This window comes from Uranotaenia lowii, chromosome 3 (assembly GCF_029784155.1).
Source record: "Uranotaenia lowii strain MFRU-FL chromosome 3, ASM2978415v1, whole genome shotgun sequence".
NCBI classification, from domain to species: domain Eukaryota; kingdom Metazoa; phylum Arthropoda; class Insecta; order Diptera; family Culicidae; genus Uranotaenia; species Uranotaenia lowii.
In genome coordinates this window covers 152,681,776-152,803,671 of record NC_073693.1, presented here as the reverse complement: position 1 = coordinate 152,803,671, position 121,896 = coordinate 152,681,776, and the positions used below count along the sequence as shown (strand labels likewise).

Genomic DNA, 121,896 nt, shown 5'->3' with positions numbered 1-121,896 from the left:
ATTTTGGGAATATGTCCATGTGGACATGACACAAACCCCTACCTCCCTCTCCATAGACAACCGTGGACAATTCCATAAACCCCCTCCCCCTAAGTTGTCCACGTGGTATGTGAACGGCCCCGATACTAATCGAGGGTAATATAGCTCTTCGATTTATAATATAAATATGAAAGTTTCTTTACAAATCCATGGAACTCATTACGATTTTAAGTCATTTGTCATTGAATAAAATGTAGGTTAAAAAAAACAACCAGCAATTACAAATTTGATGTGTAGGCTAGCATACATGCAAATAGGCAACACAGAAACATCAAAGTCATAAATCTTTTTTATTTTCGCTTTTTAATTTCATATTGGTACAGTTTTGAAAAATCGCTCTAGCCGGCACCACTGGACAGGCGGACAACTGAAAGGAAAAAAAAACAAAAACTTTTAGTTTTTCACCTTCCCCCAGTTCAACTCCCCAGCACTCAGCAGCCAGAAAAAAGTTCTCTCAGCTTAGAATCCGACAGGCGGACAAACTTTTTGGAACAATCCGGAAGAAGGACACCATGTTCGCAACAGGTAAGTTTCATAAACATTAGATATGTATCGATCCACTAAAAAGGTTTATTTTTATTGCAGCGCCGGGAGCTGGACGAGCAATATCGTCATGCTGGGAGGAAAAATGTCCCGTACAACTTTTGATCCAGCAGCTACGCCAACATCCCGCCAGTGTGATCAAAATTTAAACACCCCCTGATGAAGGAGCTAATCAAAAATATGGTTCAATAAGTGAATAAAATAAAAATTCATAAAATTAAAAAATTCGATTATTTTTTGAAGAAAATTTTCTTTTGTGTGTGTGCGTGCTACTTTCTCTTACTATTCATAATACGGTAGGCATATCGTTGGAAGAAAGCCATATCGAATCGTTCTACAACTACTACTGTTAATGTTCAGTTACAAGTAAATTTTAAGAATAACTGTAACCAAAACAGTTCGAATGCACAAGCACGTTATTCATGAGTGGTTTTCGAACGTTATCGCGACTGTTTGCAGAACAGTTCTCCCATATAAGAGTTTGAACAGTTTTTAACAGTTACATAACCTAACAACATATTAAAAATACAATCAATTCGGAATTCACGATTCATGTAATGTATTTCACAATTTCTTTAAAAGTTTGCCTAAAGTTCTATCTACGCCTTATCAAATCGTTTTGCGATTGTTTTAGAAAACGTTTGGTTACAATCCTGGTTTATGCGGGTGAGGCTAATATTGGCAATTTTGGATAAAAAATATATGCGATTGGGTGTGAGTGGGTGGCAGTCTTCGAGAAAGAATTGTGTGTCGCGTCGGGAAGGATTTTTTCGTCGATTTTAACACACAATTCTCGGTTTCGTTTCGTTTTAAGATTGATACACCGCGACGGGAAGGATTGAATCGTACGATTTGTATCATTCTTCGTCGCGTAGAAGTGTAAATCCGCGACGGGAAGGATTTAATCGTTCGATTGGTTTACACTTCCGACGTCGTGTTAAAAACCAGTACATCGGTTCGGGAAGGATTTCGTTTTCGTTTTTTGTGCTGTGTTTTCGTTATCGTACAGTGGTGGTAGCAAGTGTCAGTGAATCCCAACATGCCGAAAACCAAGTCAGACGAAAGAGTGGAGGATGCCATCATTCGCCGCAAGGCCATTCTGACAAATCTATCGGATGTTGAAAGATGTACGAGGGAATTCAACGTGGATCGAGATGTTGGGCGCCTTCAAGTTCGACAAGATCTAGTTGATCGGATCTACGACCAGTTCCAGAAAACGCAAACCGTCATCGAGAAGTGGGATGGACCAGATCGGCTTGAAATGCGTTTGGCTGAGAGATCGACCATCGAGAAAAGGTTTTGCGAGGTGAAAGCATTCCTTTTGAACAACATACCGGAAAGGTTGAGTAGTTCTACATCAGCAGAGCCGACCGCACCAACCAGCACAGCTATGTTTCACCTACGCCTGCCCAAAATAGATTTGCCGAGGTTCGATGGTGATTTTTCACGATGGTTGTCGTTCCGAGACACGTTCAAGTCCATGGTACACTCGAATCCAGATGTTCCATCGGTTGCAAAGCTGCAGTACTTGCTTCAGAGTTTGGAAGGCGAAGCCAAGAAACCTTTCGAGTCCGTAAACGTTGAGGCTGACAATTATCTTATCACTTGGGAAGCGTTAATGAAGCGGTATGATAACCAGCGGTACTTGAAACGACAGCTCTTCAGGGCAATGTACGACCTCCAACCTTTGAGGAAAGAATCTTCGAAGGATCTCCATGCATTGACGGATGACTTTGACCGCCATGTGAAGGCCATGGCTAAACTGGGTGAGCCGGTAGGTTACTGGGACACTCCGCTAGTGAATCTACTGTGCTACAAATTGGATCCAACGACTCTGCGAGCCTGGGAGGAGAAAACAAGCGACCTGAGAGACATCACTTACCAAGAGTTGATCGATTTCTTGTATTCTCGAGCGATGATGCTGAAGACGATCGTTTCAGAAGAGCAGCGCAACCTGCAAGCGATTCCAGCGAGGATGACGGGATCCCAACCGAAGAATGCGTTCCGATTAGTGGCCAATCCTGTTGCGTCTGATCCAAAACCCGATTTACCCGTGTGCGTAGTTTGTTCGGAACGACACCATCTATTTCGCTGTAGGAAATTCGCAAGTTTCTCTCCCTACAACCGACGGCATGTTGTCACATCCCATCGTTTGTGTTGGAATTGTTTCAATTCCGGCCATTTATCACGATCCTGTTCCTCCAGACACACTTGTCGTTTCTGCAATGGAAAGCATCATTCTCTCCTCCATGATGCGGTCAAGACCACCAACTTCAATTCGGTTCCGAAACCAACTTCGCTTTCATCGAGTCCGCCACTCCCAGCTCCGCAGCGCAATACCGCTCCTCCAGATGCAGATCCGCAACCATCAACTTCGAGCCAACAAGTCTGTATGACTGTTCAGGCATCAAACAGTACAGTTTTGCTAGAAACGGTGATGCTTTTGGTGGTTGACAGTACGGGGAAGGAAATTCCGGCGCGAGCGCTACTGGATTCCGCTAGCATGTGCAGCTTCATGACGAATAAGTTGGCCAACACTCTCGATCTTCGCCGTTCTACCGTTGACATTGCCGTTTCAGGGATTGGTGAATCATCCAAGCAGATCAAGCGCCAGTTAACAGCAAAGATTCGCTCAACCGTAACCAAGTACGCAACGGAGTTAAATTTTCTTATCCTTAAAAGGCCAACAGTCTGCCTACCGACTGTGAAAATTGATGTTTCTGCTTGGAAAATACCTGATGTCGACCTGGCTGATCCACTCTTCTTTATTCCTGCGGACATTGACCTCATCGTTGGCGGAGAAGTGTACCACGAACTTCACGGCGGCAGCAAGATTTCCCTCGGCAATGAGATGCCGACTCTAGTTGAGACTGTTTTTGGATGGGCTGTATCCGGAACGGCTCCGATAAATTCCTCCGTAACACCCCGGTTATGCCATCTTACGACCATCGATCGAGACCTTGAACAATCCATCGAAAGGTTCTGGGAACTCGAATCTCTGTTGCCGTCTCAAGCTCTGTCAGCTGAAGAAATTAAGTGTGAAGAAGTGTTCAGTGCTACCACCACTCGCGATTCGTCCGGTCGTTTCGTAGTTAGATTGCCACTCACTAGTGACCCCCTGGTACGTGTTGGTGAATCAAGATCCATCGCCGAGCGCCGCTTCCAAAGTCTAGAGAGGAGACTTAAGCGAGATCCTGCCACTCGAGAAGCCTACGTTTGTTTCATGGCCGACTACGAACGTTTGGGCCATATGATTAAGTTGACTGATCCAGTAGACGACTCTGTCCCCCACTGCTATCTACCACATCATCCAGTCTTCAAGGAGTCAAGCACAAGCACCAAAGTCCGTGTTGTTTTTGACGCTTCGTGCAAGACATCAACCGGTTACCCCATCAACGATATGCAGTTGGTGGGACCTACTATCCAGGACGATCTACTGTCGATCATTATGCGCTTCCGAACCCACCCAATCGCACTCGTAGCCGACATTGAAAAGATGTACCGCCAAATACAACTGCACCTAGACGACTGTACGTACCAACGCATTCTCTGGCGCCAAAGTCCTGAAGAGCCTCTCGCAACGTTTGAGCTGCAGACTGTGACGTACGGTTTCGCTTCAGCACCATTTTTGGCCACGCGCGCTTTACAACGTCTCGCTGAGGATGAAGTCAGTCGTTTTCCTGTTGCCACCTCAGTTTTTAAGAACGACTTCTACGTTGACGACTGTTTGACTGGTGCCGAAGATGTCGAATCCGCCGTTCAACTCCGCCGAGAAGCATCCGCTTTAGCTGTTTCTGCCGGTTTACCACTCAAGAAATGGGCATCCAATGTTCCTGAAGCGCTTCGAGGTATTATTCCAGAAGATTTAGCCGTATCCGCAATCCACAGCCTGCAGGACGATCAGGCCGTCTCTACGCTTGGACTTGTTTGGGAAACGAGGTCTGACGTTCTACGATTTAGAGTCCAATTGCCCCTGCCAGCTCCAGTACTCACAAAGCGCAAGATTATGTCGTACATCGCCCAGATCTTCGATCCACTTGGTTTGGTTGGACCGATTATTACCGTCGCCAAACTGTTCATGCAGCGTTTGTGGGGACTTCGAACAGAGAGTGGAGAATCTTTCGAGTGGGATCGCCGATTGGAAGGAGTTTCATAGCACGCTGGATACCATCGCCACGATCCAAGTTCCTCGATACGTGTCTTCCGCCAATGCCACATCCTTTCAGTTGCATTTCTTTTCGGATGCGTCGGAGAAGGCCTACGGGAGCTGCTGCTACATTCGGTCCGAATGTAATGGAGTCGTCCGTGTCGTATTGCTGACATCGAAGTCGAAGGTCGCACCGCTGAAGAGCCACCATAGCATTGCCCGTTTGGAACTTTGTGGAGCCGTTCTGTCTGTCAGCCTATCCGAGAAGGTCAATCGTGCTCTCAAGTTGCCTGCCGAAGTGTTCTTCTGGACTGATTCCTCTACGGTTCTTCAGTGGCTACAATCACCGCCCAATCGCTGGAAGACATTTGTGGCTAACCGAGTGTCTAAGATTGTACCAACGGGTAGGTTCTCTGTCAATATCGTTGACATTTTGTCCGTGGAAGTTTAAATGTGCCGAGAAAGTGCGTTGCGTAGCGAAAAATCACCCTACGTTCACCCAACCCAAAACCTCTACGCGTCAACCTCGAGGGCCGAGTACGACATCCCCACCACCAGATGGCATCGTTTAACGAGAGCGAGAAAGCGGGGCGAAAAGGCGCGGCGAAGAGAAGAGGCGAAGTTGTAAGGCGAGGTGAGGCGAAGTTGTAAGGCGAGGCCAGGCGAAGATGTGAGGCGAGGCGAAATGTGGCACAGGATGGGGAGGCGAAAGAACAGGGCAGCTACGGGGGGAAAGATCGGCCATTTCATTACTGGAAGTCTAAGGCGACAGCACGAAATAGCGCGCCGTGATACAAAACCAGTGCCCAGTGGTGAAGTGTGTGAAATCCGGAAGTGCCAAAGATTCCCAAGGATTTCCAGGTAAACTTGAACCCACTCCCCGTAGCAACATGGAACTTCTAGTATCGCCGTGAATTAAAACCCCCCTATCCTGAATTCCAGGGCCCCTTAAGTTTACCCATACTCACTCGCATTTGGACGGCCACTACGCTACAACGTACCATAGAACCTACACGAGGACACCCCGGTTCATCACTAGTCTCGGACTTACTAAACCAGTGTCCACATCCGGTAGTCAGCCAGAGTGTTTTGGTCAAAGCCCGAGTCCGCCATTGCGAGTGGGTCAACCAACTCTAAGAGCGAAGTTGCTCGGTTGAAACTGCAACGAACCGGTCCTCGCCATCCCCGAGTCATAACCGTCGTCGTCAGTGGTACGTCGGAACACCGTGTTGAAGGTCCGCCCAGCCTATCGCCAACCTACTGTTACCTTGGTGCTGCAACGAAGAACCGAGGTTCCTCTCCGTCATCATCCGGTGTGGGTCTCGTCGCCATTCAACAATCAACGTGCCCACGGCGGAGCATCATAACGACGTGAGGTCCCCCCCCCCCCAAGGAGCAGCTAAACAAGAGGTAGGAGGTAGCTAAGTGGTGGGTTCAAGTAGTGTACACAACCAGCAAATGAATAAACGTGGGAGGTTTTATACGTGAGCAAAGTGTTTTCTTGGCTAGCTTTATCGTTCGAGCTTAAGCCGACCCTGAGGCGTTGATCAGGGGAGTTCCTCAATATTTACAGTTTACCGCCGGATGGTAACACTTGGCGCCCAACTAAAATTGCTCACAACGATTTAAGTTGCTCGGTAGACACTTCTTACAAAAGCCCGTCTTGCGTGAGTCTCTGGGAAAACGCCCAGAAGCTTGAAGAAATTTGTTTAACACACTACGTTTTGGGATTATACAACTATTCTTTGGGATATTCGTCCAATTTCTAGGGGTTCTGGACGTCTAACGAAAATTGATGAAGCAACCAACAACTTGAGAAACCCAATAATTAATTGAAGTCGGAAAGTAAAAATTTTCACGATAATCCGGAAAATTTTCTTCTTCGGTGGAGGGTGGAAATAAAAATCAAAACCAAAACCAAAAACCTTTTAATTTTGCTAGTATCTTAGCTCTAAATTTTTCATTTTGGCCCATATTCAAAATTGTTTTTTAATCAAGCATACTGTTGTTTCTTCTTGATTTAGGTCCGATTTTAATTTGTTAGTAGTTTAGTTTTGTTAATATAGTAACGTAAATTTATTTATTTCAGTTTTCTAAATATTTGGACTCAATTTCAAAATCGGTAATTTATCATACTAAGATTTTGAGCCGACCTGGTAGTCCAGTGTAATAATTATATTCGGTCCAGTCCTTATGCTTATCGCAACATTATATTAATACGCATTTATTTGTAATTATTATTTTAATGTGTGTTAATGTAAATTCTAATTTAACTAATTTATTCTAATCTAATCATCTTGTTAATACTTTGGTTAGTCGTTCTTTTAAAATCTATTTAATTATTTCACCTGCAACGTTGTACCATCTTAAGCAAAATGGAAATGTCACACCTGCTTGCCCAATATCATTCGTTGAATCCGGCTCACCTGACCGAAGACGAGCTTGAATACGAGCTGCATATTAGAAAGATTCCTGTCGATGCGAGTCTGACGCGTAACCAGTGCGAACGATTGTTACGAATGGATCTAAAAAAAGAAAAAAATCAGTTAAGAGTTGATCACGCATTCATTAGTGAATCAGTGGAAGTTGAATTACAAGTGTGTGCGGAAAAATTAAACTCAATTTCCAGCTTCTTGGAGGGAGGGCGAGCAAAAAGAGCACCTGAGCAGAGCGTCAAGACCAGGATTCTTCACATCCTTTTCCGAATGGAGAGATTGAAAAATCTCACTACTGAAGAAAATGATTTGGAGTCCCTGGCCTTGATAGCTGGCGAATGCCTTAAACTTATCAATGTGTTCTTTTCGCTGGCTTCACCCCACCCAGAAGTGCGGAACGCAGAATTGGATTTAATCAATGGGAGCATTAATAGAGTTCGTGCTGAGCCTGAACCTGAGGAGCAGCATGTAGAAGATATGGTTATTTTGAATAACCCACTGGAACCGGAAGTGAATGATGATGGGAATGAACCAGAACATAGCACCGATCAGGATGATGAGGATAGCGACAGCGATGAACAGGTAGCAGCTGAATGTAAACAGATGATGACCCTTATGCAAGGACTACTACAAAGAGTTCAAGCTTTGGAATCTAAGCTGGCCACTAAAAAAGCAAAGAAAAGTGCCAACAAGGTCACTAACAGCACTCTCAAGGATGGAAAGGAACAGCGTAACGAAGACAAAAGAAATGAAAAGCCCAAGGATTTTTTGGCCTGGCTAAAGGAACGGAACAGTTCTATGGGAAGTCTGAAAGCGAAGGAGCTGGAGGAGAAGGTGGAATCCGTAACGCAGCATCCTAGAGAAAATATGCCAAAATCTAACCGTCTCCCAGTGCACAAATGGATGATCAAATACGATGGCATGGATAATGGCCGAAAACTTAATGAATTCGTAAAGGAGGTCGAGTTCATTGCTCGTTCGGAGGGCTTTTCACAAGCAGAACTTATTCAGTATGCTCACCATTTGTTCACAGAGAAGGCTAGGTCTTGGTATATGGAAGTTAGTGGATCCATCAATACATGGGCACAGTTAGTGGAAGAACTTAAACTAGAATTCTTACCTGTGGACATGGATTATGCCTACGAACGCCAAGCTGCGAATCGGCGCCAAGGGCCGAGAGAAAAATTTCAAGATTTTTATCTTGACATGGCCAAAATCTTCCGAAACTTATCCCGTCCTTGGGAAGAACAGCGCAAATTTGACCTGTTATTCCGGAACACGCGGGAAGATTGTCGCATAGCCATGCTTGCAGCCAATGTTACTTCAATTCCTAAAATGAAAGAATTTGGTAAACGGTTTGATGCTATAAATTGGCAGTTGTATAGTAGAAGGGAAAACAGAATTTTAGGTAGATCAGCGCCTGTGGAGGAAATCAACCAGTCGCGATTTTCTGAAGCACAACGGGAAAAAAAGTGGCAACCTACTAATCAAAACCGTGACCGATATCAACAGCCACGATCAGAAGGAAACAAAAACTTTCAGAAAACTTCTGGCAAGCCATTGGATAGAAGTGAAAGAAAGAAGGACGATTCAGGAAACGGAAAGAGCTGGAAAACAAGTCATATGTCGGCTCCAACAGAACCCATTCCTGGTCCCAGTGGAACCAGCGCTCTGCAACGGATAGTTAAAGCTTACATTCCGCCGCGACATGGGGTTTGCTTCAACTGTCGCGAAGTAGGGCACGGGTTTACCGAGTGTAGGAGGGACAGGAACTGTTTTTGTATGTCGTGTGGATTTCCAGGATTTCCGGCAACAGAGTGCCCGTACTGTTTCTCAAAAAACGTGAAAGGGACTGCCCAATGAGGCAGGGCAAGTCTAGAGAAAACTCCACCAGACCTCAAACACTACAGGCAGATTCTACGACAGAGATTCTTCATCAACTCGGCTATGCTCGCATGGACGGTGACGTCAATGAGGATATCGAGATTGCAACGATGCTCGTTACTCTCAACAATGACTCTCGTCCGTTTGCAAAAGTCGAGTTGATGGGAATTTCAGTCGTAGGACTGCTTGATAGTGGAGCAGCTAGGACAGTGATAGGAATAGGAGCAAGAAAGTTAATAAAGTGTTTAAAATTGAAACTGATACCTACCAACATCAATCTATCCACGGCCGGAGGTCAACATTTAGAAGTATTAGGGTCAGTCGAGTTGCCGATAACATTCAATGGAATCACCAGGTTGATGCCTGTGCTCGTAGCTCCTGATCTCAATAGGCGTTGCATTCTCGGTTACGACTTTTGGCGCAAGTTCGGAATCCGACCAACCATCCAAGAATCTGTAGAATCTGTCGACGAAGATGTAGGTATTGATCTAGAAGAAGAAGAGGAAATTAGTGACGAAAATAAAAGTCAGTTAGAGAAAGTTAAGCAAATGTTTTTAGTAGCAGGTCCAGGTAAATTTGGCAAAACTAGTCTGTTAGAACACCGGATTGAGCTGAAAGAAGAATTCGCACACGCTGAACCTGTCAGAAAAAATCCGTACCCGTGGAGTCCGGAAATTTAGCGGAAAATACATTTGGCGGTTGACAAGATGTTAGATGAGGGGATCATCGAACCTTCCGACTCAGATTGGTCTTTGCCAATAGTACCGGTTAAAAAAAGGGATAGTGATGAAGTTCGACTTTGCCTGGACGCCAGGAAACTTAATGAACGTACCAAACGCGATGCTTACCCTCTCCCCCACCAAAACCGCATTTTAAGCCATCTTGGCAAATTTAAGTACCTGTCGACGATTGATTTGTCACAGGCATTCCTACAAGTGCCTATGCATCCGGATTCACGAAAATATACGGCGTTTTCAGTACCTGGAAAAGGTTTATTCCAATTTCAGCGCCTTGCATTTGGTTTAGTCAACAGCCCGGCAACATTAAGTAAGGTAATGGACCGTGTTTTGGGTCACGGAGCCTTAGAACCCTTTATTTTCGTGTATCTGGATGACATAGTTGTAGTTAGCAATTCTTTCGAGGAACATCTAGAAAAACTGCGTGAGCTTGCCAGACGATTGCGGGACGCAAACCTTTACATCAATCTCCAAAAATCAAACTTCTGCTGCTATGAGCTTCCGTACTTGGGCTACATATTGTCTAGAGACGGACTTCGGCCTAACCCCGATCGTATACAAGCGATCCTGGGGTATCAGGCACCCAATTCGGTCAGATCCTTGCGTAGATTTCTCGGTATGGCAAACTTCTACCGCAGATTCATCTCGAACTTTAGCGAACTCACTGCACCTCTCACCGACTTGTTGAAAAACAAGCCGAAGAGAGTGCAGTGGAATAACGCAGCAGAAGGATCATTCCAGGCTATCAAGGAGAAGCTCATCACGGCTCCTGTGATGGCCAACCCTGATTTCAACAGAGCGTTCTGCGTCCAAACAGATGCGAGCGACACTGCAATCGCTGGTGTGCTCACGCAGGTACAAGAAGGGGTGGAGAGGGTAATAGCTTTCCATTCGGAAAAGTTGCGGGGAGCTGAGTTGAATTACCACGCCGCAGAAAAAGAAGGCCTTGCAGCCCTTCGCTGCATAGAAAAATTTCGGTGCTACATCGAAGGCACCCGTTTTACGCTCATAACCGATTCCTCAGCTCTCTCATTTATAATGCGATCTAAATGGAAATCCTCTTCCCGTCTCAGTCGCTGGAGTATTACACTCCAGCAATATGATATGGAAGTTAAGCATCGTAAGGGGAAGGACAACATAGTCCCGGATGCTCTTTCTCGGTCCATTGAGTCTCTGGAGCCACAATCAGATGATCGGTGGTACCTAAATCTATTTGTAGCAGTACAAAATGATCCGGAAAAATATCTCGACTTCAGAATTACAAATCAAAAACTATATAAATTAGTATCTTCTAAATCGGACGTACTCGATTACTCCTTCGAGTGGAAAGAGTGTGTTCCGAAATCTCAACGTCTTGGTGTGATGCAACAGGAGCATGCACAAAAACTTCATATTGGATATGAAAAGTGCATTGAATCGTTGAAGCGGCGATATTATTGGCCGCGAATGGCAAGCGACCTTAAAAAACAGATTGCACGCTGTGAGTCTTGCAAAGAAAATAAACACGTTACTCATTCAACCGTCCCAGAAATGGGAAAGCAGCGGATTTCAAACAGGCCTTTCCAAATTGTGTGCATAGACTACATACAATCTTTGCCCAGGAGCAAGCAGGGTAATGCTCACTTGCTTGTCGTCTTCGACGTATTTTCTAAGTACAGCTTGCTTGTTCCTGTGAAAAAGATCTCGTCTAGTACACACAACGAAAAAAATCTGTAAAATCACATCACATGTGATGTAAATAAAAAGAAGCATCATATATGACGGAATTTTCAGTGCTAGTTGGAAATTACACGCCAGTGAAATTTTGCAACGTGTAAAATAGAAAAGATGTAAAATTTTGCAACGTGTAAAATAAAAATGATGTAAATTATAATCTCACTGAATATTGGAAGAGAAACTTTCCAATTGGAATTTGTTTTGTTTTATTTTTGTTTATATGATTCAATAATAAAATTTTCTCATCTCTTCATAAAAATTAAACCTTTTTATAACTTATTTAATTTATTTTATTTAGCAACAAAAATTTGTTAAGCATTAGCACGCAATTTTTTTTTATTAGGATTCACTTCACCCTTTCATTTTCTTCCCCGGATCCTAAGTTCAGTAACGTGGAGCCGCTTACGGAACCGCATCCCTGCTTCACGAAGATCTCCGGGAACCTCACTCGCGGGAAAACTGCTTAAAACAAATACTTTGGTGCACAACTTGACTTGACACTTTGTTTACTTTTGTCTATAGTCCTGTTCATGACAGTTTATAATTTTACATGACATGGATATGTAATATTGATTAAACACAAATTCAATGTCGTTATCACATTCCATGACGTGTAATTTTAATAAACTTCTTATTCAGTGTTGTTAAGAATTGTGTGCGACCAAAAACATTTGTAAAATTACATCACATATGATGTAACGAAAAAGAAGTAACACATATTATGGAATTTTCAGAGCGAGTTGAATATCACACGACTATGAATTTCAAAAGACGTGTAAAATTTGAAAGACATGTAAATATTTAAGACGTGTAATATTTAATTCGCACTGAAAATTCCGTCATATGTGATGCTTCTTTTTATTTACATCATATGTGATGTAAATTTACATCAAATAATCGCGTTCCGTGTCAAGTAAAATTCATGTCATTCGAATTCAGTGCTATTATGGTTTCAACTTTTTTCAATCTATAAATTTACATCAATAAATTGCGTTCAACGTCATGTAATATTAAAGGTTTTTCAATTTCAGTGTTGTTAAGGATTCAAATTTTTTTTCTGTGTAGTCTATGCACCATTTTGGAAAACCAGTGGTTTCGGAAGCTGTCGGTCCCGCAAATTTTGATTTCGGACAACGCATCAACGTTCTTATCGAAGGAGTTTCAAGCCCTACTACACAAATATGAGGTGCAACATTGGGCCAATTCCCGTCATCGAAGCCAGGCGAATCCGGTCGAACGCGTCAATCGAACGATCAACGCCATGATCAGATCTTACGTTCGTCAGGACCAAAGGCTGTGGGACAGTCGAATCTCTGAGATAGAATATGTGCTCAACAACACTATACACGCTTCAACAAAGTTTACGCCTCATAAGATCCTGTTTGGCAGTGAAATTGTAACGCGAGGATTAGAGCACGAATTGGAACCAAATGAAGAAAGATCTGAAGAAGAACGCATGGAAAAGTTTAAATGCGTCAATACAAAAGTGTATGAGGTAGTAACAGAAAACCTTAGGAAGTGCCATGAATCCACTAAAAAGAAATACGACCTGAGACACAAGCCATACTCACCAACATTTTATGTCGGACAACGAATTTTTAAACGGGCATTCAAACAGTCTTCAGCTGGAAACAACTTTAACGCAAAGCTGGGTCCTGTTTATACACCATGCATAGTGATGTCAAAAAAAGGAACAAGTTCCTACGAAGTGTCGGATTTAAACGGCCGAGCCCTAGGGGTTTTTTCAGTAGCCGACCTTCGTGCATAATATGATGGTTCAAAATTTGTCGTGGCGTAAAAAAAAAAAAAAAAAAATATGGTTTTTTTTGTGCAATGGTATTTTAAACTAAAGAAAATCTAAGTTCCCAAGTAAAGAAAAACTTTCTTACTTTAAACAAATGCAAAAGTGATAAGTTGCACGATTGAAGAAAATGTTATTGAAATAGAGATATAATATGTGTGCTGACCGTGCAAACCGTATACAGAAGATATTAGTTTCGACGTGAAAAGGGTGCTGAAACTTTTGTGGCCTATAGTTGTGTTCAGTTTGGAACAAAAATGTCAATTTATCTGTGTTTAGTTCGGTCCATAAATAGGTCCGGATTTGGTGGAAAAGAATTGTGTAAAAACGCTAAAATTAAAAGTGAACTTACGTGAACTCCTGCAGTAATCGGGTATGACGAGATACAGTGCGGTAATTGCCTATAAAATCGTCTTCCTGTCATTGCTTGATGGTACTTTGTAGTCCTAGGGGTAGATTCAATTGCAATGAAAACCTGCAGGTGAAATATAATGAAAAAAAAAAAATTAGAATTAATATATATATTTAATGTTTTTTATTTTTTTTTTTGGAACCACCCTATTCCTATCGAAAAACAGTCAGTGAACTTGCATACAAGATGATAGAAATTGTGTTGCATCTTGTATAGCATTTCACCGACGGAGGAGTTTTATGAGGAGTAACGGTGAATCCGATTGATGGTCCGAAGACATACAACGCTATCATCACACAACACAAGATGTCCCATATTCAACAATAACTTACCTTTTTTAGGCTGTAAGACCCGGCCCAATTTGTTTTTAGATCCTCCTCTATGGTTCTTATTTGGAGGGCACAACACGAGAAAGATCAGGGCCCATCCAATATTCGACGATCGTCGCAAACACGATACCACAAATGTATGTAGATAATCCACCATGGGTGCACGGATTCACCGCAGTTTCGTCAACGTATGCGTTTATTTGCATCCTTTAGATTTTTAGTTCGGCCAATCTTCAATGCAAATCATCACATACCCGACACCATGGCTTCGTGTGAACTGACATGAAATGAAAATGTTTCGTGTAGGTGTATGTCTTACTTGTAGAACGAGCAAACTGTTTCGCAGCCGTATAAAATTCATAACATTTTTGGAGTTAAGAATCTACGACAGGTATTCCGCATACGTGTAGATACCTGCCCAGCTGGCAACTTTTTGCACGTTCTTATATAATATATTCAATCAATGACATATTTGTATGTTAAAATAATCTTACCTTTTTACCTGTCTTACCTCTAGACACTCTCAGCTTACCTGTAGCTTGGACCCACCTTGTTTGATTGCATAACCTGTTCCCTTTCCGTCCGATCCGGCACATCATAAACAGATTGACAATCGAACTCGCGCACGTGGGTCTCACTAGGGCGACGCCCGGGCCCCAAATTTTTCTTTCGCTAGTCGCGTTTGCCGAAATCGGTCGCCATTTTTCTGCTTATTTCCAATGCTGTTCACTCGGGTTTATTTCACTAATAGAGAAACATCTCGGCACATTGGCACTTTTCTTCTTCAATCACTACATCTGATTCACATTTTTTCGGACCAACACCAGAACTATTCATTTTCTACAAAACGATACACCGTGCAGATAAATCAACAAAACGCACCGGATGACAACACGCACGCGACTCGTCGCAAACACGATACCACAAATAGTCCTAAAATAAGAATAATAGGGGAAATAATCAAAAAAACAAATTGAGTAAGGACTTACCACGCTTTTCTGCAAAAACATCACTTCCTTGTAGTTGTTCTTTTGGTTTTGTCTTTTTATTCACGCTCTTCTTTTTAAACTCAAAATTAAGTTGTTTTGGTTCAAAACAGCACTTCGGTGGCTTCCCTCAACTTTGAGTTTGACTGGGCAACAGCAAAACTAAGTTCTGATAGGCATACTCAATACTAAGTTCGGCAGCCGAACTCGAATTTATCCTTTTTTTTCGAGGGTAGCTGATTTTCAGGGAATTAAAGGATGATTAAAATTTGTTGTACCCGGATGTTGCTGTTCCGGTACATTGCATTGCAATTACAGAGCGGTGGAAAGTTTTGACATTCCCGGTCAAAGAAAACTTCCGGATGTTACTTCCCACGGGAAGTAAACAACATCCGGAAGTTTCCGGACATTCCAAGCCGCTCACCATATGATGACAATGACGGACAGAATTTTACGCTGACACGGTGAACATGCATTTCATTATGAAGTTCCTTTATAGTCTTCCGATAATTGTTCCGGAACGACATAATTTTGCGACGTGTTCGTTGGTTGCTGTTCCGGTTCGGACTGAACTCGCTAAGTGTTTTCAGTCCAACAAAGAGAGTTCAATTTTTAGTTCATAAGGTCTAACTCAGCTTTGATCCCTCGCCGAAGGAAAAAAAGGGATCAATTTTGAGTTCGCAGTTCGAACTCCGTTTTGATCCATCGCAAGGAGGAAAAAAGGGTACTTAACTTTAAGTTCATAGAATCGAACTATGTTTTGAACCTCGGTCGAACTTAATTTTGAGTTAAAAAAAAAGAGCGTGTTCCTTTTTTTTTTGGTTGACAGTTCGATTTTTATTACACTCCCACCAAAGAAACTCAAATTAGGTTTGGTCTTGTAAACTTATCTAGATCAGTTCCGACTATAGAAAAGATGTACACTCAAAAAAAAAATATTTTGAAAATCGCAAATATAATCAATAATTATTGAATAAATCAACAAATCCGGATTATTTAATTTGTAATATTAGTGTAAGTTTTTCTATTTTTAATTTGTTTTTTTTTTTTTTTGTAAATTCTTTATTTGAAACGGCTCGTACCTTTAGGCTTTAAGGAGCCAAACTCGTTTTGTTTGATTACAATTGTGTGCTTATATCTAGTTCACTTTTAAAGAAAAAAGAAGATAGATAGGGAAATATGAAAATAAAAAGAATTATAGACGAAGATCAATAGCTTTTAGGAAAAGGTATATTTCAAACATGTAGTCCAAGTCTATAACAGCCAGCACATCTCTCACTGGAACATAGGGTGGTTTTCCTCGGGCCCGAAGGGATTCTATCAAATTCGTTCTAGCGACAAGATGAACCTCGCACGACCAAACAATATGCTCGATGTCGTGGTAACCTTGGCCGCAACTACACAAATTGCTGCCAGCAATATCAAAACGATAGAGTACCGCGTCTAAGGAACAATGATTGGACATGAGACGGGAAAATATACGAATAAAATCCCGACTCAGGTCCAATCTATTAAACCATGGTTTAAGGCTTACCCTTGGGATAATCGAGTGGAGCCACCGACCATCCTCATCCTCGTCCCATTTGCGTTGCCAGTTGACAAGAGAGTTTCTTCGAACTAAAAAGTAAAATTCGTTGAAGGCGATTTCACGCTGATACGTGTCACCTTCCATCGCCCCCACCTTTGCCAGAGAGTCTGCCTTCTCATTACCCTCTATCGAGCAATGGGAGGGAACCCAAACAAAGGTGATGGTAAAGCGACGTTTTGATAAAGCACTCAAACTATCCCGTATCTTCTCGAAGAAGTATGGTGAGTGCTTTCCCGGTTTTATTGAGTGAATTGCTTGAACAGAACTCAGACTATCCGTTACAATAAAGTAGTGCCCAACTGGCCTTGAAGCGATACTGTCCAAAGCCCAATGAATTGCTGCTAACTCTGCTATATACACAGAGCATGGTGACTCGAGGCTGTAAGAGGCGCTAGATATTTCGTTGAACACTCCAAATCCTGTTGATTCATCTATAAGTGATCCATCAGTAAAGTACATTTTATCAGCATCGACGTGTCTATATTTAGTTTCGAAAATTCTTGGAATCAGAAGTGGACGATGCGGATCCGGGATTCCACGAATTTCCTGCTGCATAGACAAATCAAACTGGACAGAAGAATCATCGTAGTCTGGGCTACAAACACGAGCGGGAGAATACGAAGAAGGGTTTACCTGCATTGACATGAGGACATGGTATATAGACATAAATCTGGTTTGAAAATTTTGCTCAAGAAGCCTTTCAAAATTTACAATAACCAATGGGTTCATGACCTCACACCTGATGAGGAACCGGAGTGATAGTAAATTGAATCGATCTTTTAGTGGGAGTATTCCTGCCAAAACTTCGAGACTCATGTTATGCGTTGAGGGCATACAGCCCAAAGCGATGCGGAGACACAATATTGGATACGCTCGAGTTTAATGAGGTGAGTTTTGGCAGCTGACTGGAAACAGAAGCTACCATATTCCATCACTGAGAGAATAGTTGTTCGATACAATTTTAAAAGATCTTCTGGATGGGCTCCCCACCAGGTGCCAGTGATTGATCGGAGAAAATTGATTCTTTGTTGGCATTTTCCTTTCAGATACTCAATATGGGCCCTCCAGGTACACTTGGAATCAAACCAAACCCCAAGATACTTAAAACACCTCGATTGAGTGATCGTTCTGCCCAGGAGTTGGAGCTTAGGTTGAGCAGGTCTATGTTTCTTAGAAAAAACAACCATCTCCGTTTTCTGAGGGGAAAACTCAATCCCAAGCCCCAAAGCCCAGGAAGACAATCTGTTCAAAGTATCTTGTAAAGGTCTGTGCAGATGAGACTCAGAAGATCCTGTGACAGACACCACGCCGTCATCTGCAAGTTGTCTTAGAGTGCAGCCTTCAGAGAGACAACTGTCGATGTCACTTACGTAAAAGTTGTACAAAAGTGGACTCAAACATGAACCCTGCGGGAGACCCATGTAAGAGGTTCTTCTAACTGCAATATCTCCGTGAGCAAAGTTCAGATGTTTCTCACAAAGCAAACTGTATAAGATGTTGTTCAATAGTGGAGGCAGACCCCTGGAGTGTAACTTGTCTGACAACACCTCTATTGAGACTGCATCAAAAGCTCCCTTTATGTCTAGAAACACTGAAGCCATTTGCTCACGTTTTGCGTACGCCATTTGTATCTCTGAAGACAGCAAAGCAAGACAATCGTTTGTCCCTTTGCCCCTTCGGAACCCAAATTGAGTATCTGAAAGGAGACCATTTGTTTCCACCCATTTATCCAATCGGAACAAAATCATTTTCTCCATCAATTTCCGAATGCAAGACAACATCGCTATTGGACGGTACGAATTCGCATCGGACGCTGGTTTCCCGGGCTTTTGGATAGCGATAACTCTCACTTCTCTCCACTCTTGGGGAACAATGTTGTTCTCCAAGAATTGATTAAATAAATTTAACAAGCGAAACTTGGCGGCGTCCGGAAGGTTTTTCAACAAGTTAAATTTGATTTTATCAATTCCCGGAGCTGAATTGTTGCAAGAGAGGAGGGCAAGTGAAAATTCGACCATCGAAAAGCTGGAATCCAGACCACACCTATCAGGAGACACGTTCCGGATAATTTTTTGTACAGGTGTAGAATCTGGGCAGACTTTCCGTGCGAAGTTTAATATCCATCTATGTGTATTTTCTTTACTTTCATTTGTAGATGATCGATTGCGCATGCTTCGTGCCACTTTCCATAAGGTACTCAAGGATGTTTCCCGTGATAAACCACCCACGAAATTTCTCCAATATGCCTTTTTCTTCCCTTTGATCAATTTTTTGAACTGATTTTCAAGGGAAACATATGATTCAAAAAGGACGAGGGTTCCATGTTTTCGAAAATCTTTGAATGCTTTTGATTTGTCCTTATAAAGCTTGGAACACTGCTGGTCCCACCATGGATTTGGGGGCCTTCGAAGAACAGATGAATCTGGGATAGGTTTTTTTTGAGCGCAAAGTGCACTTTCATGGATCAAACGTGAAAGAAAGTGATACTCCTCCAAAGGAGGTAAAACATTCATAGAATTAATGGCATCTGTTATTTCGTCCGAGTACTTTTTCCAATCGATGTGTCTTGTAAGGTCATATGCCATATTTGTTGAATTTGAAGTGCTGGCCCCATTGGTGATTGTAATTTTGATTGGCAAGTGATCACTACCATTGGGATCAGGGATTACCTTCCACTGGCAATCCAATGATAGTGAATTTGAGCAGAGTGAGAGGTCAATTGCACTTGGTCTTGCAGGGGGTTTAGGTACCCGTGTTTTTTCACCCGTGTTCAAAATTGTTAAATTGAAACTGTCACAAATGTCATAAATAATAGTAGAACGACAATCGTCAGTTTGTTCTCCCCAGACAGTTCCATGTGAATTGAAGTCACCCAGGATCAACCATGGCTCAGGAAGCACTGAGCACAGGTCCTCTAGGTGATTTCGATCCACTGCAACTCTATGAGGCCAGTACAAACTGACAACGCATAAGTCCTTACCTCTTATAGTTATATGACATGCAACAGCTTCAATTCCTCCTGATAAAGGGAGGTGGATTCTATAAAAGGAGTGGCGCTTATTGATCCCCAAAAGCACCCCTCCATAAGAATCGTTGCGATCCAAACGGATAATGTTAAAATCGTGGAATGAGATGTTTGATTGAGAAGAAAGCCATGTTTCTGAAAGGGCAAAAATATCGCAACTAGTTTCATGAAGAAGAAATTTGAACGGATCCAGTTTAGGAACTAAACTACGACAATTCCACTGTATAACAGTGATATCTCCGACCTCTCGGCGTAAATTAGCCATCGAGAGAGATAAACATTGAAATGAGGGGCCAAGTTTGCATCAATTGCTTCAAAAATGTCTTTACTACAGGAAGCATTGTTGTTACTATGCTTTTGATGGATTCAGAAACGTTGAAAAACGAAAAAATTCCATTCAGAATGTCAGTCAACTTAAACAATCCTGGCTGGGAAGTTGATTCTGAAAAAACTGCATTCGTCAAAGGGGCCTTTGAGGTCCCTGCTGGTGTTGAATCGTTCTGTGGTGAAAAAATCGTGCGGAATCCAGGAGGATTTTGTTTTTGTTGTTCTGCAGCATTCGGCTTTTTAGGGACACTGGTTGGAGGGCTCATTGCAGGGATTTTCTTGGGTATTTTGGGTGTCTTGGGAGTTGTTTTAGCACGTTTCCGGGAGTTTGCAACGAAAACAAAAGGGTTTTCCTCATCCGTTGTTTCTTCGTTGTCAACTGGCAACACAGAAAAGATGTTACTTGAATGAGGTTGGTCCAGTGGAGAAGCGCTCTTTAAGATAGAGGCATAAGAACGACGCGATCGTTCCTTTAAAGAGCGCTTCTGTTTATCCCAGCAACTCTTGAATGCCTCGCACGAAGAGATTTCATGGGGTGAGCCCCCGCAATAAACACATTTCTGCTCTATTGCTGAGCATGCTCCATCCCCATGATTCTCCCCGCATTGGGGACAGCGTGGCTTATTGCAACAGTGCGACGCTGTGTGCCCCAACTTGATGCAATTTTTACAATGCATGGGTCGAGGCACGAAGAGTCGCACAGGAAGCCTTAAAACTCCGTCAATCAAGACGTAGTGAGGGAGGGCGGTACCCGCGAAGGTCACACGAAATGAAGCTGAAGGCGAATACTTTGTAACTCCATTTACGACGTTGGCAGTGTTGAGTTGACGGCAATCCACGATTTCGACAGAAGTCGAATCGAGGCTCTTGAACTTGCCAACGCCGTTAGATTTAACGTATTTCGCATCCAGACTCATTTCTGTGATCACGCCCTCTATCTCTACGTCTCGAGACGGGATGTAAACGTGATACTCTAGGTTCAGAAAATTACTTGCTACAATCTCGTTTGCAGCTTTCGAGTTAGCCACAACAACGCGCAGCTTGTTTGAACGCTGTTTTGTAACACTGGTTACAGAGGGCCACCTCGCCAGATCTTTGGTGATCTGTACCACGTTAAGAGGCTTACCGTTTTTTTTGGGCCGGATGAAAACCACCCATGGCCCAGAGGAAGATGAGCCCTCTGCATATGCTCGGAGTCGGGTTGTTCTACTCTCAGCTGGGGATGATGAAGAGGCATCATCCATCTGAGAAAGACTAGCATTTGAGGGACCAGCAGCATCTGGGTCCTCCAGATGCTCCTCATTCTCGTAGGTTGGACTCTCATCATCCATAACTGAGGGGTTTAACCCCCCGCCTTCGTTCATATTTTTTCAACGGAGCCACTAATGCCTCCGTTTTAAAAATATGAGCAAAGCACTCAATGATCGAAATATAAAAAAAAGGGAAACAAGATAGGGGAGAAACAGTGAAAAAAATAAAAGATATTACAAACTTGATTGATTTTTTCGTAATCCACGACTATTCGGCCAATTGGAAAGTCGTATATTTGGTCCAGTGTCTAACGATGGCTCCAACCACGTGGTCTTCTTTCGTTGATTGAAGATGGCTGCCACGAACGTCAATGAGCGGGGAACTAGTCTGACGAAGATGATTAGGCCGTTTGTCAAACGATGACGACGACCTTCACCCGCACCTCCAAACACTTCCAGCGGGGGCCAAATCCTTTTCACGGGGAACAACGGAATAAAAAACTGCAGGCCACCAGCACTCGACAGGCCAAGTTTCGGGGAAGTCAACGTATCACTTTTCCTATTCTAGCGAGGGCACTTCTCCACTTTGGTAGCTAGCGAGAATTTAATTGTCTTTTGTGTCACCATACGGCAAAAAAAACACCGGATTGAATACGGCAACTCTCTCCTACCAACCGAACAAAGAACACTTTTTTCACACACGAGGCTCGCAAAACCACGACCGTGTTCACTGACTGATGGGAGACGAATGATTTTAATTTGTTTATTATTTGCTTTGTGTTGATTTTTAATTTATAGTTTTAATTTTGTAATTGTTATTACTTGGAATTTTCCTTTCAAAACGTTGGTCAGTAACTTAAAGTTTTGGGATCGCTGGAGACCGGAGTCGAAGACGTTGATGGTCAGTAGGAGGTTTACCTTGAAACTGCGCGGAGTTGCAATGACAACTATGATGCCTTATGACCCCGACTCAAAGTACACTTTAATGAATTGCTCATCATTTTCAACAGATATCTGGTTGCTCTTAGATCCCGGAGGAGTGGAACAAGGTTGGTTGTTTCACAAAGCGTTTAACAGTGTTAAACAATGCTCTTTGGGATTTTCTGGTTCAGCAGTCATGTGTCGGGTACCGTAAGAAATGTCTTTAAAAAAAATGTGTAGCTTGCTAGCATTTTTTTTAAACCCGAGCGTGGGGAGAGTGTACCAACGGGTAGGTTCTCTGTCAATATCGTTGACATTTTGTCCGTGGAAGTTTAAATGTGCCGAGAAAGTGCGTTGCGTAGCGAAAAATCACCCTACGTTCACCCAACCCAAAACCTCTACGCGTCAACCTCGAGGGCCGAGTACGACATCCCCACCACCAGATGGCATCGTTTAACGAGAGCGAGAAAGCGGGGCGAAAAGGCGCGGCGAAGAGAAGAGGCGAAGTTGTAAGGCGAGGTGAGGCGAAGTTGTAAGGCGAGGCCAGGCGAAGATGTGAGGCGAGGCGAAATGTGGCACAGGATGGGGAGGCGAAAGAACAGGGCAGCTACGGGGGGAAAGATCGGCCATTTCATTACTGGAAGTCTAAGGCGACAGCACGAAATAGCGCGCCGTGATACAAAACCAGTGCCCAGTGGTGAAGTGTGTGAAATCCGGAAGTGCCAAAGATTCCCAAGGATTTCCAGGTAAACTTGAACCCACTCCCCGTAGCAACATTGAACTTCTAGTATCGCCGTGAATTAAAACCCCCCTATCCTGAATTCCAGGGCCCCTTAAGTTTACCCATACTCACTCGCATTTGGACGGCCACTACGCTACAACGTACCATAGAACCTACACGAGGACACCCCGGTTCATCACTAGTCTCGGACTTACTAAACCAGTGTCCACATCCGGTAGTCAGCCAGAGTGTTTTGGTCAAAGCCCGAGTCCGCCATTGCGAGTGGGTCAACCAACTCTAAGAGCGAAGTTGCTCGGTTGAAACTGCAACGAACCGGTCCTCACCATCCCCGAGTCATAACCGTCGTCGTCAGTGGTACGTCGGAACACCGTGTTGAAGGTCCGCCCAGCCTATCGCCAACCTACTGTTACCTTGGTGCTGCAACGAAGAACCGAGGTTCCTCTCCGTCATCATCCGGTGTGGGTCTCGTCGCCATTCAACAATCAACGTGCCCACGGCGGAGCATCATAACGACGTGAGGTCCCCCCCCCCAAGGAGCAGCTAAACAAGAGGTAGGAGGTAGCTAAGTGGTGGGTTCAAGTAGTGTACACAACCAGCAAATGAATAAACGTGGGAGGTTTTATACGTGAGCAAAGTGTTTTCTTGGCTAGCTTTATCGTTCGAGCTTAAGCCGACCCTGAGGCGTTGATCAGGGGAGTTCCTCAATATTTACAGTTTACCGCCGGATGGTAACAAGATCCAGAATTCGACCGATGTAGATTTGTGGATGCATGTTCGCGGAGAATCGAATCCAGCCGATGTTCTGTCCCGTGGAATAAGTCCGCCTGAGCTCGTCAATCATCCGCTTTGGTGGACTGGATCTCCATGGCTCCAGTTACCGCCTTCGCAGTGGCCACGAACCGAGTTGTCAGCCTGCCAAACCAGTTCGACGAGTGAAATGAGAGTTCCAGTTGCCGCGCTTCCAGCTGTCGTGAAGGATGACGAGTTTGCAGATCGTATCTTCGGAATGTACTCCAGTTACCAAAAACTCAGGCGCTCCATCGCTCACTGCATGCGATGTTGAAAGCTGCTGCACGGAAGACGAAAATTGACCCATTCCAAGCGCTTACCACCGCCGATCTGCAAGAAGCAGATTTGACACTGTGTCGTCTTGCCCAGAAACAGTGTTTTCCTGAGGAGTTAGCCACCCTAGCATCGTCTGGTCGTCTTCCGTCTTCATCGCAGTTGAAGTACATCCGTACAAAACTAGATTCAGATGGAGTCATTCGGATTAGAGGAGTTCTGGCCAACGCAACCGTTCCGGAAGCTACGAAACATCAAGTTGTTCTGCTCGCGAAACACCCGCTTTCAAACCTGTTGGCGAAGTATTATCATGGGAATTTACTTCACGCCGGCCCACAACTAATGCTCGCCACGATCCGTCAAAAGTACTGGATCATTGGTGGACGCAATCTAGTGCGCCGCACATTCCATGAGTGCCACAAATGTTTCCGATACAGACCAAAGATGATCCAACAAAGCATCGCAGATTTGCCTACGTCTCGTGTTGCGCCTCGAAGACCGTTTGCCGTTTCTGGTGTAGACTATTGCGGACCAGTTTACATCAAGTCTCTCGTCCGAAACCGAGGCCCAACGAAAGCATACGTTTGCATCTTCGTTTGCTTTACCACACGTTCCGTTCACATCGAGTTGGTGTCTGATCTCTCCACGCCGGCCTTCATCGCTGCTCTTCGCCGATTTTCTGCCCGCCGAAACTTTCCCCACGAGATCCACAGCGACAATGGCACTGCGTTCCGAGGTGCAAACAACGAGTTGCATAGAATCTACCAGATGCTGAAAACCAAACACGGAGGACGCAAGAACATCCTGGATTGGTGTGCAGAATCTGGAGTTACGTGGCATTTCATACCACCTCGTTCGCCCCATTTCGGAGGTCTATGGGAAGCAGCAGTGAAATCAGCGAAGCACCATCTACTGAGGGAAATCGGCCACTCCAACATTTCGTACGAGGACATGACGACGTTACTAGCCGAGGTGGAGATGTGTTTGAACTCCAGACCCTTGATCCCGATGCCAACCGAATCCGACGAATTGGAAGCCCTGACACCTGGACATTTCCTTGTCGGTGAAAGCCTGCGATCTCCACCCGAAGAAGACGTGACAACTGTTCCGGACAATCAACTGTCGCATTGGAAGCTCACGCAGAAACGGTTCCAACGAATCTGGCGTAGATGGTACCCAGAATATCTGCAGCAGCTTCAAGCCCGAGCCACCAAGCACCGTACACCATCAACTGTAATCCAGCCCAACCAAATGGTGATCATCCAAGACGATCTACTTCCGCCAGCCCAATGGCCACTAGGGATCATCACAGCCGTTCATCCTGGGAAAGACGGCATCGTACGAGTGGTCACCTTACGCACTGCGAAGCGAGATGTCGTTTCCAGGTGTGTCAACAAACTTGCCCTGTTACCCGTACCAGAACAACCCAAAACCAATCCAGCTGATGAGCAGCCCGTTGGAGAACCGGTCACCGCAGTTCCTGAAACTAATCATGAGTAGAGCTGCACTCTAAGACAGCTCCTGTACATAATTTCATGGATCAGGTGATTGCGGTTCCAATATTTTTAAAAGTTGTTTGTTGGTCTACTTGGTTCCCTTTGCTTCCCAGAACCATTTGTCGTCGTCCTCGCCTGTACACTGCGGACCTCCTAGAACCAGTAGTCGCCGATTGCAGCCTGAATGAGTAGAGCTACACTCTAAGTTAGCTCCTGTACGACAATTTTGAAAATCAGGTGATTGCGATTCCAATACCCCCTTATTTTGTTTGTTGGGCTACTGGGTTCCTTCTTGCTCCGCAGAATCAACGCTCCGAGTGTGGTCGCACTTCATCGTTTCCGGCTTCGTGTGGTGGACAACCCCTCCCATCAAATACTCCTAGCACCGGCTGATTGAACGCAGTAGTCGGTGGTCGCAGCTTTAATGAGTAGAGCTACACTCTAAGTTAGCTCCTGTATGACAACCATAAGCACCAGGTGATTGCGGTTCCAATCCTTTATTTGTATGTTTGTTGGTCTACTGGGATCCTCTTTGTTCCACAGAAAACAAAGCTCCAGATGGTGTCCGTACCGCCCAGTTCCAATCGCTCCTCATGCTTCCCCTGGTGCCATGATGCGTCCTGTTGGTCCACGTAGTCGAAGACGAAGGAAACCGATGAAGGCTCCCTAATGACACCGAAGCGAGTGTTGAAATGTCCGTGCCATTTCAAGGTGGCCGGAATGTTTGTGACCAAACCTATTGTATATAATGTGTGTTAAATTTCCTTTAATTATTTTCAATTATTGTAAATCGTAAAATATTGAACCATCCTAGTATAAGAAAAAAACATACCAGTGAGTTACCGAATGAACTGTTTTGACACGGTAACTCACCAACCAGCTGACCAAAGCAACAACAAAGTCAGCATAAATCAGTCTAAATAAATTCTCGAAGTGGCAACATCAGCTCCGTGCTCGTTGATTGTTTTGTTCCGTCGGTCGAGTTAAAGCTAATAAAGTGGTGTTTTATTTCTGTTAATCGGTCGTCTGTTTAGTGTTTCCAAAACGCATCCGAAACCCTTGTCAGCCAAACAAACTGCGTGCTGTGCGTTTGATGCGAACTGCGTTGTGTGTGAAACATTTTGGTGCAACGAAATCGGACCTCCCGACCTAGCAGCAGCGAACAAAACGACCCACCAGCGGTGGATTAATTAACGCTTTTTGGTGCTACCTTTCCGTCCCGTTGGCGAAGCAACGGAAAGTAAAGCCTCCGATCTTTGAACCTGGTAAGCTACCCCCTGAATCCTCAACAATTTCTTTTTGGGACGGTTCGGCATTTTGTTGTCATCCAGTTGTTTATTTTCTGTTCCGGTAGGGGAATCGTCCTCCAGAAACGCTTGGTGTTGGAAGCCTTGCTGATGGCAGAGTTGTTGCTCTCCATACTGGTGTCACTTTCGGAGTTGTCCTGAGATTCGTTGGTTTGCTCTTTATTCTTCACCAGCTGAGAAAATGTAGCTATTTGTGCGGTGAGGAATGCCACCTGTCTGCGTAGTTCGGTAATTTCACGGTCTTTGTCATCGGTGGAGCAGCTGGGGTTGATCCGGATCTGATTCAGTCGTTGTTGAATGGAGCTGGTCTGGTTTTGGCGGGTTCTGTACTCCTTAACAGCGTCGCTGTGAGAGATGCCGCGGTCTGTTCTGATCTTGATGATTTCAAGTTCGTCTTTGAAAGCAGGGCAGGCCCGGCTGGTGGTGGGATGGGGATTTTGGCAGTTCAAACAATTTGGAGGACGCTGACAATCCGTGTGCAATTTATTTTCTCCACAGATAAGACAGGTCACATCGTTTTTGCAGTGCTTTTTCGTATGCCCGAAATTTCCACACTGCATACACATCATGGGGCGAGGGTAGTATTGGCGTGTTGGGGTTTGTAGGAAGCCAAATCGGATGCGAGCTGGGACTGTGGTGCCTTGAAATGTCAAGACTAGTGTGTCCGTGGGAACCTCCTTGCCGTCCACTTTTCTAAGAAACCTGTAAACATTTGTGACCCCTTGGCTGGCTAGATCACTAGCTAGTTGTTGGTTCGATGCACCAGCTACCTCTTTACATGTTTCGACACATTTACATGTGTTGAGGGTTGGATGCAAAGAGATGGAAACTGGAGTGGAATCAATCAGCTCGTTTATGGTGAGTAATTTTTCCACTTGTTTCGGAGATCTTACTTTTAACAGGTAAGATTGTTCTTTGTCGTAGGGATGGCCACCAGCGATTTGACCGGCAGCCAGTTCCACAGTCTTGGAAATGATGAAAGGATAAGCGGGCAATTTGGTAGTGGAGGAAGGTTTCAGCAGGAGGAATTGTATTTCTCCGTGTTCGCCTCTTGGGTCCATCCATTCAGGTAGTCTTCTCCGGTTTGAGCTGCTTGGCTGCGGGGCAGGGCCCCATGGAGGGGGATTTTCCCCCATAATAACGAAACACTGATCACTGAGCACTTTTAATTTCCACTACGAAAAATCCTTAAGATGAGATGTCCGTGATAGCGAAGGTTAGAAAAAACGCGGCGATGAAAATTTTCAGCAGCGAAAACTTAGCACTTGTTCAAAAGCGTCCTATCTCAATGGCGGTTCGAGATTGAATGAATACGTATATACGAAAATTCGCTGTACCAACAAGTCAATCTGTAGTAACTGCTCCGGTGTGGCTCCGATGGTACTTGCACATTCGAATTCAAATGATTCCACTGCAAAGGGAACCATACATCCTACTCCAGCATCTGCCCTAAACGCATTGAGGAACAATTAAAACATCATCCGTCTTCGAACCAACAAAAATCTATCCATGAGTGAAGCTAGAAGAATCATAGAAGATCAACGACAAAATAAAACATACTCTAGTGTTGCACATTGCACAAAACCTATAAATCAAGTAATTTTTGATCGAATAATTCTTATAGTTTATAGTTAGTATAGTCTTATAGTTTTTTTTTGTTTTTAATTTAGTCAAAGCTGGTCGCTGCGAAGAGGTCAGAACGAGATTTGTAGGGAGACGCTTGACTGGAATCCATATTGGCATCGAAGAAGATGCAGGCGCCAATGCTTGTGTGTGTCAAGTCAGGTGGTGAAATTCGAAAAGTTGACGAGAGCCTTGGCTGACAGCAAGTGAAGAGGCTGGTTCCTGCGTATGCGTTGGACAATCGGCTCCAGACCTTTTCAATTGAAAATTAACACATCAAAATCACAAATCATCCCCAGTTCGAAACAAAAACGACTTAAACGAAATTCAGCCGAATCTCGTGGTTTTTCGTTACATCTGAAAATTTTGTATAAAAACTCTGAAGGCAGCAATCGCCTGTGTCGCGTGAGACCTATTGCGGGTATGTCATGTTGATTTTCGGATATGTAAATAGATGCCTTGTATTGAAGAATACTTACAATTTTACAATTTTTATTGTTTTTTCATACAATTGACAAATACAAACTGTACTTTATGACACGTTTATCACATTGAAATCATGTTTTTTATTTTGTGAAACAAAATACTTGCTGTTCCGTTATTCGTAGCTGGCATTATTTCAATAAAATAAAAGAAACAAAATAAACAAAAACTGAAAGAAATAAGTCTATGGAGAGGGGAATGTCTGCAAAAGGGAATGAATTTTCACACGTTTTGGGTGAGGTTTTTGCTACGATGATTAGTATGTACAATTATTAATAGAATAATAATAAGGATAGATGAAACAAACATAGCTTGCCTGGCAAGGTAAATGGTGCTGTTTTTTTATATTTTGGAAGAATTTTCTACATTTGTTCTCTTTTCTTGTTTTGTCGATCAATAAATAATTTGTTTCGTTACATTTCGTTACTTATCATCTAATAACTAACAAAACACTTTTATACAAAATTTCGTCGGAGCCGTAGAAGGGTAAGCGTTTTACGCTTTGCTAACGGCTCGCTTGCCCAGGATCTTGGTAGCGTGGACCTGGTCCCGACTGTTGGTAACGGTAGCGTGGAAACCGGTAGCCCAATCGGCGTAGTAGTCAACGGTACGCACATTGCCATCAGGTTCGACAAGCGAGTATTGCCCTCGCACGACGTCACCATCGCGTTCTTCCTTCTGATGCTTGTTGTCTCCGGTCAATGGATCGTTCACACCGTATTCGAAGGCATATCGTGGATGATCATCCTGAAATTGGAAGAGAAATTTGAGGAGGCTTCAGATTAGTAAACATAAAAAATGGCTGGTTTATTCGTGTTACGTAGTATTCGAGATGTTTTTCAGCGACAGTCTTAACGATGGTGGCTGGGACAGCAGATTTCACGATGGTGGCAGCTGGGGCAGCAGCATAGCTGGTAGTGATGGCTGGGACGGCGGCAGCATACCGATATCCACCATAATGACCGGCAGAGATAGCAGGGGCTGAGTAGTAACCATGGGCAGCACCCGAAGAGGCATAGGTTGCAACGGCTGGGGCAGCAGCATACTTGGTAATGGCAGGACTGACAGCATATCCAGAGTATGCTGGGGCGTGGCTGTAGGCGGCAACGGCTGGCGTAGAAATAACCTTAGATACGGCGGGGGTCACTTGGTAGCCTGAGTAAGCAGGGCCAGAAACCAATTTAGAGAAGGCAGCTCCGGTGCTGTAAGCGGAGACGGCTGGGCCCGCGCTGTAGGAGGAATAAGCTGGACCGGCACTGTAGGAAGAGTAGGCTGGACCGGCGCTGTAAGATGAATAGGCTGGACCAGTAGCGTATTTGGCAATAGATGGTGCCGACACGTAGGCAGATGAAACAGCTGGTGCTGAGGCGTACTTCGTAATGGCTGGTGCGACGTAGGCGGATGAATAGGCAGGTACAGCAGCAACTTTAGCAACAGCTGGAGCAACGTATGCGGTAGAAACAGCAGGGGCAACGTATGAAGTCTTAGCAATAGCCGGAGTAACATAAGCAGAAGAAATGGCTGGGGAAACATATGAAGCCGAATGGGCTGGGGCAACATACGAAGCAGAAACGGCTGGGATAGCAGCTACCTTAGCAACAGCTGGAGCTGACACATAAGAAGCATAGGCTGGTGTTGATACAACCTTAGCCACAGCGGGGGCTGAGACATAGGAGGCATAAGCGGGAGAGCTTACTACTTTGGAAACAGCGGGAGTCGAGTAGTAAGACGAGACAGCAGGGGTAGCAGAGTAAGCAGAATATGCTGGAGACGACACGTATTTCGCGACAGCAGGTGCCGCGTAAGCTACCTTTGACACAACGGGTTGCGACACATAGGCCGAAGAAACAGCTGGAGCGTATGAATGGGACGAATACGGGGCATATTTCGTGATAGCTGGAGCAGCATAAGTTGCTACTTTGGAAACAGCTGGGGCAGAGTAGTAAGCAGCCGAGACAGCTGGTGTAGCGGCGTATTTGGCCACGGCAGGTGTGGAATAGTACGAGGAAACAGCGGGACCTGACACATATTTGGTTACAGCTGGGGCAGTGGCAGCATATGTCACAGCAGGGGCAGCATAGGTAGCAACTTTAGCAACTGGCGCGGCATACGCCAACTTAGATGTAGTGGCATAGGAAGACGCATACGAAGCAGGAGCTGAATAAGTAACCTTAGACACTGGGGCATAAGAAGCATAAGTGGCTGGAGCAGCATATGCAACTTTGGTAGCTGGAGCGTAAGCAGCGTAGCTCACTGGTGCAGCTACGGAAGCATATTTTGCGACTGGTGCAGCATAACCGACAGCAGGGGCAGCATAACTGGCAACTTTAGCAACTGGAGCGGCATAAGCCAGCTTTGATGTGGTGGCATAAGATGACGCGTACGAGGCAGGAGCAGCATAAGCAACCTTGGCGACTGGAGCGGCATACGATGCAACCTTGGCAATTGGAGCAGCTGCTGCATAACCGTAGGCTGGAGCGCTGACTACTTTGCTGAATCCTGGGGTCGAGACATAAGACGATACAGCTGGAGTGGCAGCGTACGAAGAATAAGCAGGGGAAGATACGTATGATGAGTATGCTGGAGCAGCCGAAATGACAGTCTTAGCTGCTGGAAGGTACTCTTTCGATACGTAAGCTGGTGCGGCTGCAACCTTCGTTACGGCAGCAGGGATGATCGTTCCGAGGGAGAGTGCTGGTGATTTGTCGGAATACACAACGCCGGGGGTGGCGGACACAGTTTTAACGGCTGGTACGTAGCTGGACACTTTTAGACCAGCATCAGTTCCATAAGCGCTGTAGGCTGGGGATGCCTCGTACGAACTGTACGAAGGTCCAACTGATGCGTACTTGACTGCACCATCTACGGAGTATGACGAAAATCCAGGCGTGACACTGACGGCATTGATAGCTTTGCCAACAGACAACTGCACTTCTGGAGCGGGATATGAATATCCATGTCCACCGGGAGGGCAATCTGGAGCGGGGTTACAGAGGCTTGGTGCTGCAAAAGCCACAATCAAGATTGCAGCAAAAAGCTGAAAACAAAAAGTGAAGCAAAAAACAACTTTAGTGTATTTATCCTTAAAAAAACGGCCGGAACATTCGGAATTTGGGCGTGCTCTGGAAGGAAGTACCGATCACGATGCAGCCGTATAAATGGATATCACGCTCTGAGCTGTTTTAACTCAAGGAGCAACCTTGCCATTATTACATCATATAGGTTGCATAGAATCAGTCACGCTGAAAAAAAACCTGAATTGCATTCAGCCTACAAATAAATTTTTCTACGGCCAAGTCTCGTGATGCTGGATCTCGCGTGATGTGATTTTTTTCTCTCTCTTTATACACCGCACAAGTAACTCTATAAACGACTGCAAGTCTAGCGCGGCTATCGGTGATCGCCAATCGCGTGGTGTGGTTAACGAACTAGTTTCGATTCATGTTGACCAAATTTGTCCTTTTCAGATGGCTGTCTGCTGGTCCATTAGACTTGCAAGTGCCATTAGGGGCATGTGCCTATCTCCGGTGCCAGCAAACGTTTGATAATTCAATTAAAACTGCCATCCGAGGAATGGCTACTATCAAACTGATTTAGAATGAAATAATTATACTATGGTTTCAATGGAATAGAGTCTAAGAGAAGGGTAAATAATATAGAAAATAAAATCCTTATGAACCCATGAAGCGTTTGGTTACCGAAAACCGAGCTAACTAAAGTTAGCTAAATCATTAATCTACTCAATTTGAAAAAAAAATGTCATAGCTAAAATCAAAAGTAGTTCAAGGTCATCTGGTAAAATTTGTGTTGATAGGATTTCTTGAATTATTTTTGCAACTAAATTTTCACATTTTACAACATTTAGAAAAAAAAAAACCCAACTACGGTGCATGATTTCGACCTCACTAAAGAATTTGGGCTATATTTGGATTGAGAAATAAAGCAAGTGACAATCATTAGTATTCGCAGCCAATATTTAAATGAGCGCGAGTTTTGTATTCGGTGAAACTGTTATTAATGATTTCTAAAAATAGCTGCTTTTTGATAATTAATTATCTTCTCAATGATCTGTCAAGGTTCCGAAATCAAAGGAAAATCAGATCATAGGTACTTGAAAATTTTCACATATTTTCTGAATTTGTGATTTTTCTATGTTATAATTTTTGGTAATGACATTGAGCTTGTATTTTTAATTTTATTTGCTTAAAATTTGATGACATTAATAAGGCCGGAACAAATATAAAACTCACTCAACAACATTTCTGAAATCAGAAAAACTCTAAAGTTTAAAGTTTTTTTTTATGAAGATAAACAAAATTGATGAATTGGTCAAATATTCAAACAATTTCAAGATGAAAAAACAAACTGTAATACGTGGGATTTTTTTTTACCTTGCCAATTCGGGATTTTTTTCTATTAAATTCTTCGATCTGAAACAAACCGATTTTCCGATTTTGCTCAATGTGGATTGCATGCAATTTTGTTGCATATGAGGTTTTGTCAAATTCATTCCAATTTATTGGTTTTTTGAATTATTTTTGTTACCTCACGTGATGTTTTAAATTTTAAGTGAAAAAAGAAAGATTTCAAATTCATACAGGACTAATTTTAGCTAATTTAGTTCCAGCAAAATGAACAAATTGCTCATTTTGTACGAGTCTCACGTGACTTAACTATAAATTTATGGAATTTTCGGCATTTTTCCGGCAACCTTGGTCAGGATATAAACAATAATAAAATTTAATCAAAAGACATTAAAATATGGTAAAACTTTACTTCCAAATCAATAAATCTGAAACAGCCATCATATGAAGTAAGAAATATACCAAATCAATTCAAATTCCTAATTCTGAATTTTGATTCTAATTTCAATTTCAATTCCGATCTCTGAATTCTTATTCAAAAGTCTAATTCTGTCTGGTTCTCATTCTGAACTTTGAATTTTGATTCGGGATTCTAAGTTCAAAATTCTGAATTTTGATTCTGAGCTCCGATTCTGTATTGAAAATTCGGCATCAAGTTTGGCCATTAAATTAAAAATACAAATTGGATTTTGCAAAATGGTTATTTCATTGTACGCACTAAAAAGTCAAATGGAGTATTTTACCAGGTTCGGTTCAAAATTTGACTTCAGAAATAAACGAAAAAAAATCAGAGTTAATCAGAATCTTAATTACAAATTCGAAACGAAAAATTAAATAAAATCTAAATAAAAACTTGTAAAATTTTCCATTTCTAAATATGAATTTCAGAACATAAATAAAACTCCGATGAAGAAGTGAAAGTTTCAACTCAGATCAAGAATAAGGAATTAAACTAGAAAAAAAAATAATTTATTCACTGAATCTAAACTTGATCAAGTAAGAGTCCAGTATTTGCATTCAAAATCAAAAATTATAATTAGAATTTTGCAGTCACTTATCATCAACATTTGATTTCAGAATTAAAAATTCACAATTTTTTCGAGATTCTGAATTCTGATTCTGAATTCTGATTCTGAATTCTGAATTCTGAATTCTGATTCTGAATTCTGATTCTGAATTCTGATTCTGAATTCTGATTCTGAATTCTGAATCTGCATTCTGATTCTGAATTCTGATTCTGAATTCTGATTCTGAATTCTGATTCTGAATTCTGATTCTGAATTCTGATTCTGAATTCTGATTCTGAATTCTGATTCTGAATTCTGATTCTGAATTCTGATTCTGAATTCTGATTCTGAATTCTGATTCTGAATTCTGATTCTGAATACTGAATTCTGATTCTGAATTCTAATTCTGAATTCTGATTCTGAATTCTGATTCTGAGTTCTGATTCTGAATTCTGATTCTGAATTCTGATTCTGAATTCTGATTCTGAATTCTGATTCTGAATTCTGATTCTGAATTCTGATTCTGAATTCTGATTCTGAATTCTGATTCTGAATTCTGATTCTGAATTCTGATTCTGAATTCTGATTCTGAATTCTGATTCTGAATTCTGATTCTGAATTCTGATTCTGAATTCTGATTCTGAATTCTGATTCTGAATTCTGATTCTGAATTCTGATTCTGAATTCTGATTCTGAATTCTGATTCTGAATTCTGATTCTGAATTCTGATTCTGAATACTGAATTCTGATTCTGAATTCTAATTCTGAATTCTGATTCTGAATTCTGATTCTGAGTTCTGATTCTGAATTCTGATTCTGAATTCTGATTCTGAATTCTGATTCTGAATTCTGATTCTGAATTCTGATTCTGAATTCTGATTCTGAATTCTGATTCTGAATTCTGATTCTGAATTCTGATTCTGAATTCTGATTCTGAATTCTGATTCTGAATTCTGATTCTGAATTCTGATTCTGAATTCTGATTCTGAATTCTGATTCTGAATTCTGATTCTGAATTCTGATTCTGAATTCTGATTCTGAATTCTGATTCTGAATTCTGATTCTGAATTCTGATTCTGAATACTGAATTCTGATTCTGAATTCTAATTCTGAATTCTGATTCTGAATTCTGATTCTGGATTCTGATTCTGAATTCTGATTCTTAATTCTGATTCTGAATTCTGATTCTGAATTCTGATTCTGAATTCTGATTCTGAATTCTGATTCTGAATTCTGATTCTGAATTCTGATTCTGAATTCTGATTCTGAATTCTGATTCCGAATTCTGATTCTGAATTCTGATTCTGAATTCTGATTCTGAATTCTGATTCTGAATTCTGATTATGAATTCTGATTCTGAATTCTGATTCTGAATTCTGATTCTGAATTCTGGTTCTGAATTCTGATTCTGAATTCTGGTTCTGAATTCTGATTCTGAATTCTGACTCTGAATTCTGATTCTGAATTCTGATTCTGAATTCTGATTCTGAATTCTGATTCTGAATTCTGATTCTGAATTCTGATTCTGAATTCTGATTCTGAATTCTGATTCTGAATTCTGATTCTGAATTCTGATTCTGAATACTGATTCTGAATTCTGATTCTGAATTCTGATTCTGAATTCTGATTCTGAATTCTGATTCTGAATTCTGATTCTGAATTCTGATTCTGAATTCTGATTCTGAATTCTGATTCTGAATTCTGATTCTGAATTCTGATTCTGAATTCTGATTCTGAATTCTGATTCTGAATTCTGATTCTGAATTCTGATTCTGAATTCTGATTCTGAATTCTGATTCTGAATTCTGATTCTGAATTCTGATTCTGAATTCTGATTCTGAATTCTGATTCTGAATTCTGATTCTGAATTCTGATTCTGAATTCTGATTCTGAATTCTGATTCTGAATTCTGAATCTGAATTCTGAATTCTGATTCTGAATTCTGATTCTGAATTCTGATTCTGAATTCTGATTCTGAATTCTGATTCTGAATTCTGATTCTGAATTCTGATTCTGAATTCTGATTCTGAATTCTGATTCTTAATTCTGATTCTGAATTCTGATTCTGAATTCTGATTCTGAATTCTGATTCTGAATTCTGATTCTGAATTCTGATTCTGAATTCTGATTCTGAATTCTGATTCTGAATTCTGATTCTGAATTCTGATTCTGAATTCTGATTCTGAATTCTGATTCTGAATTCTGATTCTGAATTCTGATTCAGAATTCTGATTCTGAATTCAGAGCACTGAATCTTAAATTCTGGAATCTATAAATGCTGATGCGTAGTTAGAATTTTGAATTCTGAAATCTGCATCTCTGAACTCTGATTTTTTTTTCTGAACGCTTCATTTGAATTCCAATTTGGAGTTCTTTTTAATATTCTGATTTTGAATAATTTTTAAATATTCTGATTCTTAATTTTTTTTAATTGATAGGGGAGAGTGGGGTAACGTGGGCCATGGGGAAACGTGGGCCACTTTTAATATCTCAGATGTGTGTTGAGATAAAAATCTCAAACCAACTGTCATCGTCGTCGCTTTGCGTGAGCATGTGTTTCTATATGTTGTTGACTGAAATACGCATCATATGCTTCTTTTATTTATCAAGCTAAAAAAAGCTTGGAAAATTTACTTACATAATTAAAAAAAACTTCGCTAATTTCATCGATGGGGAACCTAAAGTTCATAACAAAAATATGCTCATACGCTTATGATCTTAGTTTATTCATGATCTTTCACGTGGAAAAGGAATTTTTGATGAAACATCAATAAGTCACACAAACGCAACCAATTTGCAAATCATAGCTTGTGGGGAATCGTGGGCCACACATCTTGAACCACCTATATTTTTATGTTTTTCTACACATTCAGAACTTAAAATACGTTTTTCCTATCTGTAAAGTTTTCTTATGCCAAATGAAGAGTTATGAAAAATATTTTGTCCATCCTATATAAGAAATTTTGCCAAAACGTTCGCGAGCCAGGTTTTGGAATCTATGCGATCATACAGAGCTCTCTTTTTTATTTAATCATCTGAAATTGCTTTGAAATAACGAAATGAATTAGGAAATCACAGTTTTGGGCCAACTCATAAACTTCGCATGTTATTTGGTCAATTTGGATTTGGTGACCCATGATTCCCCACCATTTTTCAAAATCCAAAAAATATTGCTTTTTTCCAAACAGTGAGAATTTGGGGTAAATAACTAATTAAAAATTATAAGAAAAATACCTTATGATACCTTGAAAATGTAGAAAACCATACCATTTTTTATTTTCATTTTATCTTTTATAATAAAGAAGTTATGGAACAACGAAAAAAAGTGGCCCATGATTCCCCACTCTCCCATACTAAATATTTAAATTGGTGTTTGAAACCTTGTCTTCTATTTTTATGCTGATGTTTTGATTTTGATTTCTGATCCAGATTTCTGATTGTGGACCTGATTCTTATAAATTCTTATCGAGAATCTAAAATAAATTTCTGATAATTTATTCTTCATTCTAACTACCGACTTGGAATTTTTACAACTCAGAATTCTGTTTTTGTATTATGATTCTTAATTCTGATTTTGAAGTTCTAGTTTGTATCTCGAAGTTGATTCCTAAATCTGAATCATGGATATGTATGATAAATCAGAATCTCGAATCCTAATTTTGAATGTCATATCAGAACTCTAGTTTAGAAGATTTTTCTCCTTGATAAAAGTTTTGTCCTCAAGACTTACCGGAATGGCGTAAAGGTTCAAAATCAGTGTGATAGGTAAACATATTTAGATCAAATTTAAGCCCATCAGTTCCGAGACCTGCAAGTAGCATGATTCACATTTCCTTTGTACACCTTCTTCTAATAGCGCGCTCTTCAAGGTTTGTTCTAGCAACAGTTCTCACGGTATTACTACTTTGCAAGTCAGTCAGTTACACCCCAGCAACAATTATTCAAAACAGTTGTAATTTATTCATTAATCTGTTTGTCACCACGCACTGTTCAATCACACCCGAAACCGTTTTTCTGTGTTGACTCAAACGAATGAATGAATGGTTCCTCACGTCTCGAGTCAATAGGAGTTTGAAAAAAAATGGTAAGGCGCCAATAAATCACTCCTTTATGCCCGACGAGCCTACGCTTGGAACTTTGCACATGTATACCGCAACCGAGCTGAGCCGGATTTTGCTGAAGTTAGACGACGCCCGACCAAGTTGCGGCAACAAAATTGTACCGGTGCAGTGATTTGCATTTCCTGCTCGCACAACTTGTCGACTTTCCAGCGAATTGCCGCCGATGGGCGTGATCTTGCTCCATCGATCGCGCAGCTCGGCTAATCCGTTGTCCTAAAACCTCAAACCTGATGAGATCCGCGTGTAATTATCTCATACCTTATGGTGTGGCCCGTTCTAAGTTATGAGGTTAGGCTGGGCTTAGAACTTAGAACGAAGCAGGTTTCGAGGCGTACACGCATGGATGCAGGCACGCACCATCAACGGCAATCACTGGTAGACGCGGCGCAGTTGGTCACCGGGTCGTTGTCGCCGCCAGTTTAGCGAAAAATAATGCAATCGATTTGACCGATCCCCGTTGATCGCGCTGGGCCTGTTATTGGCAAGGTTGAACGATCAGGTTTTTCCGAGCGAGATTTCTAAATGGATGCTGTCAGCGCGCGTCGCAAAGCTTGATGTCCATTTTTTTCTAATTTGTTTTAAAGAGGTAGACCTACAATCACTCCGTAATTGATTACAGCAGCCTAACTATGATCAACACTTCACATTGCGCTCGATGTTCATGGCCTTAGAAGTTCACTCACGCCCGTTTAAAGATACTGGTCCAATCAATTAAGCTTCTGTGCCACTTGTGTCCACAGCGTATACAATCACAATTTTTCATCTAATCAGTTCCATATTAATCAGGTGTCGAAGATCTAAGCCGATGGCCCATTAATCATTGCTTCTTATTCATGCACAACTATTTCCCCATGACTTCTTCATATTGATTTTATTCGTTGATAAATATCTTGTTCCACCAAGCTCATTAGTACATCCGGTATCCTTCCGAGCTACGCCGTATTCCATCCAGAGTCTCTGACACTCACCTTCATTTCGAAGTTTTTAACCGTACGGATTCACAAAATTTACTGCCGAAATTTGGCGTCACGCACTGTACACGCGCACACGAACCAGGACGAAAATTCGAAAAAAGAAATAAGGATTAAACTCCCCGGCAAAGGACCCACTCTTGGTCGTGACTCGAAACGAACGACAAAAAAGCTCTACATTAGCGTAGAGCGAGACCTAAAATTACTACTGATGGCTCGGCCTAACCCACAAGTTCTTTATATACTGTAAACTGATGTCGGCCTAGAGTCCAAATGTGCCGCCAAACGTATGATCCGGTGCTGTTCTACCAGAAGCCCCCAAGAACATTTATCCCCATGCACTCGACGGCCTGTGACGGTGTGAAATTCTCTCGCGCACCAACACAAACGCATGCCGTGTCACCCTTCTCACGCACCGGGACTCGACCGAGGACCTCCTGCACGACATCACAAGATCGCGTCACTCCCCGAGAGTTCGCACAAACTGTATCAACGAAATGAAAAACGCACTCACAAACTCACCCGCCCGGCCCACCTCCCGATGTCAGTTCCTCATAGATCAACAACACTTACTTAGTACCTACCTACTAGGCACGCATTTTGCTCTAGTTGATCGGATTTTCACGCGCGCTCAACAGCAAACTTGCCGCAGCATGATCCGATCGTGGAGCCGCGTTCTTAGAGGGGTAGGGTAGCTCGCAAGTTACCGCGCACTTGTTTGCCCCGATAGGTCAACGCCGATCGGGTGAACCGATCGATAACCGTCACCCGGGGGGCTTAGATGAGAGAACAGTCTCTGAAAAATGCTCAAAAACTGTGGTATAATCTTTGAAGCCTTCTTAATTCCACTTGTTTACTTTTAAAACATTTTAGGTAATTTCCAAAATGCCTTTAGGTAGGGTTTTATGCCCTTTCCTGCTTTTGCAAAATTTTCATTACGAAAAAAAATCAATTGACGTATAGGGGAGATGAGGGCATAACGAGCACCCGAGGCATAATGAGAACCAGTGTCTCCATTTTTCAGTTTCAATTTTCGAAAAGCTGTCAAATGAAAGAAAAAAGCTTTTGACTTTAAATTCATCTCAATGAAGTTCATTCGAAACTGGGTGATGTTTCCGATGAATATAACAAGGTTGGCTTTCATGGAACGATTGTTCATTTTCATTTGAAATTTCGTTTTTCATTTTCACACGAAACTGAGATTTTTTTATTTTTATGTATGTTTCATGTTGAAAAAGCATCTAAATTTTTTTTCCTAAAGAATAATCTTATTATCAATAAAAGGAACTAAAAGAAATAAAAACAGTGAAACTCAATTTTTTTGGGTTTCCTTCTTGAAATTTTATCATAAGTTTTGACTCATATCTATTTTCACAAAAAATTTCATGTGGTTTAACTCATACGAATTTTCATCGCATAACCTTTTGCATTTGGCACGAAGGATAATTGTTGAAATAAATATTTTAGTTTCTAAATAAACCACTTCTTAACAGTTCATAAAAATTGGTAATGTATAGTACGCTTTTAAGAAAAATGCTAATTAATACACACGCTTACATAAACATCAAAACGAACAAACCGCGGAACTTTAATACTCAGACAAGGTTTTTAAAACTCAGTAAGCATTGGAAAATTGGATTTCATAAAAGTCAAACTTCAGCAAGTTAAAGAACAAGCCACTGATAATTTTCAATTCACTTTGAAAATCCCTCAAAACGGTTTCATCTGAAAAAAGTTTGCTTTCATTTGACAGTACACAAGGTAGCATCGACAATCCAGAGTGCTGTCGGTCTTCTTGAAATGAATGAACACTGAAAGACTTTCATTGTAGTATGAAAATCCAAAGTTTTCTCTTGACAGTCAGTAAAGCTTTTTGAGACTGAGCTTCTTACAGCTTCAAGTTTCATTTGATTGAATGAAAAATGGTGACCCTGATGAGAACTACGCTTTTCTACGAAAGTGCGAATTTTCTTAAATAAATTTTCATGAGGATTTGTTTCGTACTTCCTATAGTATTAATTTTTCACAAAAAAAGGAATCTCCTTATCATCTTTACAGAGATATTTAAAAAAAACTAGCTTGGTTCTCAAGTTACGAAAATATTATAATTTTTGAGCACCACGAAATAAGCTCTTATGATCTTCAAATAACCTTGATCTATAATGTACGCACTGCAACATGATGAACATGGTTAGCTAATGGTAGACAATGTGCAACTCGAGACCCCATACACCCAACCTTCGGGTAGTGGTCATATCACCTCTTGTCTTACAACTCCGATTCTCAACCTCCCCGTGGTGCTAGCTGGGGTGCGAGCAACTTTAGCGGAGATCGGGTACCCAACCCCGGTGGATGCTATGGTCGCATGCAAACCGAGACGGGGGCAAACCCCTAATTCCAAGGTGTTACGCGAGCAACCGTGCCGAAGGATGAATGGGCAGGGGGGTTTAATCCTGCCCTCTAACGGAGCCTGTGGGGAACCAGGGTGCACCCCACAGTATATATCCCTTACTGTGTTAAAGCAGGGCACTGACACAGCGGACCATTTCTTCCCTAGCTACTCGTGGGATTCAAATAATGAACACACCAAATCAAAATAAAAATATAGCGAGTGCCGACTGCTTGTCTCAGCCGGAACCTATGGAAGCCACAGAAGGTGAGCTCGAGAGACAGCTCTCTATCGAGTCGTTCACGGGAGTGCCATCCATTTCCTCTTCCGCCTTGGACTCCCCCGCGGAAGACGAGAGCATCGATGATGGGGTTAATGTCACCATCAAAAAGATCGACACGCCAATCAAAGAGAAAAACTTAGATACTCGGCAACTAAGTGGTGCGGGACGGAAGCGACTGAAGAAGTATCTCGCTCAAAATGTACCGTACGAAGAGGCCATGCGCCTAATTTCCACTGCAAAATGTACACCCCCTGCTAAAAATGCAAAACGGGCTCGCAGTGGAGATAACAGTGGTTCGAGCAGCGCGGAAAAGTCAAATGCCAAGAAGGCAAAGGGACCTTCAGCCCTTACGACAAAACCGGATCCCAAAGAACCAACAAAGTCTCGACCACAACAAAAAACAACGAGTGGGAGGTCAAATGGTGCCAATCGCCCAGGAAGACCGTTCGAGAAAACAAAAGGCCGAAAAAATGGCAACCAAAAGCCCTCTTACAAAGAGGTTGCTAGCTCTGTTAGGGTAGGCATACTCGCCAAAAACTACCCAAGCACACAGCTGACGACAGAGCAACTTAAACTGATTCAACAAGCGATAAAACGGGCAGTTCTCGGCCAACGGTTGGAGAAACTAAAACCGAAATTTGCGCAGTGTTGTTATAAATCTGGGTTCATGGTAGTGACATGTCTTGATCAGGCCACAGCGGACTGGCTACAACAAGTCACACCAGTGCTCAAACCATGGGTAGATGCAGAGCTCATCGCCGTTGGGGAAAACCAAATTCCCAGATCGGAGATTTTAAAGGCTCACCTACCTGGAGCTGCTGAAGACGACATCGAAACTGTTCAGGCTACTATAGAAAGCCAGAATGAAGAGCTGAGCACCGAAAGCTGGAGGTTCTATAATATCCAAAAAAGGAACGAGGCTCTCGAAGTAGTCTTTACCGTGGACGAAAATTCTTTGAGGGAGTTAGAGAAAAGGAAATTCGTTATCTACTACGGATTTGGTTCCAGTAAGATCTGGAAGATAAACCGAAAGAATCCAACAGACAGCGTTGACCGAGGGGAAAACACCGTCAAAGCTGCTCAAGGACCTGGGCTGCCTAAACCGGGCCTTGTAAAGGACCAGTCGGCGATAGACCAAGTCCGATCCGCAGAAGGAGAGACGATTGGCAAAGGTACCACTGAGGCCTCATCAGATCTCAATGAACTGGAGTCTATGAACCAGGGCCAACCTATGGACCAGGGACAAGACCCCGGGACTAACAAGAACAACGAGGAGAGCCACAGTGGATCCAATGCCGATTGCTCACCAGAAGGAACTGGTAAGTTGTATAAGGGCCGTATTTTGGAACTTAATCTACAGAAACCAGGACCGAGCGGGATGAGCAGCGTTGGGGGCATTTTAACCTCCAATAAACCTGTTAACACAAAACCGAAGACCGATAAAACGGCTCCGAAAAAACCGAGCACATGGAGCAAACCGAAAAAGGATAAGCAAACATGTGCAAATGGCAAAAAGCCGGTGCATTGCCCCACATCCACGGGCAAAGCACTACCAAAATAAACACCTTAAAATGTGTCCAGGTGAATCTTCACCATGCCGTAGGAGCCTCGTGCACACTACTCAGAAGATTCGCCGCCGAAGACCTGGACCTTGCCTTTATCCAGGAACCTTGGATTAACAAGGGTAAAGTTAAAGGGCTATACACGCCGAATGGTAAGATTCTATACGATGAAAGCAGTTCTCACCCAAGGGCTGCTTTACTAGTAAACAATAGAATTAAATTTACTCCCTTTACAGAATTCATCAGCGGAGACATTGCAGCTATAAGGGTCGAAATACCAACACCGAAAGGTAAGCACACGGTAAGTGTAGCGTCAGCGTATTTCCCCGGAGATAGCACCGATATACCCCCACCGATGGTTGTAGAATATATGAGAAAGTGCCGGGCTCAGAACCAGCAATTCCTCGTATGCTGCGACGCCAACGCACATCACACGCTGTGGGGAAGTACCGACATCAACGCTAGAGGTGAGTCCTTACTAGAGTTTCTTTCACAAAATAATATCGAAATTTGCAATGAGGGAAACAAACCAACGTTTATAACGAGAAATAGACAAGAAGTCCTCGACTTAACTCTATGCACACCACTACTTCTAGATAAAATTAAAAACTGGGAGGTATCGGATGAAGAATCACTGTCTGATCACAGACATATCTCATTCGACATAGTGGGAGGGGTCATAATCAAGGACGTTTATAGAGATCCCAGGAAAACCAACTGGAGTCTTTATAAACACACACTTGAAGCTTGCAATCCTTTGTTGGAAACGAAAATACGAACAACAAAACAATTAGAGGAAGCTTCAAACAGGTTCACAAATAAAATTATATACGCTTTCGAAGCCAGCTGCCCACTCAAGGAACGTGTTTCAAACAGGAAAGTTCCTTGGTGGAACAGACAACTAGAAAAGTTGAGGAAAAAAACAAGAAAACTTTTCAACAAAGCAAAAGCTGACTCAAGCTGGGATAATTATCGTAAATCCCTAACAGAGTACAATAAAAACATTCGAAAAGCTAAGAGGAGTAGTTGGAAGCACATGTGTGAAACCGTGCAAACTACACCCGAAGCTGCCAGACTCCAGAAAGTTCTATCAAAAGAACATTCAAATGGACTGGGTCAATTGAAGAAAAAGAACGGGGAGTTCACTACAAACCCAAATGAAACGCTTCAATTACTACTAAGTACGCATTTCCCAGAATCCATTGAAGGAATAGAGATTAATGACACTCCGATTGAAAGACTCACTCGAAATGTCAGACGTGATGAAGCACTTCGCAAATCACGCACAATCTTTACACCTTCAATGGTTGACTGGGCAATAAGTACATTCAAACCATTCAAAGCAGCTGGTGAAGATGGAATTTTACCAATTCAAATACAGCAAGCTAAACAAATGGTAACACCTGCCTTGGTAGAGATGTTCGTCGCCAGTATGACCCTCTGTCATATTCCAACTCAGTGGAAGAAGGTGCGCGTGATCTTTATCCCGAAACCAGGGAAAAAAGATAAAACACAACCTAAGGCATTCAGACCTATTAGTCTAACGTCCATTATTTTGAAAATAATGGAGAAGATACTTGACGAGTACATTAAATCGCAGTATCTTAGCTTAAGTAAGCTAAACAACTTCCAGTTCGCTTACAAAAAAGGTATGTCCACGGTTACGGCCTTACATACCCTTACACAAAAACTAGAAAAGACTGTAGAGGCAAAAGAAATAGCACTCGCTTCTTTTTTAGACATTGAAGGGGCATTCGACAACGCATCTCACACTTCAATCGAAACAGCTATGAAAAGACGAGGGTGCCACTCGGCAATTGTTAACTGGACTAGTGCGATGCTAATAAACAGAACCATTTATGCAAGCTTGGGAGGACTTACAATCAAAGCCACACCAACGAAGGGATGTCCCCAAGGCGGGGTTCTATCACCGTTGTTGTGGTCCTTGATAGTGGACGACCTCCTAAACAAACTTGTATCCATGGGATTCGAAGTTATTGGCTTTGCAGACGACGTAGTTATTATAGTTCGGGGAAAACATGAGAATGTGCTGTCTAATAGAATGCAAACTGCACTCAACTACGCACTATTTTGGTGCAGGGAAGAGGGACTAAATATAAACCCTTCCAAAACTACTGTGATAGCCTTCACTAGGAGACGAAAAATTACACTAAAACCTCTAACATTAGATGGGGAAGTGTTAAACCTCGAATCACAAGTGAAATATTTAGGCATAGTACTAGACTCAAAGCTATCATGGAACCCACAGATAGAGCATGTAATCGCTAAGGCTACAACAGCTCTATGGGTCTGCCTCAAAGGAGTAGGGAAAAAATGGGGACTACAGCCGAAAATTATCTACTGGATATTTTCAGCTATTATAAGACCCAAAATCTCTTATGCCTCCTTAGTATGGTGGACCAAAACTATGCAAATTACGGCCCAGAAAAAACTAGCGAAGCTCCAAAGACTTGCAACGCTAGCTATAACTGGCGCAAAGCGAAGCACACCGAATGAGGCTCTAAATGCACTACTAAATATTCTGCCTCTACATCAATTCATTGAGTTAGAGGCGGAACGTAGTGCCTTGAGACTCTCCAAATACAAAACTCTCTATGAAGGAGATCTTACAGGACACCTCAAAATCCTAAAGAAATTTAAATTAAACTCACTTATTGTGAAAAATGATGACTGGATGGAGCCCATTTTCAACCTAGACATACCATACAATGTAACTATCAATGATAGGGACGTGTGGGAGTCAGGTGGACCTGCGGTTCCTCCCAGATCGATCCTATTCTTCACTGATGGGTCAAAAATGGATAAAAGAACTGGGGCAGGGGTTTTCGGACCTAGACTCAGGATCTCAATTCCTATGGGAAACTGGCCAACAGTATTCCAAGCTGAAATTCAAGCCATTCTAGAATGCACTTTAGCCTGTTTGAAAAGGGGATACAGGTACACAAGTATCTGCATGTTCTCTGACAGCCAGGCTGCTCTCCGAGCACTAAGTACGTTCACATGTTACTCCAAACTAGTTTGGGAGTGTATAGTTGCACTAAGAAACCTGGCCATAAGGAACAGAGTATCTTTATTCTGGGTACCAGGCCACTGCGGTATCCTAGGGAACGAAGAAGCAGACCAACTAGCTAGGGAAGGATCTCAGGGACTGTTGATTGGACCTGAACCTTTCTGCGGAGTATCGAGAAGTGCCTTGACTATGGAGCTCAAGAACTGGGAAAGCACCACTATTGTTTCCAACTGGAAAACAGCGGAGGGAGCAACCCAGGCAAAAAGATTCATTGAACCAAGCGCACGACTCTCAAAAAACATGTTGAACTTAAGTAAGCACGAATTAAGTACTTACACAGGTCTCTTGACCGGACATTGTCCAACAAAACAGCATCTCAAAAGGATAAACATAATTCTGAACGATGACTGTCGGTTCTGCGGGTTCGAAAAAGAAACTGCAGAGCATCTTCTATGCAACTGCTGCGCCCTCCTAAATAGGAGAGAGCGAGTACTTGGGGCAAAGTTAATAAGCGCACAAGACATATGGTTGCATATCAGCCCTAAGAAGGTTATATCATACATCTTTGATATCATACCCGATTGGGATAAAATGCTTAGTCAGCAATCAACTGTCACTCCAATCAATAGTGCAGGTGAACCTGACAGCATATAGTAACGCGGGGTAAACACCACAATAGATCAACTACTGGTCGCAGTGGGCTCTCCCCTACAGGAAAAAAAAAAAACATGATGTACACATTGTTTCTCAATTTTTACCATCATAAAATTTTTGATTTTTCACTTTTATCAATTTTAAAACACGTTTTTACTTAAATTTGTTGACTAGGGGCATATAGAGCACCATATTATCGAGGCATAATGAGCATTTTCTGCCGTAGAATCTAGCAGCGAATTATAATTGATTTAAAGCGCCACACCTTGACTAGTTTTCATCCGACAATTTAGCCTATTGGTAAGGTGTCGGAGAGGTAATCAAAAGACTAGCATTAGATTTCTGTTCGAGGTGATTTTTTTTCCATTCACAATTCATGATCGATTTTTTTATTGTTACATTATACGGCTAGTAGCATCATCCTCCGAACAAAGCACTTAATGTATGAGCGTACGTGAATTGTTTGTATTCTACAAACAGACCTAGATTATTTTGTTATTGCTTTGTTTGATGAATCTACGACTCACCTGACTTCATCGAATTGAATTCGCTGCTAGATTCCCCGGCAAAAACGCACATCTTGCTCTGATTAATGGTGCTCATACTGCCTCAAGGGGGGTTCTCATTATGCCTCCACAGTGGCTGGTTTTCAGCTTTTGGCAAAAATTTTTAAAATGCATTTTTTAACGTTTTCATTTAGTTTTTCACGTTTCAGCCCGTTAGGGAATAGGCTTTTCAAGTGTCTGAACACGAAACAATAATGTAACCTCCATATTATAGCTATTTTCTATGGTTAAATAACCGTTTTCCTTAAGGTGGCCATTATGCCCCCATCTCCCCTAAACTTTTTTGAAGGTCGCAATAAAAAAAATTAAATTAGGATCTTTAGTTCGTTTATATTGGCGTCGACGAAAGTATTTCAGTCGTATCCAAAAGTAAAGATCATCATCGATCAAAGGTTGATTAAATTTATGTTCAACTTTGGGTATAGAAGTGGCTTTAGCATTGACTATTGAAAATTTTCCAATTTTCTACAGCCAAATTAATATCTTCTATTAAATTAAATGGAACTTTTACATTCAAATTAAAGGGTGATACGGTCAAAATTTGGTCTAAGGAAATCGCGTGTAAATCGGTGAAATCGTTTATTTAAAAAATCAAATAAAATTTTCTTTTTTTTTTAAGTTTAATTAGTATAAAATTCAGGAAAAATATTCAGTTAGGCTTCCGCTTTTCCAAATCCGAATTGTCAGAGATGAATGAACCACAGAATGTGAATGTGAATGAACTTTTAAGTTTAAAGTCTCTCTAATCAAACAATCAATCAATCAAATCCGAATTGCCGGGCCTTACGCTCAACCCCTGCCATCAGACTTTGTACAGCCACTTTGTCCACCTTCTTCGCCGCAGAAAGCCAGTTTGCCTTGAACTGCTGCTCGTCCTTAGCAGTTTATTTTGGTCTTCTTTAGGTCTTGACAATAGCCCAGTATTTCTCAATTGGGCGGAGCTCTGGCGTGTTGGGAGGGTTCTTGTCCTTGGGAACCACCTGCACGTTGTTGGCGGCGTACCACTCCATGGCCTGTTTACCGTGATGGCCAAATGTCAAATCCGGCCAAACACTCTTTCACGTAAATTTCTTGGTTGACAGTCCCGGAAGCTATGAAAATGCTGCTTTTTAAGTCACAGGTACAGATGGCTTGCCAAACCAGATATTCCTTCGCGAACTTTGACAGTTTCATGTGCTTGAAAATATCTGCTACCTTTTACCTTCCTTTTGCCGTATAAAACTCCTGTCCCGGAAGCTGCTTGTAGCCGGCTTTGACGTAGGTTTCGTCGTCCATTACCACGCAGCAAAACTTCGTCAGCATCGTCGTGTACAGCTTCCGGGATCGCGCTTTCGCCATCGTATTTTGTTTATCATCGCGATTTGGAGTCACTACCTTCTTGTAAGTCGATAGCCCGGCTCGTTTTTTGGCTCGATGCACGGTTCTAGACGATACACCCAGCTTATTTGCGGCATCTCGAAGAGAGAGGTTAGAGTTTCGCTTGAAACTACCGGCACCTCTCTTTGTCGTCTCAGCGGCTTCCGGTTTTCGATTTCCCCCCGATCCAGACTTCCTGGCTGTCGACAAACGTTCCCCAAAGACTTTAATTACACTTGTAACGGTTGATTTGGCAACTTTCAGCGATTTTGCCAGCTTTGCGTGCGAGTAGCTCGGATTTTCGCGATGCGCGAGCAAAATTTTGAAACGCTGCTCTTCTTCCTTGGACGGCATTTTGACAACTGAAGAGTGAATTCCAAAATCAAAATAGGAGCAACATTCTACACACACACACCTTCAAAATTAGGGGTGTTCAGGTTTGTTTTAATGCAAAATTGAAAGAAATACGTCAAGTTGATATTGCCCAAATTTTGAACGTATCACCCTATAGACAAATACAAAAAAAAAGTTTCAAAGATTTATGAACTAAAATGAAAGGATGCTCAACAAAATGCTGCTCAAACGTGACAAACTTTTAAAATTTGGTCCTAGGGTTGTTAGGTTGCGCCCAACAAAATTGCATTTTTTCATCTGGTGTGAGTGAATTAGCCTTTAGTAATAATTTTCATATCCAACAAAAAAAAAAACTTACAACTAACATTTTATCACTCTAGATTAAGTTCAATGAGTTAATGAAATAAATTGTCAATTTTTGAATGATGAATACGTTAAAACCATTAAAACTGATTTCCAAATTGCATATTCAGCAATAAGCTAACATAGAAAACAATAATAGAAGTTTTTGGTGGTTAAAGTTCAAATACAGATAAATACAGATTTTTTCATGAAGCCGATACAGATTTTTTTTTAAAACCACCTGACAACCCTGTTTAACACTGAAGATACGTGAAAAAGTGAATTTTGGAGGCCTTTTTTCTGCCAGATTGCTGATTAAAAATTGAGCCACGATATTTTTTCAGCATTTTTTAATCAATAAATTGTCTGTTGGGTTTCTGCATTATTCTGTACTATTTTCATTCGTTCCACTATCAAAGGATGCCCTGATGTGATATGAAACCAAATCATTCACTGTTTTGTACCTGCAAGTTGCATTAATTTTTGTATCTATGAAATTTGTAGTTTTTCTACAAGCTATCTGCTTTTTGGTGAAATTTAGAAAGAAAAATGCGTGTTTAAAATTCAGAAATTCCTACTTCCAATGCAACGGACAATACATCTATACGAGATAATCGGGATCATGAATATGTTATATTTGTAAACGTTTTGGGGGATCCATTACTCCGAACTTCGTCCTCTCTCCATAAATGAACTCAGATATTTATCTTTTAATTCAATAATAAGATAGACTTACAAGACAACACAATTCAAAGCTTGTTTACAATTTTGCCTTCAGTTTCGATCCTCGCGCCGGGTTTGATCTCATCACTCAGAGATAGATATCCTTCTCTCTTTTCTCTGTCGTGATTAGTAGTTTTAATAAAACTAACAAGCAAGTAGGTAGGTGTACTCCCATCTAGTCTGAGCGCAGCTTGGGGTCCCAAACGGCTTACGGCTTCTAGTATATAGTAGAAATAGAATACACTCCTCGCGATCTACTAAACACTCTCGGGTATCCATTCGCTGTTACAATTCATCGATACATTGATACACGTTGTGGACTGGAATTAGTGTACACAGTCACAAGAATGTCGTCCCCCTCCTAGAGCAGTTAAGTAGTAAGTATTTCTGTACGACCGCCGTCGACTGGGTGCAAGCGTGCCCCAAAGCTCTCTTATAGGTTTGGAATCGTTTTTTTTCCTGCCGCCAAAGTAGTGCCGATCCAGTTCTAACTGACCAGCCAAGGAAAAATGTCTTCAAAAAAATTGAAGAATTTCATAATTATATTTAAATTGATCTTGGCTCGATCAGAACTCCAGGAGCTTCCGAATCGAGTTTGGAAATTTTATCGATCATTAAAGCATTAATGCGAAGATTTAGGTAACAGAAAAGGTATTCAACATTCTATTTTAAACTACATAAAAATAAATTTTAGGCAGAATTTCATACTAAGTACACGATAGTGTAATATTTAATACATCAAATCGCCTTGAAATTTTTCGAGCAACTAAAATATGATGCTTGTTTATGTATATAAAATCACTAGAAAAAGTATTTATTACTTAGTTTGGCAAATTTCAATGTTAGATAACTTTTTTTAAAGTTTGAAGCACCTCCGAGGTTCATCATTTTCATATTGAATCAATTTTATTTGTAAACTTTATTCAAAGAGCGTTAAACCTGATGTTTCATCCTATATTAAATTAAAGATTTCAATTTAAACACTGCATTTGGGTCTTAAGTTCAAGTATTCTTTGCACAAACTAGAAGTTTTGTAATCATTTTCTTATAATTTCTTTATTGCCCAATATGTCTAACGAAATGTCTTCATAAATTTCAACATTTTTTAACACATCTAAAATCAGGAAATGCTTACTCGTTTTTGAAAAATAACTAATTCAATAACAAAAATTCAGAATAGTTTTTTATGCAGCAAGTTGCAAAAAGGAGATTTTCATCATAATTTTTACCTTTAGGCAACGAGGCTTGCCGAGTGGGAAATCAATGTTAATGAATGGTGCAAAAATAATTTACTTTCATTGAATGTCAAAAAAATGCAACTGTTTATCATTTAGAGCAAGTTCACTGGTGTTGGGAAAAAGTGGTAGAAGTTATGTCACTTTTAGCACGTTTTGAAAATTTTGACATACAAAAACATTTTCAAGATCTGTGGCCTTTAAATTTTTTTACAACAGGTGTTGTAGTTTCGCATGCTGTGATGCAAAAATAGCAATATTTCTATCAGAAACGGCTGAAATAGAAACAGTGCTGTAAAAAAATACAACGCTCAGAGATCTTGAAAACATTTTTGCATGGTCAAATTTTCAAAATGTCAAAATTTCTACCACTTTTTTCCAACACCAGTGAACTTGCTTTTAGCAGAAAACAAAGTTACCATATCATTGTAACAAAATTAGGCAGTCACCCAGTTCATATAGATCATATAGCATCATATAGAATCCTTGTTTAAATATTCACGAGCAACGTCTCGAATCTGTTCAAAAACAATTTTTGTTATACGCGCTATGTAAAATCAATTGGACCACTTTTTCTCTCCCATCTCATCGTATGAATCTCGTTTTAAGCTTATTGACATAGAACCTCTCAGTAAACGCAGGGAATTTTGTCAAAATGCATTTGAAGGTAAATGATGTTGTTACACAAAGAATAGACAGTCCTGAATTACTTTAAAAACTCAATTTTTACGCACTCTCCCGTCCATTAAGAAACAAACATTTATTCTACATTAAACTTTATGAAAAAGACTATGCAAAACATCAACCTATTAATCAAAAGACTACAGAGTGATGTTATACACGTAACAATAAACAAATCACAATTAAAAAAGGCATTTAAAACCACTTCATACAACAACAAAATAAAAGCTAACATTAGTTTAAAGTGGTTTTATGTATTGTAGTCTACAAAGTTTGACTTAATAAATTAATGTTAAATGTAAATAAATAAAAAAAACACATCAAAACAGAGTTCTCCCTATTCGTTCGAAGCTTTTCACCTTTTCCGCTTTTTAAGTATGTTATTTTAAAGAGTCTGAATTACTTCTGAACTTTCACACAGCTCTCCCGGACACTCTTCACAAAAACTGCTTCCCCTAAAAACCCCGGAATTCTACTATAGAATAAAAATCAAGCTCCAAACACTCCGTTTCTGCAGCTATCGATTTGTAATTCTTCATATGAACACTTATTTTCCTCTAAATTTTCCGAACTTCCGGTGGAAACCGCTGCACTTCTGTCCAGCTTTCACCTCAAGCCATCACAATAGGGAAAAAAGTGTATAAGCCGCGAAGAAATTCAATATCTTCCCTCCTACACAAAACATATCTATGAAAAAGTACTTTCCTATAGTGAAAATGTCCAGAAAATCGATTGGACGTAGTTTCAGAGGCCTCACGAGCTTATGAACGGTTTCATAGTACCTTTTTAACCCCTAATTCCCCTATATTTTGTAAACAATAAAAAAAATAGTATTGAGACTTGAAAATTTTGAACAAAAATAAACCTATCTTATGCATTTTTTCCTGAAAAACCGAATGGAAGCTGTTTGAGACATCGCACGCTTCGAAAAATGGAGTTATGACTGTTTTTACCTCCGATTCCCCAATTTTCTGAATAAATTGAAACATGTTGGGAAATTACACAAGATACGTTCCATTTGGTTAAAAAATTTCCAGTCCGAACATGCTTTTTTTCTGAAATAATTGGAAAATGTAAGGTAATACATGGTAAAATAGCTATAACTCCATTTTCCGAAGCGTGCGATGGCTTAAACAGCCTTCATTGGATTTCTCGGAAAAAAATGCATAAGATAAGACATATTTGGTTCAAAATTTGGAAGTCCGAACATGCTTTTTTTTTATTACTGAAAAATATAGGGGAATTGAGAGTAAAACAGCCATTACTCCTGTTTACAAAGCGTGCGGTGAATCAATAAGGCTTCATTGGATTCCACGAAAAAAAAAAAAAAACAATGAAGATAAGTTCCATTTAGTTAAGAAATTTCAAGTCCGAACATGCTTTTTCTGAACTTTTTGAAAAATGTTGGGAACTTGAGGATAAAACAGCCATAACTCCACACTCAGCCGAAAAGGGAACGTTGAATTCACCTGGATTTTCACGTAGGCGCTCATTACGTGAATTTGGGCTTGACTTACGTGAATCACGTAGAAGCTAATAAAAAATCACATGAGCCTTACGTGAAAATTCATGTAAACAACAATGCCGAATTCAGTTCACACACTTTTCATGTGACGTTCACATAACTTCAACTTACTGACGTTCACGTAAAACAACAATACAAAAGAGTTCAATATGGCCACGATTGAAATGCTAACAAGAGTTCTTCTATCTGATTTAGGATTTACAGAGGAAGGTGAAGGTATTCTACTTCGTAAGTATTTATTATTATTTTTGTTTTGTTCCAAGTTCACATTTTTATTGTTTCCAGAATGCGGTATTGGTATACGCGAGCTAATCACAGCATCGGAGGAATATCTTCGGAACTGCTTATTACGAGCAGACGTCAACTGGAACTTCCCGGCCATTTTCCAAGTAATTGAAGATTGGCGCTCACGAAACGTAAGTAAATATTATTAATAATTTTATAAATTTACATTTACGAAAATTCATTGAATTTTTAGCACCATCTAATTGGAAAACTGGTATCGGAACTTCCTACAGAGCAAGCAAGTCACGAAACTAAAGCACTTGAACCCGCTGCCCCCAGCTGTAGCGCTATAGTTCTGGAGAACGCAACAGCAGATGACATTCCTAGCTGCTCATACGCTACGGAAACACGCAGTACAGCAGCAGAAACTGTTTTACAGACTGAATTGGCAACTCCAGTGTTTTCGCCCATCAAATTACACGAAATTTTGATTTCCACGGAGGAAGGAAAAGAAATTATTGAGAAATCAAAGTTGGGTGAGCTATCCGAGCCCAAACAGTTGATGCTGGCTAAAATAATAGCCAAGCACCACATAAGGACAAAAAAATCGCTTTGCAAAGCTGATTTGCAGGAGTATTCTTTCGCCGTCATCTCTCTGTTCAAGTTTGAAAATCAGGTAAATAACAACATTTTAATTAACTTCTTTTAAAATCTAAACTATAATTACTCTCAGAATTTGCCCACAGTTGTTCCTCAACATTATAATTTATTACACATCACCTATTTTGGAATACTTTTTTTTATTTATTGATTATTTAAATGTTGTATAATAATGACAAACAAAATCAAGCATTCAATTTTTTGCATCCTTGCTCCTTGGAGCCCTTATCAATTCTGTTCTTCTAATCCGGTTTGCAAACTGAAACAACATATACAATTTATGAAGAATGCTTGAAAAGCTAACATTTCATTAAATTAACCAAAATCTAAGGGTCATTAATTCTATTCAGTTCTTCCGACTCATGGCAGAAAACTGAAAACAATAATAAAACTAGTTTCTTGCAAATTATAGTTTTTAAACTGCAATCAAAGCTACCAAACTCTTAGGTGTGCTGCCGGATGCTGATCAGCTAATCGAAATTTATTTCCGTTGGCCATAATGATTTCCTCCATCGGATCCATTAAATTATTTGAGCCTACAGTACTTTACTTAAAGCACTTCTGAAAAAAAAAAGAAAATAAAAATTTCAGAAATCGATTAAACTCGAATTTAGAAATAAACACTTACCTTTTTATACATGGTTTTTCAAATGTAGATTGAATTTCGTGTCCCAAATTCCATATTGATTATTTGTAGATCGGAGCTCACATTCATTGATTGAACCTAGAAAATTTCTTATATGAATTTTATCATAAAATTAATTAATTTAGTAATTCTTACCGAACAAAACTAAATCGAACTTCCGGAAGGATGCAGTAAGGGAGTTTTCTATCGTCAGCTTTGTCACGGAAACCACCCAAATCTCGCCTCGCCTTAAATTTTAGTTCGATTGTTTGGTCGCGATCGATGTAGCACAAGTCACAACATTCAAAAATTCTCGGAGATCGTAGTGCCAGCATTCTCTTTGCCTTTCCCACATCATCGGTTTTAAGATGCTGTGCAACTATCACGAGTTTTCTTGGCTAAAGTATAAAATAGTTTTGTTTTAAATTGGATATACTTTGAATAATTTCAAAAAACTTACCGAGGGAACAGGTTCCAATCCAACTTCTCTGCAGGGAAAAAAAACAAAACAAAATCTGACGGGCCCACCGAGGTTCGTGTCCATGCTGTACAGTACCTGCTGAAATTAGTAGCAAATGGGCTGTTTATACTCAAATTGAGAAAGTGTAAGACAAAATGAGAAATTGTTAATTGAATAGTAAAATATTATAATAGTTTTTGTTCTTTTCAAAACGAATATTTCCAGAAAAATTACTTTGTTCCTCGAGGCGGTGATCGGAAAAACCACGGAGGGAAAATCGCCAACCAAATAGGAAATCTCAAACAAAGTAAGAGGAAAGCTGATCTTAAGGAAGAGTTATACAGTAAAAAACGAACCAATACTGTATATTCGATTGATGAAAACCCAAGTACCAATGAGGCTGTTGAGTGGCTTCAATTGAACCAAGAACCTTGGAGTGTGGTTTTGGAAAAATGGAGCACAAGCTTTGATAGACGTAAATCTTTTCTGAAAGCCCCACAGCTTGTTGAAAAACTATTGGATAGTTTTCCGCACTAGTTGTTTTATAAGACAACTAGACAAGGTGGTCCAAAATAAATCCCCTGATCCAAAATAAGTCCCCTGGTCCAAAATAAATCAATGTTTTTCTCTATTTAGATTGATATCGACTATCAAAAACTCCAACTTGGATCCGGAAGAGTTCAGAAGCACTTGAAAATTTAAGAAATTCAAGACCACTAATCGCAGCTTACGCGGCCAAAAAGGCGTCAGATCCATCATCTAAGGATTTGTTAAAAGTTTTCTCGGATAGCGAAGCAAGTGAAGGTTTGTTTTTTTATGTCTAGTAATATTTCTATTATACTTAATATTCCCCTTTTATAGATACGCAATTTTGTGCTCTACTTCTGCTTTTGAACACCGTGCTACCTCCAATTCCAGCAGGGGCTCGGTTTAAACCGACAATAAGGTTCGCCCAGGAGGATACAATAATTTTTGTTGACGAGGTTTCCAAAGTAGCTTCGGAAGTTCAGCGCACAATTAAAAGCTACTCAGAGCGCAATTGGCCACCCGTCCCGAAATTGGTGGTAGTAGGATCAGGGTACAACTGCATTGATGGTCCGTTTTTTGTAGTGTTTAGGGAACTACTTTACGAGCTGCAGACTGCTGATAGGGCTGCAGAAGTACTTTTGAAGCTCACAGCAGTCTTCGGTTTACCATTCTCAAAAGTGTCCAAACTTGTTTGGCACTTTTTAAGTGGGTAGGGTAAATGATCTTGAGCGGAACTAGTCAAAATCTGATCTTGAGCGGAACCATTTACTTTTTCTAAGTTCTAGGCAATGAGTGTTTATGAATCTTACCAAATTGTTAAAAAAACACTTTTTCAAGATCTTTTCATACAAGCATTGACATTTTTGCTAAAATTTATTAACTGAAATAATGTCATTAGAAGATTTAAAAACGTACCCATTTCTGCTGCAATTTTCATCAATCTACGCTGACTTTGAACGTCAATTTATGTCACCCTTGATCGTTGTAAACTGATTCTCAATGATTAAAATGGTAGAAAAACTCATAAAAAAGCATTATTCGGGTTTTTTGTATCAAGTTTTCCATCAAAATATCAATAAATAACGTAGTTTTTAAAAGTAAAATATGATCTTGAGTGGAACCATCTTTGATCTTGTCACGGAAACCACCCAAATCTCGCCTCGCCTTAAATTTTAGTTCGATTGTTTGGTCGCGATCGATGTAGCACAAGTCACAACATTCAAAAATTCTCGGAGATCGTAGTGCCAGCATTCTCTTTGCCTTTCCCACATCATCGGTTTTAAGATGCTGTGCAACTATCACGAGTTTTCTTGGCTAAAGTATAAAATAGTTTTGTTTTAAATTGGATATACTTTGAATAATTTCAAAAAACTTACCGAGGGAACAGGTTCCAATCCAACTTCTCTGCAGGGAAAAAAAACAAAACAAAATCTGACGGGCCCACCGAGGTTCGTGTCCATGCTGTACAGTACCTGCTGAAATTAGTAGCAAATGGGCTGTTTATACTCAAATTGAGAAAGTGTAAGACAAAATGAGAAATTGTTAATTGAATAGTAAAATATTATAATAGTTTTTGTTCTTTTCAAAACGAATATTTCCAGAAAAATTACTTTGTTCCTCGAGGCGGTGATCGGAAAAACCACGGAGGGAAAATCGCCAACCAAATAGGAAATCTCAAACAAAGTAAGAGGAAAGCTGATCTTAAGGAAGAGTTATACAGTAAAAAACGAACCAATACTGTATATTCGATTGATGAAAACCCAAGTACCAATGAGGCTGTTGAGTGGCTTCAATTGAACCAAGAACCTTGGAGTGTGGTTTTGGAAAAATGGAGCACAAGCTTTGATAGACGTAAATCTTTTCTGAAAGCCCCACAGCTTGTTGAAAAACTATTGGATAGTTTTCCGCACTAGTTGTTTTATAAGACAACTAGACAAGGTGGTCCAAAATAAATCCCCTGATCCAAAATAAGTCCCCTGGTCCAAAATAAATCAATGTTTTTCTCTATTTAGATTGATATCGACTATCAAAAACTCCAACTTGGATCCGGAAGAGTTCAGAAGCACTTGAAAATTTAAGAAATTCAAGACCACTAATCGCAGCTTACGCGGCCAAAAAGGCGTCAGATCCATCATCTAAGGATTTGTTAAAAGTTTTCTCGGATAGCGAAGCAAGTGAAGGTTTGTTTTTTTATGTCTAGTAATATTTCTATTATACTTAATATTCCCCTTTTATAGATACGCAATTTTGTGCTCTACTTCTGCTTTTGAACACCGTGCTACCTCCAATTCCAGCAGGGGCTCGGTTTAAACCGACAATAAGGTTCGCCCAGGAGGATACAATAATTTTTGTTGACGAGGTTTCCAAAGTAGCTTCGGAAGTTCAGCGCACAATTAAAAGCTACTCAGAGCGCAATTGGCCACCCGTCCCGAAATTGGTGGTAGTAGGATCAGGGTACAACTGCATTGATGGTCCGTTTTTTGTAGTGTTTAGGGAACTACTTTACGAGCTGCAGACTGCTGATAGGGCTGCAGAAGTACTTTTGAAGCTCACAGCAGTCTTCGGTTTACCATTCTCAAAAGTGTCCAAACTTGTTTGGCACTTTTTAAGTGGGTAGGGTAAATGATCTTGAGCGGAACTAGTCAAAATCTGATCTTGAGCGGAACCATTTACTTTTTCTAAGTTCTAGGCAATGAGTGTTTATGAATCTTACCAAATTGTTAAAAAAAAACACTTTTTCAAGATCTTTTCATACAAGCATTGACATTTTTGCTAAAATTTATTAACTGAAATAATGTCATTAGAAGATTTAAAAACGTACCCATTTCTGCTGCAATTTTCATCAATCTACGCTGACTTTGAACGTCAATTTATGTCACCCTTGATCGTTGTAAACTGATTCTCAATGATTAAAATGGTAGAAAAACTCATAAAAAAGCATTATTCGGGTTTTTTGTATCAAGTTTTCCATCAAAATATCAATAAATAACGTAGTTTTTAAAAGTAAAATATGATCTTGAGTGGAACCATCTTTGATCTTGAGCGGAACTACTAGCTTCCGAAATAAATCGCTAGGTGCGCTGCCTTATGCCTAATGTCTCACACGCAGTTTTTACCCCTGAATGTATGCAGCACATTTGTATATTTCTTTTTCTATCAACTTTAGGGAAAGAAAAAATGTAAAATAAGGTTCGAATTGAACAAAAATTAATTAATTGGTGACACAGCGTACCAAACAAGGCACACAATCTTTCTTTCAGAGGGACGACGAGAATGAGAAGAAAGGCTTTTATACATATTTTTGGCATAATTCAAGAACTTATGAAGCCAATAAAGTTAAGTCATTATTTCATAATAAGAATTAATCTTCATTGCCATTACTATTCGTACTTTATGAAGTAGCTTTCTTCTAAAGAGATTGTTTTAGATGTTCGCATTCAAATTTAAAACAATATACTACTTAATAAACAAAAATTCAAATTGTTTTTTACACCCATTCTTTCAGTTTTACAAAGTGTAGCAAAGCACACCGGGTTAGCTATTTTATAATACTTCACGATTCAATTGGTGGACTGGTATTGAAAACCTATCCGATTCCCTTGTCCTTTGACTTTATACTTGAGCTCGAACTAGAAATCGGTTTGAGAAATAGTTGTTTTAACAATTGAGATAAATAATTAATGTTTCCATAAATTTTTAATATGAATAAATGTTAACGTGATTCATAAGAAACTGGAATTTGTAATGAACTTTATTCTATGAATGAGTTGCTTACAGCAAGGTTGTCGAAATCACAGTAAAATCTGTTATTTCACAAAATTTTGAGGAAACTTTTATCACAGCATCTGTGTCACAGAACACGATATTTTGAAATATTTACAGATTTCACAGAATTTTTTAATTCCGAATGGATTTCCTAAATTATAATTTTTTTGGTCAATATAAAATTAAGGTTTCTTACTTTGAATTAGAAAACAATGAAAAGATTTTCAACGTAAACTGATTTTTCCCAACTAAAATATGAAAGAAAAAGTATGAAAAGACTTTCAACGTAAACTGATTTTTCCCAACTAAAATATGAAAATGACCCAATTTATCATGAATTTCCAATAAAATTAAAGGAATAGGGATTAAAAAAAATAAGATTTTTTTTTCAAAAACATTGATTCAGAGCAATGTACAGTTTTTTTTTACCAAATCTGTAATTTAAGGCATCTTCTTTTGTTTTACTAACTTTGTCGTTACCTTCAAAAGTTGTTCGGGGCAGTATGATCCTAAACACGCACATTCAAAAAATCAATCAAATATACTAACGTATTTAATTTTTGAGATTGAAAAAAACTAAAATTTGAGTTTAGAGAATCGATTCTTTCAAAATAGAATACAGTGCATCAAAGGGAAAATTGGACTTTTTTTAAGCAAGAAATAAATTTTAACGGATATTTTGAGAACAGCTTTGGAACGCAGAGTTTCTTTTTTTCACGTAAAAACATTAATTTTTGAACTTTAAAACCTTCAAAGATGAAATTCATTTGAAGTTTTCACAGTTACACAAGTATTAGGAATAAAAGCTATTAAAGATGTTGACAGAAGAAAATGGTTCCGCTCAAGATCATATTTTAGTTCCGCTCAAGATCAGCGTGGTTCCGCTCAAGATCAGAATTCTTACTTCAGTAAAACAGCTCTAGAGATATTAGGATTTACTCTAAAATATTTTAAAAATCATCATTAGAAAGCAGAAACCAAGATCTATCCGCTGAACAGAAAATTTTTTTGTTCGGATAAAATCCAAAGCCATATCGCTTGGTCAACTGTTCCGAGTTGCGTCGAATTGAGCCAATTGGTTCCGCTCAAGATCATTTACCCTACGCGTACAAAATAACGCTAAGAGAAAGCTACAATAGTATTGATAAGCTACAAAAATTTTTAGATAACCAAAATGTTTAGCTGTCAAATAGAGGACTGCGATGGACAGTATTCAAATCCCGAAGATTACCTCGTGCATTTGAGAAACACCCATGAAGTTCCTGTTGATTATTGCTTTATTTGTACTGTTGAAGGCTGCGGCTTGAAATTTTCGAAATTTTACTGGTTTAAACGCCACATCTTGCGTCATCGAAGTTCAATCACTCAACCTTCTTCTACTCCCAGCTTTCCTATGCCTGCGTTGTGTGAACCAGTGAGAGCTGAACTGTGTTCATCGATCAACGACAACACGTCGAGCCCATCTACATCTGCGACCAGGTTCGAACAAGTTTCGAAACATGCCCGAAATGGGAATGAAGAAGCTAAAATTGAAGAACTTAATAGATTAGCTTGTACGTTATCGTTGTACATGCACTCTAGAAGTAATTTTGCTAGGAAAAATGTTTATGACGTACAAAATGAGTTCACTATGATACTTGACGCAATTAGTCAAGATTTATTGAACTTCGATATCAATTTTGAAGATGCACAAACAGTATTCAATTTTCAATGCTACGCCAACAACATTAACAAGATATTTAAGCACATTAACTCGGACTACAAATTTTTTAAATACCTGAAGGATACTCTTGCATTCGAATTGCCAACGATTATAAATATTGAAAGGAATGGAACTGTTGTTCGGAACATGGCAACTGATTTAGAAGCAGATTTGGAGCCCAGAAATAGCTATTTTATTCTCATGCCTCTTATCTTTCAAATAAAAGCTTTTTTTTCATGCCAGGATCTTTTGGAACAAACCTTAACCAACACCCTGCGTATGGAGCAATCAGAATTGATTATGAATTTTGTCAATGGTATGAAATGGAAAGATATAAAAGTAAAATACTCCAAAGATACTGTTATTCCTATATGGTTGTATGCGGACGAATTCGAGATCAATGATCCACTAGGAGCTCACAGTAATAGACATTCAATATGTGGAGTTTATTACACATTCCCCACTATTCCTAATGAACTGCGATCCAAATTGTGCAATATATTCGTTGCTGGCCTTATGCTCAAAAGAGATATGAAGGAAACCGATATTAACAAACTATTGCTGCCGTTAATAGATCAATTCATAGATCTTGAGAACACTGGAATAAGTTTTTCTTTCCAAGGCAAACCAATAACGATCAAATTCGTTTTGTGTATGCTACAAGGTGATAACCTCGGTGTACATTCAATGTTACAATTCTCTGCTGGATTTAATGCAACATTTTACTGTCGATTTTGTCGCCGCCCAAAAGATTTATTGCAATATGATACAAAAGAACATGCAGATTGTGCTCGCCGAACCAATGACTACATCGAAGATGTACAACTGAAAACTCCTGGGGAAACCGGAATCAAAGAATATTCTGTATTCAATAATCTTCCGTCGTACCATGTAACCAATAATGGAAGTGTGGATGCGATGCATGATTTTTTCAGTGGTGGAATATGCAAATATGGTTTTGTTGAAATTTTGAACCACTGCATATTCAAAAAACAATATTTTACAGTTAGTCAATTCAATATACGTAAAAAAGAATTACTATGTAATTCAAATGAGCTTCAGCGAATGCCAGATGTAACTGAAATTCACAATGGCAAGGAAAAATGTAGAACTGTTGTTCTTAAATTAAGCTGTAACGAAATGCGCGTGTTTTCACATTTTTTCACACTTCTTGTGGGACAATACGTTCCTCAAGATGATATTGTGTGGAAATATTGTATTTCTCTTGTTAGGCTCATTGATTTTAGTTTGAAGTCATCATTCACGAAGGACGAAATAGATCTTCTAAAACATGCGATTGAAATCCATCATTCGATGTATAAAGAAATTTTTGAAAAGCATCTTAAGCCGAAACATCATTTCATCGTGCACTATCCAACAGTTATTAAAACATCTGGCCCGATTGAAAAAATGATGTGTTTCAGGTATGAAGCTAAACACAAAATTTTCAAACAATACGCTCACATAATGGCTTCACGCAAAAACGTTTGCTATACGTTAGGCGTTAAAGCATCCCTACAGTTTGCTTATGATGTTATAAAAAAAAATTTTCTCCAGTTAACTAATACAGAAACCTTTAAACTTAGCGACATTCGTTTGCGAAATTATTTTTCAAACCTAATTCAGCCTTTAAATCTTGATGCATCGTTAGCGTTGTTGCTCTCGAGTCATGTCGAATATAAAGGAACATTGTATAAGTCAGGTTATTTTATGACTATGTTTACTGAAAAAAAAGTTCTTATACGAAATAATAGAAATAGCATTTCACACTGAAAAAGTTTTCTTAATAGCCCAAGAATGGCAAGTTGGTAATTTTATCGAACATTTTATGGCATATGAGGCGCTTAAATGTACACCGGTAGTTGATATGTTACAAATTGATTTATTTGATAGTGATCCTGTTTCATTACATATTATAAAAGACTGTATTTATTTTCGAGCTTACAATAACAAGAATGTATTATAGATTTAAGTGTATAGTTAAAATAAAATTATCATCATTTACATGGTACTCTATTCTTTCAGATGACGATGAAATACTCCCCACAAAACAATCACATTAAGCTCAGTCCACACAAGGCAACGGGTAAGCATTGTTGGTTGCTGTATCTTTTACAGGTTTCTGATACCGACGGAAAATTGAAGAAATGTCTCCAGTGATCCGTATATACCTGAAAAACTTGTTACCCGTAGCAGCAACAAACAACGCGCACCCGTCGCCTAGTGTGGAATGGGACGGTACAGCTAGATTTTGACTAAAAATTACGTGAAACGCATGTAGCATTGCGGGTTCATTCTCACATTCGATATACTTTATACTCACGTACGCTTTAAGTGGAATTCACGTACCATTTATCTGGACGTTGCGTTAGAAACCACGTTCAATTTCACGTACAATTCACATGACCACTATGTGAATTCTATGCAACGACAAGCTCTGTTTGTTTACATGAGATTCACGTAGGTTTCACATGATTTTCAGGGTGGCAAAAATCTATGTACATTTTCACGTAGCGTTAATGTGAAGAGTTTTTTCGGTGCAGTTTCCAATGCGTGCGGTGGCTCAAATAGGCTTCGCTGGATTTTTCGGAAAAAATCACATACGATACGTTCCATTTTGTTTAAAACTTTCAAGTCCGAACATGCTTTTTTCTGAAATAACTGAAAAATGATGGGAAATTGAGGGTGAAAACAGCCATAACTTCATTTTCCGAAGTGTGCGGTGACTCAAACAGCCTTCATTGGATTTCTCGGAAAAAACACACAAGATACGTACCAAGTACGTATATGCGTTTTCTGAACTACAGTGAGGGGCAAAATAAAGTGTCCAAATTATTTTTTTTTCATTTCTCTTATTTTTCTGGGTAAAATTCAACGAAAACACATCGTAATCATTTTTAAGATATGATTTATTATGTTTTTCAAGTTTTGCTTATGTCGCAAGGTTAAAAAGAATTTTTTTTCCTGATAGAAAAAAAAAGTTATTATTCCGAAAAAAACAGGGGCAAAATAAAGTGTCCAAATCAGCATAGCTTCAAATAAATCAAACTGAAGGCAAACAAGAACGATTTAATGATGAGTATGGCCTCCTTTAGTGTTCAACACCTCCTGCAAGCGCTTCGGCATACGTTCAACAAGGTTGTGCAAGTGTTGTAGGTCAAGTTCTTGCCACGCACGCTCCGGGCAATCAAAATAAGTATTCTTATTAGTCACACCAGTCTTATCAATCCGAGGATCGAGGATGGCCCACAGGTTTTCTATGGGGTTCAGATCAGGGCTTTGTGGGGCCATTCAAGGGGTTTGATGCGGCAGGAACGGAAAAATGACTTCGTCAGCTTGGCCGTACGCTTCGGATCGTTATCCTGCTGGAAAACGAAGCGCTCTTCGAGGCCCTTCTTGATGAGGGATACCTCGAGGTTTCCCGCAGGATATTGCAATATGACTCAGCTGTCATGATTCCGTCAATTTTTACCAAACTGCCCATCCCACCCCAAGAAAAGCACCCCCAAACCATCACGTTACCTCCTCCGTGCTTGACTGTTCCTTGGATAAGGCGGTCTTGGAGCTCCTCACCCGACTTGTGCCACACACGATCCCGCTTCTTCCGGCTGATTAGCTAGAAATTGGATTCGTCAGTCCACAACACTGTTTTCCAGTATTCGAGCGGTTTATCGGCGTGTTCCTTGGCGAATTTGAGCCGCTTAGCCTTGTTCACCTGGCTGATGAAAGGCCTTCTCACTGCGATCTTGCCATGGTACTCCTTCGACAGACAGTACAACGCGATACCGAAAGTTTGAGCTCTTCCCGAATCTGCCGGATCGTAATTTTTGGGTTTTTCTTCACCTCAAGAATGATATTTTTGTCCGTTCTGGTATCTGTCTTGGGCTTCCGTCCTCTTCTTCCCGGGCGATCTACCGCCGATCCGAACGTTTTTATCTTCCTCGTGATTTTTGATACCGCTGTCTTGCTGATTTCGTAGTGCTTGGCCACTTCCCGGTGCGTTAGACCGGTATTGACATCACGAACAACCAGTTTCCGGGTGGACAACGGAATGGAACCAGACATTTTTGCGTTCTCCTTATTTTACAACTTATTCGAATGTAGACACCTATTTGAATACTCCAGAGCCAAGCCAGCTGTTTATGAAACGTCAAAATGCACAAAACAAATAAATTCGAGGGGCGTCGCGATGGAAACTTATCGAAATTATATCGACACTTCATTTTGCCCATTATTTTTTTGGAATATTAATTGTTTATTTTTCTATCTGAAAAACTTTCTTTTTTTACTGTAGCGCTGATGCGGTCTAGTGGATAAGTTGGCGCGAGAACGGCAAGAACACTTTTGGGTTCGATAATTGCCGACAGGTAAGATGTGTTTGGATGCCTTCTTTTGATGAACCATAGGACTATAGGCAGGACCTTGATACCGATGGAGGATACATACATACATACATGCATACATACATACAAAAAAAGGCAACATTATCAAAAATTGAAAAGAACATAATAAACAATATGTTCGTTTATGTATGTATAATAAAAAATAGAAAAGGTCTGATGTCAAACTCTTGAGGGATCTGAGGAACTAAACGCATCTTCTATGGAGACATTGTTTTCTACCGATTAGGTAACTACGAATGATTCCATTGCGTTCTAGTTTATCGAGGAGAACATTATGAGCAAGCATATTAAAGACTTTTCCAAGGTCCAGGAACAACCAATTTTTACAAACAATGTTTTCAACTATATTATCGACCAGTTCACTTGTAGCAATCAGAGTGTTTGGCCCAGATCAGAAACGATATTGTAAGCGATAAAGCACATTAATACATTCAAAAATTGAATCATTCCGGCTATAAACAATTTTTTGAAGACTTTGCAGAAAACAACTTAAAATAAAAACATAATCCTAAAATGGGAACTTGAACATTTGGATAACTTTCAGATATTTCATAAGGACAAAGGCCATGTTTTAGCTGTAAATATTGAAAACCGAGTATTTTTTTCATATTCTTGTTGACCCTAAGTGTTTAGTCATTGATAAATTGGCTCTTTTATTTAAAGAGTAGGTAATTTGTAGCTAATGCATCGTCTGCTGTCTTCCCAAACTTATAAGTCACGCCATTCAAATTATCGCTCATTCCGGATACCCAGTGGCATTCTGACTCTACTGACTGTTTTTTTTTCAATAACTTTTAAATACCGTAACAGGAACATGACAGACAATTGGGATTGGGCCTGCTAAAAAGAATAAAGCCTGCTCTTTACTCTTACACAGATTTCCATAAGAATGACAGCTAATCGGAGTGAAATTGGAGTGAAGGCTATTTCTCTCTCTGTTTAACAAACGAGAAATCGTATACCGGGACTACGAGCGCGCCTATCGCCCATAAAATCGAAGAAAGGCATGAGTAGGTAGTTAAGTAGATTGATACTCTTTCCATGTTTTAGCTGTGAATATTGAAAACCGAGTATTTTTTTCATATTATTGTTGACCCTAAGTGTTTAGCCATTGTTAAATTGGCTCTTTTATTTAAAGAGTAGGTACCTTATTTGTAGCTTACTTATGTATCGTATGTTGTCTTCCCAAACTCATAAGTCACGCTATTCAAATTATCGCTCATTCCGGATACCCAGTAGCATTCTGACTCCACCGACTGTTTCTTTTCAATAATTTCTAAGTACCGTAACAGGAACGTGACAGATAATAAAATCGAAGAAAGGCTTGAGTAGGTAGTTAAGTAGATTAATACTCCACTTAATAATTGCCACTTTTTCTCGGGGCCTTGTTGAGAAGGATAGATCCGACTCTTGAACATTCTTGCATGTCATTTTTGACATCCTGTATTCCTCAAGCACTAATTGCACACACAATCGGAATGGCGATCTCGGAATGATCGACTTGGAGTACAGCAATGTGTCTGGTTGATGAAGCATCGGTCGGCGTTCGTTGTTGAAATCTCTAGTTTAGGTACGCATCATGTGATCTTGTAAAACTAAACTAGTGCACTTGCCACGCACCTTCTCGGCCAGGTGGAGAACTGCAGGAGGTTGCATTTTACCCCTTTGAGCAACAGCGCCTGCAGTGCTCTGCAAATACGATCGATAGCAGCCATGTATGATTGTGCATTAGGATGCTGCCGCTGCCCAAGAACCGGTCCCATTCAAGGGCGAAGGCGAAAGACAATCCAAACCAAAACCTGCAAAGTGCACGATTTGTGGTGACGAATTTGAAACGAAATTGAAAGTGCGTTCGTCAAATTCTGACATCTCGAACGGAACGCTGTGGCTGTCACGCTGGGTAATGTAATACCCTTTCAGGAGGGTTGTGTTGTCGAACTTCGATCGCATGATGCATTTGTTTCAGTTTCATTCATGTGTACGGTAGCAACTTGAAATCGTTTATCTCTAAAATGCACTCAACTGTGTGTTAAGCAACAAAATGATATGTGCAGGATCTGTTAATGATCCTATTTAAAATCATCTATTTTTAATATTAACTAATAGCCTTTGAAATGTTCTGATTTTTTTCTGAATTAACATTCTTTAGTTTTTGTTAGATGATAAAATGAATGACCAAATGGAACTAATTATTTGAAGCAAAAAATTATCGATGCCAAGATTCAAGATTGTTTCACTTTTTTGTGGTTCAGATAAGTCTGAAGTACGATTTGAGGTTTAATGAAGAAAGCAGGAATTAGCAGAGGTAATTTCGAAGGTAGGTTCGTAGAAGAAAAAGAAAGATTCAGTTATTGAAAACTTTTAGGGATGAGTAAATCGATCTTCGTTATTGAAATTTCAGACACCATACAAGGTTATTGAACCTATTTTAGACCGTTTTAGTAAGTAGCAATATTATTTCTTTAAATACCACTTTTGATTAAAGTTTTAGCGATAAAAGGAGATATCGGCCTAAGATCGTGTTCATTTGAAAACAGAAGTCTGCTCTTAAGAATAAATAGTTTTCAACAAATTCAATCACGGTATATCAAGTTCCAATCAATTTAAACCCTCTATCAACTCTACAGTGTCATTATGACACGACAATATTGGAAGTTTGAATGCTTATATCATATTGGCGCTCAAATAAAAAAAATCTTTTGGAACCCCTATTAAATTCTCGAAATCAATAATTTTGCATCATCACGTTTTATGGACGCTACCCGAAACTCCAGACATAAAAAAACACCGTGATGAGATCTATTTAGTTAAAGTGTCAATTTGACACTTTTCGCTGAAGATCGTTGTATGTATAATGTTCCTAACCGATTTGTACAAAATTTGTAATTCAACTCAAATATGATTCTCAGACAGTATTCAGCTGCAATTATGTGTATTTAAGTTGTTCCAAGTCCAAGAAAAAACATGCATCGGAGAATGCAGAAGTGCGCAAAAAATTTAATTTGGTGCATAAATAAGCGGAAGTTAAAAGCTCTATGTCGCACATATGGATACACCAAAAGGGTGATACGGTCAAAATTTGGTCAATATCAACTTGACGTATTTCTTTCAATTTTGCATTTAAAAAACCTGAACACCCCTCATTATGAAGGTGTGTGTGTAGAATGTTGCTCCTCCCAGCCAATATGAAGTCGTAAAAAAAAAATCGTCGTCAAACTCTTATATGAGTGTAACTCAAATCGGATTCGTAAATGTGTACACTTAACATTCGACAATATCGTATATTCATCGTAGAAGACGTTAAAACCAAATGAAATACGATTTAGTTAAGATATGTTGAATGAAGTCGTATTTAATACGACCGATGTCAGTTGAAATCTTACAACAATCGTGTAAGATTTCTAAGTTACATTTTATTCGTTCATAAATTCTATTGGTATCGAAATCGCACTTGATTACAGATATAATCGTAAAGAATCTCACATAAGCTTCGATTATCATCACTTTTGTGTATTGCAAACGATCATCACATAAAGGGACAAATCAATGTCGTTTAGTGTCACATAATGCGTAGAAGCGTTTGACCGTGCAATCATCATCGCAAAAATGATGAAATCTGATTTGTTTACTTTCGCCATTTTCGGGAAGTTGGTTTTGACCAGTTTTTCGCGGTGAATCGATTTACACCGGTTTCTAAATCATTTCCGATGAGTTCTTTTTGTTCGGTAGGTCCTAGCAGGTGCTAGCAGTAAAAGCTGGAGCGAGGTCCAGCAAGTCAGCCCTGAGGATGTCGACTTTGGTTATCCCCGGAGATTCATCGCCCGGAAGAAAATTATTTTCGCTGTCATCGATGTCGAGATTCAGTTTAAATTCCCCTGGAGTAAATTGGATCAGGTGAGTGGTAATCATATTTGAGAATCTAACATCATATTAAAGTTAAATCTGTCCTGACAGGTACAACTGGAGTCGCGCATGTTGTTCCGAGCTTGTGGAAGAGAAACTGGACTACAAGGAACTTCAGAGTCGCGCTGATGGGTAGGCCGGTACTCCGAAAATTGTTGGACTGGCTGGAATTTGTGGTGATGGCCATAAGGATTTTAAAAAATGTATTGTAAGATTGCTGCCAACATCGTCGAGGTGTGCACGAGCAAACAAACGAATTCCCCTCTGGGGAGAAACTACCTGGAAACGGCTGAAAGTGATCGCAAAAATACTCTCATCGATACAAATAACATCAGCAAGTTCGTTGTCACCGGCTCATCTCTAACCGGTCCGGTTCAAGGTTAGTACTGAATAGGTTGGTAGTTCTTGTTTGTTATACATTCAATTAATTCGATTCAATTAGGTAAAAATCTTTTGATTAGAATTGTGGACTAGAAATAAAAGTCAAACTCGAAATTAAAAAACGATCTTCGGAATCAATTTTGAACAATAGTTTAAGTCATATAATTTGGTAAAGTATTTGATTTTTAATTTATTTTTTCAATTTTATTCACAGGACTCTCAAGGATCGTTTGAAGCGTGTACGATTCGGCCCCAGTTTCGTACTTGTATCATTTCGCAGCGATAATTTTTTTTAAAGAATAACTTCCGGTAATTCGGGTGTCTTTTTCTACTTTCTGAAGGGAGTTGTTCAAACTGGCAAGCTTTGGTTGAGAAATCGATTAACGAAGGTAGTATAATCAAAACTATAAAATTGTTTAGTTTTTAAATTATGTCTATTTGTTCCGTTTTAGGGAAAAGTACTAGACTCTAAGCTCTAGTCATACTTCTAGAATCCCCATAGTTTTATTGATGACGGTGAAAAACACTCAAAGCTAGAGAAGCTTAATCTTCAAGAGTGTTCCTGGGATTCTACTTCATTGTCGCAACGAAAAACAGAACAAGTACCTTAAATTCATCCGAAGCATCAGAAGGTCAGTTATACTTATTATCACGCCCGGATGAGCGAGATTTTTACTAAAAAGTGGTTTTCCAGAAGCTGATTTTTTTATAGTTTTTATGAGGAACAAAAATATCGGTGAGCTGAATTCAATAATAAACACGTTTATAATAATGAAATTCAATAGTATTTTATTTACATGCGTATTAATATTGCAGAATCGTATTTGAATCACAATACTACACATAACATGCTACATACAGCGGTTCGCAAAATCGTTTTACGCTTCATTCCGTACAAGCCTACATTACACCTCGCATAAAGTGTCGCTTAAACAACCATTCGAATATCAAATTACTTCACATCGTACAAGAGTACAACACACTTCCTATAAAGTGCGACTTAAGACGTCAATCGATGTTCAAATATCTGAACATCGTATAAGACCGTAACACATCTCGCATAAAGGGTGACTTAAATCGCCAATTTATCATCAGATCGCGTCAAGTCGTAAAATGGTAAAACAAACATCGTATAAAGTGTGGTTGGAACTGTCATTCATCCCATCATCGTAAATTGGTACGAATCGAATGGTATAATGTAACGTACAACATACCACCAAAGCAACATAACGTACCAAAGTAAATCAATCATCGTAATAACATCGTATATTATATTATCGAAGTCGTAAACCAGAAAATCATCAAAACATGTACGTATATCGCCTCCACTTTTGGTAGGTATATGCTTTTTTCTAACATCGTATACGATGATTATTACCGACATAGATATACGTATATCTTTTGATATACCTACAATATTGTTGGCTGGGCTATTTTGATTTTGGAATTCACTCTTCAGTTGTCGAAATGCCGTCCAAGGAAGAAGAGCAGCGTATCAAAATTTTGCTCGCGCATCGCGAAAATCCGAGCTTCTTGCACGCAAAGCTGACAAAATCGCTAAATCAACCGTTACAAATGTAATTAAAGTGTTTGGGGAACGTTTGTCGACAGCCCGGAAGTCTGGATCGGGGGGAAATCGAAAACCGGAAGCCGCTGAGACGACAAAGAGAGTTGCCGGTAGTTTCAAGCGAAACCCTAACCTCTGTGTCCGAGATAAAAAAAAAGATGCCGCAAATAAGCTGGGTGTATCGTCTACAATTGTGAATCGAGCCAAAAAAACGAGCCAGGCTATCGACTTACAAGAAGGTAGTGACTGCAAATCGCGATGATAAACAAAATACGACGGCCAAAGTGCGATCCCGGAGGCTGTACACGACGATGCTGACGAAGTTTGACTGCGTGGTAATGGACGACGAAACCTACGTCAAAGCCGACTACAAGCAGCTTTCGGAACAGGAATTTTATACGACAAAAGGAAGGGAAAAGGTAGCAGATATTTTCAAGCACATGAAACTGTCAAAGTTCGCGAAGAAATATCTGGTTTGGCAAGCCATCTGTACCTGTGGCTTGAAAAGCAGCATTTTCATAGCTTCCGGGAATGTCAACCAAGAAATTTACGCGAAAGAGTGTTTGAATAAACGTCTGCTGCCTTTCCTGAAGAAACACGGTTGTTCCGTACTATTTTGGCCGGATTTGGCATCATGCCATTACGGTAAAAAGGCCATGGAGTGGTACGCCGCCAACAACGTGCAGGTGGTTCCCAAGGACAAGAACCCTTCCAATTGAGAAATACTTGGCTATTGTTAAGCGGAACCTAAAGAAAACCAAAAAAACTGCTAAGGACGAGCAGCAATTCAAGACAAACTGGCTTTCTGCGGCGAAGAAGGTGGACAAGGTGGCTGTACAAAATCTTATGGCAGGGGTTAAGCGTAAGGCCCGGCAATTCGGATTTGGAAAAGCGGAAGCCTAACTGAGTATTTTTCCTGAATTTCATACTAATTAAACTTAAATGAGAAATTTAATTTGATTTTTTAAATAAACGATTTCACCGATTTATACGCGTTTTCCCTTGACCAAATTTTGACCGTATCACCCTTTAATTGACGTGTTCCTTTTTTATTTATAATATGCTAACCTGCGACCAAAACTATAGCAAAATTTAGCATCATTGTGGCATTTTCAATTAAAAAAAAATCAAATTTGAAATCAAATTAAAACATCATCCGATTTTAGATAGAAATTGAGGATAATAGAAAAATTAGGCATCAATAGGCTATTTAGATATTTTATTCAGAATATAATTTCATTTATGTTTATGAATCAATACAAGCATCGGTAACTTAAATCTTAATTTAAAAATATGGTTCGAAGTCGAAAATTAATTCTACTCTAAGATTCTCATGTTTATTTAAACAATTCATTTCATAAAATCATTTAATAAAATTGTCGTTTTTATTGAAAAGTAAATAATAAGGATTTTCTGATTTTCTGGCTGGGAGCTAAACCTTTAAACAATAAAATAAAAAATGATGAAAAAATATTTACTTCTTTTAAGTATCGAAATAATCCGAATTATAAAAAATCGGATTTATTTCAAAACGGCATTGCAAATAAACATTGTTCAATGGACACAGGGAGATGTTTGTGATTGGCTGAGTTTTAATATTTTGAGGAATTCCAAATCATTCGAAACAACATTTTTTTTTAAAACAAGATTATTTGGTTTTGCATTTTAGTTTTTCAGATTTTAAGTTAAGGCTTATAAGTTTCTACAATTAATTTGTCAAATTTGATACTTCAAAATATTCAAATAATTTATTTTCAAGAAAAAAAAATTTACTTTTTGAAAAGTCGATTTAGTCAAGTCACTCCCCCTTATTCTGCGTCGCGCGTGAGGTGACGATAGTCGAGTCACCCGATTCCAGTAGTGAGAAACGTCTTTTAGAATGAACTTTTTGAGTTCTTATCCTAATCTAGTAGTCACCGTGTGTGACAAATCGATGCTTGTAGTGACGTTTTCAGACGAGAATAGAATCTCTGTCACATCGACTTCGGGAATAAGGTGACAAGACTCACGTGACTCCGACTCGACTCGACTATCGTCACCTCACGCGCGGCGCAGAATAAGGGGGACTATGTAATAATTTGTGTTTCATAGATTTTTTAAAAAATATCCAGCTTCTCTTTTCAGATTAACAAACAAATAACAGAAGATTTTGGGACAATTTAGCTTGCAACAGCAGTAAGGTTTTATTTAATCTACTATGATCTAATGAAATATTGAATGGAACTTATTGGTTGGATTACAATCCGCTCTTGAACTTAAATCGATACTTAGGGTTGTGTTTCTCCAATTTATCAGATAACCTCACAACTCTTAATGTTTCTAAATGACTTTTGAAAAACACTTAGCCGTCAAAATGTCCTATTTTCAAGTGGATATCAATTTTCTTTTTAACTAATGGAGCCATTTCGCCTTCTCATAGGTGTCGTACGAAAATCTGTACACACATTTATGATCCGGAACCAATAACATCCGGTTCAACACCCGTATGAGTCATTGGCTGGGATTAACAGATCAAATCGGCACCTCCGTAAATTACTACTTTTCAACTCTTGGTCGACTATCAACAAGGTAAATATAAATACTAACGTACGGTCGTTGCGACAACTTTGAAACCCGAACGACATTCGCAGTTCGCACACCCGGTCGCTAAAAAGTTAATATTATAGGAGGAATAACTAAATATAAGCACAAGTTGTCCTTCGGATGAATTCTAAGGTCTCCCTGCTGCTGCTGCCTGGATGCTGAATTTATTTTAACATTTTTTTCTCATTTGTTTTGGCTTTTTGAAGCCGCTGAGATGGTTCGTCGTTTGTCGTTGGCGGCGGCCGGATGACCACGGTACAACTCGGAAAAGGATTAAAAGTACGAAACCGAAATGGAGGCTATAAGTTGCTCAATTAATCGCCGTCATCGATCGTTTCGACAATCTAATTACTAAGCCCAAGCATTTTAGAGCAGATAAGGGTCTATAATTTTCTGTCGCGGTGCTATGTTATTAAAATGTGTAAAATGCAAGCTTTCATATTTTCAATGTCGCTCCAGGGGATGATTTTTTTTTCTCACTGTTAGTAAGGTTCCACAAATTGTTCGGTTTTATTTGATCACCACGCGCTCTGGGACAGTGTCCAAAGTCCTATGAGGTCGCCGGTGGCCTTTTGTGGGATTCCAGTCAAATGCGCGATTGGGTCCGATTAATCGGGCAGCCCTTCTATTGACAGAGTGCGTATCCATAAATAAGAACAATTTGCCACGCCAAATCGAGAAACAAATTGTCGAATCCCAATGAGTTACCTCGAAGGAGAACGACCCCATTCACTCGATGACATCGAAATATTTCATTCGATGTGCTCGGATTAATTTAGGTACGCATAGTACAAGGTTCGTCTCCAGCTACTAGCTTTAAAATAGACCCAGTTATTCATATATTGGAGATTTGGTTATCTTTTAACAAACATATGATAGATAACTGGAAAAATACGTCCAAATTTGATCCTTACTTGGCGAGGTGTGAGTGTTTAGAGCTGACAAATTCTTATTATAATATTCTTAAAATACGTCTTCCGGAATGCTTTTAGGAGTGCAAATCTGATTTTCTTAGATATAAAGATGAGTTGTACTATATAATATATATTATGTTTGTCGGTTTGTTTGTTTGTATGCACCTTATACAAATCCATCCCGCTAGACCGATTAGGTTGAAATTGGGTATAGTAATGTTATTGAATATGAGAAATCAGAAAAGGGACCCTGCAAAAATATGTACTTTCGTTTTTATTCCCACGAACTAAAATTCATGGCAAAAACTTGAAAGTGAAAATTTTTGGCTATTTTTTTCCTTTTTACTGTTAGTAGCACGGGGCACAAGAACGAGGTTTTTGGATGAAATTATGAGCCTACATTTAGGATGAAAAAATACTACTCGCTCGTTAGGACGCGGTTATTGATTAGAAAAGTGGTTTAAAAAGGATCCCTACCAACACTGAGGGGCGTTGAGAGTCTACAAGAATACGCAGTGTGCACTCTATTTCTCCTTGACTCAGATTTGAAGGAAACAATTCAAAATGCGCCAAAACTGGGAAAACTCAAATTTTGATTAGAACGACACAACTCAGAAATGAATAGTAGGGGTTTTCGCGCATTTTGAGTTGTTTTTGTTCAGGGTGGTTCAGACTTGTTCAGGAATCGACTAAATGGGAAAAAATCAAAAAAATATGAAATTTTAAAGCGGTTTTGAATAGAATTTCGGATTTCAAAAAGAAAAAGACTGTTGTGCGGTGTATTTAGGATATGTATGCGTTTATTTATATCCAGTTTATTTTATTTTTACCTCGAAATATTCGGTCCATTTGACCGCATCCAGCCGGTGGAACTATGTGCTGTCCAACTTGTCACACTCAGCCGCCAGCGGTTTGTTTTGAGCTGATTTGAAAAACTAGAAAAAGGGAAACGCCATAGAAGAAAATGATTTACAATTCAAAATATTCAGAAAATTATACTTACAGTTGTGAATGATGGCTTCCGTAAAGATTGCTGGAAGAAGAATAAATTTGTTTAATTTTGTTTTTTTTTCTTTTGAAATCACATAACTTCTTTAATTCTGTATTTTGTCAATCTTAAATGTAATTTACAGCTATACTCACCATGATTTTTTCCTAAACTGTGTCCGACCATCGCACCTAAAGTCTCTGAGTTGTTTTCATCTATTTTGCACGAAAAAGTGTGCGTCTTCGCTAAGTCCCAGGTTTTGAAACTCCCTAGATGAAAACAACTCAGAATTTTGATTAATTCCAACTCAGTTGTTTTCATCTTCATACATGGTGAGACTTCTGAACCAAAACAAATCAGTCTCTGAATAATTTGAAATTACCGTGTGTAAAGATTGGATGCGATGATTCCTCTTCATCAGAGCCGGATTAAGCCACTGAGGGGGCCCGGGACTATTTTTCTCGGGGCCCATATGATTAGATTTTTTTTTCAAATGCTATCATATAGAATACAAAACATTTTGAACGAGTAAAGAAACTGGAGATGAGTTCAGTATACTGTCTTCAAATTGTCTGCGTGGAAGATAGATTCTGGTATCTTCAAATAAAAATTGTTAATTAATCAAACTTTGCGTGCAAACATTGCGGAAGAGTTTAGATTTCTCAAAACGCAAAATTTATTTCTCATTTTTTTTAATATCCTTATCAACAACTAAAATACTCTGATTTAGAAAAATGACCGCATAGATATTTTATATGTTTTTTATATGTTTCATTCGATGCCCTCAAAGCCAAAGGGGTAAAAGTGCAAAAAAGATCGATTGAAAAAAAATCAGAATAGAAATGAAATGTTTTAAACACAGCATCAGTTATCATTGAAAAAATTTAGATAAGGAATCCAAATGAGTTTAGTACCTTGAACAAAGATCCTGAGTTCATAAAATTCAGATAAAACCATGAAACTGAACTTCAATAAATGAAGAAACTACAACTTGAAAGTCTCAATGAATGGAATCTGGAAAAAGCAAAGATAAAAAACAGAAATGTCCATGTTAAGAGAATCACTCAATGATATTAGCAACTCAACTATGAGATCGTTTCCATGATAAATATAATTTGAGAATGATTATGTTCACGATATTTACTTCAGTTGAGAATAAAATTTTGGTTGAATCAGTTGAAAATGTTTCTATTCGAATTTCAAGTCTAAGGTAGAAATTGGGATGGAAATTCAATAAAGAAATTTAGTACTGTCGATTAGCAACAATTTTAGCAACAACAGTTTTTTTCATAGATTTTAATTTAAAATAAAAGGGAAGAGGAGTTAGAATTTATAAACCAACGGAAATTTGGAATAACTCATAAATAGAAAAAAAAACAATTTATCCATCGCATTAAACTTCTTAGAAATTAAATCTTATGTTTTTTTTTGTTTTGTAATATTACTCCAATTACTTTTTGGAGTGCAGGTTTTTAGGATAATTTAGAAAAGTTATATTATGGTGGCATTAAACAGTGATTTTTTTTTTCATTTCTTCATGACAATTCGGTAGACGGCACACAGATTGGACCACAAGAACAGGGAATCCCGGTGAGAGCTTTCTGTTTTTTTTTTTCTATACTGTCACTTTCCTATAGTTATGGCTTTTGTTGCTGTATTTATTTTACATTTTTAATACGTGGAATACGTGGATTGTTTCCATCTTGCTTGCATTGGAGTCAGACGTATTTTGATTGCCAACAAAGCGTTTTTTCCAAATTTATTTACGGACTTTGTCCGCCCATACCGCTTTGCTGGTCTCCTTTTTAAGGAACCAAAAACACCGAAATGACCTCAACGGTCGAACAAACCTTCGTCATCAATCTTCGGAACATTCCTGTCAGAATCAAGTATCCCGAAATAGCCAGCTTTATCATAGAAACACTTGGATTGGAAGTGACCCATGTGAAGCATCTACAGATCAGCAATGGTCAGGTATTCGTAGGAACGGATTCACCCCAAACAGCCCAGCAAATTGTCCAAGAACATAATCTGCAGCATCAATTGGAATACGAAGGAAAGAAATATGACATACAGCTTTCAATGGAGGACGGTTCGATTGAGGTTAAGATCCATGATCTCCGACCACAAGTAACAAACCAACAACTTGCTGTTCGACTACGTGAGTATGGTCAGATCCAGTCGATAAGACAAGAAACCTGGAAGGATTTCTTTCCGGGAGTACCCAACGGTGTAAGAATAGTCCGAATGAAGTTGATAAAACCTATCCCTTCATACATAACTGTCGAATCATCCATGACACTGGTAACATACAAGGGTCAAACAGCAACATGCAAACACTGCAATCGTAACGTGCACTATACTCAAAAATGCTCGGAGTATGCAAAATCACTCCAAGTTCAAAATTCTGCACAAACAAGATTGCTCTCAGACCTCTTCAAAACTAGCACGGATCCCGAGAACGTAAACAACACCCGCCAGATACAGCCGAATGTCGATAGGCAGCTCTCTATTTCATCAACTGAAATGGATGAGGAATTCCCTCCATTGCTAGTCCCTAGCAATACGATTCCACTTGCCGAAAAAGAAATAGAGATCACTGAAGCAACTTCACCAAACTTCCATGGTTTTTCCGAAGAGGTTACAAAAACAGCACATCTGATACCGAACACCAAACGACCAGCATCACCTATGAATGTCGAATCACCCGTTCCCAGGAACAGCGAGGCCTTCCACGTTCGCGAGAATCATCCAGGACCAAACCGAAAACCCAACATTAAATTCACTTTCACCGTATTACTCAGGATAAACATCACACCAACTGCCCACCGAATAGTCAACCATCGAATATTCATCAGCGCTCTGTTTACCAGCTGTGAAGCAGTTTTTTTCTCACTGGTAAGCATACCGAACAGTATATGTTCAACCGAAGCACCATATGATACTGCCGCCCTCAGCCAAGTTACACCTCTTGCAGAAATACACACCTATGCGGATGCCAGCCGATCACCGAACACAGCTATGAAACTTACCGGGTGCAATCAGTTAAACTATCCCTCGGTAAGCAAACAAAACAACAAAAACAAACAGCATAGCAGGCAGAAAAGAGCATATGTGATAGAGTTACCAGTCCCAACTGAGTCGAAATTTTTTTTTTTAAATGACTTCGTATAGTTATATTATTGGTACCATTAACATGAACGGAGTATCTTGTGGAGCGAAGCTAAATTCATTGATTTCGTTTATCCGCACATCTGAACTAGATGTAATATTTCTTCAGGAAGTAGCGATCACTAAACTCGATATTAACGGATTTAACATAGTTTTTATTGTCGATGAGCGTAGACGAGGTACAGCAATAGCTCTTAGGGACTATTATGTCTATCAAAATGTAAAAAGGAGTTTAGATGCACGACTTATAAGTTTATCTGTAAATGGTGTTACTTTTATAAACCTATACGCGCCCCCTGGAACACAAAATCGAGCAAGTAGAGAAACGTTTTTCAACTCCACTTTGGCGCATCATCTCTACAATGTACAAAACGTCATTGTGGGGGGTGATTTCAACTGCGTTGTCAATCGGAAGGATGCCACTGGGACCAACTCACACTCTCCGATGTTACGTAGGCTGATGGACTCATCTGAACTGAAAGATTCGTGGGAAATATTGAACGGGAATAATGTGGAATACTCATTCATAAGAGCAGACTCTTCCTCAAGGTTGGATCGTATACTGCTAACTGCACATATGCAATGTATGGTCAGAAATGCACATTTCACTGCCACCGCATTTTCAGATCACAAAGCGTATGTAATTCGCGTAGCACTTCCGTTTCTCGGTACGGCACCAGGAAGAGGCATTTGGAGAATGCACCCGAGGGTATTAAGCGATCATGAAACTATGGCAGAACTGAACACAAAATGGAACTACTGGTGTAGACAAAAGCGGAACTTTGTGAATTGGAATTAAGAGATATCAACCACATCAAAAGTCTAATGCTCCGACACCAAAGGCAAATTTGCTCCAGTAATAGTCAATGGAATGAAAATTACATTGGTGGAGAAAAAACATCCATATTTCATATCGCGAATCAGAAAACCAGCAGGAAAAAAACGAACATACAACAGATTGAAACAGCAACAGGGATAGTTACAGAGCAGAATACTATTCAACAACACTTCCAAAATTTCTTCGAGAATCTATACAGTCCATCCGAGATTATTCGAAATGAAAACTTCACACCTCTACTTCAAATTCCCGAAGACAACTCAATGAATCAACAAATCCTCCAGGAAATCACCTACGACGAACTCAAGGTTGCAGTAAAATCTAGCTCTTCAAAAAAATCCCCGGGAATTGACGGATTACCAAAAGAATTTTACGAGAAATGTTGGGATATTATTGGTCGAGTTTGCGCGGACTTGCTCCAAAAGAATTTTTCGATGGAGTAATTGTCTTGATAAAAAAAGGAAATAATGCTAACAGTGTAAAAGATTATCGCCCTATTTCGCTTTCAAATTTTGACTTTGAACTTGTTGGGAGAATCTTAAAGCGGCGCATTACAGACCTCGTTACAAGAGTTCTGTCTAGCAAGCAGAAGTGTACTAATGGAGGAAGGAATATCTTTGAAGCAACTGCGAAAATTTTAGACAATATATGCCATCTTAAAACGAGCTCAAAAAGCTCTCTTTTAGTAGCTCTCGATCTTGATCACGCCTTTGACAGGGTCGAGCATAGTTTTCTAGCCGACACCATGCTCAAAATGTATATCAACCAGAATTTAGTTGCGCTGTTGATGTCCTTCTTCGGCAACAGTTACTCAAGGGTGTTGATCAACGGAAGATTATCCAACGAAATCAAAATACAGCGCTCAGTACGACAAGGCGATCCTCTTTCTATGTTGCTTTTCGTCATCTACATACAGCCGTTACTGGATAAAATAAGTACAATGCTCCAACCCAAGACAGCAGTTGGCTGAAAATAGAGCCGCACGTCAAAATTCTAGGCCTTTATTTTTGCGAAAATATCGAACGCATCATCGATGAAAACTGGCAGAAGACGATACAAAGTTTCCAAACGAGGCTGTGGATGAATAATGTCAGAACACTGAATCTAACTCAAAAAATCATTCTGATAAATACTTACGTTTCATCAACACTGTGGTATGTAGCATCTACAATTCCATTGCCCAACAAGTTCGCTGGCAAAATCATAGCCCAAATTGGAAAGTTTATTTGGCATGGCAGATCTTGGAACCGAGTGGCTTTTGAAGCAATGATCCTTCCAAAAGAAAGAGGAGGTCTAGGCCTTCATTCACCAACACTAAAATCAAAATCTTTACTGGTGAATAGACTTCTACGAGCTGGATCAGATCTACAGTTTATGTGGAGCTACTTGGAGAATAATGTTAGTCCGCCGAACGTATCTGCAATTCCTAGAAAGTATTCTCACGTCAGAACCATTGTACAAGAATCTGTGTACTTATCAGATACCCTACGTCGTTCGCCATTCTCATCCGGTATCTACCAATTATATCTCCAAAGACTGAAAAACCCAAAAATCGTAAGAGAAAATCCACATCGAGAATGGAAAACGATGTTCAAGAACATCCACTCCAAATATTTATCATCCCATCAACGGTCTGCGTGGTTCTTGGTCGTTCATAACAAAATAGGAAACAACGAGCTTTTATTCAGGAGAAACATGAGAGCAGATCCTTATTGCGACCTATGTCCTGGAATTACTGATGACTTGGAGCACTTCATATTCGGCTGTTGCGACACCAGGATAATATGGAATTACCAGAAGAACCTTTTCTCTAGCGTCGATAGAAGGACCTTGAGTCTTCAAAAAATGGACTGGATATTTCCCAACTTACGAAATTTCCGAAGAAATACTAGAAAACTTTTTCTTCAACAGTTCGCTGCTATGATTTGTTATATTATAGAAACACCAAAAACCGACCGAGATGTAAATAGTTACAAATTTTACTTATCTACTATGTGAACCTAGACAATAAAATCATATAAAAAAAAGTTGCTTAAAAAATGCAATGGGATTTAAAAAAAATTGATGAAAAAACGCGCTAACAAACCAAATACTTTCGGAAAAATTCCCTTACTATTCCAGGTTTTATACGCATTTAGATTCAATCGATTGATAGGGATTGTGCAAGCGCATTGAATGAAACATTTGCCCATATTAAATGCAATTTGATTTTCAGGAATTATGTCCAGGTTACAGAAAATTGGTAAAACGTTAATTGTTGTAAGCTATTCATTTTTTCTTAATCGTATTATTTTTCATGCTTCTGTTATTTTTTGGTAATCAAAATCAAAATCTTAATGTTTATTGTAAGGAGTATGTGAGCCTGACAGTTATAAACTAAATGTAAGGTTTAGGATATGGAAACATACAGTTCATTATTATAAAGTCGAAGTTGGGAGTAAGAACAACGAGGCAAGCGAAATAGTTGGTTGAAAGGTAAGATAAAAAAAATATGTATTTTTTTATTTATTTCCAGGTATTCGTTGAATGTTCTTGATTTATTTCATAATTTCAAGCCAGCACTCTTTAGAAATTCAAATATCAACTTCATTGTTTGCATATCCCTTTGCCCCAGAATATCTCTAATTGATGTATTAGAAGACTTAGATATTCTATTCAGAGAATCTATTAGTTCTCCTCTATAGCGTTCATATTTTGAACAGTGCCACACAACATGATCTAAATCTTCGTAGTCTTTACCACATCATCATTGTGGTCTTTACCATACCAATTTCTTTCAAAAAACTGTTTATGAAACCAAGATTTATTTTGGACTTGAGGTAAAATTGAGAAACAAAATCTTCCTAAGTCGCTACTACTCCACTTACTTTGCCACTTAGACAATGCATGGAATGTGCAATGGAATAAAGTTCAAAATGTTGGAAACCTCTACATTAAACCAAGTCACCAATTGCTCCCTGCTTAGCAAGATGATCAGCTTTTTCATGTATGTATGTATGTATGTATGTAGATAATCCACCATGGGTGCACGGATTCACCGCAGTTTCGCCAACGTATGAGCTAAATTGCATTCTTTAGATTATTAGTTCGGCCAATCTTCAATGCAAATCACCACATACCCGACACCATGGCTTCGTGTGAACTGTCATGTAATGAATATGTTTTGTGTTTGTGTATGTCTTAATTGTAGAACGAGCAAACAGCTTCGCAACCGTATAAAATTCATAACATTTCTAGTATTATGAATCTCTGACAGATATTCCGCATTCGTGTAGATACCTGCCCAGCTGGCCACTGATTGGTCGCTCATATATTATATATTTAATAATTGCAATGGTTGGATAGTAAAATAATCTTACCTTCTTACCAATCTTACCTCAAGACACTCGAATATATCTGTACCTAACCTTAGTATACCAAAATTAATTTTTTGTTACTTTTTTTGCGAAAGTTTTAGCGTTTCAGCCACAAATGACTGATTCACCATACGTTCACTAGTTTGTAACTTTTCTTCTTTTCCAACAAGCAAGATGATCAGCTTTTTCATTCCCCAAAATTCCACAGTGGGATGGGATCCAGAACAATGATATTGTATATCCTAAATTATTAAGATTCAACAATGCTTTTTGATTTTATATGAAAAAATACAAGTTGTACAATTTAATTGACCTGACATGAGAGAAGAGAGAGAACTCATACTATCTGAGCGAGCATATGATGTATCTGGAAGAAGGCAAACTTTTAATGTATTCACACGAGTGATAAATAGCGATCATTTCAGCAACAAATATTGAACAAGGGGTCATTAATTTGAAACTTTGTGAAGAGGTCGTATGATACATTCCAAAACCAGCACCTTGAGCTGATACAGATCCATCCATCAGTATATATAGAACAACCAGGATCGAAGCCTTCGAATATACTGTGAAATACTTGATTAAGTGCGTGTACCCTTAACGCTATTGGAAACTTATCAACTTCTTTCTTGAAACTCAAATCTATTTTAGGGAAAAATTGTATTTCGTCAATTAAAAAATCAAACATGTTTTCCTCAGGACTGTTGTAAGTACCTATTGTAATAAAAACTTTATAGTTATTCAAAAATTTTATCTCCGGATTTAATTCAAATAAAAAGTCCAACTTGTCGATTAATCTAGTGTTTCTGGTCTTGAATCTAAACAACTGACGAAATTAAGCTCCAAAAAATTAAGTTCGAGTGGAATCACTCCTGCGATAACTTCTAAACTCATGGTATGAGTGGACATAAGGCTTCCTAGAACTATTCTCAAACAGCGAAATTGGATACGAGCTAATTTTTGTAAATGGCAGTTAGCAGCACTAGAAAAGCAAAAACATCCATACTGTAAGATAGATAAAATCGTAGTTTTATACAGTGTAATTAAATCAAGAGGATGCGCGCCCCACCATGATCCCGTTATTGTTTTGAGAAAATTAACTCGCATTTGATATTTTTTAACTACATAGTCAACATGTTTACGCCATAGCAGTTTTGTATCAAACCATATACCTAGTGCTGTTTCAGGAGTTTTTTCTTTCAAATTTCTTAATTTCGTTGTGTGTACTTGGTTATTTATTTCAGTGAAATCTGAAATCGAAGTTCCAGGAGGGTCTAATGGAGGGAATGAAAGTTCTGGATTTGTATTAGTTCTCGATAAAATTTTTGGCTCTTTTCTCAAAATTTTTGGACGAGTTGGCTGTTTTCTTTTTCTTGAAATAATAGTTTCAGGACATTGGGGTTGGGTTCTTCATCACAATCAGACATTTCTGAGGAAAGAACATCAAATCGATTGTTAAGGTTCAATAAATTGGTCTCATCAGATTTTTTTAAAACTTCTGCGTATGAAAATTTGTGTGATTCTTTAACAGTTTTCCTCCATTCACTTTTAGCTTTCCGGTACATTGGACAATCTTTAATGCTCAAATGTTGGGTGTTACAATGAAAACACAAGTTTTCTTTAATCAAACATTCTTCCCCAGGGTGGCTTACACCACATTTCCCACATTTTATTTTATTCGCACAATATTTCGCTGTGTGATTAAGTTGTCTACATCGTTCACAGTACATGAGTTACGGAATGTAAGCACATACCGGTAACAACACTTTCTCAATTTCGACAAATTCTGGCAACACAGTACACGAACAGTACTTCGAACACGACCCGAATAGAAGCTGATCTGATACACTATACACTTTTTTATCTCCAACAACACTGACGTCATATAAGCGATTACAATCCAGAATGCGAACCGGTGCTATAGCGCCATTACGCCACCTACCCTGACCAAAAGAAGAAAGATCTTCAAGACTGACATATCCATCAACAATTACCCCAGCAGTTTCAACCTCAAGGCTTGGAATGTACACATTATATTCTAATGTAAAAAGAAGATTACTAACTATCTCATTAGCATGTTTTCTCTGCCCCACCAGCACGCGAAGTCGATTAAAAGCTGTTTTCTTTATTTCGAAAATAGATGAATAATGTTTATGTAGTTCTTTAGATATTGTTATTACATTTAGCGGCTTTTGTTTAGGTTTGGAAAAAAAACTTGATACGGTCCCGAACATGTTTCAGGATACTTTTTTATTCTAATAAAATCCGAATTTGGAATTTGAGAGTTTTGGGGACCAATTGGTACTTGATCAGTAGAGGATGGGAAAGGAAGGTGAAGTGAGGAAATTTCAGGAGATTTTTTTTTTAAGTTTTATTAACGACACTTTACCATCCTTATGGCATTCGTGTCGAGGGTATTTCAGGAGATGATTGTGATGATGAGCATGGAGAATCAATTTGTGAAGCAGGAGACGGCATTAGAGGTGGCGAAGTAAGCGATGATATCAATATTGACGATTTAGATGAAACACGTGGTTGAGAATCTACTGTTGAACCCATTGTCGGTAGAACACTGTGGTGTGATGGGTGAGTCAAGTTGTTATTGTGGTCACTGGGGGTCCCCGCAAATGAGGATTCCCCGTTTTTATCTCCCATTTGATAGCAAACAATAAAAGTTTCAACCGAATTCTATTTTTAAGATACTGTACTTATCTTCTTTTGTTCGATGAGGTACGGTTATAGGCCTTCTGATATATCCAAGGTCAGCTCAGCACTATTGTTCTTTTTTCGGAGGAGCTTAAATAAAACCGTCTATCTTCACCGACTGTTGAACAACGAATGAGTAAAGGCGCTATATCCTTGGTCAATGACAAAAAATGAGAGTATACAAAAATCCAAGATTGTAAAAAATTAAAATTTGTAAATTGCAAAAAATTTCAAAATTTCAGAATTTTTAAAACGATGTCAGCTTCTAATACACAATTTGATCTTTATGTTTTGTGATTTCTGTATACAAAATATCTCATTTTCAGCCGCTGAAGGATTATCAGAGCCAAACTTCTTTTATCAACAAGGAGTACTTTTATGCGTGCTTCCAACGGATTGTCCCTCGGAGCGTATGTTACTGTTGGTCCACGCTTCTTCTCTTTTTTTTGGTTCCTGACGTCTCTGCGTTCTCTGCTCCACAGTAGGCCCTACCATTTTGTGTTTTTGATAATTTTAATGTTTTGTATGTTAAAATAATTAAAAACATGAACAATGACAAGATGAATTATAAGATGCTTTTATTATTCTTCGAGACTCAGACATAAGTTCTGGCTGTAGAAGTAATATTATTGATTAGTGATTACTCAAATTACTATTGGCATACTATTGACTTTTGATATTGCATTGAAACAGCTTTTAAAATCGGAACGAATTCGGAATTCCCCTAATTGGCAGTAGGTATCGATAAATAAATATAAACGATTTCAATCTCCACTAAGCAAGAGCTCAACATTCCACTTTTGATCCAGATGACAGCAAAATTGTTAAATTTATTAGCATGTTTCATGGCGCAAGATCAAAGTCATAACAATAAAAAAAATCAACGTAGGTTAATAATATTTGCGTTGTTCTGGATATCGAGCGCCACATGATCGCAGGCCGTACTTGACCAAACTGGAAAGATCAAATAGTACAGCAACGAGTTACGCGTACTTTATTCCTATGGCAACCCAATTCTTTAAATCTCACGCACTGCACAGTTGGGGATTACAACAATTCGATACAGATATTTCACATGGGAGAACCGCGAAAAAAAAGGTCAAGAATCATGTTCACCACCGGTCAAGGTTCTGGGTCAGAATTTTTAAGTAAACCAACAACACAGCGCCGCGGCGTATCAAAACGTAGGTACCCACGTAGGTGCGCCTACACGACGCCGTTTTCTGGATATAGGCATAAAGTAAAAGTGGGATTGGACAATCAATCGGTTAGGAGGCTGCGTGTCGTGTGTAGGAATAAAAAGGTATCCGAATCAATCAAGTTTTATGACTGCTTCATGCACATGCTGGAGTGCCTGTTTTCCTCGTTCCAAATGCAGCTGGGAGATTCCACCTTTGAAGAATTCTGAGAACATGTTCCTTTTAAAGAATGAGTGTAAAAAATTATATTTCAATTCATTAATATCAAGGCCTGTGCTCGAAAAAAGCACAATTTTCTTTTGTGAACGGCCCTTAATTTCATGCATTTAATTAAACTAAATTTCTAGAAATATTAGTGAGCGTGGAAAATTTTGTGACAATCTGACCAGGGATTTTGGAGAAAGCTAAAAAAACAGCAACAAAGTTTGGGAAAGTTTGTGACAAATCCAATAATGTCCCATTGGTAGATCCTGTAATGACTAGAAATTATCTATTAAACCATATTATTGTCGAATGATACTTAACGTTTTTTTAACACAGGTTTCCCAATACTTTTCTATGGAAAACACTTAAAAATACTTTTTTTTTAGTTGGTAACCACAGGTGGTAAATCCCGGTTTACGGATTGTATTCCAAGGCACGGCGCGTCCCCCCAGTTTGCTACTCTGGGTCCATGGGTACAATGGAAAGACTCATGATATACTCCGTGTATACCCTCTACTCCTTCAACTCCACCTGGGGCCGCAGACCTGGTTCCCACCTCGAGCTGTTTAGTACACTATGCTTCAATAGTGGGAGGTCTATTCGCGCTAATGCGCTCCAAGGCAATACTCATTAACGAGACCACTTTCAGCAAAACCTCTCATCCTTACGACTCGACGCCTGAACTCTCCTCTAACGACTTGAGAACCGACACCTCCTCGCATCGACTCGAGGTTTACCTCTCCTCTGCACGATTCAAGGCTCGATCTCTCCTCTAACGACATGAAATCTGACCTCTCCTCGTAATGACTCGAGGTGACCACTGGTACCCCTCCGCTTGTTGGTAAGGGGCCTCATCTCATCCCTTATCATAAAGACTCGGGGTTGACCACACAAACCTCTTCGTCTGAAGGTTTGAGACCTGACCTCTCCTCTAACGAGTCGAAGCCCGACCTCTTATCTTCAGGGAAATACTTTTTTTTTTATTAGTTGATCACCCAGGTGGTAAATCCTTTTTACGGATTGCATTCCAAGGCACGGCGAGCGACCGAGTCCCCCCAGTATGCTACTCTGGGTCCATGGGTGCAATTGGACGACTCATGATACTATGTACCCCTACGCCATAAAGTCCACCTGGGGCCTCTGGCCATAATTCCCATCCGGACCTGCAACGAAGGCTGTACCCAAGATGGGAGACCAAGTCCGCGCTTAAGCGCTCTTCGGCAAACTCCAGTTCGAGTCAAACTCCAGCATATATACCCTGCCTCTTGTTACGATTCAAGACTAAGGACCTCGCCTCTAACGACTTGAGATCCGGCCTTTACTCGCAAATCGAGACTAGCTTGGTTCCCATGAAAAACGTGCGCTCCGCCTCTGTTCGAGACCACTGCAAGAGACCAATGACCTTTCCTCTGACGACTTGAGGTCTTGGCTCCGCCTGGCTTGGCTCGAGGCCCTCTCCTCTTTGCCCGTCCGTGTGCCGGTCGAGAGCAGCTTATCCTGGACACGCGCCTGTCACAGCACACGTCCGGGGCTTTACGAAAAACTACTCTGATGATTCCCGGCGAAGAATTCATCCTACACCGACTCAGGTGACTCACCCGCCGACAACGTGAAGTCACCCTACCCGAGAGTATTTCGCGGCGTAAATACTCTTCCCCCTACGAGTTCGACTACGAAGAAGGTCAAGTCTTATCCCCGCAGCCTCCCTCGTAGGGAGCGCGTTCTACTCAGATACTCCGCGGCGGTAGAGGTATCCTACACAACGATCGCGACGTACCTAAACAGCTCGGCATACGCAGAAGGTAAAGTCTTATCTTTGTATGCTTTACTGCTAGGATCGGACGTTCACTACTCGAATGCCCCCCGCCGAAAGGACATCCTACTCCGACCGTGGTCCGGTCTTCCTCCTCCCTTTTTGGCTGGCAACCCTAGGGTTTTTGCCCGCCGTGTGCCGAATCGAGAGCAGCTTATCCTAGACTCGCGCCTGTCACAGCACACGTACGGGTCTTAGACGCTTGCGACTCAGATGAATCCCGACGGTGATGGAAATACTGGATGTAGGGAGAAGCATAGCTCTGAGGCTTGTGAGTGAGTATAATTGAGTGGGACATGAGATCTGAGAACCTAACCGTGAGACCTCAGACCTGGATCCGCGGATGACGTCGTGCTACTAGCAACGGGTTACTTAACAGAAATCGTCCAGCTAAGAGCTTCAGAGGCTATAAACGCGCAGGAGAGCTGGATGCACTCCAAGAGTTTGCAGTTGGATCTCCACAAAACCGAGATGGTCCTGAAAGCAAACCTGATTTCACCGCAAACAGGCAGGATTACAGATGGATTATGCACTATCGAATCGGGAGCTTAAATATTTGGGTGAGATGATTGACGCCCGGCTTAGCTTTAAAAGCCACGTTTAGTATGTGATGAAGGCGGCAACAGCAACGACCTCACTTACGAGGATAATATTGAACATCTCGGAAATCCGAAGTAGTTAGTGGAGGGTAATTTCGAGTGTGGTTCCGTCAATTCTTGCGATCGACGTAGGATAACTAACCTTGACTTAGCTGAATGAGTCCGAACGTATCAAATGAAATACGCTAGACTATCGGCGTAGTTTATCGGACCACGACGTGAAGATGACCTCGCCATGTCAAGGTGATATTCAATTTAAATATAAACTTTTTAGCGAGTGTTACCTTTGTAGCGCATATGCGCGAGTATGACCTCCCTTCCGAAGTATCTTACCGACTTGGGTTACGCTGTAAGGCCCCAGACGGAGTTTATGGCGTATATTTATACGAATGAGTATATACGAGTCGACCCATTGGTTCCATGGACCCAGATTAGCTCTGGGGAGACACGGTAACTCGACGAACCTTGGTCCCTATTCGTAAAATTCCTTCTTCGAAAAAAAAAACCTGAGACATGAGGCATGAGACTAAGTTTTCATACCTGAGGTTTGAGATCTGAGACATGAGAACGGAGACAAGAGACTTAAAATGGAACTCTAGAACTAAGCTATGAGTCCTGAGACCTGAGTGAAGACATTAGATATAAGGCTTGAGACACGAGGTAGGGTATCTGACACTTTAGACGTTAGGCATGAGACTAATTTTTCATACCTGAAGTTTGAGACCTGAGCCCAGAGACAGGAGGCAAACAAATGGGACTGTAGACCTTACAAATGAGACCTCAGACTTGAGACATGAAACTTGACCCCTGAATTTTAAGATATGAGACATGAGACCTGGGACCTGAGACTAAAAACCTTGCGACGTGAGACCTGAAACATTTCTTACTTTTCAGTTCTCAAGCCTCACGTTCCATTTTTCATTTCTCACGACTCCCGTTTACTTCTCATTTCTCACTCATGTTTACTGTTAAGACTCACGTTTACGTTTCACTTCTCTCTGCTCACGTCTGAAGTCGTATTTCTCACGATGACTCCTCGCGTATCATTTCTGTGGTCACACGTCTCGCATCTCACGTCTCATGTCTTACGTCTAATGCATCATGTCTCAGTCTTAACACCTGTGTCTCAGGTTTCAGGAATCAAGTGTCTTTTTTTATTAGTTGATCACCCTTACCATCCGGGTCCATTTACGGATTGCATTCCAAGTCACGACGAGCAACCGAGTCCTCCCCAGTATGCTACTCTGGGTCCATGGGTGCAATCAGACAACTCATGAGTCATAACACTAAGTACCCCTACGCCATAAAGTCCACCTGGGGCCTCTGGTTATAATTCCCATCCGGACCTGCATCAAAGGCTGTACCCGAGATGGGAGACCAAGTCCGCGTCAGTTCGAGTCAAAACTCCAGCATATATACCCTGCCTCTTGTTACGATTCAAGACTAAGGACCTCTCCTCTGACGACTCGAGGTCCTACCTTTACTCCCAACTCGATGCTCGTTTGGTTTCCACGATTATCGTGCGCTCCGCCTCTGTTCGAGACCACTGCAGGAGACCAATGATCTCTTCTCTAACGACTCGAGATCTTGGCTCCGCTTGGTTTGGCTCGAGGCCCTCTCCTCTTTGTCCTTCCGTGTGCTGAAGCGAGAGCAGCTAATCCTCCTTACCCACTTATATTCAATCATGTTTCTGATTATTCTCGGTCAACTATAAATATTAAATTTTCAACTACATATATATATCATAGAATATCTGATTGAAATTGTGCATTTAACACTAGAAGGACCGGCAAATTGAATATACCTATTCGGACCGTGACCAGTCAAAATGACTGGTAAAGGGAAAAATTTTTATATCATAATATTTTTAACTTTTTTCTTTTGAAATTGTTTTGTTATTTATTCGATAATATTTTTGTTATAAAATGGAAATATTTGGCATAGTTGACGTATGCGTGTATGTCATAAAATGAATATTTCAAATAATTATCAAAAAATTAAAACACATTATCAATCTAATTATAAAATCATGTAAGATGGCTATGGGTATTGACCATGGGTGCACGGTTTCACTTCAGTTTTGTTCAAGTAGATATTTTCTAGCATCCATCGCTCTGAAATTTTTCAACATGTTGCCTAGAAATTATACCTGATATTGTAGGTTTTGGAGCATATTTTTTCTATAAGTAGAGCAGTTTACCATGGGTGCACGGATTCACCGCCATTCATTAAAAAACAAAGGTAGATGTAGAGGTAAAGGTAAAGAGTAAAGTTTTTTGTAGATTTAAAAGAAAATTTGTGTTATATACATTGTTTTTCACTATGGGTGCACGGATTCACCGCGTTTTATTCAAATATTGGACTTTTTGTAAATTTAATAAAGCATTTTTACAAATTTAAACTAAACCAAAGTCGAAACCATGTCTTTCATGTAGAGACATAATGATTTAAATAACGATTTTTATTTTAAGTTGTGTTTTTTCATTCCTGGAAAAGAAATATTTCAATTAAATCTTGAATAATAAATTTATTTGTTTATTATTAAAAAACAGGTTTTTGCAATCGTATATTTATCTGATAAGATCTGATCAACATCCAAGAAATTGGAAAACGCTTACCATGGACCGAGTGAATTATATGCATCAAGTTATGTCGTGCGGCGGAAAACAGTGAAAATAAAAATAATGAATCAACATTGTCAAATGTACACGTTGAATTGTTTTTCCTTAAAAGTTTTTCGATTGACCAATATTGCATTTCAAATACCTATCATATCTTACTCAAAATTATGTTGTGTTCTGAAGCAAGTTGAAAACTATTTATTTCTATATAATTAACAACGGCGAATTTACAGCCATTCCGTGCACCCATGTTGAAATATCTAAGCGCCGATGTGGTCTATCAGATAGGCTGGCGCGAGTCTGGTCTTGGTATGCCAGGTGTACTGGGTTCGATTCCTGGTATCGGCAAGAAAACTCTTGGGTTCAAACCCCATAAGTTGCCGACTGGTAAGATGTGTTTCCTTGTATAATAGGAATGTTCAATAAGAATGTTCAATCAGTTGCCAGCTGGCCAGGTATATGCACGGGTGCCGGAATACCTGTAAGTGAAATTACATTGGAAATTTGTCGAACCTAATAATCTAGAAATGCATGTGAATACATACTTGGGCAGAAACTATGGTGAATCTGTGCACCCATGGTGGATAACCAACATATTAAAAATATTCCGTGTACCCATGTTGAAATATCATTTAAATTATTCAGTTTCATAGCTGTAGTCTTCAAATTTTAATAAATGAATACACAATTCATAATTATTTTACTCATACCAGTTTAGTATAAAACATATTTATCACCTAAAATTACTCAATTACTCTAATGCAGGGGTGAGCAACCTTTTGAACCAATGGGCCAATTTAAATTTGAAATCTTGTCGTCGGGCCGCACTTAAAATATTTTTTTTTTGTGACAATTATCAGAGCCTCACAGCATTTTTCATAATAACAAAATTCAGCAAAAACAAATCTGAAAAAGGAAACATAAAACGAATTTACGTGTTCAAAAACAGTAATTCAACAAGGCTTTAAAAATAGGTTTGATATTGAAAAAGTATCCTGCTAAATCTCAATCATTTTTAAATTCTCTCAATTTTCTAATAGTACCAAATTGCGAACATTCGTTCTTACAACATTCTTGTTTAAACCGAAGATACTATTCATCATCACTTCCATTTAAAAATCTTCTGGAGATTATCACAGTGATAACTAAGAGTGTGATAAATATATTTTTGAATAAATCACAGTCTTCTTATCGCTGGACGTTGAATCGCTATTTGACTTTCTATGTTTTTTTTTCACAATTAAAACTTGTCCTCAAAGCCTAGATTTTTTTCCTACACACGTGAAAACCCCCTTTTTTAAATTTAAGTCCTGTATTGCATCATTGCATTCATATGTTGAGCAAGGTTGTCGAAATCACAGAAAAAATGTTCAACTTCACATATTTTTAAGCAACTATCTTCAAAAGTACATTCTTGATTTTAGAATTTTTTTTTCCACATTTTTTCATTTTTAATCTTATTTAGATATCATTGCGATAGGATTTCTAAAGCTATATTTTGACTCTGGTTATGTGGATAGGGAATTAAAAGTGAAATAACTCGACGTTTGTGATAAATTTTCTATCAAATTTATGAAAAAAGCATCACAGATAATCGTCAAAGTTATTTTTGTGGGTGATGCCGGCTGATTCATGTTGATAAACTATCTAAAAATCGTTCACCCACGCTTTATTATTCAATTTACGTAATTTTCGTCAATATTCAGAAATCAAAATTATATCCCAAGTTTTTGGTTTAATTTTATAGCCAGTGTTTAAGTGCTAACAGAACAAGCTTTTTCCGAATTGGATAGAATAATTAAAAAAAAAATTATCTGCTGAGCATATTTTTTATCATTTAACTTTATTTTTTTGTAATGACTTCACCAAACTGGCTTCGAAATTCCTTTGATCATGTGTAGGTTCCCATTTTTGGCTGTTCTTCCGACTCACTTTAATGGATTTTGGTCTCAAAGTGGTAGGAGTTAGATAATAAGGAAAAAAGGATACTGAATAAAAAAACACTCCAATATTACGTTATGCCAATAAACAATATTGCATTTAAGCCTTGTATGTTTATTTATTTATTTATTGTACATCAACAGATCACATATTGATCCTAATGATAAAATTAAAAATTAAAATTAAAGACACTACAAATACAATGGTCTACACAAAACTTAAAGCCTTGTATAGAACACAAAGAACGCTTAAAATGCCAGGAAAAAGTAAACAATCTGAAAATTTTCTAACTATCCATTGTAGAAAAAAGTTAAGACATAAACATTTGAAAAAAGCTTCGCGGGCCGCACAAAAGGGTCTCACGGGCCACATGCGGCCCGCGGGCCGCGGGTTGCTCACTATTGAACTATAATCGTATGATTGATTTTAAGCATGCAAGTATAAATATAATAAATTTAACTATAATTGTATGATTGATTGTATGCATTCAACAATATGTCTAGTAGATTCAGCTATATCGGTATAATTGATTCTCTTATAAATATGATAGATTTTATTTTAATTCTACGACTGATTTAATGAACTCAACTATAGATATTGTAGATTTAAATTATGTGTATTTTACAATAACAATATTTTTGGATGAAGTTTTCTTTGTACTTTATTCCAAATATTCTTATAGAAAAACAAACAATTAAAACTTTTGAAAATTTCGTCATTTTTCTTTTTGACTCAATCTTTGCCATCCTCTGGGGTGATCCTGGTGATGGTTCCGTAATAATATAGCGGGAATCTCATGCACATCAAATGGTTTGACCAGGTTGTCCTTGCGGGAAGGTTAGCCACCTACAAACGTCAAACGAAAAAAAAAATAAAAATTTCAAGAAAGAATAACAGACGGAACTCACCGGAAAATCAAACAAGCACCTACGTTCGGCGGATGCTACCTCACGGGATCCTCCTTGGAAACGATTGCCGCCATCATTGTAAACCGGACCCATTCAGATTTCTGTTCCGATCCTGTCTGGGTATCCTAAAGACATTCATAGTAAGTCTTTGAATTATCAAACGGAATTTTGGTACTCACCGTAAAAATCCAACATCCAGCTGTTACTGACATTGGTCAGTGCCATCACGTCCAACCGAAAGTCCTCGTCTCGCCCTCGCCCTTGCCTCAAGTCTCTGATCACTTGTCTCAGGTGTCATATCTATAAGGGTTCAGGTCTCGTGTCTCATTTCTCAGCAAGGTTTTTTCGTACACGTTTTTTACGCGGTATGTACGCCTGAATTTTCCTAAAGCCGATTTTTGCGATGAGTTGTTTTTATCAAGAATGCTAAAATGTTTCTTCAAATTTAAAGCTATTTGCGTTCTTTCATACAAAACTTCAAACCACAACCCACGTACTTTAGTTTAATTTCAAAAATCGATAAAAATACTTTCTTTATTTTGACAAAATAGTTGGGCTGGAACAAATACATTAATTTCTTCATTTGTACCACCCCCTTCGAAATTTCCAAAAATCCAGAAGGGAGGAATATTCATTTAAGTTTGAAGTATTTTATGTAAATTAAAAAAAATCTAATATTTGAAATATTCCAAGACCAAAAAAACAAATTTTGTAAGATGGGAGTTAATTCACCGTTCGTATTCTTGATTTTATTGAATTTTTCAATAAAAAATTACTTGATTTATAGGCTTTGTACAATGATATAGTATGCAAATTTGTTGCATGCAAGCTTTCGTGCAATTTGTTTCAATTTATTTGTTTTTCGCATTATTTTTTATTATCTTCCCCCTCGCGATGTTCCAGCTCCGAGTGAGCAAAAGAAGGATTCGAAATTTTTTTCCGTCTTATTTATGGAACAAATTCAGAAAGATGAATTTTTCAGCACGAGTTGTAAATTAACGACAATAGCGACAAGTAATAAAAAACGAAATGCACGCAAATTTTTTGTTATGCCATATAGGCTGAAAAAGTAACATTTTTTTTTGTTTTTTTCTTCAATATTAAAACAGTTTGTTTTGAAAACTGGGTATACTAGTTATTCCACACATAGTTTATTTAAGAACTTAAGGATTTTGAAATTCGAAAAAGTTTGAACTCGAATCATTCCAGACTGAAAATTCTAATTTGTAGAACGGTGAATCACATTTTGAACGCACATATCGTGTTACCAGCCACGCAAAGTTCGAAATCAATCAGCTCCAGACCGAACAGTAAAAGACGTGTCGCCAGGGACTGCATTTCAATTTTAATGGGCATTTATGCCATGAAAATAACACAGTTTACCACTCGTTGTCGTCGTTGTCGTTTGATTTCGGCCGGTGGAGGTGCGTGTTAATTTGCCGGGCACGGCCATCAAATTCAATTTACCTCAGGTCAGCATCCCTCAAGTTCTATCTCTCTTTCTCTGTCTCGGTGAAAAGGACAACATGCACGCAGGCAAGCGCAGCCCCATATTGGGGTTTCCCTACCGCGTGCCACTTCTATCCTGGACCCGAGTGTCCGTTCGCCATGCCGCCGGAGAAAAACATGGAACGTGAAAAATCGCCAACAATAATTACGCGACCGCATTTCGAGAACGCCGGCCAATCAAAAATGGAGTGCCAAAGTCAACGGTCAACGCAGAGAACTTTGCGATACTTAGAGCTTTAACTGAGCAAAGTCGATCGACCTGTTGCCGTTTGTCGCCAGGTTATGTATGTAGGGCTATTTACAGACAATTCCAGCCATCGACGCACGTTTCTGGCAATCGGCGGCTGTTGGGTGAAAAATGTCTCAGAATTACAGTTCTGGCCAGGTCTCTTCAACGGGCCTCACATATCCCTGCTGCCTGTGATAACTAACTAACTGCTGAAGCTGGGGTGCTAACGATTTGCGCAACCAAGTGTAAGTCGTCTATCTAAGGCCGGGGAGCGTTTGATTTCTCAGCGCCTGAACCTACTTATTCACAGAAATGCTCTTAAATAAATATGTATACCAAGGTACCTTTTATTGGAAATACTTAAGTCTCGCCGTCGTCGTCGTGCCATGAACCGATTAGTCTGAATAATTTGATCTTACCCTGCTGGCCGAGTAGTGCTGATTAATTTCATGCTGCGTCTAGAAGAAAAAAACTTATTATTTGAATGGCCTTGCTACTTGAGCAATTGGACAATTGGAATCCGCATCAAATTACTAAACCATTTGGGACGCTCATTAGTACCTGTGGACAAACAGCAAAGGGAATTGTTAAAAAAAAGCTGGTGTAAATTAAAGCAAGTGTGAGCAATTCGAATTTTTCAATTCTCTATGTTGTGCTGACATTCATCTCATCAATACCAAATTAAATAAAATACCAGTTTGTTAGCCCTATCGCCATATTGAAAATAATCAGATTCCCCGAATTGAAATAGAAATGATGCATCGGACAGTGTATGTCGGACCATAAAATTACAATGAATTTTGAACCGCAAATTGATTCACTTATTAATCAAGATGTAAAACATGATTGTGAAATCTAAGAATTCACCAGTAAAAATTAAGAGAGAAACTTAAAAAAAAAGTTTTGTGTGGCAGTGTGTTAAATGGCAATATTTCTAATGGTAAATTATTGCCTCTCTACCATAACCAGAAGCCTTCCAGGTGATTTGTAGCAATTATGTTTGATACCGAATGTATACCACATGTAAGCTAAGACATATCGAACGATACAAACCAGAATGACATAAATCTTATTTCACTGCTTTTATCTGCATAATGGAGAATTAACAGAACATATTTTGACAGCATTAGAAAGGAAACGTTTCGTGGTGGGCTTCATTCAACAAAAGCCTTTAGTTAGGTACAGGTACAAGTTTCTCAGCCCTGACGCATTCCTACCAACTAAATGGCTGCATAACTGGGCTTAAAAATGTTGCGAGCGATGCGGTGCGTTAGTTTAAATATATTGCGAATTAATTTGAATAAAATTAGTGCACTGACAGTTTGACTTATTGCAGGATAATGTATTTTTAATGCAAAATCTGCATTTCGATACCGATGATAGATGGTCGTTGAAAACACGGATACCTAAACAGTTATCGATGAAAAAAGGTAGGTGGATGTTCAAATTTTCAGGGAGAGCTGATTCGATTGTTTTCGACGTTAATATTTCTCGCGTGAGCTTTCATTAAGTCGTATCTTAAGAATTCACAGAAAACTGCTACAAAAGTTATCAAATTAACTTTAAAATTTGTATTTTATATATAGAATTTGTTTTCTAGGCTACACATATTCTAAATGGAAAGAAGTTTATGTCAGTTTTGTATTTTTTCGAAAAAAAAACTGTTTGTTTACGTTTTGTTTCATACGACGTAATTAAAGCTCACGCGAGGTTTAAGCTTCTTAGGAATACCCAAGTAGCACATTTCAAACAATCTGGCTCTTTGAAACTCTTTGATTGTTTATGTAGGCTCAACGAATATGCCATCATATTATCACTTTTTTGTAAAAACTTCAGTGGGCAGTGTTCAGCATCGCTAATCGAAAAATTAGCGACGTTTTTCAAATCGCTGACTCGGTGAAAGTTAGCAATTGCTGAACCCATAGAAAAGGTTGCAGAAATTCAATGCCTGTTTTGCAAATCTCTGTGCCGAAAATGCGCTGAAAAGTGTACTAAATATGCCGAAGACGATATGTTTGAAATGCACTACTGGCATAAGGACTCGAGCTCCCAAGCAAAATGATTCATGACCAGTACGAAGCGAACCTAGAAAAACATTTTATGAAACTTTCATCTTATTAGATAATTCATTTCAGAAACAAGAATATAAAAAAAAACACAGTCCCGTAGTAAAGTGAGAATCGTTCTCAAAACGCCATTTTTATATCGATTTGCCAATCCGACATCTTAACCAGTGTGCTACTTTAGCTTGATGCAGGACGAGGGATATTCGTCATAGGCTTTCTGCTAATACGTTGACCGGAAATGCGCCTCCGAACAACGAGTTTAAACCAGACTGCGCATTGGACATACCAGACTTACTCATTCATACCTGTTTGAACGTAACACCCCGCCAACATGCTCTTATTGTGGTGTCTCTTTAAATGTCCAACATATTCTCATTGACTGTAGAGGTTACCAGGAAATACGGGAAAAATTCAACATAACAGGAACTATTTACGAAATTTTGATCAACGATCCGGAGAAAGAAAAAAATCTGATAAAATTTGTAAAAGAGGCAAAATTGTTTGAACTAATTTAGTTTTTAAGTACATCTTTGTAAGTCAATTTTAAAAGACACGAATATCCCAGGAGTGGTAAAGTGTCTCTAATAAGCTTAATAATAATAATAATAATAGGCTTCCTGCCACTGATCAATCACTAAAAACTGGGCTCCCTTCAAATGTTTTTCTTGTTTCGCTTGAATGTAGTGGTCATGCATCATTTTGGTGCTCGAGTCCTTATGCCAGTAGTGCTTTTCCTAATATATAATCTTTGGCCCAGTACACTTTTCAGTGCATTTTCGTCACGGAGATTTGCTAAATAGTCATTGGATTTTTGCAACCTCTTCTATGAGTGTACCCGTTCATTTTCACCATCTTTCATTTTTTCTAACTTTCAATCCGTCTATCAAATTACATAATCTTAAAATGTTCTTAGTAAAAAGTACATCACTTTTCACAGGTAAGGCCCATACATGATACAATGACAAGGACTTAATTTATTTTACAACCTTGTTGAAGACTGCGTAATGTTTTGACTTATGCTCCAAAAAATACCTAAAAATCATTCTGGTTTAAAATTTCTTAAAAATTATGTTAATATTCTCATATTTTACCGAACTTCAACTCAAAGGAAACATTAAGAACTTTTTTCTCGAAACTCAAAACTACTCGCGATGGTCAGAAAAGTTGATCGTTGATTTCAAACCTTCATTTTCGAAATGTTTGTAAAATTCCATATTTTTGCCAAACAAGTGCACAAATTTTTTATACAAATTACAAACGTTTACGTAAGTTTTTAAACGAAATATGCAATCAATCAATGTTTATGTGTATTTTAGAAAATTTGAAATTCGTAAAAATATGAACTTATTTAGTTTGTATCTTAATCTTTGCATAATACTAAATTGTCTAATCCTACAATATAAAAATATTAAGAAATATCTGGACGGCTCTAAGGTGACGAAGAGTCCCAGAGAAACTATTCCATCTCATCGAAGCACAGTACGAGTCATTTTCGTGCAAGATCTTGCACGACGGATTTTTTTTTCTTTTTTTTTTTACAAGATGGAAATTTGACTTCAAACCATAACAGCCGGGTGTTTGCTGCCGTGTGTGGGTTCGTCCCACTAAAACCACCTTGGGCTTCGTGTGCCAGATGTGCCCCTTGGTTTCACCCTATGATACTACATCAAGGGGTAGGCTGTGCTCATGCACTTATACATCTCACCCTTTTCCTCTTTCTCAATTTTTCCTCAATTTCCCCTTGATCATCGTTCTGCTTTATCCTTTTTCTCCTTTTTCCTCCTTCTCATTTTCCTCTATCGCCAACTTCAGACTGGTACGGAAGACCCCGAAACGTGTGCCGGTTAGGTAACGCTTTAATAATAATTTACGCCCGTCACAGCATCCACTATCCCGGGGACCCGAAACGTGTGCCGGTTAGGTAACGCTCACTATGTTTTCAGCGTTCAAATGTTGAAGTTGTTGACGCCTTGAATTGAACCTGGGGCAGACAAAGATAGCATGTTCTGCCGATTCCTCCGTCTCTACGCATTCCGGGCAATAAGGCGAGCTGATAAGCTTAAACCGATGAAGGTGTGTAGCCGATCATTGCGAGCGCGACACTCTCTCGGCCGACAGCCGTTCCGAGTCGGTAATCTCTCTCCTTTGACTTTACTACACGCACACACACGATGGCCGAGCTGACGTGTTGTGAGCAGTCATCAGTTTGCGTTAGATCCTCAACAAGTCTGGGTGTGGGTCTCCCGTTTGGCTGACGAAATAGAAAGCAGATTTACACAGAAGGTATTGCTTAAAAAGGAAGTGCGTCAGGTAGAAGTTGACCTCTCCACTTTCCGATTTACCCAGTCTGAAAGTCTCGGGATTAGCCTATGCGTCCATCTTGCGTTGTTCGATGCGTCCCATTGCTCCTGCCACTTGAGCATTGACGCTGCTCGTTGAATATTGCGCACTCCTCTAACAGCTCTTGCTTTGTAACATTCCATATCCTCCGCCAGAGTTATGTCGATGGGAACCATGCCCGCGATGACAAAAGCTGCATCTGCTGATATGGTCCTGTACGCACAGGAAACTCGCATGGCTATCAACCGATGTGTGCTCCGTAATTTGGATCTGTTGCGCTCTACCTCTATCGCGGAGCTCCAGGCCGCTCCTCCGTATCGTAGTTTCGACAGTGCTACGCTCGCAAGGAGACGTCTCTTGCTACTCTTTGGACCATGGCAGTTCGGCGTAATCCAGGCCAATGAATCTATGACTTTCGATGCATTTTCGCAACAGTATTTGACATGCGCACCAAAACTTAAGCGATGGTCGACCATTACTCCAAGGTATTTCAGCTGCTGTTTCGAAGATGTCGTGTGCCCTCCAACAGTAATCTCCATGTGCGGCACAACTCTTTTATTGGTCACGAGCAGAACTTCAGTTTTATGGTGAGCTATCTGAAGCTTAACTCTCTCCATCCAGATGCCAACCCTTTCTACGGACACCGTTGCAAGGTCTTCTACCTCCTCGATTGTTTCGCCGGTAATCATGAGCACGATTTCATCAGCAAATCCGACTATCTGCACGCCTGCTGGTAGTTTCAGCGTTAACACCTCATTATACATGGCATTCCAAAGCACAGGTCCGAGTATGGAACCCTGTGGAACACCCGCTGTTAGGGCAGTAGATCGTATCCCAGTTTCGGTTTCGTACGTCAGGATTCGATTTTCGAAGAAGCTTCCTATTATCCTGCAGAGAGTATTGGGAACAAGCATCATGTGAAGCGCTTTGGCAATCGCTTCCCAGCTGGCATTGTTGAAGGCATTCTTAACGTCGATCGTCACAATGGCGCAGTGACGAACACCTGTCCGCTTCTTTTTATACGCGCGCTTCGCGTACTCTGTCACCATACGGATGGCGTCCACCGTAGATCTCCCTTTCCGAAAACCGAACTGTCTGTCCGACAGTCCACTTCCGCCTTCTGTGTAGATAATAAGTCTGTTTAATATTATCCTCTCCAGTAGCTTACCAAGGATGTCCAGCAGACAAATGGGTCTATATGATGATGGATGCCCTGGGGGTTTCCCAGGTTTCGGTAGTAGCACCAACTTATTCACCGCAAGTTCACTACGGTGTCTTGCCCGAACTAATCCCGGTAACTGCTGGAGTGAGATAGGGATGTATTTTATCACCGCTGCTTTTTCTTATCGTAATGGATGAGATCTTGACTGGATCGATTGACTGCAGTCCAAACCGAGGATTGGCGTGGAATCCTTCGACAATAAAGCAACTGAACGACCTTGACCTGGCTGAAGATATTGTTTTGCTCGCCCAAACACAACCGTATGTGCAAAGCAAATTCGACGACCTCACAGAAAGCTCCAAGGCAGCAGGTCTCAAAGCCAATGTCGGGAAGACCAAGTCGATGCAGATCAACACAGGAAATCCCTCCAGTTTCATAGTAGCTGAATAGGTTGAGAAATCGGAGTGCTAGTATCTTGGTAGCCAGATAACGCGTGATAGTGGTACCAGGAAAGACATCGTAATCCGGATCAGAAAGGCCCGATTTGCAGTTTGCGAGTCTCCGAAACATCTCTCTACGAACGAAAATCCGAATCTTCAACTCAAACGTCAAATCCGTTTTGCTGTACGGGTGCGAAACTTGGTGCACATATGCGGTAACGACGCGAAAACTGCAAGTATTTGTAAACCGCTGTCTGCGGAATATCATCCGCGCTTGGTGGCCTGGCAACTGGATCTCGAATGAGGAACGACATCGCCGGTGTCATCAAAGGGCGCTAGGAATCGAGATTCGGGAACGTAAGTGGAGATGGATTGAGCACACGCTGCGGAATGATGAAAACGAGATTTGCAGAGAGGCGCTAGATTGGAATCCAGAAGGACATCGAAGAAGAGGCAGACCCAGAAACTCGTGGCGGTGAAGCCTAGCCGCTGAAATCAGAACTGTCGATGAGAATCTTGACTGGAATCAGTTGAAGACGCTGGCTCCAGATCGTCAACAGTGGAGGTCTTTTACCACGGCCCTATGCACCGGAGGATCGGCGCGGGTACATTAAGTAAGTAACTAAGTAGAAATATGGATGATTGTTCTTTACATGGTAGAACCATCATAAAAAAATTGTATCAATAATAAACTCTAGAGTTTCGAGGGGAGAAAACGGGAGAGTTTGATAAAATAATTTGGTTTTTATTTTAAACATCTTTACACAAGTCAAAAGTGTGCCCTGATTGAATCCTTTTTCCCCATTCCACAGAACAGTTTAATTGCTACGATGCAGAGGTAACCTCGGTCAGAAAGCACTCATTTATTCTTTCATTCCTTCTACGTTTTCCCATTCTCTCTATTGACTACTAGGACGTGGCCGGCGCCGATATTGATGTTTAAAGAGAGAGAGAATCAGTTTTGTTCATTGTGAATGTGCTGTCAATTCGAGACACCATTCTTTTGACTTCTGGACAAAATTGATGGCCTCGGTCAATCACGAAGTAGCAACCATTGGCGATGTGGAACAAGTTCTACTGCGCCACGCCTGAGCTCGTGGAGATTGAAGTGCAAATAATGAAATTCATTTTAAAAAATGTAAGTAGCTAGTGGATTGGTTTTTGAATTCTTGATAAGGCATTTCGAGCTCAACGATTATAGGTGGATGTGCGTTGTCAATCAAGCTAAGCTAAACTAAGTTAAGCATAGTACTTCCATAGGTCTCACAAGGTTGATATCATTTTTTAAGTCGTATCATTATAGAGAACTGTGGAGTAGCGTAATAAGGTGATCATTTAGTATCCGGGCAGTTACAAACGTGTGTATTTTAAAAACTATTCATTTAATAAAAAAACTTTCTATGTAGGAAATGAAGGTGTTAATACGACATTTAATATAAGAATATAAAAAATATTTATTAATGATTTCAAGAAATACTCTTACTTTTTATCTTTGCACACATTTTTAAGTCATGAATTGATCTAAAGTCTGTTTCGCATAGAATCTGGTCGCATCTTTTCATTTACTTCAGCGCCCCTAGTTGTCACATCGCGAATCTATCATCAGTGTCTAAATCAGTGTTTTGACCCGAATGGTTTGTTTACTTAGTGGTGAAAATTTCATCAAAATTGAAGTAGTCAGTCAAAAGTCATCGACGATGGAACGCGAAAGGCGAGAGAAAATTCTGCACACTCACGTAGAGAAACCGATGTGGTCAGGGGTAAAGATCGCGAAATTCCTGAAATATCCAAAATCGACTGTAAATTCGGTGCTGCAACGTTAGCGGGAGACCCTTACGGTGGATCGAGCAAAACAAAACAGGCGTAAAAGTGGAACATATGACCGGAAGCTGCGAGCAAAGGTAATTCGATCAGTTCGCAATAATCCTGAAATCTCCTTGCATGATTTGGCGAAAAAGTTCAAGACGAACCACAGTATAGCTCGACGAATTTGTTTTTGATAAGGCTTGCGGTCGTATCATGCAAGCAAACACCCCAACAGGACGCTGAAACAAAACCTGGTTGCCAAAACCAGGGCAAGGAAGTTGTATGAGAAAGTGTTGAACAAGTACAACGGATGCATTTTGATGGACGAAGAAACTTACGTCAAAATGGATTTTGGACAAATACCCGGTAACAAATTTTACTTCGCGAAGCGTAAAGGGAATGTTGCGGGTTGATTCAAGTTTGTTTTCGCAGATAAATTTGCTCGTAAATTGATGATTTGGCAAGGGATCTGTAGTTGTGGGAAGAAGACTAAAATTTTCATCGCTGGGGAAACAATGAATGGAAATGTTTACAAAGAAGAATGTCTCCAGAAGAGGGTTTTGCCATTCATTTGGTCCCACAAAGGTCCGGTGAAGTTCTGGCCGGACCTGGCAAGTTGCCACTTCAGCCGGGATGTCGTTAAGTGGTATAAGGAGAACAAGATCGATTTTGTTGAAAAAAGTATCAATCCACCAAACTGTCCGGATTTTCGCCCCATCGAGAAATATCGGGTAATAGAACCATGAAAAACTCCGCTCAAATGGAAAAGTGGTGGAACAAGATGGCGAATGATGTGTTACCAGCAGTACTGTGCAGAAAATGATGGGTGGTATCACAAAAAAAGTCCGGAAATTCATCCGAAAAGCTGACGAATGATTTTTATGTAGTTTTTCCTTAAAGTGCAATAAAACCTCAAAAAATGACATTTTTAATTTTGTTGTACGTTATTTGTTTGCGGAGAATGATCTATAGATTGATATATTTTATCCGACCAGATTCGATGTGAAACAGACTTTATTTAATACCCCAGGAGTGGTAAAATGTCTAAAATAAACCATAATAATAATAAGACTTTATTATTTTTACCACAGAAGCAAAACCTTTGCAAAATCATGATATTTTACACAAACTCACCAGGAAAAAGCAATTGGAAGCTGGTTGGAACCTTTTCATGAGTAGGCATCTCGAAGAATTTGATCTCTTAAATCCGGTTTTAACATAAATTTATTTGTTCATCAGAACAAATCTGTCACATTGCGTAAAAACCGGTTGCACATATTGCGATCTTTAGAACTGCTCACTATTAGTTCTTTACTTAGTGTCTTCTAGTCAGACAACACTTTTTGACTGTCGGAAATGGATTAATTGCATTATTAAAGGGGTCAGCATTCAGTTATCCCCAATAACCATAGACTTCTTACCATATTTAAGATCAAGGGTTCTATCCCGATGCTTGATTTGAACTTTGTGTGGATTCTAGAGTGGCTCCTTATACTTCTTAACCATTTGGTCCAAAAAAGAATCAGAAAAAAATCAACAGTTTATGAGTTTTCAAGTCAACAATGAAGAATTTTCGGGGCGCAAAATGTGCAAAAGGCGCAAATTTGTGCAAAATTATTTTTAATATGTCTTTTTGCATCGTAAATATCTCAAACGCACGTTAACTTAAAAATCTGGCAAAAACAGACAAGATAGTCTTTTTCATAACCAACACAACGCTGCTAAAGTTTTGCATAACCAATCTCTAGTAATATAGCTATCACCGAAATGAAGTGTCCGGATACTAAATGATCATAGCTTTAAGTCAGTGTTAATTTTTTCATGCAGAAGGTGGTAAATGTGCTGAACTTGTCGTAGCTTCCGGTCAATAAAAAAAAATCCCGAAAAATCCTTTATTTAAAAAAGGGACGGTCCATCGTGTGAAGTATGAATGGATCAGGATATTATCAGGATCCGTATTAGCATCAGGATCAGGATTAGGATCAAGATCAAGATCAGGATCAGGATTAGGATCAGGATCAAGATCAGGATCAGGATCAGGATAAGAATCATGATTAAGAGCTTCATCTGAATTGGGATCTTAATCAAGAATGATTCCAGATAAGGTTCAGTATTTTCGACTGTAGATATATGAATCAGGATCAGAATCAAGATCAGGGTCAGCGTCAGGATGCAACTCAGGATAAGGGTCTAAATCAGGATCTTGATCAAAAACAAGATCATGAAAAGGCTAATCTTAATTGAAATTTATTTGTTTGTAGAAATAGACACCATAACCGGATAATACGACGCACATTGTAAGATTGACCTTTTGAACGACTCTTTGACGAAATCCCCCAACAACTTATTTTGTAAACTATACCAACGCAGAATGAGATCTGCACGTTAGGCGACTACTGAAAAAAACTACTGGCGCGAACTTAAAAGCTACCCATATGCTAGTTGTGCGCAAAATATGAAACATTACCCGCCACCCCCCGGGGGGTCATTTTATCGTCGTAGGAAGTGAAGGTGCTGGGCGGATCACTTTCGATCGTGCTAAGCGCTGCGCATATCTTAATCACTAACTTCTAGATTGATCGTCATGCGTTTCGCAAGAGTAAGAAGGCCCCACCGATCATAAACCAGCGAACGCACCACCCGGACTGAAATGCATTAGATTTTTACGAACTCGTTCACCTAACAATTATCATAACACTAATCCGAATGACGAGTTTTGACCTCCGCTGTTTGTTAAGCCCGCTATTGCTAATCCGCACTAAAATACACACGCCATAGCTAATGTTGGTTGTTAAGAATTTTCGATAACACCTTGTAAGTATCTCTCCAGCTATGGGTTTTCGCAAGAAACAAATCTGTCGTTCATGCTAATCTGAAAAGTAATATTTTAACGATTAGAACATTGCAGGGCAGCCTGCATACATGCTGACTTAGTTGGGGTGGCATTTGTACGCACGCATGTGATCTACGCGCTAAAACCAGTTAAGTCGCTTATGTTGCTCGTATAGTACTGCACTGCAAACTGCATCATTCGAATCGGGATTGACCACACCAAAAACGCGTTAGCTACTCCCTACAAGATCGAGAAAACCGATCAGACCAACGCAGAGTGACCACACCAGTCCAGTGCGTTTTGAGCTGCAAGTTGGTATCAATCTAAGGTAGGTAATGCCGATCAAAAGTGAAAGGACCTTTTGAGAATAGCCAGTTTAAAATTGAGTCGATGCCTTACTCGTGTTAAGAATCATCGGAATCACAGTACAAATTTGGTTGCAGCAAATGCATTGCTATCGGAACTTTTTTGGCTTACATGAAGGACGCTGATTTTTTTCATGTTTGCTTCGTAAATTTACATAGGAGACAGTGTCCTAAATTTTACAATAGTTTCTTGAAAAATCATTGATTTTTAGTTAAGTATATGTGTGTCTATACTGAAAACGATTTTCTACGGTGTTTCCAATAATAGGTTTTAAACCTCAAGTATGAAAACTTGTATAGAAAAGAATGTTTTGAATCGTTATGGTTTGTAACTTGAAGATTCTGCTATATATATTCATGTAGCAACGCTCTAAGAGTTAAATTTTTGAAGCGTTTCCCTTATTATCGAACTTTCTTGAAACCTACACGCTTATTAATTTCTCGTCCTGTATTTTCAACAGCTGAAATTACAGAACGTATTCTAGAAAGAAAAAAACAGTTTAGGAAATAATCTCCTGTGATTTCCAGGGATTTTGATAAGCTCCTGTGAATTCGAGACGGATTCATTTCGGGATTTATAGGAAATTCTGATTTTTTCTCCTTATTCCCTTTCCTAACTCAATCCCAAATGTGAATTATTTATTGTTTTAAAATAAATCACATTTCCATTCACAAATATATCTATCTATTTATTATCAAGCACTCGTTCTATAATTATTTTTAACACAACACAATTGCACTTACAAGGTCACTCTACCCGGCAGGATTTACGCTGCTTCTAGCTTATTTTACATGACGGTTTGCTCAAATGAACCGGGTTTAGAAATTCAAATACAGTTAAAAAAATAACAATAATGTTTCACAGTTTTGTTAAAAAAAAGCATATAAGATTTTCAACCTATTTTTAAAATTATTGCACCTCGGAAAAATACCTGTCACATGGCTACCAGATTGTTGATGTGTTGAATAAAAATTTTTTGAACGATCTTTGAAGTTAAGTTAGGGTTTTAAGTGTCAAGATTTGAGGTTCAATACAAAAGGATTGTGGAATTGCAATTCAAAACTTACAATTACAAATAAGTTTCAATTTGTGAACGTTTTGTAGTGTCGTAAAATGAAATATCTTTTGCCTATAGTAGGGTTGCCATTCGTCTCGCAAAAGCGGGACATGTCCCGCTTTTTTTTTAGAAAATGTCCCACCCTTCCTGCTTTTTTCTCAAACAATCCCATTTTTTTTTCTGAGAACACTTTTGGTGAAAACTCGACCCTTTGCGATTCTACCACTTCAAGCAAGTTGATCCGTGCTTGTGAAAAGGCTTCTTATAAAATCTCTCCTCGATCATTTTCAACTCCTGTAATTATTTTCTAAACTTCTTTTATAGATATTTAAATCTATGTTTTTCAAAACTGGAAATGTTTTTACATGAGCCAAATGATATTCACCGATAAGGCTGTAAAATTAAATAACACTTTTATCAAGTATTTCTGACTTGCACTTGAAAAACCTTAATATAGCCTCGATTTAAACTCATTGGTTAAACACAGAAATTCATTCTAATATAATGTTTTTGTTTTTTGTATTTTTTTCTCAAAATAAGCAGCTTTTAAGTTTATAAAAGACAAGTTTAAATAACTCGTTTAGTTCTTAGCATTTAAGGTCGCCAGAATATTTTCCAAACAAATCTGAAACGAGCGATTTCGGGCATTTTTATCTAAAAACCTTCTATAATCCAGACAATTGATTTAAAAAATTACAACCTTAAATCCGGGCAGTTTCCGGCATATTTGATTAACCTTTTTTTTTTTCTCAAAACACATCAGCAGATTTTTAGTCATATTTTAGGCTTTCCAAATACTAAAATTCATGATTATTCAGACAAAACTTTCTTAAAAAGATCGCAAAAACAAAAATTTTAAAAACTCAATCTAAATTATTTTTGTTCAATTTTTGAAATGAAGCGAATAAATCTAGGAAAAATCCAAGTTTCTTTTCCAAACGGGCAACCTGGCCGGACCGACCTTTTCCTAAACTTGGTGTCAAATATCCGGGCAAGTCCTGATAAAACCTTAACAATCTGGTTTAGTCAAGCGTGCTAAGAGCACGTTCTAGCGCGATTAATATTTTTATTCTAAAGAAAATAATCCTAGAAGAATCTTTTGAGTGTAAACCTTAAGGAAAAAAACAACCTCCGGATAGAAAAGAACAGCACAACCGAGCGAAAATAATCTATTTTCAATCAAACAATGAATAAATGGACGAGTTAAATTGAATAAACTTGGGAGATCATCAAAAACGGCTGTTAAAAAATTAAAAACTTTCTTCAAATTTCGGATTTAAAATTAGTCTGAACTACAACATTTTCAACTTGTGTGTTTGCAGTTTCCAAGGATGTAAGTTTTCTTGAAAATACAATTAAAAAAAAATCATTTATCGGCATTTTATTACTTCCTATGACCTACTTTAGCTAAAGCAACTTATACTTTTTTCTGACAGTATCTAGTAGGCCTAGCCTAGAGTGATATCGGACCAAATTTGGAATTTGCTTCTAAATGCTATCATTTTATCAAGAGAGGTGTTTGTTAATGAATCTTAAATAATGAATAAATTTTTCTCTTCCCAATGAAAATCTATTCAAAATTTGAACCTGAAAAACATAAAAAATAATTTTGGCATGCCAAGAAAGGGATCATGCTAAAATAGGGCTCACTTAGCCTATTTGCTAAGCTTCAGTTTCAGACCTTCAAATTATGAGTTAGTCTTAGATTTTGGTAGCTTAGGCAAAAATCATAAAATAATCATAAAACTATACTGGTCATAATTGTTAAAAAGGTAGAAATGTTTAAAACAATTATTGATCCGAAAAGTCAATCCAACCATCAAGTTAATCATTTTCACAATGCTGCTCACTCGTCCATAAGAACGACCAGCACCAGACTCAAAGAGTATGGTCAGTGCTAAAAGCGTAAAAGGTTGAAGTGGAAGTGCCACAGCTAAAGGGCTGCAACTGAACGCACTCGAGAACGCCTAACTGGTAACGACATCGGAGCGCACTGATTAAAAGAACACGAAACCGCGAAATCGCCTAATGCCAAATAATTTTGAAATTGACCAAAGACGTAAATTATCATGTCATAATCAGTAATGATATAGTTTTATATTGCTCGACCTGCCACTTATCGTATTGAACGATCCAAATCACACCGTTCGTTCCATTCTGCCGCTGAAATGCCTACGGGTCCTTATTCAAATTCTCCATACCGCAGATGTCAAAAGTTCTAGATCGCGTTCCGTATGTGATAGACAGTGTGGTGGTTGAAGTGGCTTCTGTTGCGCCTTTTGGGCTGCTGCACATGTGCGTTGTTTTAAAAACTTGTCCAGCAGCTAATTTCGATATGCAGTTAGTCACAAAATTTGCCACACATCTATTTGGTTTTTTTAATTATTACATTTGAATGCGTGAACAATAGTTGTTGTTCGTTGCTTATGTTTTTTGTAATCACAGGCTCTCAAGGCCCGCAGCTAACCCCACTATCTCGCAGGAGGACCGTCGTGATGTTGCTGTTTTGGGTCCAGAACACCACCAGGACGTTGATGCACTCCGCACGCCGCGGCGCCCCTGACATGGAGAACAGACGCGAACGAAGCCCCCTGACTCAGTCTGCATGCGACCAAAGCATCCACCGGGGTTGGGTACCCGATCTCCGCTAAGGTTGCTCGCACCCCAGCTAGCACCATGGGGAGGTAGAGAATCGGAGTTGCAGACAAGAGGTGATATGACCACTACCCGAAGGTTGGGTGTATGGGGTCTCGAGTTACACATTGTCTACCGTTCACTAGCCTTGAACAATAGTTGAATAGTTAATTCCAACATTTTATTTATCTTACAGAAAAATACTTCGTTGAACTAATTTGTTGGATTGGATTCTGACTTCAAAATCATTTACACACAGGACGAACAACAGAGGCGCAAGAATGCTTTCTTGAGGAACACCTGAAGTAGTCTGAAGTTTGTCTGATTGAGTTGCTCCAATTTTTACATACCGACAAACGGGGAATCATGCAACAGAGGGGTTAGATGCAACATTTGTATACCACAGTACTTGTTCAATTTTCATTTTAAAATAATGTAATCGACTTATCATAACAAAAAAAAATCGACACGAATGCCATAAGGATGGTAAATTGTCTTAAATACAACTTAAAATAAACAAAATAACAAATGTTAAACAAAATCATTATGACATAGTTTCTTATATTTTGTTTTTTGAGGGTTTTGATTCTAATAGAAAATTAAAAACAGTGAGCAATAGATGCACAAATTTTAACATTTTTCGATGCCTTTAAAAACTTTTTCCAAGATGACGTTGTGGGCCTTCAGGAGAGGAAGCAGCCGCTTCTGAAGGCACTCTTTCATTTAAATACACCTGTCCGTTCATCGTGTCTTGTGGGTCACGAAAGATGCACTCCGCTTCCCGCACGAGCAGATGGCTTGCCAATCCAGGAATTTATTCACCAGTTTGGACATCTTCTGAGGGCGGAACTGCTCCGGAACGCTGTACTTATCCATGACCATTAAAAATAGATTGCCGAGGATCTGTTCCTGTCACGGGTTTTGGCGGAATTTATTCGCGAATTTGGACATCTTCTGCTCCGGAACGCTGAACTTATCCTTAACCGTGAAAAACAGACTGCCGGGGATTTGTTTGAAGTCGGCCTTCACAGGTGTTTCGTCGACCATGATGCAGCATTCAACTTTCGTCAGCATGTTGAAGTACAACTTCCTGGCACGGGTTTCTGCTTTTGGACTTGTTCTGCTTCTCGTCGCGATAAGGGGCTTTGTACGTTGAACGTTCGAAGCCCAGCCTTAGTTTTGGCCTTATGGATGAAACTCCCTGAAGGCCCCAACTACGCGATTGTGATATTTGATGTTGTACGGAATACTTTTTCCTTCACTTCAGGGCTTCCGATCGGTGGTCAATCGTTCTTCGAAGCGCATAATCACTCGCGACACCGTGGAATTCACGATTCCCAACGTTTTAGCTATGGAACTATGTGAGAGATCCTTGTTCTTGAGATGAATGTGCAAGATTTTATCACGCACGAGCTGTTCTTTCGACTCCATTTCGGCGAGTTTTGATTACAGGACTTTAAAACTTGCAGGATGTAAACAATGCACTATAAACTAAATCCACCCAAAATTTTCATTAAATTCTAACAACGCAACGGTTAAAAAGTTAGAGTAATTTCATAGTATGGCAATTTTATCGTGGACACCTTTCATTTAACATTACACTGGATTCTTTTTTTAAACGATCTTATTTTAAACGGTTTAATTTTAAACGACTTTTTTTAAACGATTTTCTCGAAATAAGACGATTTTCGAGCATGTCAAAAACAGGATATCGACATTTCCGCTTTTTCCAAACCACTCTTGGGTGGTGAATTGATTCGAACTGGCGGAAACATGGGCCGGAATGGCCACTTAGAGACTCTGGGGTAGTTCCAGAACAACCGTGGCTTAAAACCCAAAACAAATCAATCCAAAACAAATCTTTGAGTTCCCCAATTTCACTCAAATCACCTCATAATGGTCTACCTGGTTGAAAATGATCGATTTACAGTCCAAGTTGGCCACTTTACTCGAAATGAGCGATGAATTTTGCCCGGTTGTATTGAACTTTTTTGACACGATTTCTTTTTTTTTTTGCACAACACAACCATCGTTCAAAAAAAAGAAACCAGTGTAGTCCACACTAGACAACATGAACTGCGATTTTTGTTATGAGACGAACTTTGTTGTCTGTTGTTGTTGTTGGAAAGCTGAGGCGGTCTCAGTGTCTCCCGAAGAAAATGGGAGACGCTGAGACCGTCTCGAGACGAGCCGTCTCCTAGTGTGGACTAGGCTTTAGATTCTTTAAAAACAAAGTTTCAACCAATGATTTGAATAGAGTTTACAAAAGTATAGAATAAATAAATCTGAGTTGAATCTCCAAACTCAAGCTACTTTCATTTCTTAATATTTGATAAATATTCATCAATACTTAAAATGTTTATGTTGTGGTTAAAATGAATTATCTTAAAACTAAATACCCAAGCAACCAAAAGTTCGGATAACATTCCTCTATCAGGATTGATCAGCTTAATCGAGTATGCTAATACAACTTCTTTTCAGCTCAATTTTTAAGTAGTTAAACGTTCTGTTGACAAAAAGTTCGCATAAATCGCCAAACAACTTCTAACCAGCTTCAAAATCCACTTAATAAGCAGCATAAAAATCGATAAAATTACTCTTTCGCTCCTTCAATTGCCTTCTCAAGTCCGCTAATTTGATTTATATTAATCAACCATATTTGTTACTAACTCACATTACATTTAAAAAACATGTTCTTACCAAGCCTCGAACCCGAGCTCACCGCTTGAAAGTCGGGATCCATACTTGTTGCCCTATATAAACATCATGAGTACGCAACGATTTTCCTCGATGTGATGATTTTCTTCAAAATGACTTTTAGGTTCTTAATTTCTACTTAATTCCCACTTTCAAGTTGTTAAAAAGTTCTTCCGGAACTAAATGTGTACTTCACCTTGTGTTTATTTATGCAAACACGTGTTTAAGTTCGAAAAAAGTAGATTTAAGCATTTAAATCGACTTCAAAGTTTCTATAATGCGAAGTTGCTTTTGAACGCCCGTTGGAACTTATTAAAAACTTTCAAGTTTATAAAATAGTACAACAGAGATTTTTTTATGAACTATTGAGCTGTACAAAAAGACTTGCAACCCTTAGATAGCTACTTGATTTTGAAAAAAAATGAGAAGTGCGTAACAAGTAGATTATTTTTCCTCATACAAACTATAAAGTTCCTAAAAAGTAAGAACAGAAACCAACACAGTACTTTAAAGCTTCACTTCAGAATCTTTAGTGTGAATTTTCTAAAAACAATTAATTTCAGGAAATTTTTTGATGGTTATCACTTTAAATTACAATTTTTGTATGATTTTATGAAAAAAAACAACAATTCCTAAGCTTCCAAATGAACCCTTCAGATCTGTAATACGATGTTAAATGATAAAGATATAAGTGAGATAAAATTTGCATGTTTTTAAAAGAATGATCCCAAACTTTTGGCCGATACACCATACTAGGGGTGATCCCAAACTTTTGGACGATAAAATAAGTGTCTATTTTATTAATTAAAATTACATTTTTAACCCTTTAATGCATAGTGTTGTTTTAAAACAACACTACTCAAAATCCAAATATCTTAAAAACGCGTGAATATTTTTGAGTGATGTCTTCACAAAAAATATTCTACAGATTAAATGAAATTAGCCCATGGTATTTTGATATCGGTGTTTTAATGTTTGTGTGAGATATCGAACAAAGTATGCGGAAAAATTGCAAAAATCAAATTTATTTGTTTATTTTCGATAAAAGTAGTTTTTGGAAAAGCGCTGTTATTTTTTCAGATTTGTAAACTATAACAAATTTTTTAATCTAAATCAATCACAAATACCTTCCTGCATCCAATTAACAAGGTTTTGAAGAAATTTGCAAAATCGTATTGAAATGAACTAAGAATTTCAAAAAATATTTTTCAAATTTGATGGGCCATAACTTTTACAATACTCAAAATAACGACTTCAAACCTGTTGAGTTTTGTTATTCGAGTTAAAATGTTATTATTTCACTGAATCAATAGCTGCTATTCTCATTTAAATAAAGTCATGCATTAAAGGGTTAAATTTTTGAACAACATTTTTTATTGTGTTTTGGGAAGTATAAAATAAGGATTCTAATGTAACTCAAATTTTGAAATTTGGTCCACCATATCCCGAGATAATCGGCTTTGAATATTGAGTGCGATTTTTTGAAAATGTTCTAACTCTTGATAAAGTTTTAGGTGCAAAACTAAAACATTATTTCTGGGAAAAATTATCTTTCAAATGAGATCAGAAGATTTGCAATATGTCCTAAGAAGGCTGAGATATGAACGATCAAAATTTGTATGTTTTTAGCGGATGATCCCAAACTTTTGGCCGGCAGTGTATATAAAAAGCAATTTCTGTATGTTTGTTTGTTTGTCCTCTACACCCAAAATTCAGCCTCTGTGCCAATGGCGTGTAATCAATTACATAGCATCATTGGTACAAGAAGATAACGCGACCGGTGCTGATTCGATTTGCATCCACCGGCACTAACCTCCTAGAGCGACCGAATTGCGTATGTCTGAAAGAAACAAAATAAAAACGTTTTCACGTCCCTCCCTATCGCATCACAAGACGAAAAAGGATGGAAATAAATATCGGCCAACACCAGGCAGCCAGCGAACCGAGCACTGTGCGTGTGAATGTAGCAAAAGCAACAAAAAAACATTCCTTCAATTCAATTCGCCGGCAAACAACCACGGCTAAGCTGTGCGTGTGTATGTAGCAAAAGCAACAAGAATATATTCCTTCAATTCACCGGCAAACAAGCACCGGCCAAGCTGCCCGGCTTTAGCAGCTGTGTATATGTAGCGTGTGTATGTAATAGCAGGCAGTAAGCAAAGCACAGTTCTCATTCAATGGGTTTCCCGTTTCCTTCGCTCCCGTTCCCTTTCCCGTTTCCATCGCAAGACAAATGAATACCTTGAAAGGGAAGCCACTGTCGTGCGTTTCTTTTGTGATTGATCGGTGGCAGAATGCCTATGACAAATATCCCACTTCCTGCATGAAGCTCAATTAGTTCAATGGTTTAGATGTCGGTCTGGCATGACCATATGGTTGGTGATTTGAGTTCGATTCTCCCTACGGGCGCTGTGGTTTATATTTTTATTTTCTTGTTTCTGGGATGAATTATCCAATAGGAACGAAATCCCATAAAATGTGTTTCTTGTTTCGCTTGAATGTAGTGGTCATGCATCATTTTAGTTGGAAGCCGTGTCCTTATGCCAGTTACGGTTTTTCAAACATACCGTCTTCGGCACAGTGCACATTCCAGGGCATTATCGGCACAGAGATTTGCTAAATAGGCATTGGATTTTTGCAACCTCTTCTATGGGTGTATAGACTCAGCCGTCTTAAGAGCTAGAGGTCTGAAATTTGGCATAGATGCTCATTAAGACCAGGAAGGATGAAAAATGTTTTCAGATTTTCGGATGACTCCTTCTGAACGGGGTCGTTCATACAAGACAAATAATGATTTCCCGATATTGACGTTATTTATCGTTGGATTGTGTTGAAAATTTGCACATGAGAGTAAAACACGAGTAATCGATTTCAGGTGTTCAATATTGTGTAAGCTGTCAGCCAAAGGGGTCGTCCATATTAACTGTTCGCTATTTTTGCGATATTGACGTTAAAATACATCAGATTCAGATGAACACACGATAGTTTTGAGGGTCGTGCAATCGATTTGAGGTATCAAATTTAGTGCAAGGGGCCTGCAAAAGGGGTCGTCCATATTAACTTTTCAATATCTTAGTGATATTGACGTTTTTATACATCGGATTGGACTGAAAATTTCCACATGAGAGTTATTAAGGACAAACAACTGATTTCACTTATCCAAGTTAAAGTCAGGGGTCGGCCAAAGGGGTCGTCCATATTAACTATTCACTGTTAATGCGATATTGTCGTCATTATGCATCGGATTCAGATGAAAATTTGCACATGAGAGTTTTGAGGGACGAGCAATCGATTTCAGATATTAGATTCAGTGTAAGGGCACGGTTGTTTTCTGGGGGGGGCAATCGATTTCAGATATCAAAAATTGTATAAGAGGCCACCGAAAACTGTTTAACTTTTTTGGCAATAATTGCGTTGTTTTGCAACGATCGAGTCGAAATTAATATACGGTTTTTTTTTGGCATGGTCTATTGATTCCTGATTTAAAATTTAGTAGCAGATGATCATCCAATAACTTTGCAACTATTACTTAACAATGAATTGGGAAGTGCATCTGGAAAATGCTTGGCATTCTCATTTAAATAAAGTCATGCATTAAAGGGTTAAATTTTTGCACAACATTTTTTTATTGTGTTTTGAGAAGTATAAAATAAGGATTCTAATGTAACTCAAATTTTGAAATTTGGTCCACCATATCCCGAGATGACTTTAATACAAACTGTTCATGACAGTTCATGAAAAGCGAAACGGAGTTCGTATGGGATCAGCTAGTATTAAATAATGAAATGATTAAGTGCTACGATAAACAAATGTTGCATCTAACTGCGCCTTTGCATGAAAACCCGTTTGTCAGTAGAATTCAATCTTTCATTTAGTTTAGTCAGGCCAATTAGTTTCGGCTTAATAAGTTTTAACGAATATTCACAGTTTGTGAACAGTTTTACGCTACTTATCCTCTATTTGCAACCAGAATAAACAACAAACCACAAAGACAACTTCTGTGCCGAAAACGATTGAGATGATGATTAATGAAGAGCTATAAGACAATCTCGTTTTAGTTATATCTTATCTGCGGTCTCAATGGAATATACATTGGTTCTTCTTGAAATATAAAACCGACAACAATAAAAAAAAATCAACAGCAGTTTAATAATGTCGAAGAAATTGCATTGTAACACCATATAACCTAATTGATCAAATCTGTGTGGTGTGAATACCTGGGTATTTGCACTACGTCTATAATCAGCTGCCAATAACTGATGAATGCGTCATCGTCATTCGCCTTACATCTAACAGTAAAGTTGCATGGAAAACTGTTGTTTACTGGCTGGCGGAATTCATTAGCAACAAACTGCACCCCACGTGCCGGCATTAGTTGTGCTCGAGTCACGTATCAAGATGCAGTGGCAGCGACCGGATTGCGTTCCTTTTCCCAGCGTTTGGCATCGATTCAAGGCCATGGCCGGAACCGGGGACCAGATGGGATACTACGTTGTCCAAGATCTGCCGAGTGATCGAGTTGAGGAAACCTTCGACCTATTGGCCGAACCATTCACCCGGGACGAGGTCATGAATCGCACTAACCGGCTTATCGAAGACCCGCTGGGTGTCGAAATGGTCCGTGAAATGTGGCAGCAACTGATTCCGGGGAAAATGTCACTCATTTGTGTGGAAGAAGCTACGGGACAAATAGTGGGGGTGAACGTTTTGGGCGTTGTTAGTAAAAGCGATAACGAACCGGATTTCAAGGTAAGCTGGATGCAATCGATAATTTCAATGAAGCTTGACGAGCAATTTTTCATAAACAGTACGCCAGCTCGACGTTTCAAACTATCTACGATCTGAATACGTACGTCGCCAAGCAAGCAAATGTATTCGACCGGCATGGAGTCGATCATTATCTGAGTGCCATGGGGTTGTCGGTTGATCCCAGATATCGGAGACGGGGTATAGCGACAGAGATTTTACGCGCCCGAGTTCCACTGTGTAAAGCGGTTGGTTTAACGCTGACTGCTAATTGTTTTTCCGGAGTGGCTTCTCAAATTGCGGCTACAAAGGCGGGTTTCCGGGAGGACGTTAGCTATCACTGCGGATCGTTGGTTAATGTCGATGAACGTTTTGCTTTACCGGGTATCGAGAATGAGTGCTTTAAATATATGAGTTTAAAGATTGAATAAATATTTAGGGGTTAATCATGGCTGCAGAGGTTGTTTAAGGATATATAACTACACTTCACAAAGACCTAACACTGTGTTCTAATGAATCATGCTTGTGACATTCATGTCTCAGTTTTATTACAGGTATTTTTGAGTTTGTTCCTCAGCATAAGAAACGAACTTCTGATTGCATATAATCGAACTATCAGGCACAGAGCTAAAAAATTTACATGGGACTTTACGGTAAAAAGGCTCGTTTAAAGGATAGGAAATTCATTCCAGGGTGGGTTATTGTGGGGACGGCAAGAGCGTCTAAACTATTTTTGCAATATAGACGGTATCATGCATTCAACTGGGATGAACATGTGCATACTAGGGTTTTTAGGGCAGGTAATCGATTCCAGGTATCAAAGTTTGTCAAAGAGCATCAATATTGCCGTTATCAGGCATTGCATTGGGATTAAAAATCTTTATCAAAAAGATTATTCATCGGATTCCATATTTAAATGGTCGAATATAATAAAAATTCGATTTAAATGATAAGATTTGGAATTTTGTATCCAGTCCAAAATAACTAAAATGGTTGGAAATAGTATTAAAATTACGTTAATGATACACTGATTTTTTTTTTACTATTACGTTTTTTGTTACAGGACATTTGTGTAATTTTACAGGAAACAATTTTTGCTGTGTAATAATAATAGTTTTTCTACGAAAGTGATGAGTGAAAAAAAAGATAAGAATGTTCGGCGTGTTGCAAAATCAAACGGCGTCTGAATTCGTTTTTTTTAAACTGAAAACTGCAAAAGTGCAAAACTGAGCGCATTTTCGCGTTCGTCCTCCATCAAAGTCGTTACAGTTTTCATCCGGTACCAATTTTTCAGTTTTTTATTCAATTTTCTTAATACGTTCTTCTCGTCTTTGAATGTTTTCTTGCTCTTCCGAAGTTCCCGCTATATTATTGCCCAGTACTGCTCCTCCGGGCACAGTTCCGGACGGTTTGACAGGTTCATGTCCTTTGGAACAAAATGGACAGAATTGGCCTCATACCACTCCAGGACACTTTTCGAATAGTGGCATGATGCCAAATCTGGCCAAAATAGCGGAGCTTCGTCGGGCTGCTGCAAGAACGGAAAAAGGCGCTTCTCGAGGCACTCAGATTTGTAGAACTTGTCATTTACTGAGCCCTTTGTCACGAAAGTCTCCCTCCTCAGTCCGCAAGAGCAGATGGCCTGCCAAACGAGATATTTGAAGGCGAACTTTGACATTTTCTTCTTCTTAAATTTGTCGTCCACATCGAACTTACTCTTACCGGTGAAAAACTCCAACCCCGGAATTTGCTTAAAATCGGCCTTTATATACGTTTCGTCGTCCATCACACAGCAGCCATATTTTGTCAGCATCTTCTCGTAGCCGCTCATCGCGATTTGGGAAGTTCTCTACCTTGTATGTACATATGTAGTCCAGCTATCTTCTTTGCATTCTGGACGTAGCTCTGCGACATGCCGATCTTTTTGTCCAAAT

General features: G+C 39.4%; 4 protein-coding genes and 3 long non-coding RNA genes across 8 annotated transcripts; 4 read left to right on the top strand and 3 right to left on the bottom strand.

Annotated features, from left to right (window-relative positions):
- Positions 1 to 1,621: 1,621 nt before the first annotated feature.
- On the top strand, positions 1,622 to 5,886 carry LOC129752744 (uncharacterized). Its single transcript, XM_055748513.1, has 3 exons — positions 1,622 to 4,729; positions 4,809 to 5,133; positions 5,672 to 5,886. The coding sequence occupies exons 1-3, from the start codon at positions 1,622 to 1,624 to the stop codon at positions 5,884 to 5,886; spliced, it is 3,648 nt and encodes a 1,215-aa protein (XP_055604488.1).
- Positions 5,887 to 7,138: 1,252 nt separating this feature from the next.
- On the bottom strand, positions 7,139 to 13,700 carry LOC129757988 (uncharacterized). Of its 2 annotated transcripts, none has more exons than XR_008739869.1 (4): positions 13,655 to 13,700; positions 9,317 to 9,536; positions 8,285 to 8,494; positions 7,139 to 7,254 (listed from the first exon to the last, which is right to left on the bottom strand). It is a non-coding gene; the product is annotated as an uncharacterized LOC129757988 (long non-coding RNA). The 2 variants fall into 2 exon arrangements; XR_008739868.1 differs by lacking the exon at positions 13,655 to 13,700 and adding an exon at positions 13,073 to 13,166.
- Positions 13,701 to 23,938: 10,238 nt separating this feature from the next.
- LOC129752743 (uncharacterized) lies at positions 23,939 to 25,444 on the top strand. Its single transcript, XM_055748512.1, has one exon. The coding sequence runs from the start codon at positions 23,939 to 23,941 to the stop codon at positions 25,442 to 25,444; it is 1,506 nt and encodes a 501-aa protein (XP_055604487.1).
- A 3,401-nt stretch (positions 25,445 to 28,845) lies between these two features.
- LOC129757202 (paternally-expressed gene 3 protein) lies at positions 28,846 to 39,603 on the bottom strand. The gene is made up of 3 exons (XM_055754335.1): positions 39,314 to 39,603; positions 29,674 to 31,890; positions 28,846 to 29,600 (listed from the first exon to the last, which is right to left on the bottom strand). Exons 1-3 carry the CDS (start codon positions 39,317 to 39,319, stop codon positions 29,349 to 29,351), a joined length of 2,475 nt encoding a protein of 824 aa, XP_055610310.1. The 5' UTR covers positions 39,320 to 39,603; the 3' UTR covers positions 28,846 to 29,348.
- A 15,751-nt stretch (positions 39,604 to 55,354) lies between these two features.
- LOC129750768 (uncharacterized) lies at positions 55,355 to 56,067 on the bottom strand. Its single transcript, XR_008738486.1, has 4 exons — positions 55,988 to 56,067; positions 55,684 to 55,925; positions 55,531 to 55,626; positions 55,355 to 55,463 (listed from the first exon to the last, which is right to left on the bottom strand). It is a non-coding gene; the product is annotated as an uncharacterized LOC129750768 (long non-coding RNA).
- Positions 56,068 to 69,668: 13,601 nt separating this feature from the next.
- Positions 69,669 to 71,009, top strand: LOC129758389 (uncharacterized). Its single transcript, XR_008739970.1, has 3 exons — positions 69,669 to 70,279; positions 70,340 to 70,667; positions 70,884 to 71,009. It is a non-coding gene; the product is annotated as an uncharacterized LOC129758389 (long non-coding RNA).
- A 48,155-nt stretch (positions 71,010 to 119,164) lies between these two features.
- LOC129754966 (uncharacterized) lies at positions 119,165 to 120,419 on the top strand. The gene is made up of 2 exons (XM_055751237.1): positions 119,165 to 119,965; positions 120,025 to 120,419. Exons 1-2 carry the CDS (start codon positions 119,615 to 119,617, stop codon positions 120,391 to 120,393), a joined length of 720 nt encoding a protein of 239 aa, XP_055607212.1. The 5' UTR covers positions 119,165 to 119,614; the 3' UTR covers positions 120,394 to 120,419.
- Positions 120,420 to 121,896: the final 1,477 nt, after the last annotated feature.

Coding starts and splice junctions, on each gene's coding strand:
- LOC129752744 (XM_055748513.1), top strand. CDS start 1,622: ATGCCGAAAACCAAGTCAGACGAAAGAGTGGAGGATGCCATCATTCGC. Junction 4,730..4,808: donor GGGATCGCCGATTGGAAGGA/GTTTCATAGCAC, acceptor ACATCCTTTCAG/TTGCATTTCTTTTCGGATGC. Junction 5,134..5,671: donor GTCTAAGATTGTACCAACGG/GTAGGTTCTCTG, acceptor CCTGAATTCCAG/GGCCCCTTAAGTTTACCCAT.
- LOC129757202 (XM_055754335.1), bottom strand. Junction 29,601..29,673: donor AAAAACATCTCGAATACTAC/GTAACACGAATA, acceptor TTCCAATTTCAG/GATGATCATCCACGATATGC.
- LOC129754966 (XM_055751237.1), top strand. CDS start 119,615: ATGCAGTGGCAGCGACCGGATTGCGTTCCTTTTCCCAGCGTTTGGCAT. Junction 119,966..120,024: donor ATAACGAACCGGATTTCAAG/GTAAGCTGGATG, acceptor TTTCATAAACAG/TACGCCAGCTCGACGTTTCA.
- LOC129752743 (XM_055748512.1), top strand. CDS start 23,939: ATGTTGAAAGCTGCTGCACGGAAGACGAAAATTGACCCATTCCAAGCG.